This window comes from Mixophyes fleayi, chromosome 2 (genome assembly GCF_038048845.1).
Source record: "Mixophyes fleayi isolate aMixFle1 chromosome 2, aMixFle1.hap1, whole genome shotgun sequence".
In the NCBI taxonomy this organism is placed as follows: Eukaryota; Metazoa; Chordata; class Amphibia; order Anura; family Limnodynastidae; genus Mixophyes; species Mixophyes fleayi.
Genome location: NC_134403.1, coordinates 63,330,791 through 63,474,969, shown reverse-complemented (window position 1 = coordinate 63,474,969; position 144,179 = coordinate 63,330,791).

Below are 144,179 nucleotides of genomic sequence, written 5' to 3'. Positions count from 1 at the left end.
TCATCAATAGCCTCCTCCCGAGCCACCTCTTCCCGTACAGTGATGGGAAGGTCAGGCTTGACAACCACCAACACCCTTGGACTCGCCTTGGGGATTTGTGATAATTTCTCTTTAGAAGGCAGAGTTGTTTGCTGTTTTGTTGCTGACAGCATAACTCTCTTCAATTTTTTGTAGGGGGGGGGAGGAGGAGGAGGGCTAAGATCCGTGGGTGAAGCTGAACCACTAGTCATGAACACGGGCCAGGGCCTAAGCCGTTCCTTGCCACTCCGTGTCGTAAATGGCATATTGGCAACTTTACGTTTCTCCTCAGATGATTTAAAGTTTCTCTTTTTGCTACTTTTTCTTAACTTGGGCTTTTTGGATTTTACATGCCCGGTACTACGAGATTGGGCATCGGGCTTGGAAGACGACGTTGATGGCATTTCATCGTCTATGTCATGACTAGTGGCAGCAGCTTCAGCATTAGGAGGAAGTGGGTCTTGATCTTTCCCTACTTTATCCTCCAAATTTTTGGTCTCCATTATATGTAGCACAAGATACTGCAGAATGTGTGAACTTGGTAATATTGCAGTACCAATGGACTTATACTGCTGGATTGGTTTTGCAAATTTGGTTATAATTATTATATATTTTTTTTTTTTTTAATTTTTTTTTTTTTTTACTTTTTTTTTATTTTTAAAAAACTTGGGAATAGTGGGGAAAAAACTATGCCCTTAGAAGCACAGAGCACAGGACACAGCACCACTGGACTGAACAGGACACGGCACAGGACCCAGCAGCACTACGGAACTCAGCAGGACAGAGCACAGGACACAGCACCACTGGACTGATACTGCAGAATGTGTGAACTTGGTAATATTGCAGTACCAATGGACTTATACTGCTGGATTGGTTTTGCAAATTTGGTTATAATTATTATATATTTTTTTTTTTTTTTAAATGTTTTATTTTTTTTTTTTTTTTAAAAAAACTTGGGAATAATGGGGAAATAACTATGCCCTTAGAAGCACAGAGCACAGGACACAGCACCACTGGACTGAACAGGACACGGCACAGGACCCAGCAGCACTACGGAACTCAGCAGGACAGAGCACAGGACACAGCACCACTGGACTGATACTGCAGAATGTGTGAACTTGGTAATATTGCAGTACCAATGGACTTATACTGCTGGATTGGTTTTGCAAATTTGGTTATAATTATTATATATTTTTTTTTTTTTTTAAATTTTTTATTTTTTTTTACTTTTTTTTTATTTTTTAAAAACTTGGGAATAATGGGGAAATAACTATGCCCTTAGAAGCACAGAGCACAGGACACAGCACCACTGGACTGAACAGGACACAGCACAGGACCCAGCAGCACCACTGACCTCAGAAGGACAGAGCACAGCACACAGCACCACTGGACTGATACTGCAGAACACAGCACAGCACAGCACAGCACAGCACAGCACAGCACAGCACTGCACAGCACAGCACTAAACAGCACAGAACTAAACAGCACAGAACTAAACAGCACAGAACTAAACAGCACAGAACTAAACAGCACAGAACTAAACAGCACAGAGGACCACCTAACACACCCTCCCTCTATCCTGATCAATGCCCGAGTGAAGATGGCGGCGACTAGCGGGGAATTTATAGGATCCGAGTATCGCGAGATCCGACAACGGGATTATGAGTCAGAGCCTCAGTTTCACTTTTGAATTTGGCGCCAATACCCGGATCTGTCTCGGATCCGACTCGGATCCGCAACGTTCGGGTGGGCTCGGATTTCATAAATCCGAGTGCGCTCATCCCTAATTTTTATGACAAAGGCACTGTAGAAACTTACTGACCTGCTATCTGGCTCCATGCTTCTGCAGCTCGTCTGGGCAGCATTCCTCCTCCCAGTTGCAGCTCTTCATCACATTCAGTGTTGCAACGTTATTGGTGGCCGCAACTCTTAAAGGAGCAGAGAGTTGGACATCTGGGCTCTCTGCATTGTTTGTAGTTATGTATAATTTGTACAGAATGGACTTTGCGGTAGGCCGGTAGAGTTCCATCAGGCATCGGGGCTTACCAGGGATTTCCCTGGTACCCTGGTGGGCCACTCCGATGCTGACACAAGTCCACAAATGCTCTTACAAGTACCTATGGTTATGCAGAATTGCATGAATCCACACATGTGCCTAATGAGTCTGGGGTATGCTAACCCGAGACTCAGAGTAAAGTCAGGACTTGTTCACGGAATTGCAAACTGATGCAGATACAAACACTGGCGCAGATACACATTTTACAGTCATATATTATCACAGGATGCTGATGATGATGATCACCAGCCCTACTAAAAGCTTCTGTTTGGCTGATAGCAATGTCACCTCTAAAGCAGCTGGGTGCTTTCTCATTCATACTTTCGTACTTTAAAAATCTCCCCTCTGGGAGATCCCGGAGGAGAGTTCAAGTGGCAAGTGCATGGGGGGCATGGCACCACATTCGTGTCCCAATTGCATCATCGCATCATATCGGTGGGGCCAAAATGACATGATTAGCTGCATATTGCGTTACTCAGGGCACCTAGTGAAGTAGGCGAGATCTGGGAGAAAGGCCTGCTCTCCTGGAGATCCAGAACAATTGCCTGGAATTCAGGAGACTCTTGGACATTGTGGGAGAGTAAACAAGTATATCTTTATTGCTTGTGCACATATTATAGGATTTTGTGTGTTCATATTTTTTTTAAAAAAGTTGTTACTTACATGCATACGCAAGAATGCTGTATCTGCTGTATTATAGGAAGCCTAATAGCAAATGCAATATTCCCTATGAAACCAAATGTTTTCAACGTTGTATTGTGCTTACGACATGGTTTTGTGTATGTGGGTGTAAGTGCGCCTGCTGTAACCCTGGCTTATATGCTACAAATGCAGAGCTGGACGTATCTTGAGATGCACCTGTGGTGCCCCAAAGCCCTATTAAACAGCACAGAGGAAGTGCATAAACACTTTTAAAATGCAGGGCTACAAGGGGTTACTAGAGGCTGAGAAAGACACAGTGGGAATGACAGTTGAACTGAAAGTACGTACCCAGGAGGATGTGCAGGAAGGAGGAGTGTGTGATATAGCAACAAGAAAGGGGAAGATGACATGAGAGACTGATCTGCTGCTGGAATTGGTGATATTGCCAGCACACACGGCTGGAGAACGGCTGGAGACACACAGTGGGGCTTCCAACACAGTTTCCAAGAACTGCAGAACCTTTTCAAGGTAAAATCCTAGCATGCAGTGTACTGCACACACCCCAGCGTCAGAGGGAAGAGTGATGAGAGAACAGCGCCATCTTGTGACTGAATTGAGTAACAGTCCTGTGTTTTGTTATAATCTTTAACACTGCCTACAGTTTAACATCTACCTTTTAGAGAGAAAGTACAGAGACTTAATTGGGATTATTAACCCTTCTGGAAACTTCTACAGGATATTTAAACACTACAAAATTCCTGTGCACAGTTCAACCCAGGACTGAGTGTAAAATATGGTAACGTTACCAGGGATAATATTGGTGCACCAAATGTTTTAGATGAATGTTAATGTTAAGTGATTTACCTAAAAATTGATTTATTGATATTGAAGATGTTATAGCTATTGTGCCTTACACTCACCAAGTGTATATTATATGTTAAATGCTATTGTGCTCTATGTTGATCAAACGATTATTTTGCCATTGAGCTGAAGGGGTCAGTGGCGCAGTGGCTTACCAAAATTATCCTTACCGCATTCTTAATAAACCCAAGTTGTTTGACCAATCCTTGTCCCTTTCATTGAAGTATTTATCTCCTGACCACCGGATATCCGAACAGAAAAGAACCTGACTCGTGTCTGGAGGACAAGGTAAGGGAAGAAAATCCCATCTGTCTCGACCGCCACAGATCCGACTCAGCATATGAGCTGACATATGTTATTTTTGCAAGCGCATGTGCCATGTAAATTACACCCAGATTGATTTAATTTCTGCATCAGGCCCCCCAATGCTATCATTTGATCACTCTGTCATCCCTTATGAACTCAATAACAGGTTCAGCTACATTCTGAATTACATATGTAAAAAAATTGTACATAGAAAGCAATAACATTTATAATTGAGTTTTACTTATTAAGATTAATTACTACACATTGAAAACAGATTGTGACATCAAAGTGGGTGCAGTTTTAGATGCAACGTGGACTTCCATATTTATAAACATAAATAAAAGATCATTTGCCTCGGATTTACATATGGACCCCTCAAACAGTAAACACTTTACACTTGGGGGTAGATTTACTAAACTATGGGTTTGAAAAAGTGGAGATGTTGCCTTTAGCAACCAATCAGATTCTAGCTGTCATTTTGTAGAATGTACTAAATAAATGATAGCTAGAATCTGATTGGTTGCTACAGGCAACATCTCCACTTTTTCAAACCCACAGTTTAGTAAATATACCCTTTGGACTTAAACTATGATTGATTTTAGAAATATAGTTTATTTTAGTATTGTTGTTGAGAAAATATGATCACATACTTATCTTTCTCGAACCATTAGATCTTATGTTTCTAATGTCCATTGCTCCTGTCTAGATTCTGTGTTTTTGACTGTATGTCTTTAATGTACTTTTAAATTGCTTCAATAAGAGAAAAATGTTTTGATAAAAATAAAAGTGCATTCTGCATTGTTAAAAGTCATATAAGTAGACTATATGGACCATTCTCCGAATAAATAAGCCATAAAAAGTTGACATTTCTGTTATATTTTCTTGAAAAGATATTTTATTGAGTTTTACAATGCAGACCATATCGAATTGAACAGGAGTGCGGTGGAGAATGCTAGTCATATACTCCATATGATAGACTTGCCAAGTGCGATTGATCACAGAGGGCAGGGAGGGAGGTTTAGGGTTTTTCCAAAAGAAGGGCAATTTGGCATCTAGCAGCACTAAGTATATGTGTGATAAGTTTCTGAGTTGATTTTGATATCTTGGGAATAGAGCGCCGGAGTAAGGAATACGAAAGAGATGGAGGGAGAGAAATCTGAGTGAAACTGGCGATTAACTGATGGACTGACTTCCAGAAAGGAAGTAGTTTTGGACAATGCCACCATATATGAGACAGGGTGCCCTCCCGACTACACTGGCGCCAGCATAACGATGAGGAGCTTGGATAAATCATGTGAAGACGGTGAGGCACCAAGTACCAACGATAGAAGATCTTGCGATTATTTTCGCTGATCTTAACGCAAATAGAAGTCTTTGAGATGTTCAGGCGAATCTTAATCCATTCCTCGGGAGGGAGCGACTCCCCCATGTCCTCCTCCCATTTAAGCTCATGAGAATCCTTAGGGGGGCAATTGTATTTTACCATAAGGCGATAGAACATGGAAATCAAGCCCTGAGAAGAGGAGCGGAGATGACAGAACGAGACCAAGGGAGAAGTCAAGTGTATATCAGTGACTGTACGTCGGATAGAGTCATATAAATGTCGAAGTTGTAGATATTGAAAAAAGCAGGACTAGGGGATATGAAAGCGCGTTTGAATATCAGCAAAAGAGGGAAAGATTTGTAGCGGAGTGATGTCGGAGAGGAAGTTGATGCCACATCGCGTCCAGTAAGGGAATTGAATCGGTCGAAGTCCAGGAGGGAAGGCGGGATTGTTCCAAAGTGGCGTCATTCGCCATGAGTTAGGAGCTAAATTATATGAGGAGACTGAATGAGTCCAGGAAGCAAGTGAGAATACTAGTGGAGGGGGGAGGCGTGAGGGAGGAGGCCGATGTTGTGGTTTCAGCCAAAGAAGCAAGGAGGGCGAGGTAGTATCTGTGAGAGCAGCTTCAATATTGACCCAAACTCTCTGTCCCGGGGGAGAATGAAGGAGAACACACTGAGTGAGATGGGTAGCCCGATAATATTTAAGAAAATGGGGAACTACCAGGCCCCCCTCCTGGATTGATTTATGGAGAGTCTGCATACGAATCCTGGGCTTCCTAGCTGACCAAACAAATTTAGTAGCCATTTGTTGGAGGAGTTTAAAGGAGTTAGCGGGGACTTTAAGGGGTAAGGTCTGAAACAGGTATAAAAGATGAGGGAGGATGTTCATTTTAAGGGAGTTTATTCTGCCCGTCCAGGAGATAATGAGTTTGTCCCACTTTAAAAGGTCAGTCTTAATGGCTGAGAACAAAGAGGGGAAGTTTGCTGTGTACAGCTGATCATAGGAGGGAGTGAGATAGATCTCGAGATATTTTAGTTTGTGGGGCTGCCATCTAAAGTCGAAGTTGGTTTTAAGAGTTGTAAGTAGAGTAGGGGGAATGTTAAGGTCGAGAATTTGGAGGCATTGATTTTATAGTTAGAAAGTGTGCCAAAGAGGAAGATGTCCTTGAGTAAGTTTGGAAGTGAAATAAGAGGGCTTGTGAGTGACAACAGGACATCATCTGCGTATAAAGATATTTTGTGTTCAAAGGGACCTACTCGAACACCCAAAATATCAGGATTGATACGGATTTTGCGAGCCAGGGGTTCAATCATTAATGCGAAGATAAGTGGGGATAATGGGCACCCCTGTCGAGTACCATTTCGGATTTCAAAGGGAGAGGACTGAAAGCCGTTGGCGAGAACAGAAGCAGGCGGATTAAAGTAAAGGGAAACGATGCCCCGGAGGAAAGGACCTCTAAGGACCATAATCTCAAGAGTCTGTTGCATATAGGGCCAGCCCACTCTGTCAAAGGCCTTCTCCGCATCTAATGCTAAGAGCAGAGTGGGGATGTTGCCGAGGGTTAGAGACATAAGTCAGGTCAATTGCACGTCGGGTGTTGTCCGATGCCTGACGGCCCGGGATGAATCCGATCTGGTCGGGGTGAACAAGGGAGGTGATGACAGAATTCAGACGGTTAGCAAGGAGTTTTGCGAACAATTTGAGATCTACATTCCGTAGAGATATTGGCCTATAGTTTCCACAGAGTTGGGGGTCGCGATCAGGTTTGGGTATAACCACAATGTCTGCCCGAGTTGTTGCCTGATCGAATTTAGAGCCGAGGAGTATAGAATTAAAGAGTTCCAGGATCATGGGCATAAGGGTGTTGGCAAAAGTTTTGTAATATACAGCCGTGAAGCCATCGGGACCAGGAGCTGAAGTATTTTTGAGTTCCTTAATTGTTTGAGCAATTTCATCGGATGTAAACGGCTCATTGAGAAAATCCAATTGTGAAGAGGTAAGTGCGGGCAGGGCAATAGAGGACAAGAAATCACTAATTTTAGATTGTAAAGAAATCGGATCTGAAATTGGAGATGGGAGATTATATAGGGAGGAGTAAAAGTCTCTAAAGGTATCGGCTATAAGTTTCGGGTCATAAGTAGGGTCTCCTGAGTGATTCTTGATCGAGGCAATGCGGTTGCGAGTACGTTTATCTCTTAATTTCTGTGCTAGGAGTCTGTCCGCTCCGTCTCCCTTCTCATAGAACTTCTGGTGAAGCCAACCAAGAGTTTTGGCTGCCTTTTTTCTGTTATATTTTCATGTATTTCATTTTTACAATTTTTTTGTTAGTAGTTTGCAGATTTATATTATTGAGCACTTTAGGCAAATCTGTCCCACAGACACTGACACCTATTCAGACTTCATTAAATATAATAAATGTTCCGAATAATATTCAGCCCCACAAAAAAGAATCCCCTGTCTGAATATATTCAGAGCAGCGGTAGACGGATGTAACGCGCAATGGAGGTGTTTGAATGGAAGGAGAATAGGGGGCACCCTGGCACGCTCCCAATGTGAGGTAGCCTCTCCCCAATCGTAACATGGCCACGCCCCCTCTCCCGATACCAAATGTTGGCGGTATGGATTTGAGCATCACCTGCTTTAAACAGCTTTCTTTCTCTATCTCTTTCATCTTTCCATCTCTTACCCTTTTTATTAGCTACAGCCAGTCGCAAGTTTACTGATAGTGAAAAAACAATCACCTGAAATGTCATACCCGTTCATAAAATAACAACAAACGGATAAACTGTCTTTCCCTTGAGTGGGCTATGCCAAAGAAATATAAGCTAGGCTAATAATCTTTGTGAAACTTCAGGTAGTCTTCCCTCCAGGGCAGGAAATCCACAGTTTATAATGGCCTGCCAGCTGAGTCAGTGGAAGTTTGATTTTCAGTTCCCCAGCGCTGCTTTAAGCATTTGTTTTTTGCAAACGTCAAATAATCTTGAAATCATTCAGTATAATAAAAAGATGCAGTTGCACTTAGCCACACATATTGAAACTGCAAAGAAATGTGATCAGTCATCTGAAGACTAACATTTTTATTATTTGTTTCAGCAGTCTGTCTTGTTCAGTACGTAGCAGTAACTATAGCATTCTGGCACAACTGCTCTAAGGTATTCACCAATTGTCCCTGTTTCTGCAGGATAGTCCCAATTTTCACAGGGGCCAAAGGGGAATGATTGGGTAGTGGCAAGGCGGATTAGGGCATTGCCAAGGGGTTCAAATATGGGCAAAATGATTCCCAAATTTTCAACTCTAAAAGATTAGTCTCTAATTCAGTGATTCTCGCAGCCCCTTGAAAAATATGTTCCAATTTATATATCAGGAAAGCCGTAATCTATTGCTCAATGCTTTTACATACATGTTTATTATTGCTCAGTGGCGTCACAGCCACCTCACACCAATCTTTTTGGACACCAGTTAACTTATTACTTACATGATCCACAAATCAAGGTTAAATATTATTTCTGTTAAAAATCTAGCATGTTGTCTGGCACCCCATACATATCATCATGCAGCCCTAGTTAAGAAATATTGCTTTAACTGCACATGTATGTGTAAATACATATGCTTATATATTTTATGGGCCTGATTCATTAAGGACAGTAAAGGTAAAAAAGGAGTAAATTTGCACCTTGGCAAAACCACATTGCAGTGGAGGGGGAGGTAAATTTAAAATGACAGGTTTATAGCTGGGGGTAGTGCATGTCCTAGATCAACTTTAAATTTCTGTGTAAAAATAAAGCTACAAAGTATTTTTGCGCTACATGTAAAATCGCAAGTATTTTCCTTACATGCAAAATAATAAACTAATTTGCACCCCTTGCATTGTAAAATGGTTTGTCCAGGATTAATTTTACTCCTTTTTTAGCTTTCCTTTCTTCAATGAATCGGGCTCACTGTATCTGCATGAATATTTGAAAAAAAAATAAAAGAAGCACTCTACAGAAAAAAAGTAACTTTGAGACTGTAGATTGCACAAGGTTATAGTTTTTATTTTCAGTTCAGAAAAAAAATCCAGTCTCCCCTGCCAAAAATAAAACATGTAGAGTACAGTGTAACCACTGCAGAGGACTGCAAAATATTATCAGATTATTCTGGATTATGGATGAGATTTGTGGTAAATAATAACTGGAACGATAATGAGCTTTCCCAGCAGCAGGACAGTGCCGATGACTGATTTCTTGTGTTAGAATCACATGATTTGTTCCTTTAAGGAAACAGGAACTGGAACGCTTCAGTTGAGTTCAGATGGTGTGATTAGCATGGACAAATTACAATGTTACAAGTGCTTTAACGCCACAGCAGCAATGACTAGGGGAAATTACTAAAATAAGTTTTAAATAGTTAAATCATTCTTTGCTGCTAGTAATTTTAATGCAAATTTAACAATCAGAAATGCTGAGTAACAGATACCTTATAGAAAACTCAAAATGCTGAAGGCTGCTGCCCATTAAATTCTCAGATAAGGGCAGATCAGTCACGACAGCACATTTTAAGTGAATTTACACAAATCAAATAAGTACAATGTGTGTAGATTGGTAATAGATTGGGCAGTTTGAAGCTGTTCACTTTTGCTGCCAATGCACATAGAAGTCTATGCAGCACCCTAACCAGTGGTCTAGCTATGACCACAGAAGCCAGAGGCAGAACTAGCGATCTGTGGGCCCCAGTGCAGGGAGGCGGGGAGGAGGCAACCGGTGCCCATGACTCTCTGATTCTGCCATGCAGCGGGTCCCATTATCTCCAATGGTAGTTCTGCCACTGACACAAGCCCATGAGGCTGCAATGTGGCCCGACAGCATAAGGGTTTAGGCGGGATCCAGTCCTCCAAGTTTCATAGGTACCTGTTCGTCCTGGATTCTGCGTACACTATATAAATAAAGGTTGCGCATTCAGCAGCAAGCACGGCCTGTAACTGGCTAGCAGGACTGAAAGAAGACAGTCGCGGGGAGAAACCATGTTGACTTAGAATGAGTCATATAGTCAGCTACTGCCACTGTCATTCACTTATTATATCTTGCTGCCTCTGGTCCTGCTGTCTGTCTCATTGTGACTGTTTGCCTTCTCTTAGGTGGTTGGTGGGAGGAGATTGGGTTGATAGCATAATGTTGGGAACAGCTTCCAAACTATTGCTTTGGGCACATTAACTTCTAGTTATGGCCCTGACCTAACCATACAAATACCTTGTGTAGCCAACACTTGGCTCAAATACAACATTTATTTCAGGGAACTGCTTTGTCTAACCTTGTGTGCTGGATGTTTCTTTAGTCAAGTGAGTACTGTGAAATAGCAGGTTTAATTAGCTCTAAGGAACAATTGGGGGTAAAGACTTAATAGTAAAACTCCTGCATGAAAAGGGTTAACCATAACCTTCATTAAAAAGCTGATCTATGTACTTAACATAATTGGATGGAAGATACTCCACAGGCTTAAAACAGCAGTTGTTCCTGACCAAAGACAGCAGCATGCAATTGAAAAACTGTTTGTCAGCTGACCAGCTGTCAGGTCTGGTTCCACAATAGGTCCAGAGTGCTTTTAACCTATAGCAGACCTCATTTCTCTTAAATAGATTCATGTACCAGAAAATAGATAGACATAGAGGCACTAATCATTGACAGCACAAAACAGCACAAAATTACAATCCAAGTATATAGTCAGGTTCATGTACGATTCAATAGGAAACATGCAATGAGGTTTCGATTAAAAATCCTAGAGCAACATCAAGTTTGAGCAAAATGAATAAACTGATGAACAAATAATTGCAAAATCAGAATCCACGATAGTAGTTGAATAATCGAAAGTCATAGATCAGTGCGGGCATCAGAGTAAGCAGGGTCATATACAGGAATACAACATAATAATCAGACCCAGGTATCCAAAGCAGCAATATTGTGGCAGGTCTTGATTTATATACGTAATCTCTCTGTACCCACGTCGGCGTGCTCTATTACGCATGTGTGTGCCAAAGAGCTCAGGTCTTGTCATAGTTTGTGAGCATCCAGCAGAGACAAAGGACAGTGAGACATGCTCCAGGATATTACCTACTGGCAGGGAGTCCCTACATTAGCTGACATTGAATTTTGTGTCTTACTTTACGGCCTGGAATGCTCTGTTGTCTTAAGTCTGTGCAGTGTCTCCTGGCTGAGTGTGTTACAGTAATTTTCCTTTTAATGCAGATGCTGGTACAACACATTTAAAAACATGGTTGTTCTGGTTATATTTTTGCTTTACATGGGGACATTTGGCTAGATTTCAAATATCTTTATCCAGTGTCAATCTGAGAAAGCAGAAAACAAATATCTTGTTCCTTCCCGCAAGCCATAGTAACATATCTAATACAAGAAGGCACAAGTCACCTGAGTGACATCACTATGTATGTTTCCATTACTCAGTGATCGTTAGACACACGTTATGAGCATGAATGACCTCACATAACAAAAATGATTTTCTTAGGATACAGGAAATAAATAATCTGTGTTGCTCTAAATTACTGTTGGGTAAAGTTGTTTCAGCATTTCATGTGCCTTTCTTACACCTTGGCTATTTCACAGAAGCACTGTATTTTGGCAGGAACACGGGGAGCTGTAAGATGCTGGCAGATTTAATTCCCTTGCCTGGAAGTGAGGAACTTCAAGGCAGGATTGATCAATGCTGCTGTGAGTCAGCAAATTTGTAGAAATGATTTATTATGTAGATCATTATTTCCTAGCCTTTGGTACTGCTACAGCAATAGTGTTGGGATTGGGAGAATAGGCCATGACCAGGAATGTATTTACAGTTTATTCTGCTATTGGTCACTGTAAATAAATATGCACAGATCCAGTTAGCTGATTTAGAGTTACTAGAATCCAGTAAAAGTATACACAGATCAGCCACACATTTAAAGCCACCTGCCTAATCATTTATTTATATAGCACCACTAATTCCGCAGCGCTGTACATTCACATCAGTCCCTGCCCCATTGGAGCTCAGAGTCTAAATTCCCTAACACACACACACACACACACACACACACACACACACACACACTAGGTTCAATTTTGATAACAGCCAATTAACCAACTAGTATGTTTTTTTGGAGTGTGGGAGGACACTGGAGCACCCGGAGCAAACATAGGAGAACATACAAACTCCACACAGACGGGAATTGGTCATGGTCGGGAATTGAACTCATGACCCCAGCGCTATGAGGCAGAAGTGCTAACCACTAAGCCACCATGTTGCCCACATATTGTGTAGGTCTCCCTCATGCCACCAAAATAGCTCTGACCCGTTGGGGTATGAACTCCACAAGACCTCTGAAGGTGTCTTGTGATATCTGGCACCAAGGTATAGCAGCAGATCCTTTAATTCCAGTAAGGTGCGAGGTGGGGCCTCCGTGGCTCGGACTTGTTTTTCCAGCACATCCCAAAGATGCTTGATCGGATTGAGATCTGGAGAGTTTGGCGACCAAGGGGTAAATGAATTATGCTCCGATTTTTGCATAATACATTTACCCCCAAGTCAACACCTTGAACACTTTGTCACGTTCCTCAAACCATTCCTGAACAAGTGTGGCAGGGTGCATAAACATGCTGAAAAAGGCCACTACCATAATTAAATACCATTGCCATGAAGAGGTGTACTTGGTCTGCAACAATGTTTAGGTAGATGGTACGTGTCAAAGTAACAATCACATGAATGCAAGGATCCAAGGTGTCCCAGTAGAACATTGCCCAGAGCACCACACTGCCCCTGCCAGCTTGCCTTCTTCCCATGGTGCATCCTGGTGCCATCTCTTCCCCAGGTAAACAACGCACACAGCCATCTGCATGATGTAAGAGAAAACGTGACTCATCAGAACAGGCCACCTTCTTCCATTGCTCCATGATCCAGGTCTGGCGCTTACGTGCCCATTGTAGGCTCTTGCAGCGGTGGACAGGGGTCAGCATGGGCACTCTGGCTAGCCTGCAGCTATGCAACCCCATACACACAAGCTGTGATGCACTGTGTGTTCTGACACCTTTCTATCATAGCCTCATTAACTTTTTCAGTAATTTATGCTACAGTAGCTATTCTGTGGGATTGGCCCAGACAGCCTTTGCTTCCCACATGGATCAGTGAGCCTTGGGCGCCCATGACCCTGTTGCCGGTTCACTGGTTGTGTTTCCTTGGGCCACTTTTGGTAGGTACTAAACACTGCATACCGGAAACTCCCCACAAGACCTGCCGTTTTGGAAATGCTCTAGCCCTTGCCAAATTACCCCAGATAATTATACATGCCCATTTTTCCTGCTTCCAACACATCAACTTCAAAAACTGACTGTTCACTTGCTGCCTAATATATCAATTCCCTTGACAGATGCTGTTGTAACAAGATGTCAGTGGTTTTTATGTTGCGGATGATTGGTGTAAGTTGACCATTGCATACACTTGTGGCCATTATGTCTGCAATTGTATACCGCCCAACATTCACTGCCATCACTGCATCGCATGATATCTGCTGCTTTGCATCTGTCTTCGTTTTACATAACAGTGTATGGGGACTGCTTAGTAACGCTATTTATTAATAGCCGAAATTAAGTTTTCAGTCATGTTAATGTATGCCAGCTGAAACTGGCGTACATTAACATAATTGAAAACATTCACTGAAGACAACTCTGCCCCGAAGAGCAGAACTGAACAGCGCATGTGTACACTGGCAGTGGGACATAGCTCTCTGTGCGCCTGCCCGATAGTATCGGTTGGCGCATGCGCACTAGGATTTTCAGAGAAATGTCGGGGAGACAATTCTCTTTGCACCGAAGAGACAGAGAAAAGGTAAGTGTTAAACTTCATAGGGACAGCAGTTTAACATGACTGCTGTCCCCGTTGAAGTGTTTTGATAAATATGAAAGATAGTTCAATCCTTAGGAATGCAATAAGAATTGAAAGCTATCTTTCATATTATGCGGTGCTACATAAATATGCCCTACAGCCAAACTACTTCCTGCCTCTGATTGGATGGAGACTGAAAAATTGCTCTCATTTACTATCGATGTAAAGACCCCTCATGGTGTATGAATGAATGCGAGAGAGCTTTATAGACTATGGGTGGTCTATATGAGAATAACCAATAAGAACAGCTTGCATTTCATTGGCTTAAGCATGAGAAAATTGTTCTGATTGGCTATTCGCTTATAGACCACCCCTGGTTATGAATGAAATTGAATGAACTTATAAGAAGAAGAAAAGTTACCAAGATGCCACAGTATTTCTATAATCATGTGACTCCAAGCTCTGACCATGAAGTACTCTGTCTTAGTACTTACTGACTGCATGGTCCAAAATGTGTGATGTTTGGGAGATACAGACTTGAACATGGTTGAACATGTTCAACTTTCTCAGATTTAGATTGATTGTTTTAATTTATTTAAAATTTGAGATATTGCCCTGTGAAGTTTAGCATCTCTCTTTGTGTGTGTGTCTGTATCAGTGTGTGTGTGTGTGTGTGTGTGTGTGGGGATGGGGGAGGGCGGTGCACAGGCTGATATATTTGAATGGATAGAGTCTGATATATAATATGGGACAGTGGCTGGCATATTGTGTATGAAGGGAGCTATACATGACTATGGCCAGAGCACGCACCCTCGCCGGGGACTGATCATGATGGCATTAGCTGTAAATCGCGTCATTATGGCTCTGCCAGGCTCGAGTCTTGACAAAGATTGAATAATTGAAACACGATGGCCTGGAACGGACGCACAGAGAAGTTAATCTCTTACCCCAAAACAGAGCTTATTATCTAGCCTCCTACCAGAATCACAACTTCCCCTCAAATATCCCTCACCATCAATATCACCACAATTTCCTCAGTCTCCCAAGCCCGCTGCCTTGGTGTCACACTTGACTCCACTCTCTGCTTTATTCCTCACATCCAGACTCTTTCATAGTCCTTTCGATTCCACCTTAAAAACATTGTTAGAATACATCTTATTCTTACTCAACATGCTTCCAAAACTCTTATCCATTCCCTCATCATCTCCCGTCGTGACTGCTGCAACCTCCTGCTCTCTGGCATTCCTGACACCCATATATCCTTACTTCTTCCTTCCACCCTAAATGCTGCTGCAAGACTGATTTTCCTGTCTTACCGCTCCACATCTGCTTCACCACTTTGAAAATCCCTACACTGGTTCCCTGTGTACCCCAGAGTTAAATTCAAATTACCCACCCTTACCTACAAAGCCTTCAGCAATATCACCCCTTCATACATTTCAAATCTCATCTCAAAATACTCTCCCTCCTGCCCTCTTAGCTCTACCTCTGACCTGTGCCTTGTCTCATCTCTGGTAACCACATCTCACTCCCGCCTACAAATCTTCTCCCGTGAAGCTCCCTCATTATTGTAATTGTAATTGTAAATTTGCAGGCGCTATATAAATAAGTGTTGATGATGATGATGATTATGGAATTTCCTACCATGCCCAATCAGGCTTTCCCACAGCTTTCAAATGTTTAGACGCTCTCTGAAAACTCATCTCATTTTTAGAGCTTACCTTATCCCTGATGATACTATTCACACTAATACATCCTCACATCTGTCTCAATTTCAACTCTGATCCACTCTCATTCCTCTTGTTTCAGCTGTGCCCTCTTCCACTTAGAATGTAAGCTCTCTAATGAGCAGGGTCCTCCATACCCTTTGTTTTCATGTCTTTATTTATTTTGTATGTCCCTGTTTTATGTATGTCCTGTTTTCCCTACTGTACGGCTCTGCAAAACACTGTGGCTCCTTACATATCTACGATCAGAGCCGTAACTAGGCAGGTGCGGGCGGTGCCATCGCCCAGGGCGCAAGCCCAAGGGGGCGCAGCAGCCGCCCGCTACCTGTCTCTATGCCCTGGCTCAATACTGTACACATCGCCCTACTTGAACTTTCAGCCAGCTTCCCCCACATCGGCATCAGAACCATTGGAACGCATATGCGTTCCACTGGCAGGAAGTTCGGCATTTGGAACGCAAACTTGCGTTCCAAATGCCGAACTTCCTGCCCGTGGAACGCATATGCGTTCCAGTGGGACATTACCTGATTCAGCGGTCCAAAGGTGGTTCCAATTTGCTGCTGGTGTAACTTCACTGGAGAGGCGCCAGCCGGCTCTGTACTCTCCTGCATGCTCCTTCACTTACAGCTGCTTCTAGACTGTTGCGCATGCGCACCCCTCCGTCCTTATGGATATTGGTGAAAAAGTTTCCAGTCTCCATGTCAGCATGAATAAATCATTCCCGGACATATTATTCAATTGAGGTACTATTTTTTGGACTGTGTTTTTTCATCATTTTTACATCTTTTCAAATGTTATTTTGTATATTTGTCTGCAGACATATATTTTATATATTTTTTTTATCATAGGGTATGTGTTTATTTATATATTATATTGGTATTTAGTCCTTTGTAATATTTTGTTTCATCGCTCTCTCATTCACTCATTAGATATAAATCTGTTTAGCCTTATCCCTCTTTACCTAGCATTCTTTCTTTTGAGTGTCGGGGAGTATATTTTGTTATAATTTCTATTCACTTAGAGAGGATTAGGTCTTTCCTCTCAATCTCCCCACAGTTTTGTCAGCCTTCATAGATACATACGGAGAGCACTGGTATTCTCCATTTTCTTTTATATATAGTATAATAGTCAGAAAGTCATATTATATATATATATATATATATATATATATATATATATATAATGAGCGAGAGAGATGGCTATATGTATATAGATATATATATCATGCATTTGCAAAGATGTGTAACAGAATTCTCTCAGTAAAGTGCTAGCCACACCTCCACATTAGGTTAGCCACACCCACTTGTCAAATGTCACTCCCACTTCAATGGGGGGCGCCGGTGCCCTGTCTCGCCCAGGGCACTAAAACGTCTAGTTACAGCACTGTCTACGATAATAATAATAAAATAATTAAAATAATACCCCGGGTATCGTGGAACATTTGCTGGAATATTGTTGTAACATCTGACAGAGACTTTGTTTCTTAGCTATTGTCTTACATACCTGGGGTAAAAATACACTTTCACCTGTGTTGGATTTTTAAAATTGTTTCATGTTTTCTACTTGGTGAAAGCTAGTGTTTTTTATCTGGTAGTAAAGCAAATGCATTATAGTTCCCTTCTTTCATTGATCGACTCTTATAATTGGAGCAGTTTGAAATTGGGAAAAGAGAAACCGAGATTATCTTGACACAAAACTTCAAACAAGACACAGAATAAGTGATTTTGTAAGTGTGCATACTGAAGGGGTGCGATGATTGCGGCCTCAATTGATTCATCTTATTAACTGCACATGAGTAAACTGGAGTTCATTGTTTAAGTTAGATGATTCAAACACCTTCATGTTTTCTAGTGGATATAACATCAAGTTGCAACGGCATTTTCTTCACAAAGGATCACATTCATATATTTTATTATGCTTATTCTAATAATGGCTTGACTGATTGCACTATGATCTGTTATTGTTTTTATATTTTCAAATGACACACAGGATTTAACATGGAGAATCACATCATCATAAGGAAAGAATATTTACAACTACGTTTTAACTATTTTTTCATATTTTTTTGGCCTTTTTACTATGTATGTTGTTTTTAAGAGTTTTGCTGTCACATTTTCAGCAGAGTAGTTTGATATTTATTCTTGTTTTTCACCACAGTGAGCTGTTTGTTTATAAGACACAAGTGACAAATTCCACATGTTCGAGCTTGCATATGCAACTGTCATCACTAGTAATTGGCACTTACAGCAGACCTGTAGCTGGTGTAAGTGTTAGGACTGAAAAACACAAAACTTTGAGATGCTCAAAGTTTGAATCGGACGCTGCTGTGTGCGCTCGAGCTTGGCACGCCCTTACATTGACTATGTTCATGCACCCAATCCCCTCCCCGTTCCACCCATGAACTTGTAGGCTGTTGCAAAAGTCCTTTGTGCTCGAAGATGAATTGGACGTTGTTGCATTCTCCGGTGTATGGTTCGTTTCTGGGCATGCGCAGGGTTATTTTACGCAAAATACTTCACCTATTGGCATTCACGTGCCTTCACGCAATTTCTGGCTGCCACCAGGGGGCCTAGTAAAAATGTAACATACAGGGCCCCTCATCTTCCTTTTCTCACCCCACCCTCATTTTTAAATTTTTGTCTATCCACCCACTCTCTACAGTCACCACCCTATCCCCGGTTCCTTCTAACCCTTGCTGTTGTTTACTTACCTCTCTGCGTCTTCTTGCTGTCTCCTTTCCGCTCCTCTCTATTGACAGCGCTGTGACGTTATTAATTGCATGACGTCAGCAATACTGCAGGGAGCCTGTCGCGGCTCTCTGTCCGGGAACCAGGCACCTGGGTGGCTGAGACTGGAGCGAATGGCGGCAGTTGTGGGACAGACATGCTGCCTACAAGGGGGCCCTCTGCCACATCCTTAATTACGTGCAGAGGTCTCTCTCCACACCACCACTTACATCTCAGGAGCAGCTGCTGCCTAGAAATGGCGCCCGCTACCTCCTTTAATTCGCTGCAGAGGCCCCTTCCTCTAATAAATTTATTTCAGCCCAGGCTTGGTTGGGCCCCATTCTGCTGTAGGGCCCCATAATGCTGTAGTCCCTGTACCCCCTTGATGGCCGCCCTGCGTGCCTTACTGAGTCAGGTCCATTATATCTGAACTTTTATTATACATGAAGGAGCACAGGCCAGTGCAGTGCTGTCACAGTTAAGCATTGTCTGATGAGCAATTGATGTATTATCCCAACCCCTATATTTTATGTCATAAAATTGCTGGCTCTATTTCACAATAGCTCTTAAGATTTGAAAACAGTTTCCCTGTGATTTAGGCATAATTTAGTATCCTCGCTATTTAACAAAAGTCTAGTGCAGGAGATATCATATATATCTCCTGAATTAAGCTATGCATCGCATTTTACCGCAGTCTCCATAATTCTTAATGGGAACTGCTGTCTGGGCCAGTTTATTAAGCCTCGCAAAGCTTGACCTCGATGGCTGGAAATGGCGTTAGCTGTTCTGCCCTACTACAGGCTTCGTGCTCTCCCCACGGTTAAATACCGAAAATGGCGCATGTGCATTAAAGACTCCGTATCAGATTCCGGCAATGAGGCAATTAATAAACAAGCTCCATTATATGAAAAACAACACTCTTCTGAGGGTTAGATGTAAGTATAAATTACAGTTATACATAATCCTGCTTGTGTATGTGATAAACTTTTTGGTTTTCTCCAATTCCTTAAAGAAGACATTCAAATATTTCATAAACGCACACAAAAGTATTTTTCAAACCTGTATCCACTATACTAATGTTAATTATGAAAGCAATTCCCAAAAGAGTGTGTTAGCCCTTATATTATTTCAAAATGCTTATTCATCAGAACTAGGCGTCCAAACTGGTTCTGCTTTTCCTTTTTCTTTCTGTCTATTTTCATATTAATTACTTCCTTGTTTCTTTTCAAACACTTTTTTTTTTATTATCGATGAGCATAACTTAAACCTCACAGATTAACTTTTGCAATGTGTAGAAAACAGAATATTTCAATGGCTCAGGTCTGTGCATTTAGGTACGATTATTGCTACAATGCCAATCTGTTGTCTTATCTAAAATCGGCAAAAATAAATCTGCCTGGACAATTCTCTGAAGGTGAATTTTAGAAGCAAGACTTTATCTTATTTTTGGGCAAGTATTTGGGCATATGCGACTCTTTTTCCTATACAATCTTATTTCAAAAGTACAAAATAGCACATCCGATGGCCCAGATCTTTTCTGTAAGCTAAAGCTCCATTAGAATAAAGTAATTATCTCCCTTTTGTTCGCGAGTCACCAGCTGCTTCTCCGAGGTAATAGAATTTATGCAAATCCGCTTGTTAAGGTAGCAGGAGGATCTATCCAATTCTATATTCCGAGCAGGGAGCTTTGTATGTGTGAGGGGAGGTCAATGACAGACCTACAGGAACAGTGCTTAAGAGCAAGACCCATCCTTTTCAGACAATTCAATATTGTTACATATTTGCAGAAACATGACTTTAATAACTTGAAATAGAAAAACGTAGTCTAGTGGAGAGCGGCGCTGGGCTCACAGTGTCTGCTGAAACCCTTCACAACCCACAACCTCTCATATATCACTAAACAATCAGGAGGTAAAGGAGACAAGTGGTTTTTCCAATATCTGTAAATGGCTCTGACAGGAACAGAACCCACAAGATTACATACTAAAGACCAATGTATTGACCTCCGCGAGCACACCACCTCATCGCTTGCAATTACAGCCTTTTACTTGTGTCTGCCACCAGCTGCAAAACTCCTGTGATTTCTGCATGACAGAAGTGAAATGAATCACTGCACAGTGTTTCTATGTAATATACACAGTATGTGGGCTAATACTGGCAGACTGATTCTCACCTTATGACAGGTGCAGGGTAAACTGACAGCCTTGTAGTGTGGGGGCGTTAGTGTATCATCAACGCAGTCTCTCACCAGAGGGAGGCGTTAATGCTCTTTAGTTAGGCAAAGACTGGTTATGTACCAAAGCTTTACTAACATGTCACTGATGCTTGTGCTTTATAGTTGTCTGGCTCTACTATCAGATATAGCCAGCTCCTCTCAAAATGCATTGAAAATTGGTTTAAACGGTGATATGACTTATCGCGCTGACAGCCGGTATCTGGCGGAATAAGTGTTGTATGCTACAGACCTCTGCACTGCTGATTAGCTGGATTGGAAAAAGAGGGGGTGAATATGTGCAGGGGATTTTTTTTTCCCCCTGTAAAGTAATGTATTACCGTGAAATGCCTAATTCAAAAATATCCCTCAGCTCAATATGAAAAAAAAAAAAAATGTTGTTCCAGAGTCTGTTTGGAATTATTTCTCATGCCTCTAGCTATAAATCTTAAGAAGTAAGGATACAGTAAGTAAAAATAGACTCATCTGTTTCTGTCTTCATTTTGTGAGCATGCTAGGAAAGGCTCAGACTTTGAAATGTCAAAGTGTTAAAGAAACACAAGGTTTAATCTGGCTGTGAGGCACGTAATGCTCTTTATTCATGCACTTTCACGCACATTAAATGGTAACATTCAGAGCGGTTTTATAAGATGGATGTCAGCGTCGCTGCACATTTATTTCTCGGCACAGAAAGCTGTTTTCAGGAAACAGTGTACTTGGGGATGGGTGTTTTTCTTCAAGATAGTATTAACCAGGGGCAGGCTGGGCCGGGGGGCATCGGGCCGCTCACAATCACGGCTGTTAGGGCCGGCCACCCCCCCGGAAGTAATATAAATGTGACGCGGCCGCATCACGTGTCATGTGATGCGGCCGCCTGTGCGGCGTGTGCCCCCCGAGCTGACGTCCGTCAGCCCGCGCCTGGTATTAACCCTGTTCCACAAACTATGTCAGGGCTGTACACCTGGCCCATTAAGTCAGTGTTTTGCACCCACAAGGTTTCCTGGGTGGTTCCTGTTGGTTGGCATCATGTTTTCAATAGTATGTGACCCTCTTCATGAAAATGGTCTGTGTAATCCAGAATGGAATACACAAGGGGTCTGATAGGCACACTTTAAGGAAGCAGAGTGAGTGAGATGAAATCATGGGTTTGTGGATTACGCAGGATACTGAAATCTGAATCTGTGGCCATTCCTGCTGATTTTATATAAATATATATATATATATATATATATATATATATGTATATATATATATATATATAAAAGATATCCCTGAAACTAGTCTCAGAGTTTGAACAATAAACTGCCTTGATAGCAGTAATATATATTTAGGCACATTTTATTACTTTTGACTGTTTACATATTATACCAAACCTTTTCATTATCATTCATTTTAATTTGCCTTCAGACTGTTCTTAGTATAACCACATAGTGTTACCCATAACACATATATTAGGGCAGCACGGTGGCTTAGTGGTTAGCACTTCTGTCTCTCAGCACCAATGTCATGAGTTCAATTCCCAAGCATGGCCTTATCTGTATGGAGCTTGTATGTTTTCCCCGTGTTTGTGTGGGGGTGCTCCACTTTCCTGCCACACTCCAAAAACATACTAGTAGATTAATTAGCTCCTATCAAATTTGTGTATATGTTAGGAAATTTAGACTGTAAGCTCCATTGGGGTAGGAACTGATGTGAGTGAGTTCTCTGTACAGCGCTGTGGAATTAGTGGCGCTATAAATAATGATGATGATGATATATTGGCAGCCCATTTGCCTGCCCCCCCACTAAAAAAACATTCTAGGACTGCATATGTATAAACTTGCATTTCTAACAGCCTTAAAAAACATCATGTGAGTTGACATTTTATAAAATATATAATTTATAAAATATTTTTTTATATGCGTTCTGATGGTACTTTATGTTGCACATATGCATTCTTTTCTGTCTATACATATACAGCAAGTACTGCATAGTCAGAGTGTGCTGATACCTGGATTCAAATGGAAAAGTTTCTTGAGATCTGCTTGTATTTCAATATGGGCATAAGTGTGTGCAAGTTACTAACGTTTTTTATAAGCAAGTTGCGTTCATATTGCATTTGAAGATGAATCAGGCCAGTTATGTTCATGTGTTGCAAAGTCAAGGATACTTGAATGTTAGTGATATTTGTCACATGGTTTTGATGTAGAGGAAACTGCTATACTTTTATTGGAATCCAGTATTTTACATTATTCTACTTTTAATGTACAACCTGGCAGGTTGCGAAGTTGGAGTCAGGAGTCTTGCAGAGTCCTTTTTAGCGTCGGCTACTCTTAGCAGGTACCTGTCCACCTGGCGGGAGTGGCTGTCGTTTCAGAATGGAGACTCTAGTGGGAGTGGAGGTGGTCAAGTCCAGATTCAGGATTTTATATGGGCTGGCTATAACTCCGGTAAGTCAAAGTCAGTGATGTCCTCCCTCGCGGGTATTTCCTTTTCTCTCGATTGTAAGGTTTGGCTGATGTGACAAAAGGGTTCTTGGGCGTGGAAGTGCCCAACCTTCCTGACGGCAAGAGACTTGTGAGTCACAAGCTTTTAAGGGATTGGCTAGGTTCTCTCTTGTGAGTAGCGCGTGATCCATACGGGTGTAGCCTATTCCAGGTGAGTGAGTTGGTAGCCTCCGGGTGGTCGGCTCCACTCTCTGGGATGTTAGCCGCGATTGTGGCGCTGTCCCCTCAAACAATCTCCTGCAAGGTACAGTGGTCCAAGACTGATCAGCTAGGTAGAGGGGATGGGTTACACTGTCGCCCCGGCGCGAGGTTTACCCTGTGAATGTAGTCACCAATTTTGCGAGCAATGCATTACCCTGGCTAGTACATAGGGACGGGTCTCCCCTCACACGGTACCAGTTCATGGTGGTGTTTAAACGTGTGCTTGATGACCTGGGGCTCAATAGAGCGGCATTTAGCATGCATTCATTCCGAATAGGTGGGGCTACGTCTACTGCTCTGGATGGGGAGTCCGGTCCATATATTCAGGAGTTGGGCAAGTGGAAGTCCACTGCATATCGGTGGTATGTGAGACCCTCTCTTCTCTCTTGAACTCTTCTTGCTCTCATTTTCCAGGGTGCACACAGGACCTAGTTGCTTGCTGCTTTTGGGGCAGGGGCGCGAAAGGATTTCTCTGGATTTTCCCAATAAAAGTGGAGCCTGATTGGCTGTTGGCACCATGATGTTTTGACGGCTTTACCTTCGCCTGTGTTGTCCACTTCTTTCGTATTCTCCACTGTTTCTTTTTGTCCCAGTTTTCTGGTTACAGTGGAGATCCTTTTCAGGTGAGAGAAAGACAGACAGGGTTCGTAAAAGAATTAATGCTGTTGCAGCAAACAATATCCCGTCCATTGGAGGTATTAGCATCGAACACCCGGGTATTCGCTTTCAGGACCCAATCCTTTGTAGACCGGATAGGGTGCATTTGACGGACAGTGGCCTCAATGTGTTCATGCAGAAATGTATTCGGTTTTAAGCGAGTTAGTTAGGAGTTAGGATGGTGGCGGGTCTAGGTTCTAGAGGGAACCTGGCATGGAAGGGGAACAATGTGCAAGATAAGCAAGGTGGGTGAAGCGCACATCCATAGTAGCAGGCTTTGGAACACATTCCCTTCGAAGAGTCGTCTTAGGTAAGGTGCAAGTACAGCTCCTCCGGGCTGGCTTGCGGAGCATTACATTTAACCCAGAAGGGTGCGGGTTCCGGGGTGCCTGGGGGGTGGTTGTCCCATTAACATACAAATGCTAAAGGCACTTACAGATTGACAAGGCAGTACAGTGTTCTCACCATAATAGCAGTTATTTAAATAAAAGTGTTTAATTTGGATTCGAAGTTATGTCATCAACCGTTAAGCATTTTAATAGAACTGGGGGATGAATTAAGCCCGAGGAAAAAATAAAAGCTGAGGTTTGTACATAATGGTGTGGTTCACTGAGGGTTAACAAAACAAGAAGGTGTGGTGATAACCAGGGATAGTGTCATAAGGGGAGGAACAGAGGAATAGGTTAAAAGAACTGGGAGGAGTGGGAATAGCTCTCTTGGCTCCAGGACAAGCATCCCTCCCTCCCATTCCCAACTCCTGGATCCAGTTCGCTTTCTGGTTGAGATGTCTCCTTACCTTCTGTTTTAAATATGCGAAGCCTGGTTATCTCACAGGCAGATGCTGAAACAGCAAAGACAATAAGTTGGGCCAACCTCGAGTGCGGGCCGTGGTATTGGTACGGGTGCTGGTCAAGCCCCGAAGGTAGGTTGGGCCGACCTGGAGCACTGGCCGTGGTATTGGTACGGGTGCTGGTTAAGCCCTGGAGGTATGTTTGGCAAACCAAGAGCATGGGCCTTGGTTTCACGCATTGGTGCGGCTTTGATGTGGCGGGGGATCACTGTACAAGTTAAACAAGGAGCACATTCATAGTAGCAGGCTTTTGAAACCGATTCCCTTTGAAGAGTTGGCTTAGGTTCAGTGCAAGTACAGCTCCTCCGAGCTGGCTTGCAGAGCATTACGTTTAGCCCAGAGTGGTGCAGGTTGTACCATTAACATACGAATGCTAAAGGCGCTTACAGATAGACAAGGCAATACAGTGTTCTCCCGCCACCATAATAGCAGTTATTTAAATAAAAGTTTAATCTGCCAACAGAAGTCAGTGTGGTGTCTTTTATTATAGAACATAAGGTTTAAGGTTAAGACATAAGGGTTTGACGTTATGTCATTAACCGTTAAGCATTTTATTGTACATGCAAGAAAAGGTATATTTATGTGTCATAAACTTACCTGTTCGTTCGGAGTCCACTTTTATGGAAAGGGGGTACTGTCATAAACTTACCTGTCCTCAATCCAGCGCAGTATGCTCTCTGCAATCGGAAGCCGCACTTCTGGGTATTGGTATCACATGATCGCAGAGCTCAGGGCAGGAATTTTGAACTGCTGGTTATTTAAACCTCACTCTGACACTCTTTGGGGCATCTTCAATTAACTTTCTGGTTCGCGGGATCGCGCCGGAGCGGGCCGCAAAGTCAATCCGCGGTACCGCAATAACGTGGATTTTCGTTCGCAGCCCATAGGGTTGCGTACGAAAATCCACGTTATTGCGGTACCGTATTACAGGCAATACTGCGCAGGTTTCGCGGTAACGCGCGTTACCGCGAACTGGAAAGCTGATTGAATATGCCCCCTTGAGTATCAGATCACCTTGTATGCTTCTTGGCTCCAGATTTCTCGTGGATCCTTGTGCTTTTCTGTTCCTGATTTGATTCTGGTGTTCCAGTGCTGCCTGTTTGACTTATCTGATTCCTCTGCGTCTGTGTACGGACCCCACTTACTGACTATCCGCTGCTGATATATTGTGCTCTCGACCTGGCTTGTCTGACCTTGCTTCTGCCTGCTGTTTTGCATCTCTGCAGTCGTGTATCGTGTACCGCACCTAGGAATTCCCTCACGCTGAGACTGCCACCTGATTCTATACCGTGCCGCCTGATTGTGTACCAGATCCGGTTCTCTGACTACGTGTGCTTACCTGTTCATCTCATTCGCTAGTGCTACATCCAGAGGCAGACCCAAGGACCACAACCTGCGAGCTACCGGCAGCTAAGCTCATCCCGCCTTACGGCGATTCTTGGTGAACCCCGGGGAGTTCGTTTGACTCCGCACCTCTGATAGGCCAACGTCAATCGAGATTAGCACTAAGATCCAGCCTAATCCATTACAATATGTTTGACGCATCTAAGCAGGACTCATCTTGCAGTTCTCAAATGCGGTGCCTCCACCCGATTCATGTTCTCTCCCTAGGCTGTAGATCCTAGCAAGGGATAACTTGATAAACTCCTTCCCAACTCTCTGTAAGTAACTCTCATATGCAATCCAGGTAAAGGGGATAAGTCACTTGGTGTGTTTATTATAAGGCTGTGTGACATATAGGCCTGTAGCCTGATAAGTAATGTGTAATGTACAACAAGTTTAGTCTCTAATATGGGTGATAAGGTGAAGACTAATATAACCACATGATGAAAAATATGCATTAACAAAGATACAATAAATTGGAAGTCTAAGATTATCTGAGCATTAATGTGCAGTTGTAATACTGAACAAAACAATATAATATAGCAATATCTGAGGACAATTGACATAGGCAATACTCTAGACAAATGAGTGGATGAACAGCAGTAAAAATGTGAATTTGTAGAATCACAGATAAGATACTTTAAATGACTTTTAAGCAGCTTTGGTGTTTGTCTCTAAACATTAAGAATGAGGCAGTGTATAACTATCATGTCACTAAATGTACTCTGTGCTTAAAGCACGGACAAGGGTAGTTTTAAAGAGGGGTATTACTCTTAATAAACATATTGGCGCACACATTAATACAAGAGATTAAATACTCAAAACATGGATGAAATTGAGGAACTACCATGGCTAAGGATACGTTCTGGACCAGAAAATATGCCTGAATTTGAAGAAAATGATGCAGCAACAGGTAGCATTACAACTTATTATCAACAATAAAAATAGTAGCAACTATGAAGTTCCCAATTCTAGGAGCAACTTTAAATTTATCACACACCATGAAATATTGTCCCCTGAATGGGCACAAGTAAGTGTAATGGAAAAGGAGTGACATAGTCCCTATGGCTCTAACCACTATTAAGTAATAAACATGAATGGGGGATAGTTCCAGCAGGGTGGGCAATGCAAGGCTGTGTCTTAAACAGCTGTAACATAGAGAAATGGCTCTGGGTTTGGGGTAGTGCAGCACTTGCCAGGCTACTCACACATGCAGCAGGCACTGGCCAGTTCTGGAAGCTTGGAGGGCTCTTTAAACATGGAAAACAATTGCAAGAAGCCAGGACAAGCAGCAGATAACTGGGCCAAATATTGATTCTCCCTGGATACATGGATTGTACTGTACCTGACCCCTCTGTTCCTCTAGCAGCTTGAACAGGACCCCTGGCAGCTTTCTGTAGACTGGCAGCCTTCACTGTGAGATTGGCAGCTTTCTCTGTTAAAAGTGCAGCTTGCTCTTTGAGACAACCACAGAATCCATAGCGCTGGACAATTACCTTACAGATAGGACATACATCTTAAAGATATGACATACATGAATATAATAATATATATATAAATACAATTAAGCATAGCAACACTTACATGGACACCCATGAGCTATCAATTATAGCTAGCACAGATACCGGTACAAGCTCCATGTGTGTCAGTGAACAAACAGCAGAACATTAAGCTTAAGACAAAACACTGTGGTTGTATGAGGTGGACAGACAAGAGACAATGGGTAGGGAGGACCGTGCCCAATCAGTTCGTAAACAAATATAATATGTACTGTTAACCATTCAACTTGACCAGATATGTCATTTTATATGATGAAAGAAAACCCTTTCATGGATAAAGCAAAAGTCATACATTAATTAACATCAATAGCTTACATTTGTAATTTTTGAACAAAATGATAAATTAATTGGCAAAACTGTTACTTCTGAAAGGAAAAGCATATAAACATAACCATAATAGAACAGTGGTGTTTCATTGTCAATTGTTGTATTTTCAGGTTATAAACTGAAACAAATATTTCAGCAAGTAATTTATGGTGGGAAAGAAATGATGATCACCTTATGGTAGGGTATTAACATGCTAGTCCTAACCTTGCTCAGACTACTTCTTAAAGAGTAACTTAACTCAAAATATGATGTTGCCTAATTAAATTCCTTATGATGTGCCACAATCCATTGGAATGACTCCTGATACTTGAATTCAGACTTCTGTTAGAAATAAATTACAGAGACTGACTGTAACCATTGTAACCATCTGACAAATGGTTGTGAATAACTGACCCTTTTATAGCAACATCTATAACTTTGGTAACAAACTGTGCACTACACTGACTGTTTCTATTGTTGCAGCACCTGTCAAATGGAAACTTCTCTAGCAATAGGACATATTATCACATTACCCTATACATTATTATGATAAGCTTCACCGGGGAATGTTTTCCCATGCTTTTGCGTAGGGAATTCTATTTAATAAATATCACGGCGCTACTTGCTCCTCTGTGACACCTGTTTAATTAGAATAAAGCATTTTTAATGCTATTTAAAAATATTTAATTTTAAAATAAATTCAATAAAGTTTTTATACTTTGCTAATTTCATTTTAATTAGGGGAACTGAAATCCCAAAGCTAGATCATGCGTGTGTACTGTGGTATGCTAATTGTAACCACTGCAGGCCAGTATCGCCGTGCGCTTCAGCAATGTATATTTCATAACTGCAAGCAGTAAGAAGCGATAAAAAAAATTATACTTATCATGGTGACAGGGACACTGTTAATAAATAGGCCCTACAGTGTGTTTCTGAGTTTTCATAAGGCACTTTCATGCAAATATCCTGTATTAAACTTAAATTCCTATATCTATGGATCTATATTACAGCTTTTTTCATAATATACTTATGCATCGGGTTGGGTACTCTTTAACGGTGCGGATAATTCCGACACCGAGGAGTACTACACTTATATTCCGAATATGGGAAAAAACAATTGTAATATAAGCAGACTTCCCTCCAAATTGACGCTGTAGAGCTCCGATCGCAGCAGGATGGTGACTCGAAGTTATTCAGACTAGTCAGGTGTCCGTCAGTAGCTTTTCACATCATCGCGACCTGTATCACTTTTAATTTAAAGCGGCAATGTTGAGTTAATTGTTTAAACCAGTGGTTCCCAAACTTTTGCAGTTCGCAGCACCCTTAGAGTCTCCATATTTTTTTCAAGGCACCCCTCCAAAATAATTACCGAACAGTCCCGTTTTATAAGTAGTTGGGTCAAAAAAACGTAATAAGTATTTAGGTCAGGACAGAAATACTTATTTAGTTGTATGCAAAAATAATACACATACATTTTTTCAATTATATTTCTGCCAAAGAATAACTTACAGCTAACTCACACTGCGCCCCCTCATCCACACTCTGTGCCCTCCTTCATCTCCACACACTCTCCATGTTGGGAGTGATGATGTCATGCCCGACATTCAGTGAGAAGTGAGGAGGGAGGATGCAGGGTCCTGGGAGCCGCTGGATTGGTACGTTTTTTTTTTGTCTTCTCTTCCTGGCCACGGCACCCCTATGACACACTTTGGAACTGCTGGTTTAAACACTTAACCTGCGGGGTCCTGACATTGCCGCTTTAAATTAAAAGTGATACAGGTCTTGATGGCGTGAAAATGTACTGATGGACACCTGACTAGTCTGAATAACTTCGAGTCACCATCCTGCTGCGATCGGAGATCTACAGCGTCTGTTTGGAGGGAAGTCTGCTTATATTAACATAGTTTTTTCCCACATTCGGAATTTAAGTCTAGTACTCATCGGTGTAGGTATGGTGGTAATCGTGAAAACGATTACCACCGAATGCATCAACTACAAAAAAACATGTAAGTACTATTATGATTGTATCAATGCTGTCATCAGCAAAACGAAAGATTTCAGGGACCACTGCTAAATTAGCCACAAGCTCCCCTCAATTTATACATATGGAAGCACCATGCGGTAGAAAAGTGTACAGTACCACCAAACTTTTACCTCTCAGCTTTACCAATTTAACCGGGACAGTACCGCCATTTCAACAGCTTATTTGTGCTCCTTCCACTTGTGTGATCTTCGGGTCTGATTCATTAAGGAAAGTAAAGCAAAAAATTGAGTAACTTTGAACCTTGGCAAAACCATGTTTTATTGAAGGGAGAGGTAAATTTAAAATAGGAAGACAGATTTATAATTGGGGTAGAGCATGTCCTAGATCAAATTTACATTTCAGTGTATAAATAAAACTATCAAGTATTTGTGTTCTGCATGAAAAAACAGACAGTATATATCTTATGTGCAAAATAATAAACTGATTTGTACTCCTTGCATTGTAACATGGTTCTGTCCAGGAGAAAACTCATTTTTTTTTTGCCTTACTTTCGTTAATGATTTAGTCCCTTCAATTCAGGGGTGTTTTCAGGTATGGGAAAGAAGCAGCCCAACACTTCTGAAGCTCAATGCACGCCCCAGGGAACCTGGCACACCCAGCATGACATTATCATGTCCACAAGCTGACATAAACAACACAGCCCTTTTTCTGCAGGTGTTTGGGAGATATGCAAACTAGTGGTATCATGAATAGACCAATATACTATGTAATGACATAGGATATCACGTAAAGCTATACATAATGGTATAAGGTGTAATGGAGCTAGAAGGTTTTTTGGCTTTTAGTGTTGATGGAAAGTTTTGCCCATGTCCTCTGTAATTATTATAACATTAATTGTGATATGGTCTTAGTGACAATCCACCGCAAAAACATTTATATGAATATGAAAGTACATTGTATTTTTTTGTATATGTCTCTGCAAATATTTTGCAAATATAACAGACCTATATTGATTATAATTGTACAAAAATGTTAAAACACCCAAAAAATGAGACAACTTTCGTCATGAAATCAGCCACCCAGTCCTCTACCTGCAAACCTAGATATCTGGCCAAAAAATAAACACAAAAAGACACATGTGAAGAAAATGGAAGCACACTTGTTCCAATCTTGGCACACAGCTGAGTTTGGGTTGCACAGTAGACATTTTGTGCACAAAATTGGGATAAAATAACCCCACCCTGTTCTGCCAATTTCCACCCCATAAATAGCCAAGTTTGGGTAAAAGCCTACCCACTTTGTATTAAGCCCAGCCCTCAAACCGGTGTGTCCTGCCAAAATCGGGAGATATGTGAATGACATCCAAGGACACAGAGATTTACTGAAGATCCAGTTTTTTTTATCTCAGTAACCCATTATTATATCCTTCTCTCAGTGACATAAATAAGATAGTAAGGTGATATGATCAGGTATACAATTGAGGACATTTATGTATTTTTTTCTATTGTGCATTGCAAAACCAGCTTTGGGCACGATGTGTTGCTTTGAAGAATTTTTATGAGAAAAAAAGAATTGATTATTATAATCTCCCAATGTGGCCCTTGGAATATAAAAGACTGAGCACCCTGCTCTCCAGGCTGTGTTTTTCTCATATAGAGCTTTTATAGTTGTGATTGCAATTTGTATCCCTATTAAAATTTTCTTTCTACATTTTTATTAATATTATGCTATGTGGGATTTATTGTTTAGCAGATTTATTCCAGTAAACATCTTTTCATATTATGTTGAGTATATCCAGCTGCTCACTATGCAGTTATTGTATTTGGCTTCCATACAATGCCATCATTATAGCAAAGCTATCTAAGGCTGGGTACACACTGCAGAAATTTTTTCCCGATGCGACATCTGTAGCGATATTACGATAATACGATATTTGCAGAAAAGAAATGTCCCGATGAGCATGCTGATTCCAGTGTACACAATAAACACATTTTACACGATTTACTGTCAGATTTATGCTTTTCACCTGTCATAACCATCGGCTGATATGACTCTGCACACTCCATAGAGATCTATGGACACTGCTGGTTGTCAGTGCTTACACACTGCAGGATTGGAATGACATCGTTCCATCGCTGAGTCACATTTAAGTCTGGTTTACAAATCAAATGAAACGATACGATGTGCTTTGAAACGATAATCGTTCATCGTTGGAGCGTACACACTAATGCGATATCTGGCCAAGCGGTCGTTTATCGTTTGATTGGCCCGATAATCGGCTGTAAACCTTGTAATGTGTACCAAGCCTAAGCTGTCAGCTCTGTTTATAATAACATGAGAGGTGTAATTTTAAGAATGATTCCCCATTGACCGATTTATTTACAAGGTTACATCCAGTCCATCCTTGGCAATTTTACTTTCAGAGGAGTCCATGAATGATTAGAAAGCTCGCAGAATGTAAGTATCGGTGGCTAGGTTAGAGTGCGAGAGAGCAGAGATTTGCCATTGCTTTGACCAGTCTTGTAGTGTAAAATGGGGTGATGCTCTATAGTGTTTGTCTGAACTGTGTCTGTAGGAAGGATAGATATTTGACTTTCCCGCAAAGTGAAGAATATACATGGTGGCCTATCTAACATTGTTTTGAGTATTCCAAGTCTATAGTGGGTTCAAGCAAAAGATGTCATTGCCTTAGCTTGTGTGAACGATACTACAGAAGTCATTTAGGACGTGCAGAGATGCTGAGGCCAGGGCAAATGCCCCTTTGATGACATCATGCGCCCACTTTTGCCTAGTACCTAGGCTTGCAGAACAATGCAAAAATAAGATATTGTTTTATGGGGCAAGATTATTAAAATGAGAAAACGAGGCAGAGATACACCTTATTAGGGACTTGAATCCCTATGGCAGTCCTGGGGTTAAATGTATTATGCTGCAAGTTTCAGGCGGGTTTAAAAAGTGGAGATGTTGCCTATAGCAACCAATCAGATTCTAGCTGTCATTTTGTAGAATGTACTAAATAAATGATAACTAGAATTTGATTGGTTGCTATAGGCAACATCTCCACTTTCAAACCCAGAAACTCGCAGCTTGATACATTTACCACATGATGTCTCCTTGCACTAATGATTCATTCAAGCCAAAAAGGAGGCTACACCAAACGTAATTTTAAAAATTTAATTTAATGAAAGTGGTGGTTATAAAGTGTAAGGGCTTCTGGACAGACCTTCAAGATGCGCTAGTGCAAAGCCAAAGTGATTTATGGAGCACCTCCAGATTACTTCAATTATGTCCAAGGTTTGCTCTTCAAATATAGTGGTTTATTTCGATTTTGAATTTCTCCATGATTTTGGGCCTGTTTGATTATTTTCCCCACTGCAAAACAGTATGTGTGGGCCCATGTTCCTATAGTGTGCGTGTGTGGTGCCATGTTTCTATGGTGTGGATGTGTGGTGCCATGTTCCTATAGTGTGCGTGTGTGGCGTCATGTTTCTATAGTGTGCATGTGTGGCGCCATGTTCCTATAGTGTGTGTGTGTGGCGCCATGTTCCTATAGTGTATGTGTGTGGCGCCATGTTTCTATAGTATGCGCGTGGGGCCATGTTCCTATAGTGTGCGCGTGGGGCCATGTTCCTATAGTGTGCGCGTGGGGCCATGTTCCTTTAGTGTGCGCGTGGGGCCATGTTCCTTTAGTGTGCATGTGGTGCCATTTTCCTATAGTGTGTGTGTGTGTGCGTGCAGTATTTTAATATATTATGTGAGAGAAGGGAGGATCTTAATATAGTGTGGGAGGTAGGCTATTTAATGGTGGAGTGTAGGTGAGGCAGAGCTGGATTAAGGCTTTGGGGGGCCCAGGGGCACTTAAGACAGGGGGGCCCCTAAGATCTAAAATTAAGGCAGTGGTTCCCAAACTTTTGCATTTCGCGGCACCCTTAGAGTATCCATAATTTATTCAAGGCACCCCTCCAAAATAATTACCGAGCAGTCCCGTTTTATAAGTAGTTGGGTCAAAAAAACGTAATAAGTATTTAGGTCAAGACGGAAATACTTAGTAAGTTGTTTGCAACAATAATACACATAAATCCAAGAAAAATAATATTTTTATATTTTTTTTCTATTATATTTCTGTCAAAGAATAATTTACAGCTAACTCACTCTGTGCCCCTCTGCATCCATGCATCCACACACTATGTGCCCCTCTGCATGCACTCTCTGTGCACCTCTGCATCCACTATATATATATATATATATATATATATATATATATATACATATATATATATATATATATATATATATATATATATATCATGCAGGACCCTCTATTGTATTAATCATTATTAAAGTAATTATCTAAGCCTGCCACTTATAGTAAAGCTTTAATTAGATTATATAAATATGTTTATATAAATAAATATTAAAATATATTGTAACAAAAGGAGGCATTTAGCTGGCAATATACAGAGAAAGCGGGGAAGTAGAGTAAAACATTTGTGCAGTAATGCACCTAGAGTGAAGACTTATGTATGAAAAGCAATAGTTTAAATTTGGTTAAACTTACATGATCTGAAATCCTTCCTCTCAGCAAACAGACAGGGCGTGTCTGGTTGTGCAAACAGAGGCAGTGATGGGTGTTTTCTTTTAAAGAGAAGGTAGGTGTGTCACCTGTCCATCAAGCTAAGGCTGGGGGAGGAGCATCATGTATAAAAACTTGTTTGTTTCATTTGTTCAGAGAGACCAACGCTGGGATAGCTGGCTGGTCCTGAGAGAGAGCTGGTCTATGTATAGCTAGCGTTTAGGGTCTCCATGATTGCTGTACAAGTATACGGTGTCAAAATATTTACCATCCTGATAATAAAGCACCATAAAAAGGAAGAAGTTGTTCGCGTGTGCTTCTGCAGTAGCGGGCTCTTGCCACAAGTGGTGTCAGGAGTGGGATGCTCCGGGAAGCAAGTTTCTGCTACCCAACCCGCGCAGACGTCAACATGGAGGAAGTACTGAAAACCCTCGTGAATGTGGCCGTTGAGCAGCAAGAGCAGCAAGCTCAGATGCTACGAGTTGCCGAGGCACAGGTGGAAAACACAAGGCTCTTAAGGGAAGAGTTAAGCCAGGTGAGGCATGACAGAAATGAACCACCTGGTCCTGTTCTCCTGAAAATGTCGCCAGGTGATGACATAGACTTGCAAAAAGGGCAAAATGGCCTCCTAAAGATTGGGCTGAGAGACTGGCGCCATATCTGACTGGTGAAGCTCAGCGACCTTATATGGATCTAGATGAGGAACGGGCCTCTGATTATTTGTGCCTAAAGTCTGAGATATTGGCTCGCGTTGGAGTTTCCGGGCCAGGCCGAGCCCAGCGCTATCACCAATGGCACTATAATAAAGAAAAAACGGTCAGAGCGCAAGTGGCTGAGCTTTCTAAAATGTTAAAAAAATGGCTGCAGCCTGAGGAGAATTCGCCTTCTCGGATTATTGAAGTTCTGGCGATAGATCACTGCATCCGGGGGCTGAACCACCATTTGCAAAGGTGGGTGCTGCAATCAGACCCACAAACTTATGAAGAGCTTGCCACCGTGGTAGAAAGGTTTTGTGCGCTACAGCAAATGACTAAAGAACCTGCATTTGTGCCAAAGCCGCTGCCACGCCAAAAGCCAGGTTTGACAATCCTGGCCACAGGGCCCAATGGCAAAACTGCTACGGACAGAGGGCCAGGTGCAAAGCTGTCTAATCTGAAGTGTTTTGAATGTGGTGAGCCAGGCCACTTTAAGGCAGAGTGTCCTAAACTACAGGAACCCATGGACTGTTCCGTGGCACATATTCCGGGTGACTGTGCTAATCAACCAAAACCTTGTTCTGGCCTTAGTTGACTCGGGGAGTGAAATCTCATTGGTTTCCAGCTCTGCCTTACCTGAAACCATAACTTCTCGGTTGCCCAAAGTGAAGGTTCTTTGCGTACATGGCACGACAGAGGAGTATGAAAGAACAATACTATCAGTCACACTCAAAGACAAAACTGTTATGGTGGTAGCTGCCATAGCACCTAAACTCCCATATCCACTCATTTTGGGGCGAGACTTCCCACTGTTTAATGATGTCCTCGGTGAGCGGATCCGGCCGGACATGCCGGCAACTGATGCAACGGTCGGAAGCCCGGTCTTAAAGGAACCGCCTAAGAATCCACAACATCTGGACATCGATCTTTGGGAACCGCCAAACCGGAATGCCATCCTGGGAGTCATAGCAGGAGTTCCACAAAAGCATCCACCTGCGGGGGAAACATGGACAGTCCAAACTAGCATTGGTCGGTGATGTCGCAGATGAGCCCACCCCGCCTGTCAGTGAGGATATGGACTGGTCCGCAATACCAACTTTGCTCGAGACCAACTTAATGATGCCACTTTGGAACATGCTTTTAAAAGTGTGACTGAGGTAAATGGGGTAGCGAAAGCCGCCCAGCCTGCAGAAGGTATACCATATTTTATTGTTAAAAATAATTTCCTGTATAGAGTTGCTACTGTACAGGGGGATAAAGTAGAACATTTAATGGTTTCTCAGGTCCATGTAACCCTAGTATTAAAAGCAGCACCTACACAAGTCTGTGGGGGACACCTAGGGGAGGATAAAACACGGGAACGAGTTCTGCTTGTGTTTTACTGGCCCGGTGTACACATGGCAGTGAAAAAGTATTGCCGGTCCTGTCCCATTTGTCAGAGAACCTGTCCCAAACCCATGTACAGGGCACCTCTCATTCCGATACCAATAGTACAAGTTCCCTTTGAACGGATAGCTATGGACCTTGTGGGGCCACTGGAAAAATCCGCACGTGGGCACCAATATATATTAGTGGTGCTTGACTATGCAACCAGATATCCAGAGGCAATTCCCCTACGAAGCATAAAGTCCAGCACCATAGCTAAGGAACTTGTATTGATGTTTACACGATTGGGAATACCCAAAGAAATTCTCACAGATCAGGGTACTCCTTTCATGTCTAAACTGATGAAGGACATGTGCCAGTTGCTAGGGGTTATGGCGCTTCACACCTCTGTATACCATCCACAAACAGATGGCTTGGTGGAACGCTTTAACCGCACATTAAAGCACATGCTCAGGAAAGCAGTGGCTCAAGAGAAAAAAGATTGGGACACTCTTATTCCCTATTTGATGTTTGCCATCCGTGAGGTACCTCAAGCTTCAACAGGGTTTAGTCCCTTTGAGTTATTGTTTGGGAGACAGCCCAGGGGTATCTTGGATATGTTAAAAGAAGGGTGGGAGCAGCAAGGTCCCAGGGAGCCAAATCTGGTACAATTTGTGTCACAAATGTATGAGAGGCTAGGAAAGATAGGGCCCATTGTGCAGCAACATGTAAAAGAGGCTCAGGAACGACAGAGAAAAATCAATCTTTCAATAATGGGGACAAGGTCCTAGTCCTGGTTCCCACCCAGGAAAGCAAACTCTTTGCCCATTGGCAGGGTCCATATGAAGTTCTAGAGGCTGTCGGTCCTGTCAATTACAGAGTCCGCCAATTAGGTAGGAGAAGGGAGGAGCAAATATATCATGTCAACCTCCTTAAACCTTGGCATGATGAGGAAACCTCTCCTCAGGTAGTGAGTACTGCCATTGAAAAGTCTGAAGTGCCCATAGAGCCAGCTTTGTCCATTCAGCAGAGACAACAGACTGAAGAAATGGTTCGTCGGAACAGGGATGTCTTCTCTTCCATTCCTGGGCGCACTACCTTAATCGAACACGACATTGTCCCTGCGCCAGGAGTCATTGTAAAGCAGAAGCCGTATCGTATTCCAGAAGCCAGACGGGTGGACGTGAGAAAGGAGGTCGAAAAGATGCTCTAGTTAGATGTGATTGAAGAGTCCACTAGTGAATGGAATAGTCCCATTGTGCTTGTCCCGAAACCCAATGGGACAATTAGGTTCTGTAATGACTTTAGGCGCCTAAACAGTATGTCGCAGTTTGATGCCTATCCGATGCCACGTGTGAATGAACTAGTGGAAAATCTTGCTGGTAGCAATTATTTAACAACCCTTGATCTAACAAAGGGTTATTGGCAAGTTCCCCTGACTTCCACGGCGAAGCCAAAGACTGCATTTTCCACCCCTGATGGTCTCTATCAATATAAAGTCCTACCCTTTGGGTTGCATGGGGCACCTGCCACCTTCGAAAGGGCCATGAATAAATTACTACAACCTCACACAGCTTATGCAGCCGCTTACTTGGACGATATAGTGATTTATACCCCAGACTGGGGATCACATTTAGCCAAAGTTGAGGCGATCTTAGCTTTATTAAGGTCAGCAGGGTTAACAGCTAACCCAGAGAAATGTGCCATAGCCATGAGAGAAGCCAAATATTTGGGGTACATTGTTGGTCGAGGGCATGTAAAACCCCAGCTAGACAAAGTGGAGGCAGTCAAAAATTGGGCAAGACCAGAAAAAAAGTCGCTGTTAAGAACCTTTTTAGGCTTAGTAGGTTACTACAGACGGTTTGTAAGCCACTTCGCCACTAGAGCTGCTTCACTTACGGACACGTTAAAAAAAAGTTGTCCAGATAGATTAACCTGGTCTGATTCTGCAGAAACCGCCTAGTCTGATCTTCGGTTAGCTCTTTGTTCCTCCCCAGTTCTACAAGCACCGGATTTTACCCGGAGGTTCTTCCTCCAAACTGATGCTTCTGGTGTTGGCTTAGGTGCAGTCTTGTCACAGGAGAAGAATGGAGTAGAAATGGAGGCTCTTGCCACAATATATATACACATACTACTACTTTATTGAAACTTTAATATAAGTGGATGACTTCAGTAGTTACTTTACCAATGATTAATAAAATAAAATCTGCCACTCTGGCATTGGCGTTACCAGTCTAATAGTAATGTCTAATGTATATTTGTTGAAAAAACATAGTTGATCAAACAAATAATCATATATATATATATATATATATATATATATATATATATATATATACATATTTAAGAAGACCCTTCACAGCATGATTATTACTTGACTGCTTGATTAAATATGTCAAATGTAGCCAGAAAAAAAATAAATAAATAATAATATATATATATATATATATATATATATATGTCTACATTTGACATATTTAATCAAGGATCTTCTACTCTCTTCATGCCAAGGAAGAGCTGCTGTGGCTGCACATGCGCAGCAGCTCCAATTCGGCCATTTTGGATTGCTGCTGACACAGAGTGGTCGTATGTGGCAGGGACAGATGTGAATGAGTTCTCTGTACAGCGTTGTGGAATCAGTGGCGCTATATAAATAAATGATGATGATGATGATGTGTCAGTGGAGACCCCGCCGGCCGCCGCATCTGACATCTGACAACCTGCTGTCAGTTGCTGTCTGACCGCAACTGACAGCTGTCAGATGCAGCGGCCGGCGGGGTCTCCACTGACACATGCGAAAACTCTGTGTCGCATGTGTCATGCAGGCGGCGGTGGGCCCTCAGAGAGAGGAGGGCCTGGGGCACGTGCCCCCTGTGCCCCCCTTAATCCGGCCATGAGGTGGGGGCTGATTATTAAAGGTGAGGTGAAGAAACCTTTAATTTAATGCTGGGGTGGTTTAGGGCTATCAATTGAATATGGGGATGATTTAGGGGAGGAGAGCTATTTATTAAATGTGAATATGAATTATTTATTGCCAAAGATGGTTGTGGAAAATGGCTATATTTATTAAACTCTAATGCTATTTAATTTATTGCTGTGACTGTTTGGAGGGAGGGAAATATGTTTTGAGTAAATGGGTATACTGTTAATTTAATGTTGGGGCTGGTTGGAGGGAAATAGGTCTACCTATTAAATGTGAATAATATTATTGTGGGTACTGGAGGGAGGCTTAATTATAAAACGTGAGTGCTATTGTTTTAACACCGGTGGTTGGAGTTTTCTAAATCTCATGTACCCATTTTTTTTTTCAAAATAGTGCATCCAGAATTCCAGGATCAAGACCAGAAGGAACTGAGCTAAAGAAACCAACTGCTACAAGTGGTGAAAGTGACCAAGACAGGTAGGAGAGAGCAGGACAGTCTGCCAACTGTCCTGAATCTGGTGGGGCAGTCTTGAATTTGGGTGGCTGACTTAGTCAGGATTTGGTCTGACTGCAAGGACAGTTGGGAGGTACGTCCTGCTTCACAATGTTCTGCTTGTGAAGGCAGAGCTGTGTGCTTCTAACAGTAGTGCCTGTGTATTTGTCTAAAATTATAACCATGTTACATAATAGGTGCCCTGCTGTCTTAAATATCACGGGCCCCCTGTGCCTTAATCCGACTCTGGTTAGGGGAAGGCACCTGTTAGCTGCTCCCAGTTCCCGGACAGGACACAGACTGCAGAGCAAGCCGAGGAGCTCTAAGTATCACAAGATTTGGTAATCTCGTGAGACAAAGAGCTTCCCTGCTCACTCTACAGGAAGTTCCCACCCTTATGGATGTCAACAGCGCCAGAAGCATAGATAAGTACAGTGGCTGGGGGTGTCATAATGTGCCTGGGGGGATGGTGTGATGTAGCTGGTAGGACGTGATAAAAGTAATGTTTTATTATAATGTATGTATCAATGCCCCATGTTGGCCACACCTACAACACAATGTGGTCACGCCCTTTTTGGCGGCACATAGTTTCTTTCCTGCTGGAACTGAGGTGGGCCTGTGTACTTTAAATGCCAGGGCTGATTTTTAGTCCTAGTGTACCTGTTGCAGCTACTCCCGTCTCGTGGAAGTATGTATATCATGATGATCATCATCAGCACTAACCTTGATGCGTGTTAGAAAAAGTAAATAATAAAAAAACAAAAATAACAGAGGCCTCTCTTTCCTCAAAAAAAGCATACCCAGCCCAAGACTGTGACTGGCAAAGTAGGGGGGGGGGCAGCATGGGATTCCCCCCGAAGTTGCCAAAACATGCACACGTTCTGACATCTAGGCTGGTAGGATGAAATAAGGGGGATGAAAAACATGGAAATTACCAGTACCAGTACTAGTTGTGCCAGCCAGGGCTGGTAGGACTATAGCTGGGAAACCCACAGCATGGGGTCCCACTGCCATAATGACAGCAAGCCAAAGGCCGGTCAGCATGAGACTGGATTCTCTAGGGTGATCAGGCCCACAAAAAAGAAATACAAGCCCCCTAGGATCAATCTGCACAGCGCAAGATAGCACTTGGGCTATTTCCTCTCCACTAGGTTATTTTAGTAAACTATAGATGAAAATAAGCATTTTGTCTGTAGTGCACTACAAGTCCCAGCATTTCCAGGCTACCATGAAGTGGTAGGTCATGGTGGTGCTTGGTGAACCACAAGTGCCAGCATGCCCTGGGACTCAGCACTTGCTGGGACCTGTAATGCACCAAGCAAAATACAAATAATGCACACACATTGTTTTAAAAAAAAAAAAAAAAAATTGAAATAGAAACATCCCTAGACACTTATCATTTACCCTCTTTATTAGCACACCTACATCCAGGGTGGCACAACTGCCATCCCCATCATTAAGTTCAGTTCCGCATATTGGTAAAAAAACAAAACAAACATGTGATGCTGCAAAACTAGTTCATTCAAAGCAGGGGCACTAAGCAGTTATTTGGTTATATTTATAACTGGGGGAATTTCTAATGCCTTGAACTCAGACCGTGGAAAATCCACCGGTTGAGTGTTTCTGCAAACGCAATCTCCATCAAACGTTGTACTCTAAGCAATGTAACAAAATGCTTCAGACAGACTTCATGTAATAAGAGCAGTCCCCCTCACTCTCATGATTTACTTAATACCAAAGTAGTATTTTAGGATATAATTAAAAAAAAACCTCGTATTTAATTGAAATGGAGGTAAATGAAGAGATAGAAGGTTGTGTTTCTCAGCAAACTGACATGAATTTTCAGTTTGCAGAGAATGCTCCCGAGTGCGTAGAGGGGACATATGAGTTGAATTGCGCTGGGGGAGCATTGAGACTCACTTGTACAATACAAAGCTGTTTTGCGGTGTGCATTTGATGCGCTTCATAAGTGAGCTACAGAATGTTTCACACTAGTTGGGGCTTGATAGTGTAGGTGTTAGGAACCCCTCCAGCCGGCACAACACAACCCGGAGTCTACTCTGCCAGTCAGGTGTTCACTGGAGCCCCTGATGGTGGGGACAGACTGGGCTGCAGACTGACAGAGGGTCGTGAAGTGTGTACCGGCTGGGGAGAACCCAGGCAAGAAGAGTCAGGTCCACACAGAGGTCAAAGGCCGGCAGCAGGTAACAGTAATGATGAACAAGCTGAGGTCAGAGGTCACAGGCAAAGTAGCAGAACGGGTAAACAAGTCAAGGATCAGGGTCACAGGAAACACAAGCGAAGTCCAATACGAAGCCAAGGGTCATACACGGGAAGTCAAACGTAGATACAGGATACAGGAACTGGAACAAGCAGGTCAGCAGACTGGAGCACAGAAGCTATAACCGGCAATGAGGCAGCAGACCTCATTGCCTTAAATACAACCCACAACCAATCAGAACCTGCCCCTAGACAAGGCCACACTTGTAGGCTAATTGCCAGCACCTAGCAAGACCAATCAGGGCTTAGCCCTGAAATCCACACCTGCAGGCTAATGCCTGCTAATTCAGCCACAGGCTAAATCTGCCTGATTGTCCCTAGAGCGCATGCGCGCCTGGCTGCCAGGAAACGGCGCTGAGGAAGCGTCCGACCGCAACGGTCGGGAGTTGGAAGGAAATGACGTCCCGGTTGTCATGGTGACGTTGGGACCGACAGGAAGCGAGCCGCGGCGGCTGTGAGTAACGCCGCGGCTCGTGACAGTAGGATAGGGTTTTCTGCTGAACTGTACAGTTCTGTAAAAACAGCCACAAAAATGTAAATGGCATTTCCTAAAAGTCTGTTCTGCTCAATTTGAGTAGTTTATTCAAATTCAATTGGGTCACTGCACTGTCTTTTGTTGCAAAGCAATAATTCAGCTCAGTCATAAAAACGAGCTTGGTAGCGGCACTTACTGAGACATTGAAAAGAAAATAATAAAGAAAACTTCTGTCGATTCAGTTATTTTTTTTAGTGTTCTAGTCTTATCCTTGGAGTGCAATTGTTCTAGCTTTCATTTTAACATAATTGACTTATGACTTCCTATCTGGGTAAACCTGTAGTAATATGTTTAAGGCATAGTGTATATTCTGCCCTTATCTATTAAGACTATAGAAGCATTAATTATATTTATTCCTTTCCTGCTGGACGATTTGTTATCTCCTGTGAAATACCCTAACGGATTGCTTTTCTGACATTAAATTAAATAACATTTATGACTAGATAACAGATAATGTTCTGCTTTAATACGAAAACAACAGCAAAATGGTCCTTTGAGAAGAGAGTCTTCATATACTATAATGGTCTCACACAAAACAGGCTGCTGTCTACAAAATGAAATAGCCGCCTGCAGTAGAGTACTTTTGCATTTAATACATACAACCATAGAATGTGTAGGAGAAGGCTTTTCAGACACAAATTCTCTACAGTTTAAAGAGCATAGAGAACACTCATTGAAGTATTTATTGCAATTGAACGGGAGAATTGTCAGTAGTGGGGCATACCTGGTCAAAGAGGTTGGCACAGGACAGGACGTGAACATTATGTTATTGGCTTGGCTCATGGGTGGATCTACCCCCTTTGTCACACTCTGCCCCTTCATCACATAGTTCCCACTTTATCACATAGTTCCCCCATCATCACATTGCTCCCCCTTCATAACGGCTGGGATAGGGTATAATGACACTGAGAAATCCGACAACACTTACTCCGACACCTTGACACCGAAGGGCTCCTTCCCGGCGAGGATTAATGACGACTGTTGTGGCATTGAGGCCAGATTCCTGTGTGTCTTGATGCCGTCACTGACTTCGCCGACGCTATTATCGCGCAGTATTCTGGCTTTATAGGGATTGGCTACAGTCACTTGCCACAACAGTCGTCATCAATCCTCGTCGGGAAGGAGTCCTTCAATGTCAAGGTGTCGGAGTAAGTGTTGTCGGTGTAGTCAGCATCAATATGCTGACTACCACCGTTTCATAACACTGTGTCCCCTTCATAACACTATTCCCTCTTCATCACACTTTGCCTCCTTCATCACACTGGGACCCTTTATCATACTCTGGCCCCCTATCACGCTGTGCCCCCTTCATCACACTGTGCCCCCTTCATCACATTTGACTCCTTCATCACACTGGACACCCTTATCATACTAAGCCCCCTTATCAGACTGCCCCCCTTCACAACACTGTCCCCTTCATCACACTGCCCCCCTCTTATTACACTGTGCCCCCTTCATCACACTGCTGCCTCTTATCACACATGCCCCCTTCATCACACTGTGCCCTCCTATCACACTGTACCCCTTCATTATACTTCTCCCCCTTATCATATTGTGTCCACTTATCACACTGGCTCCTTATCACACTGCTTCCCCTTCATCACCCAATTATTTGCTTACTTCCTATGCTGGGTACACACTGCTGCGTTTTCAGCCCATTATCGGGCCAATCGCACGATAAACGACTATTTGGCCCGCCATCACAGTAATGTGTACCCTGGAAGGATGAACGATTATCATTCTAAAACGCAGATCATCGTGGCAGCTGTCACCCATGTCCCACACTGACTGCTGTCACCTTGGCTCCCACACTGACTGCTGTCACCCAGTCTCCTGCACTGACAACTGTCACCCATGTCCCGCACTGACTGCTGTCACCCAGTCTCCTGCACTGACAGCTGTCACACATGTCCTGCACTGACAGCTATCACCTGTGTCCACTTACCTGCTGCTGCTCCTGGCTTTATCCCATTAGAGGATTCATCTCAGGAAGGAGTGGAAGGAGGAGGATGGCTACATCATATGTATCCCTGCTGCACTCCCAAGTACCCAATCCCAGCTCGTCTTCCACAGTGAGCTTAAGAGGACAGGACAGAACACATCAATTGGCTGTGAGCGAAGAGAGGGAGCGGGGTTATAGTTGCTGACCCTGCAGTTTGGTTGCAGTTTTTTCAACTCCAGACGGAGAACCTCCACCTGACAGCAGTGTGCTTGGCACCATATGTATTGCATACCCGTGGCTGACTGGGAAATTACTTCAATTTTTGCTTTCTAATGCTACCCCCAAGGAAAAAAAAATACAGCGCTGCAACTGGTCAAAATATAATCATGCCAAACACGATGCTGAAAAGTATATTAGATCAAATTTATTTATATATTAACAGTATCGCATCTAAATAGATGAAAGAGTATCTTAAAAATACACATATAACACGCATATAAAAAAATGACTGAATATGATAACAACAAACACAAGTGTAAGTTGTGATAACAACGCTGTTCCAATAACTTTGAAAAAATATAAAACTCAAGAACTCATTTGATTTTGTAATCTCCAAGATCACTAATGAGAGTTCAAATAAGAAACTGACATTTAGGGACACTTAGGGAAAGTGGTGGCGTGCTGATGTAAATAGATAAAATAAAGTCTTTCGATATTATCCAGTGGTGCACCACTTGTGATGAGTAATCCAAAATACTTAAATAGGTTACATATTTAAGTATAGGTAACATTAATGAAGATATTTAATGACTTGACATGCAGTTAATCTGTCCGGCTGCTTGCTGCGGCAAGTCATAGACACTGTTCTATTCGGCAAATGAGATGTTCTGTTTCCTTCAAATATGTGCACAATACAAAGCATATTGAGCCACTTCACAGAATTGATGTATGAAATTCCATAATAAGAACTCCTTGCAAGATTTCTGCAAAGTGATTTTTTCGTAGGGTCCCAGTCAGTCAATAAAATTAATAAAAATAAAATTAACTTTCAGTTTAGTGGAACAGCATGTAAATCTTTATCCTGACGCGTTTCATTACCTACAAGGTAATTTCTTCAGATGAAAAGTACAGCAACACTTTGTAAAGTCCAAGTTCTAATGGTATCTCCCCTGGATCCACCCCTGACTTGGATATTGTGAGGCCCGCATGTCCTAGAGGGTGCTTGGAAATCCCCTAGGCCAGTGGTTCCCAAACTTTTGCAGTTCACAGCACCCTTAGAGTCTCCAAATTTTTTCAAGGTACCCCTCCAAAATAATTACTGAGCAGTCCTGTTTTAGAAGTAGTTGGGTCAAAAATTTTTTATAAGTATTTAGGTCAGGACAGAAATACTTATTTAGTTGTATGCAAAAATGCCCCCTCTACATCCAGACACACTGCCCCCTCTGCATCCAATCACTCTGCCCTGTCACACTGTCCCCCTCCTCTGCCCTCTGTCACGCTGTACACCTCCTCTGCCCTCTGCCCTCTGTCACACTGTCCCCCTCCTCTGTCCAGGGCCGGATTTACCGCTAGGCAACCTAGGCACCTGCCTAGGGCCTAGCGGCTCTCGGGGGGCACAGCTGGGAGGGTGAGGGGGTGTGTGTGCCGTGAGTCGGGGGAGGGGGGTCGGGTGCCGCGAATCAGGGGAGGGAGGGTCAGGTGCCGCGAATCGGGTCCCGGCAGCCTTTTCTCCTCTCAGTGTCTCAGTGATAGAGAGAGGAGGAGAGGCTGACGGGACCCGACGAGCGATTACGTGACTCTTTTTTTTTTTTTTAAATCTGGACTGACCGAGGAGGAGCAGCGCGCCGGAGAAGAAAGGCAATAGAAAGGTAAGTAAAACAACGGAGGGACACAGAGGTGGTGATGGTGAAGGGGCACAGAAGTGGTGATGGTGATGGGCACAGAGGTGGTGATGGGCACAGAGGTGGTGATGGTGAAGGGCACAGAGATGGTGATTGGTACAGAAGTGGTGATGGTGATTGGCACAGAAGTGGTGATGGTGAAGGGCACAGAGGTGGTGATGGGCACAGAGGTGGTGATGGTGATTGGCACAGAAGTGGTGGTGGTGAAGGGCACAGAGGTGGTGATGGGCACAGAGGTGGTGATGGTGATTGGAACAGAGGTGGTGATAGTGATTGGCACAGAGGTGGTGATGGTGATGGGCACAGAGGTGATGGTGAAAGGGCATATGTGATATTGTGAAGGGGCAAAAGTGACAATGAAGGGGCACAGTGTGATGATAGAGGGACAAAAGTGACAAGAGCACATACTTGGATTTATGCGTATTATTTTTGCAAACAACTTAAGTAAGTATTTCTGCCCTGACTTCAATATTTATTAAGTTGTTTTGACCCAACTACTTAAAAAAACGGGACTGCTTGGTAATTATTTAGGGGTGCCTTTTTCTGCAGCAGGGTGGCCTTGCTCTTTTCACATGTTAGGTACGCCCCAAAGATGCAAGCCACGCCCTCACCTCCATTGGCGGCGTGCCGCCGCTGCGCGGTGGCACATGCTTTCATATCTACTTAACTATAGGGGTATATGGTAGGCATGCGGCGGCACATGCTTTCACTTCTACGTAACTATAGGGGTATATGGTAGGCTGCAAAAATATAGTGCTATGGATTGTTTCAGGGAGAGGGCCCAAAAACAGTATCCTGCCTAGGGCCCTATGAGGTCTAAATCTGGCTCTGCCTCTGTCACACTGTCCCTCTCCTCTGCCCTCTGTCACACTGCCCCCTCTGCATCCAGTCACTCTGCCCCCTCACGCTGCCCCCTCTGCCATCTCTCACGCTGTCCCCTCTCACTGCCCTATGTCACGCTGCCCCCCTCCTCTGCCCTCTGTCACGCTGTCCCCTCTCCCTTGCCCTCTGTCCCCCCTAAGTATTTTGGTCAGGACAGAAATACCTATTTAGTTGTATGCAAAAATGCCCCCTCTGCATCCAGACACACTGCCCCCTCTGCATCCAGTCACTCTGCCCCCTCTGCCCCAGGCACTCTGCCCCCAGGCACTCTGTCCCCTCTGCCCCCAGGCACGCTGCCCCCTCTGCAGCCCTCTGTCATGCTGCCCCCTCTGCAGCCCTCTGTCACGCTGCCCCCCTCTGCAGCCCTCTGTCACGCTGCCCCCTCTGCAGCCCTCTGTCACGCTGCCCCCCTCTGCAGCCCTCTGCCACGCTGCCCCCTCTGCAGCCCTCTGTCACGCTGCCCCCCTCTGCTGCCCTCTGTCACGCTGCCCCCCTCTGCTGCCCTCTGTCACGCTGCCCCCTCTGCTGCCCTCTGTCACGCTGCACCCCTCTGCTGTCCTCTGTCACTCTGCTGCCCTCTGTCACGCTGCTCCCTCTGTCACGCTGTCCCCCTCTGCTGCCCTGCTGTCCTCCTCTGCTGTCATGCTATCCCCCTCTGCTGCCCGCTGTCCCGCTCTGTCACTCTGCTGCCCTCTGTCACGCTGTCTCCCTCTGCTGCCTGCTGTCCTCCTCTGCTGCCCTCTGTCCTCCTCTGCTGCCCCGCTGTCCTCCTCTGCTGCCCGCTGTCCTCCTCTGCTGCCCGCTGTCCCCCTCTGCTGCCCACTGTCCCCCTCTGCTGCCTGCTGCCCCCCTCTGCTGCCCACTGTCCTCCTCTGCTGCCCACTGTCCCCCTCTGCTGTCCGCTGCCCCCCTCTGCTGCTCTATGTCCTCCTCTCCTGCCCTCTGTCCCCCTCTGCTGCCCTATGTCTTCCTCTGCTGCCCTCTGTCCTCTGCTGCCCGCTGTCCTCCTTTGCTGCCCTCTGTCCCCCTCTGCTGCCCGCTGTCCCCCTCTGCTGCTCTATGTCCTCCTCTCCTGCCCTCTGTCCTCCTCTGCAGCCCGCTGTCCTCCTCTGCTGCCCTCTGTCCCCCTCTGCTGCCTACTGTCCCCCTCTGCTGCCCTATGTCCTCCTCTGCTGCCCTCTGTCCTCCTCTGCTGCCCTATGTCCCCCTCTGCTGCCCGCTGTCCTCCTTTGCTGCCCGCTGCCTCCTCCGCTTCTCCCAGCCATAAAAAACCTGCTCTGGTTGGTTATTTGATGACAGACCACTTTTTATATGTTCTATCTTTACTTGTTGAATTAGAAAAGGTAGAGCATAGTGAAAACCTAATCTATGTATAGAAAGATGGCACATAGCTCTTTTCAATTAAAAAATACTTTTTTATGAATGCATGCCATTGAGGTTAGCTATGCAGACTTTTAAAGATAATAATATTAGTACATTTGTCCTCAGATCTAGGAATGCTGTGTTACTCTTCTCTATTAAGAGGCGAGATGATTGAAAATTTCAAAAACAAATTTGATCAAATTTCACAGATTCAATGGCCACGAACAAAATTTAATATAACCCAGTTCGATTTTGTGGTTTGAGTTCAACTTGCCTTAAATTTAACATTTTTAGAATATTTTTATATTTTAAATACTATTTAAATTATATTTTTTTCTCCAAATTTGAACAGCTAAATCTACTGTGTTTGAATTTCAAATTTCTCTTTTCTTTTTTCTCGTTCGCTGTTCTTTGTTGTTCGCACTTTGTATTTAAAAACTGTTAAAATGTATCAATTTAACCTTGAAGATTTGTGGACTGTCTTATTCATGCGTGATCCTCCTCATTCTACATGCTCTAAGTTAGCTTGATATTTATAATCAATCTAAAATTTTAGATATTCCCCCCTTCACTGGAATGACCTCCCTCGCTCCATCCGCCTCTCTCCTACTCTGTGCTCCTTTAAACGTGCACTCAAAACTCACCTCTTTCTCAAAGCCTACCAACCATCCACTTAACCCCCATCTCCTCCGCTCTTTCTCCCCTCTCTCCCATTGCCTCAACTGGCTCCTCTTGTGCCTGGTCTGTTTAACCCTCCCTTAGGATGTAAGCTCGCATGAGCAGGGCCCTCTTCCCTCCTGTCTCCTCACCTGTTCTTCTGCTCCGTGTTTTTTGCATTAGCCTGCCTGGAGTTTCTGAAGTATTGGTACTTTTTGTTTATTGTTCTGTACTGTTATACCCTGTATAGTCTACTGTTTGTACTGTGTACGGCGCTGCGGAAGCCTTGTGGCGCCTAACAAATAAAGGATAATAATAATAATAATAATATTCTGGCAAATTGTCAAATTTGTGCACCAGTTCAAAGAACTGATTCAAGAAACAGTTTGCAGATAGTTAACACATCTTAAATGAGCATTAAAGGGACACATCATGTCCTCAAGTTTCAATATATTGAAACAAAGGAATATTTATCAATTTATTATAATTAGTATTATTATTACTATTAGTATTATTATTATTATTTATTTATAAGGCGCCACAAGGTTTCCGCAGCGCCGTACAGAATACAAACAGTTGACCATACAGGGTAAAACAGTACACAACAGTAAACTAATAAAACTAATAGCTCCAAGCATAGCAAGTACAGTGAAGTTGGAGGAGAAAAAATGGTAAAGAGACAGGATGGAATAGAGCCATGCTCGGAAGAGCTTACATTTTAAAGGAAGGGCAAACAGATGCAGGCACAATGGGGAGTCCGTGGGGGAATTCACGCAGAAGAGGAATGTGTACAGGGACAGGGGAAGAGAGAGGTGAGGAGATCAGTCATGGAGATGGTTAGGTGGAAGGTTGGTAGATTTTGAGGAATTGGTGAGTTTTAAGTGCCCATTTGAAGGAGCACAGATTATGGGGCAGTCAGTTAGAGCATGGGAGGTCTTTCCACTGGAGGGGGCAGCTCGGGAGAAGTCTTGAATTCTGGTATTGGATGTGGTAATCAGAGTGCAGGAGAGGCAACAGTCATTGACTGATCACAGAGAACAGGAGGGAGTGTATTATTATTACTGCCCTATTTTGCTTCTTCCTTTTGCCTCCAAACTCCTTGAACGGGTTGTCTACAACCATCTCACCTCCTTTCTCTCCTCTCACTCACTCCTTGACCCGCTCCAATCTGGTTTTTGCCCCCTCCACTCCAAGGAAACTGCCCTCACTAAGGTCACTAATCACTTTATCCTCGCTAAATCCAATAGACACTACTCCCTTCTTATCCTTCTTGACCTCTCTGCTGCCTTCGATACCGCTGACCACGCGCTCCTTTTGCAAACTCTCAAATCTATAGGCCTATGTAACACTGTCCTCCCCTGGTTTTCCTCTTACCTCACCAACCGCTCCTTCTCAGTCTCTACTCATGATTCTACATCACCCCCTCTTCCCCTACCTGTTGGCGTTCCTCAAGGCTCCTTTGTTGGTCCCCAGCTATTCTCCCTCTACACCTCCTCCCTTGGTGTCCTCATCCGCTCCATTGACCTCCAGTACCACCTCTATGCTGATGATACCCAAATTTATCTTTCATCCCCTGGCCTCTCCCCTTCCCTTCTTTCTTGTGTCTCCTCCTGTCTCTCGGCCATCTCATCTTGGATGTCCCAACGCTTCTTTAAACTCAATATTTCCAAGACCTAGCTTATAATCTTCCCCCCTTTCAGGACTCTCCCGCCTCCCCCCCTCTCTATTTCTGTTAATAACATTACCCTCGTTTCTGTCCCCCAAGTCCGTTGCCTTGGGGTCATCCTTGATTCCTCCCTCTTATTGAAGCCTCACATTCTGTCCCTCTCAAAATCTTGCTACTTCCACCTTTGGAATATATCTAAGATACGTCCCTTTCTCACCACGGAAGCTACAAAAACCCTTGTTCACTCGCTTGTTATCTCTCGCCTTGACTACTGTAACCTCCTTCTCTCTGGCCTACTTGATTCTCGCCTTGACCCTCTTAAGTCTATCCTCAATGTTGCTGCCCGCCTTATTTTTCTCTACCGCCACTCTGTCACTGCAGTCTCCCTCCAACAGTCACTACATTGGCTACCCATACCCTACAAAATAAAATTTAAACTCCTCACCCTCACCTTCAAAGCTCTTAGTCAATCCTCCCCTCCCTACATCTCCAATCTCATCTCTACCTACACTCCTACCCGCCCCCTCCACTCTGCCTGTGACCGCCGCCTCACTACTTCACTGATCACCTCCTCTCACTCTCGTCTTCAGGACTTTGCCCGGGCTGCTCCCCTGCTGTGGAACGATCTTCCACGTTTCATCAGGTTAACATCTACTCTCAAAGGCTTCAAGAGTGCCCTTAAGACTCATTTCTTTATTCAAGTCTATCAGTCCTCCTCCTAACTTCCTTGTCCTGGCTCTCTCCCCCAGTTAGTACCACCCTATTTGTGTCTCCTCCTTCCCTTTATGATGTAAGCTCTCATGAGCAGGGCCCTCTTTCCTTGTGTGCTCCTTCTACTTTTCCATCACCCTCTGTACCTCTTGGCCTGCTTCGCTTGCCCTGTTTTCCCTGTTTTTCTTAAGCTTTGACCTTCTTCTCACTGATTTCTACCTTCCCTTTCACTTTCTGTCCCAGAAATAATCTGATTCGCTTTACCCTGTCACCTGTGTTTGTATATATTTTTGTATCATGTTGTGTCTTGGTTCTGTATATGTATTGTACGGCACTGCAGACCCTTTGTGGCGCTTTATAAGTCAAAGATAATAATAATAATAATAATAATAATAATAATAATGGAGAGGAGGTTGGAGTTGTAAGGGGCAGTGAAGTGGGAGGGGGCCTTGTAGGTGAGGGTGAGGAGTTTAAAAAGGATTCTGTAGGGGAAGGGTAGCCAGTGAAAGGAAGAAAGGGGAGTCAGAAGAAGAGTGGCATGAAAGGAAGATAAGTCTCGTAGCCGCGTTGAGTACAGAGCAAAGGGGGGCGAGGGGGAAGCAGGGGAGGCCGGTGAGGAGAAGGTTACAGTAATCAAAACGGGAAATGATGAGTGCATGGATAATGGTTTTGCTGGCAATTTATTAAGTTTTACAAGCTTGCAGTGCACTCATTTTGTGCAAATGTCCCTATTTGGTAGTTGGGCACATACCAAGATGACCGCCCACATTCCGCTGGTTGGAACTGCTCTGTGGAAATGCTCTGTCAATTTTGCAGATTCAGATAGAATGCACAGGGTTGAGAGGGTGTCATAATACTACAGATGATTTTTTACATTGGTTGAAACTAACCTAAAAATGCCCTTTCTCATATCAAGTGCACCTGGAAGGCACAAAAAAACTCTTTTTGAAATCAAAGGCAAATGCCTGATTTCTACCACCTACGAGGACATGAAAAATAAATTGCATTATTAGATAAAAAGGCTGTGGTTCAATGTCAGGATCGAAAGGTTATCAAGTGGTCACAACACATATACTGACAGCAGCACTACTAACATTAAGAGTATGAGTTGCTGAAGCAGGGAATGCACACTTAGCAGCCCAATGTTTGTACATACAACATAGAAGGAAGAGGCATAGCCTAAGAAATCAACTGGAAGCCCAGTTTTCTAGCTCAACTATAAAATGCAGGGTAAAAATAAAGCTGTCCAGGATTTGTGTGCAACCTGCAAAAGCATCCAGTATTTTCCCTGCATGCAAAAAAATAATAAATGCATTTGCACCTCTTGCATTGCAACATGGTTTGTCCAGGAGCAAATTTGCTCATTGTTTTGCTTTGCTCCTTTGAGGCTCTTAATGCTTAAAAACTTTGGATCATTTGTTCCTCCAGGTTTTGTTAAACTCCATCTACTCTCATAAAAAGTATTAGTTATATATATTATTATTTATACCAAATGACATGCCCAATACACAGATATTTCAATTTATGTTTCTATATAGTGCACATCATTATACATAAGATTTATTTTCCATGACAGTGTAAATATATTCAGGCCAGGTTGTTTTCAGGAGATCAATGGATTGCCTTTTCTTTTGTGCTGTGCAATGAACAGTCATTTTCAGATCCAGGATCACTTATTTTCCATTCACTGTTTGTATAGATTACACACAGGCACATGTACTGAAGTCAATACAACACAATGGTGGTAAATACCCTACACACAAAAGCATGGATGGCATGGAGAAGAAAAATGGCCTGGAGACCAGAGCATGTTTCATTTTCCCATATGAGACAGAGGTGTATGGCAAATGTTTCAATTGGATTTCTTTCTTCATGTTTGATTTCCTTTGGATCAATATAACTATTAAAACAACAAATACTGGTTCATGGCTGAGTGCCTCAAATGATTTTAATCTTTAGAAAATAAGCAATTTGTAACCACCAACAGCTGGCGAACAGCTGCAACTCCTTATGAGAAATCAGAGGGTCCCTGCCAGGAGCATGATTAGACCTTCCCTGTCTCACAAAATATCTGCACTGTGTCTAGGTACTAAGGGCCTGATGAAGAGGTGGACGCATGTTGGCCGTAATTTAGGCTCATACAAACTGCTGATACAAATAACGTATTTATGCCAATATTCTGAGTTGCACGCATAGCAAGACGTGTCAGCACTTATGGCCTATGCACCAGGTTTGCATACACCCACATACGCATACACAGATGTAATAAGCACAAGTCAAGTTTGTTGACATATGTTTTGATAGTGAAAAACACATTCGCTATCAGGGTTGGTGTTGTACAGCAGATATCATTTTCATTCTCGCATACAAATTATTTTTGAAATGCACAAATAAAATCATATAATATATACACGACCAAGGAAAAACACACCTATCAACTTCAGAGTTGAATTCATAAGTGAGTAGCTAATGGTGCCGATCGTCCTCATAAGAATGTATTTGCACCACTCCTCTAGTACTCATAATAGATACGGCTCCTGACAGGCACTTATGCATATCTGCGCTGGTCTGCATCAACTGCGTTTGTGTTAACGTGCCTTTATTGTACTAGGCTCATGTTAGACCTCCCTTTCCCTCCCCCGTTCCACCTCTCCAGTCGTAAGGAGGCGCAGGGGTCATATGCGAGCAAGACTTCATGTGTACATATGTCTGCTTTCTCTTTGTGAGCTTGCACAGTGCAAATTTGCACAATTTATGCTAAATTGTTCAACTCAGGTATAATCCTGCAGTGCAAATGCTTCGTTGTGATGCAATTCACCTACTTGTGCACCAAGGCACCCAGTTTTACAGGGACAAGGATGGCTCTATAGGCCAAGAAAGGGGACAAGGGCCTTACACAAACTGATGGAAGGAGGTGGGCGGTTCCAGGGTGTCCTTTCATCGCCACCATCGTCAATGTTTATTTATAAGGCGCCACAGGTTCTATAGTACCGGAAAATCCTTGCATTGATATGTGAGGCATGAAGAGAAGCAAAAATACAGCTTAACATGAAGACAATTAGACATGACAGAAACATCAGATACAAATAGACTATGAGCCATGTGCAAACAATTACAGATATGGGGCCTGATTCATTAAGGAAAGTAAAGCAAAAAAAATAAGAAACTTGGAAAATTGGCAGAAAACCATGATTCTTATGCAGAGCACAATACTCCTGAAAGGCTGTTATATATGATTATTCTATAGTGTGTTACGCATAAATCCTGTATGAATCCATTTGCAGTAGCGCATAGACACCACATATTAGGTGAACTATCGAACTGCTACTGTTACTGCTTAGATCTCTATGACACAACATGAATATTAACCTGTTGAGACATTAGTCTATCGCCACATTGTATACTGTGCAGCAGAGCTCCATGCAGTTTTGATAAAGGATTGAGAGATTATCACATGTTTAAATCTCTTATTACTCTCCTTTCAGCTTGCGAATATATACCAGACCATTATCAGGGACGCTAGGACAGGTGCTCACTATTAATCTGCACCGATTTAGAGCATCTCCATATGTATACCAAATTGGAGAATAATATATATATCTCACTTTATGATCATATAGCTTATTTATAATCTAGGCTACAGTTCATAAGCTCTATTTTTGCCCATTACCCACCACATCTTGATGTACTACTAACCTATCCAGCGGTGGTTACTGAAGGGTTAACTTATTTTAAATCTACTTTTCTATCCTTCTATGTGTTTTTATCTCTATATTTCGCCAAGTATTTACATGTGTTATAATAAAGGCATTTGCCCTGTTACATATGATATACTGACTATTTAAATTTTGGAAACCAGAGTGCCCTTGCTCTTTGAGCTACAACTTTCTCTGCTCCCCTTTCTTTTCAGAAAACCATGTTGTATTGGAGGGGAGGTAAATTTTAAATGTGAAGACAGATTTATAATTCGGGTAGAGCATGTCCTAGATCAACTTTTAATGTCAGTGTAAAAATAAAGCTATCAAGTATTTGCATCCTACATAAAAAAAACAGCCAGTATTGTCCTTATGTGAAAAATGATAAACTCATTTGCACCCCTTGCATTGCAATATGGTTTTGCTAAGGTTCAAAGTTTCTTATTTCTTTGCTTTATTTTTATTAATGAATCAGGCCCATGGAGGTGAATTCCATGTGTGTGCGTAACCAGCATAGCACTAACACAAAAGTCAGCAACAGAACTGACGGGGCACACACCAATCAGCCACAACATTATAACCACCTGCCTAATATTGTGTAGCTCCCCCTCATGCCACCCAAACAGCTTTGACTCATCGATGCATGGACTCCACAAGACCTCCGAAGGTTTGGTATCAGGCACCGAGTCGTTAGCAGCAAATCCTTTAAGTCATGTAAGTTGAGAGGTGGGGCCTCCATGGCTCGGACTTGGTTTTCCAGCAGATTGAGATCTGGGGAATTTGGATGCCAAGTCAACACCTAGAACTCAAAGATGTCACTGTCATCAGGGAATACTGAAGGGGTGTACTTGGTCTGCAACAATGTTTAGGTAGGTGGTAAGTGTCAAAGTAAAATACACATGAATGCCAGAACTCAAAGTTTCCCAGCAGAATATTGCCCAGAGCATCACAATGCCTTCCCCCAGCTTGCCTTCTTCCCATAGTGCATCCTGGTGCTATCTCTTCCCTCAGGTAAATGACACACACGCACCTGACTGTACACATGATGTAAAAGAAAATGTCATTCCTCAGACCAGGCCACCTTATTAGATTGCACCATAGTCCAGTCCTGGCACACCCATGCCCATTGAAGGCGCTGGACAGGGGTCAGTATGGACACTCTGACCAGACTGCAGCAACGCAGCCCCATATGATGCATTGTGTGTTCTGTCACCTCTCTATCATAGTCAGCATTAACTGTTTCAGCAATTTGTGTTACATTAGCTCCTCTGTGGGGATTGGACCAGATGGGCTAACCTCCCTTCCCCATGCGCATCAATGATCCTTGGGCACGCATAACCCTGTTGCCGGTTTACTGGTTGTCCTTCCCTGGACCACTTTTGGTAGGTACTAATCACTGCATACAGGGAGATGCCCTGACCCAGTCATCTAGCCATCAAAATTTGGCCCTTGTCTAAGTTGCTCAGATCCTTACACTGCCAATTTTTTCTGGTTCCAACACCTCAACTTTTAGAAATGACTGTTCACTTGCTGCCTAATATATCCCCACCACCCCTTAACAAGTGCCATTGTAACAAGGTAATCATTGTTATTTACTTCACTTGTCAGTGGTTTTAATGTTGTGGCAGATAGGTATATATAACAGATAGGGCTCGATTCATTGAGGAAAGCAAAGCAAAAAAATAAGTTTTCTCCTGGACAAAACCATATTACAATGCAAGGGATGCATATTAATTATTTTGCACATAAGTTAAATACTGGCTGTTTTTCATGTAGCACACAAATACTTGATAGCTTTATTTGTACACTGAAATTTAATGTTGATCTAGGACATGCCCTTTCCCAGCTATAAATCTTTCCCCAAATTTAAAATTTAGCTCCCCAGTGCAACATGGTTTTGCCAAAGTGTAATGTTACTAATTTTTTCGCTTTACTTGGCTTAATGAATCAGGCTCATAGTGAACAAACTAGAGACATAAAATAGAGAGGATCCTGCACACATGAGCTTATGTTCCAGTTCTTAGTCATGAAAGCAAACTTATTTTTATACCAACAGTCAAAGTCAAGAATTAGTTAGTTATACAGCTACAAGGTTTTTCTTTTTACATTAAATAAAAAAGTGCACAGGGCAAATATACAGGGGTGTTCCCTGAGGCACAGGGAATTGACTATCATCTTATAGTTTTAATGGAATGCATTTTTTCAGTTTCCAGTTGCATTCCTAGGCACATTTCAAACAAAATGTGCAAATCATGGCAAAAAAAATTTTTCCTATAAATTCTGCTTGAGTCCCTGCTCTGGTTTGCCTCATGTACTGACTATCAGCTGTTTGCAAATTCCATGGGAGCAGCAGGTAGACAAACAAAGTGAGTGAAAGCTATAGAGGGTCCTTCATCATCATCATTTATTTATATAGCGCCACTAATTCCGCAGCACTGTACAGAGAACTCATTCACATCAGTCCCTGCCCCATTGGGGCTTACACTCTATATTCCCTAATATAGACACACACTCACAGACAGAAAGGGAGACACTAGGGTCAATTTTGATAGCAGCCAATTACCAGTATGTTTTTGGAGTGTGGGAGGAAACTGGAGCACCCGGAGGAAACCCACGCAAACACAGGGAGAACATACAAACTCCACACAGATAAGGCAATGGTCGGGTTTTGAACTCATGACCCCACTGCTGTGACTTAGAAGTTCTAGCCACTAGGCCACTGTGCTGCCTTAAAGGGTTGTTTATACATAAGCGGGAAAATAGGTAAAAATGCGATTTATGCATATACGTCTGTCAGGAGCATTATCTATTGTGCTAGAGGACAGGTACATATAAACTCTGATGATGACTGGCACTATTAGCTAGTCCCTTCTGATTGACTGATTGCGAATTCACCTATGAAGTTGAGGTGCTTTCTTCATTGATAATGCATTTATATATATATATATATATATATATATATATATATAAAATATATTGTAGGATTTTGTTGGCCTAAACACGGTAGAGGCAGTCAGTTTATGAGCTGAACCAATATTCATGTGACTGATTCTATTGGCAATCTGAGACAGGATGCTCTAACTATGCTCTTGGCAGTGACCCTCTGATTTATCATAAGAAATTGCAGCTGTTTGCTGGCTATTGGTGGCAACAAATTGACTATTTCCTAAGCATTAAAATCATTTGAGGCACTCAGTCATGAACCATTATTTGTTGTTTTAATAGTTACATTGATCTGAAGGAAATCAAACATTTTCTCCTATGAGAAAATGAAACTTGCTCTAGTCTCAGTGACTAATTCTAAGCCATGTTTCTTCTCTCTGCCATTCATGCTTTTGTGTGAGGAGTATTTACCACCATTGTGTTGTATTGACTTCAGTACTTGTACCCCATGTAATCTATGCAAACAGTGAAAGGAAGATAAGTGATCCTGGATCTGAAAATGACTGTTCATTTCCTAGCACAAAAGAAAAGACAATCCATCTGTTCCTTGAAAAACAACCTGCCCTGAATATATTTAAATGGATCTGTCGTGGAAAATAAGTCTTCTGTATAATGATGTGCACTATATAGAAAGACAATCAAGTGACCAGGTAGCACACATTATCACCTGAGAAACAGGATATATAGTATTATAAAGTTTTAATTGCGCTGTTAACATTTTAGAACACAATAGAATTTTAGTGTTCTCTTCCCCTCTGAGCAGAAAGTGATGTGTAAAGCGAGCATAGCAGCAGAGCAAGAGATGGCAGCCAACTGGCTTGCTAAGGGAATGGAGGAGGGGTACGGGCACTAGAAACTTTGGGAACACTTTAAACATTTGGCTCAGAGGTCCCCATTGCTCTAGTTACCCCTCTGCATCATGACCTGTTTGGCAAGAAATAGACAAAACCTTACAAACAAAATGGCAGTTCCCAAAATAATTTTTGATTTTACATCTTGTGCTGTTGTCCTTGCTGATGTGATGAGGGTAAGGATGTACATGTTATTAATTCTGGGACTGAAGCTGCACCTGATGGCATTTGTGATGGGCAAACTGTAAATCACCTAATGTTTGTAATATTTCCCCAGTAAAATTCCAAACCAGCCATGGCTACGGCCAATAATTGCCATTTCTGAAAGTATTAGAAAGAAGGTAAAAAGTACAGCAGTAGGCATCCTAGAGAATTCTCACTACACTTAGCTAAAATAAAAGCTTTACAAGTAATTCCTTTTGGCTTTATTGAATCTATGTGATTTCAGGAATTGATGGCTCTGCAGAATGGCAAGCACCTTATTGATATTATCTCCCCAATCTTAACTTTATACTCACTTTTCTTGTTTTTATGTTGCTCCCTTCTTCACATACTGTATTGTAGCACTGTCCCTACCAAACACTTACCCAAATGACCACTGATCCCTTGTGCCGTTTCCTTATATATTCCTCCAAATAAAAAGTCTATCACGCACCTAAGAGTAAGGACTCCAGCAAATAGCTGGCCCAAACGTGTACCTCTATTGCTCGATTTGGGTTCCAGCACTACAGGTCAGACTGTATAGCCATAGTACTTATTACTTATCACTGATTAGTACACTGTCTGCTCACACTGGATTCCTTCCATTCCCCTATAACCCATGACAACTTGGCATAGCAAACACCTTATTCTATACACCAGAAAGGCTGGTGGAGCAAGTACTACATGATTGTATAACCACTGATTCAGTGGTTACACAATCATTGAATACTGTCTATGGTGGTCATTCCGCTGCCAGAAAAAATGTATTTGTCAAGCTGAGTGTGGTGTCCACATCAAGGCACTAACCACCCACTGTAGATGAGACAAATGCATCACTTGCTACACTTTCGTCCTGGTCCTGGTATTTGTTTAAACACTGCAAAGGTAAAAAGGGCATCATAGCTGAAAAGGAATCAGTGCTTGGGTATTGCTAATCAAAAGCTACACTATAAAAATTCTTCAGTATATCACAGACAAAAATGGTCAGTGTGTTCACAACAAAGTCATGGCAGTGGTAATGAAAGTATGAAAGTGACAATGAAACGCAACAAAATGTCACCAGAATATCCTTCCAGGAAATGAAAAAATGTATCAGCAAACCCAAAAAATCTAGTTGGATGGGAACAATGCAGAAGCTTTTTGAAAAAAAAAAAATATATATACCCATTGCAACTTATGGACTGAAAAGCTTGGAAACATACTTGAATTTCTGTATAGTATACTTGATTATGATCTGCCATTGAAATGCTTTCCTGCCCATAGTCTAGTGCAGGGTTGTCCAACCCGCGGGCCGCATGCAGCCCAGCCCGCCTGTAAATGTGGCCCAGCGATTGTGGCAAGGGGGCAGCGCTGTTAATGAAAAAAATATCTTGCAAAAAAAAAAAAGAAAATACTTACCTTGTGGTCACGTCAGCTGGTGCTCCGGCTCCCTCCCTGGTCTCCTCCTCCGTGCGGTGCTCGCAGTGAATGTCGGTGGTGATGTCATCGCACCCGACATCCATTGCGTAGCGCAGCACAGAAGAGTCACCTGCGCGAACTATCAGCAGCAGCAGTGAAAGATTATCCAGTATCTTATTGTTGTTACTCTGAATTTGGACTTTCTGCACCATGCAATTATGAACTAGCTGTGTTCTCTGTATGTATCTAATATAAATATTAAGAGATAATTGTATTTTTAATATTTTAAACCATTTTAAATGTGCAGTGCTGAGTAGGGTGAGAATATCACCCACTGTTACCCTCATCGGAGGCTGCTCCATGAGCCATTTTTCCCGCCACCCTATCTTTAAATCGCTGTAGATTTCTATTAGTCCTCCTCCTATATCGGTGACCATTTCAAACTGGTCAATAAAAAAAATTATTCATGGGTGCAGAAAGAGAGGAAAAAAAAGTTTTTGGCATGTAATTCCCCGAACCCCACTAACGGGCAGATGCAGGTAAGTTAAATTGCAGCTGGTAATGGGACTACTGCTTTAATCATGATTCTGCAACAGGTTTCCTAACTCTTACTAACTTCATTTCCAAGTAAGTTTAATATGTTAACTATGTTTTCTATGTTTTTTTGGATGATCAGCTATCATTAGTGTTAGTGTATTTTATGTGCGGCCCAAACCAACTCGTCGTCTTCCAATGTGGCCCAGGGAAGCTAAAAGGTTGGACACCCCTGGTCTAGTGTATGAATTCACAAGAGCAATATGTGTGCTATGTTAAAAATAACTTTACCATGGTAGATGTAACATTACTGTGCAGCGTCAATTCTGCTATCTTTCACTCATACGATGACAAACCTCATAACCCGTGAAAATTGACATCACAACTTGTTGTTTTCAGGCAAAGAGGACCTACCTAGCTGCATAAGTGTGATCAAGGGGTAATAACAATAATCCCAATATTATAAAAAATTGAGGCAGAATTCAAAAGACATTCACCATAGAGGAAGTTAAATAACACTTTAATAACACATGTAATATAGTAAAAAATATAAAATGCAACAAATAACAAATCGCTAACACAAGCGCTGACAAATGGATGCTAATCACAATATGATGGTCGGATAACAAAAGCAATATTAGATGTAATAGAGACAAATGTCCGTTAATTAAGGATTTAATATCCCACTAGCATATTTCTATAGAACTGTTATATAGTATCCACAAGCACGGAACAACAGCAGAATGGTAAATATATACGAATCGGACTGGTACGCCCTATGATATACAGGATGGTGTGAATAAAGGGGTGATGTAGTGCGGACAAACAGCCACCCCAATACTCCGTGGTATACAGCCTCTCCAGCCTATAGCTGTCTCATCGCGGGATGTAATTTTATCCAAAAAATCGAACCAACAAAGTTTTTAGCATTCAGAGTAATGGAGGATAATTAGCGGCAGAGAGCCTGTATACCACCGAGTATTGGGGTGGTTGTTTGTTTGCACTACATCACCCCTTTACCATATTATATGTGATTATTGTTATTACCCCTTGATCACACTTTTGCGCTGGATCGTTTGGTTGTTTATACATGTTCTTTGATAGGGATGAGCAATTCTCCCTTTTTGTATCTCAGCTGCAGTGTGTGTATTTGGGATATAAATAGCCCAGTGCGGGAATTTTCCTTTTTTCTTTGTTGACTACCTAGCTGCATAGGCTCCTCAAAGTACATAGCTGGCATGACACAAATTATTGGTGGCTTGTGTGCTAACAGTTGATGGTAAGTAGCCGTCTCTTTCCATTGAGGTTGACGTTACTGAATGCAGGTGTTGAGCTGAATCTAAATGACGATGCGTCCCCCCAGGGAGGTGGGAAGGTCATGGAAAGTGAACCTGTCTTTAATGGAGTCCACAAAGATTGAAAAGGATAGAGTTTATTGAATGTAGGGCACATACAGCTAATTTCTTTATAATTCTATCACAAATTAGTTATTATCCTCACAAATTTAGAAAACAAACTTTATTTCATATAACTTAAAAACATTGTAAGTAAAAACAGCGAAATATAATTGTGCTAGGTGAAAAGTGATATATAAAAGAATTAAAAGTAAAATACAGCTGAGTATAATAGATCTTCAAATATTATAATAATGTCATAATTCCTGTGTACTCTTGAGGTATTGAATCAATTCACTGTATTTTTATCGTTCTGCAGATATTTGATCAGTGTTTATGTGTTTTAATAGTACTGCTTTACTTAAATACTTATATAAACACTTCTAATCCTTACTGCAATGAAGTCAGGGGAATACTTGATAATTTATTACCTAGTTAGGTACACACTACAGAAATTTTCTCCCGATGTGTTGTCTATAATATTTTTACTGACTGATAACAAAAAATTCCTGATCAGCATGCTGATTCATGAATACACAATATTTACGTTTTACAAGATTTACCTTTAGATCTGTGCTCTTCATCTGTCATAACCTTCGGCTGATAAGATCATAGCTCTGTAAACTCTATGGAGATCCTGACCGTGAGTGCATACACACTGCTGGTAGTGAGTGCATACACACTGCTGGTAGTGAGTGCATACACACTGCAGAACTGGAACGACATTGTTCCATTGCAGAACAGGATTTTCAGTTCAGTTTGAAAATCTCGATCAACGATTTCATGTGCTTTGGAATGATAATCATTCCAGGGTACACACTGCTGTGATATCAGACCAATCAGTTCTTTATCGTCTGTTTGGCCCGATAACCTTTTGAAACACTTTAGTGTGTATCTGGCCATAGTATGTTGTTACAATTCATAAGCAGGTACAAGTTCTGAACAGTTTCCCTGTAATAATCAAGGAGTTAATGAGACAGCTTGCTTCGGCATCTGAATCCTGCACTTGTTTTTTTTATATACTAGAAGACTCAGTAGTGTTTCTTTTCATTTGTAGGTTGTTATACCTTCACTTCAATAATCTTAATGGCCCTGATTCATTAGCTGATGGATCTGTTGCTGAAGTTGCTTTGCGTATTTTAAGAACAAACGGGGAGATAAGAAATCCGCAATTCAATAAGGAACTGAAAGTTCAAAAGCACGCCCACCTTCAGTCCTTTTCAAAAACGGAATATAATCTGTTAGTCCATTTTAAGATTCGCTTCTTAAAATCCAATGCTTAATTAAAGATATGAATGTGTGACGTAACGGCAAATGTGAGAGGTGCGAATGGTTTGTTTACAAATGTAAAAACACATTCGGAGTGTATTATGCAGTACTGTTGTTACTTTTTTATTTGTTGTAACACTTACATGTTTCTATAGCCTGGGACAAATGACTTTGCAGTTTAATCTGCTAAAGTAATACACCTACATGAAAGTTCGTATAATGAATTTAGATTTGAAGTAAGAATGTGGATGCAAAAATCATCTCTGAATAATTCACTAGCATAACTAAACATGCATATTACAATAAATATTAGTGTATTATCAAAATTTATATAATTAACGTTAAAAAATGTATAATCAATACATAGCGGAATACATACAACCTCCACACAGGTAAAGATATATGACTCATGATGTTATTCTTGGAAGGTGGATTGGCTAACCACTAAGGCAACATTCAGTTGGGAATATAAATATATTCTACAGACTAGAGGGAGAAGCACAACAATACCGCGTGTATGCAACAGATGTAAGACCTACACAATAGTACTTCTCCTTATTACCCACAAATATATACCAGTTAAGATCTGCACGGGTAGCTTAGTGGTTAGCACTTCTGTCTGACAACACTGGCATCAGGAGTTTGAATACCAAGCATGGCCGTAGCATCTGTGTACAGTTTGTGGCCCTTATTCATTAATTAAAGGAACACAAGGAGCTTTGACCACACCAGCCTATGTTTTGCTTTTGCAAGGACTAGTATTAGGGTAGTATTTAGCTAATAAGTAAAGTAATGGTTTGATTTCATTTATCACACAAACACTTGTTAGCTTGATTTTTACTCTGTGGTTCAAACGTGATCTACTACACGCTCTACCACTATGATAAATCTGTCCTCAGATTTTATATGTATCTCCCCCTCAAAAGCAACTTTCTTAGGTCAAGGTGCATTTTTTTATTTAATACAATGTTTTACTTTCAAAAAGGATTATGCCCCACAGGTCACATTCACATTATTATGTGCATGCTGACATCTATTACTATGAATGGACTAAGACTCAGAGTGGGTTGCCTTGAATTTGAGTGGACTTTCTTGGACTAATATGCAACATTGTCTTAAAACCTTGTTTTTTCTCCATCTATGGCTTGTATGTGTGTTATGTTATGTACTCAGCTTTACAAAAAATGAATGCAGACCACAGTGGAGCAACACAGTGGTTTAGTCGCTCGCACTTCTGCCTTAGATCACTGAGGTCATGAGTTCAATTCCCACCCATTCTCTTACATGTGTGGACTTTGTATGTTCTCTTCCTTGTTTGTGTGGGTTTACTCTTTTTTTTGACATTCGAAGTTGATGGACGCGATGCTCTTTTTCTAATTTTAATCGGACCTCAAATATTTCACATTAACCTCCCCCTTCAATGCAAGATGGTTTTGGAAAGGTGTTAATTTGGTTTGCCATTTGGTATATACCTTCCTTAATGTTTCACGCCTCCAGGGCACCTTATGTGTATGATATTACTACGAATGGCCTACCTTTTGGAGGGGGGGTGTTGTTGTGAAATGCAGTTTGCAGCTGCCAACCTTGTTTTTTCATCTCCCGCTTGTATGTTATGTCCCGATTTTGTAAAGAAAAACACTGCAGCCAACACTGGGTCTGCATGGTGGCTTAATGTGTAGCACCTTTGCCTTCCAGTGTTGCGGTCTTGAGTTTGTTTCCTGACCGTTGCCTTATGTGTGTGGAGTTAGTGTTCTCCCCAAATTAGTGTGGCTTTCCTCCCAAAATCCAAAGAGATACTGGTAGCTTCATTTGCTGCTAACAAATTGACTCCAGTCTGACTGTGTTATGGCTTTTACATTGTAAGCTCTTTTGGGACAGATTGTCTTATCTGTACAATGAGGCAGAATTAGTGGTGCTATATAAATGTGGAAATGATGAGGTAGTAATAACGAAACAATCTACCTTAAATGTTATTATTGTATTATTGAAATATTCATTCTTTATTGTGCTAATCCCACATATTATGCAATTGTAATAAATTAATAAAGACACACATGCCAATGATTGTGTTTGAATACAATATATTAATGCCAACATGTAGTAGAAAAACAAAAAGGATTTTTTGGGAGAACAAAAACAATTAAACACATACTTACCAACCTTCTGTTCTTCAAATCCGGGAGCCTGCGGAGGAGGTGGGCGTAACGGGGGCGGGGCTCCAAAATGTGCGTCATTTTGGACCCGCCCCCATAACGTGATGACGCAAAATGCGTCATTTGACAGCGGGTGGCGGGGCCAAATGCCGCGATTCACCGGGAATCGCGGCGTTTGGGATTCAATTCTGGCAGAATTATCCAGATGCGGGAGACTGCCATACTCGCCCGGGAGTCCGGGAGACTCTCACAAAATGCGGGAGTCTCCCGGACATTCCGGGAGAGTTGGCAAGTATGATTAAACATACAAAACAATCAACCATATAGGTCATCTAAAAGTTTTACTTCCCGTTTGATTTTTTTTCATATCTGGCAATCTTGCCAGTGTACCTCCTGATGCGGCCAGAGATCTCCGCTACCGAAGGCAGCTGACACAGCCTGATGGAGGTGTGTTTGGAAGCTGAAAAAGAAATTTTAAAAAAAATGAATACATGCCTACCATATGTTGAGAACACATAGGAGTTAGCAGAGATGTGTACTGTTACCTAACTTTCAAATTTGAGCGATAGCTAATGGAATGCAAAATACATTTGGAGCAAGAGGCTTTAGGCTTTTTGTTTGCAGATTTATATATCTACACATTTATGTTGTGGCCATGGAATGGAGGGGGGAGAGTGTATTTCCCAAAAAGACTTAGTAGGCTCATAATGATGGAAACCGGTGACATTTATAAGTATGTCTACTTTATTTGACAATGGGTGAAATCAGGGAATTATTACCAGTATAATCACCATCATCAACATTTATTTATATAGCGCCAGCAAATTCCGTAGCGCTTTACAATTGGGAACAAACATGAATAAAACAATACTGGGTAATACATACAGACAGAGAGGTAAGAGACGTCTAAATGTTAGTAGTTGCCACCTCAGCTTCCTCCACCTCCTCCACGACCTCCACCTCCACCGCCTCTACCGTCTCTGTAACCGCATCCTCCTCCTCTGCCTCCCCAACTGCCTCCTCCTCCGCCTGAGGCTCCCCAACACCCTCTACCTCCACCTCCTCCGCCTGAGGCTCAACCACTGCCTCCAACTCTTCCTTCTCCTCCTCCCCCTCCCATCGGTCGCAACGTCTATGGTCTGTTAGAATAAATATAACATATAAGTGTATTGTTCAAAGATCAACCTGGTTAACAATTATATAGATGTAGTCCAATAATAACGTGATCAGACATTGTGAAACATTTATTTTGCACCACAGATAAAGAAAATCTTTACGAAAAGGATATAAACATGACAGACAAACATCACTTTCGCATGGCCTGTAACAATGTTTGCTTTAGGCTTAGGGATGTGGACTATCTCAGTTTTAGTCTGCAATTTTTAATAGTCCTTTTTTTGGGGGCCCATCATTATTAAATCAACCAGATAATTACTGACTGATTAGGGACATATAATACAGGAGGTATTTGTGTTTGGCCTGCTAATATGTGAAAATCATCTTAGGCCAACTGTGAGCGTGAGCATTGTTTACAAAGATGGCATTCAACTCTTTTTGCAATATAACACATCTGCCACTTTCATATTAAAAATGTCTGTAAGGTAATGTCAGCACATTGCCTTAGTGGGTAGCACTTCTGGGGTCATGAGTTTGAATCCCAAACATGGATTGTTGGTCTGGAGTTTGGGCCTCAATCATTAAGGAAAGTAAATGTTGCACCATAAAATTAAGATACTGTGGCTTAAGTATGTGGCATTGGTGAGGGATTAACATTTCTAAACTGGAGTCAGATTTATCTTTGGGATAGGGCACCTCTTTGGCAAACTTTAAAACTATTCTTAAGAATAAAGCAATTGTTTTTATTTCATTATTTTTGACGATTAATAGAGAACTCACGTCTTATTATCCCCCTATGGCGCCGGCGTAGGTCGCTCCAGCGACGTTGCAGCTGGACGACCGAGCCAGATGTGGTGGCGCACCCTCTGATATGTCCACAACTTTAATTCATTGCTCACACCAGAGGGCATGCTATCCATGCCCTCGGTCAGTACCCGCAGCTTGCGTCTTGCAAAAGTTGTTAAACGCATATTTTCTCAACATGAAACACAATCCAGTACTCTGTTCTGTGACTGGTTCACAGCTCACGTCACTCGCGGATCTTTTTTACACCTGTGTGTAAAATGTCTGCCTGTCATTCAACCATAATATCCTAGCAAGGGCGTGTGTGGACATTTAGCGTTGAGACGTCTACTCCGCACTCAGCAATTAGGATGAGACATCTACACCTGGGGGTAAATGTATCAAGCTGAGAGTTTTCCGGCAAGTTTGAAAAGTGGAGATGTTGCCTATAGCAACCAATCAGATTATAGCTATCATTTTGTAGAACGTACTGAATAAATGAAAACTAGAATCTGATTGGTTTTTCAAACCCGCCGAAAAACTCTCAGCTTGATACATTTACCCCCTGGACTCGCAATTCAATGTGTATTTAGAAGCAGCTGGGCTCTTCCTTCAGTCCTGCTATTTGTGAATGATTTGTTGCATAGACATTTATTTGTCTGTTTGGGACTTCTAAGACACATTATTGCAGTGAGTACTATTCGATATGTCTCAATATATATTACATAGCTGGTTTAACTTTTTATGCATCAAGCAATGTAACTGTATTTGTCACTTTACATTAGTCATGTATTTCTGTATATGCTGGTGTAAAGTGTCACATTTATAGCAACACTCTGCTAATGGGTTTCCAATGCAAAACCCAGGAGTAAGCAGATTATAGCATTGTTGGCTGAATCATTGAAATGTCTTTCCTGAATAACTTTGGACCAAACAATACATATTAAATATCCACATCAATATAAATAATCCTTATGCCTCTCTTTTGCCCTCTTTTTTGTTTTTTGGGCCAAATATATATTACTATTTTTAGTTCTCCGGGCCCCAATTTGGATATTGATGAGTACTCTGTGCCATAAACAATGCAGATTAAGTAGCTATAGCAATGGCAACTGTCCGATTGTTTTTCATTTATCAGGTCCTCAGAAGGGGGGTGAGGGGCATTATGGATGAATGAGAAGTGAATACCGCTATTCGCTATTACAGACACCTGTATCTATAATGTTTGGAAACATTCTTGCCTTGAGTTTTTTACTGATGCTGTATAAGTTATTCACACCTATCCTATTTTGTGATGTTGCATTAGCCGAAATATATGTTTTGTTTTGAAAAACAATCGGGGGGTGATTACAATGTAATTTAGCTTGAAATGAGTTGTTGAACTGCTTGTAAAAAGGTGAATCTTTGACTTAAAATAAGGCACTTTTTTACATGTTATAAATGTTACAGGTGTATATTTCGAATGCGCAAGCATTTATATACTAATGTGCATGTACTTGCAAACTACGTAGGAGCCTGAGGAATGCATTGTTTTGCTTAAGCATGCAATCAATTAGTTTTAGGGGGGGGGATTAAAAACTCCTTGTAAAAAAGAAATATTCCAATTTAACGCTACAACATCGGTCATGTGACTCACTGATCCCCGCTGAAAGGAAAACTGTTCTGATTACTGCTTCAAAGCAGACATAAGTACTCATGGAATCCCTGCTAGGCAAATCCGTTCGATACTCCACTCCAAAGCGTTATAGTCAATGGTCAGGTGCGCACCCTTTGTGGGAAACAGATAAGTGTGACAAGCTTCCTGATTCACTGGTTCCTTCCAAGGTAGATAAGAGATAACTGGGGTCTCTTGGATCCGTAATTGATGATGGATAGTTCTCTCTGACGCGTTTCATCCGGCAAATGCAGACTTTCTCAAAGCAGTGAGACCATCCATATAATATCCAGCTATATAAAGCTTCTATATTGCTTAAGATTGGTGTATTAATCAGTGATACATTTAAAATATCTGAAGCAGCAAAATGATATTTTTAACTCATTAGTGGTAACTACTAGCCAAATAATACAATACTACTTTACTAGAAAACATATAAAAATTACACAAGAAAAACACACAATTAGCTACATTTTCAATATCTAATATATAAATGCTTAGTGGCGTCTGTCTGTCTGTGTGTGTGTGAAAAAAAAACCAAGTTGCAGCGCCACCTGCTGGGCAGAGTTATACACTGACCTACTAAATTCTTAGTGTGTGTGGGGAAAAAAAATCAAAAAGGGCCGAAATTTGGTAGGGCTCAAACTCATTTTCGTGAGGTAATTTTACCTCATGAACACACATGTGTAGATACGTGCGTTAGTGTGTGTGTGTATGTGTGTGTGTGGAAAAAACTATTTTCTCAGAAAGGGCTCATCCAATTGACCTGAAATTTGGTATACTGACATTATTTGAAAAAAAAGATTAGAATAGTCAAGTCAGTTAACTTCCATCATCCCCCCTTCCCCCCGTGGGAGGGGTAGTAAAGGCTAAATTTACAAGTTGAGGGGTCAAACTCATTTTCGTGAGGTAATTTTACCTCATGAACACACATTAAAAAGGGCGCTTGCGTCGGGAAGTAACGATCTTCCCCTGAGGAGGCCTGGGCTAGGCCCAAATGCATGACAAGAACCTTTTTAAGACCTTAAGTATCTTGATTTGACTAGAATGCATGAGTATCATGCACGGGTTAACTTGTATATAATATAATACATTCCATATGCCGACTGGAACACATAAAGAAACCTATCTTCAAGATCTGACTTCTCTCATAAAGAATATTAATAAAATATATATAATTTATAATGTAATCAACCAACAAAAAAAATATTGGTTGTGTAAAAAATTCATACTAAATAAGTATGAGAATACATATATACACACACATATGCACACACATACACACACACGCATACCAAAAACCAATATAAAACTATATAAAGATAAAATATGTAAATATACACTAGTACGATAACCCTGATGCCAAAATAATACATCTCCCATAAACAAAGATATACATGATATGTCATATTTGACACTCATCTACTGGACCCCCATATAAATATTCTAATCGCAGGTTGCAAAAAACAGGGGGGGAGGTAAGGAACATTAATAGCGTTCAGCATATCTATATAAAATTCTAACATATATGACATCTTTGATACTAAGATAAGTTGTTGTACATAGCTCATTAATATATTCTAAACATCCAAAATAATAATTATATATGAAATGTTAAAAATAGGATATAAAGTTAAAAAATATATAAAATAGAAACAAAAACAAAAATTAGATAAAAGGAAACCCAAAATGAATGGCAAGACACATATAGAGATCTATCAGATATGTCTACAGATACGAATCATTAAATTTGATTGTTTCATTGAGCCCATCAGGTGATAACGTCTGTAATTTAAAGATTCATGAGGCTTCTCCCCGACACAAGTTCTTATATTCGTCACCGCCTCTGAGTGTACATTCAAATCTTTCCACACCAAAAATGGTTAACCCTATTGGGGAACTCCTATGTTTGTGATAAAAGGGTAGAGAGACACTATGCGTAAGTAAGCCTTGTAGAATGTTTAGTCTATGTTCTCTGAACCTAGTTTTCAGAGAACGAGTAGTAAGGCCCATGTACTGGAGGCCACAAGGGCACTCCAGCACGTAGATAATGAACGTAGTATCATAATTAATACATTATTTAATCTCAAATTCAGATCCATTACTAACAGACTTAACAACGTTTTTTCTATTTTGCAAAAATTTACAAGTTAAACAAACATTCTTGTTACATCTATAGCATCCCACTGGTTTAGGGGGCAACCACAATCTTTTACTATCCATACCAGTGGTTCCTAAACTGTGCACTTAGGCTCTCTGGGGTGCCTCGGCAATCTCACAGGGGTGCCTCGTCCAGTAGTAAGCAAGGTGGGGGAGTACTTAGTAATCATTTTGGCTTAGGGGTGCCTTCAAAAAATGATGGAAACCCTAAGGGTGCCTTGAACTGAAAAGGTTTGGGATCCACTGATCCATACTGAAATTGATGGGAGCCAATTTTACCTTCTTTAAAACACTGGGGGCTAAAAGATTCCTTAAGCTGTTATTTTTCTTAAAAACCACCCTTGGTTTTGGTTTCAGTATTTTTACCAAAATATGGTCAAATTGTAAAACTCTATAATTTCTAGATACAATATTTCTAATTTGATATAATTTATTATTAAACTTGGAAATAAAGGCACTTAAGTATTGTTGGTCAGATACATCTTCAGTGTTACGTTTTTTGGGAACTAGTAGGTTACCCCTATCTTGTTGAAGTGCAAACTGTCCACCTTGTTTTAATATACCATCCGGGTAACCTCTATTTAAAAAGTCTTTAGACATAATATCAGCCTGTATATTGAAATCTTCAATTTTTGAACAGTTCCTTCTCAATCTGTTCATTTGACCTTTTGGAATGTTCATTATCCATGGTTTATGATGACTACCTGTATAATGGAGATATGAACTAGAGTCTACCGGTTTGTTGTAATTCACTGACACAATAGAACCATCACTCACTGGGTGGGTAACATCAAGGAAGGTGATAGAATTAAAATCAAAATGGTGTGTCAATTTCAACCCATAAGAATTAGTGTTAAAATAAGAAACAAATTGTTGGGCAGAATATCTGCCTCCATTCCAAATAATAAACAAATCTTTAATGTAATGGCCAGGTTCGCCTTGAACGGTCCCCCCCACACGAGTTCGTTTTCCAACTACCCCATGTAGAGGTTAGCATAGCTCAGAGTGAACCTTGTCCCCATGGCCGTCCCCATCACCTGAAGATAATAAGTAGATTCAAATAAAAAATAGTTGTGAGTAAGAATAAACTGGATGGCATCATTGAGGAACTTTTGATGACTATATAGAATGTTAGAGTCTCTTTCCAACACTTTTCTTACAGCCTTCAAGCCTGATAGATGAGGAATATGGGTATAAAGGGACTGTACATCAATGTTCGATAATTTCTCTGTGTAACAGGGTGGACCTACGGTTCCGAGAAAGATCTTCTGAGAAAGAATTTCCCAGAAGTACACCTCTCCGACTGGCGCCTCGATTTCTACCTCCCACTTCTTCCGATGAACCCATGCAGTTGGGCCACTCTCGCCTAACCCCGGAAGAAAGATAAAGGAGAATTAAGAATAAAGTCTGTATTTATTGTGGAGACACTGGACACCTTCTCCAGTCATGTCCTAAACGATCGGGAAACGACAGATCTTAGCTTGCTCAGGGGAGGTCAGGCTAAGGACAGTTAACTCCTCTCCAGATTTTTCTTCTAACCAAACATGCTTCTTTCCATTCACCCTACCTCTTGATCTGTTCATTCCTGTGCTCTACTAGATTCTGTGCTGCCGGGAATTTCATTTCACTGACCTTAGTGAAACAACTGGCTCTGCCTTCCGTGCCTCTGAAGAAACCGATGATCATTACTGGTATTGATGGAGATCCTTTGCTAACTTGCCATATTCACCATTGTACCAATGTATTCTCCCTACAGATAGGAGCCTTACATTGGTAAAAAAATATTTTCTCATCCTTCCACTGGCTACGAATCTTATTGTTTTAGGCCTACCTTGGCTTCACCTGCATTCACCGCACTTGGACTGGCCTTCCTCTCAAATTCTGGCTTGGGGAGCAGTCTGCTCAGGATGATGCCTTACCCAAGTAAAACCATACCGTAATGGACTCTACTATCTCCATACATCCCTCCCAATATTTGTCATTTGCAGGTGTCTTTAATAAAACATACGCTGAACAACTACCTCCTCATCGGGCATGGGATTGCCCCATTGATCTTTTACCTGGGAAAATTCCTCTTAGAGGCAGAGTCTATCCTCTTTCCTTGCCACCACTTTATACATCAAGGAGAAATTACAACAGGGTTTTATTAGGCCCTCCACTTCTCCAGCTGGAGCCGGTTTCTTCTTTGTGAAGAAAAAAGATGGTTACCTGCGCCCTTGCATTGACTACAGAGGCCTAAATTCCATTACCATCAAAAAAACTATATCCCACTTAACTAATGACCAAGTTATTTGATCGTATCAAAGGTGCCAAAATTTTCACCAAATCGGGGCCTATAACCTCATCAGGATATGAGCCAGGGACAAGTGAAAGACAGCGTTCAACATGCGGGATGGCCACTATGAATACCTAATGATGCCTTTCGGACTCTGTATTGCCCCAGCAGTTTTTCAGAGCTATGTCAACGCGATCTATTGTATTCCTTCGTGGTGGTGTACCTTGAGGACATCTTAATCTTCTTAAGGGATCTCCAGTCTCAACGCATGCATGTTGCCGAAGCCCTCTCTCAGCTTCGTAAGAACCAGTTGTATTGCAAACTGGTGAAATGTTCTTTCTAAGCTCCCAGGCTTAGCTTTATGTGAATGGCGTTATCTTCTGGAGGAGGATCATCACCCTGTCACAGTTTGTACAGATCATAAAAACCTTCTCTAACTCCAGTCTGCTCAGTGCCTAAATCCCCGTCAAGCACAGTGATCATTGTTCTTCTCACATTTCAATCTTCATGTGACCTTCAAACCGGGGCTTAAAAATCAAAAAGCTGATACTTTGTCTCGAGCCTTTAAGAATGCTGACCCTGAGGATTTCCTCGAACATCCCATCTTGGACTCTAAATGCCCTCCAAGCGACTACGCTGTCTACTCCTCCTCCAGGAAAAACCGTTGTCCCTCCTTATTTGCGAAAAAGACTTCTCACATGTTTCCATGCTACACATTTTTCTGGACATCTAGGGACTCGTAAGACCTGTGAATTGATTTCTCGCCAGTACTGGTGGCCTAAATACCAGTCCAAAGTTAAGGAGTTTGTAGCCACTTACGCTGTGTGTGCCCAACACAAATTTCCCAGTCAGCCTCCACTGGGTCTTCTCCCTCCTCTTCCGTTGCCCACCAAACCATGGACTTATATATCCATGGATTTCATCACGGACGTACCCACTAGCAAAAAATGTAACATCATCTGGGTGATTGTGGACATATTTTCTAAGATGGCACATTTCGTCCCTTTGGTTGGCTTACCCTCTTCAGCAGTATTGGCACAACACTTCGTTAAAGAAATTTTTCGCTTACATGGCTGCCTCATGGAGATCATCTTTGAGCACGGAGTCCAATTCATATCAAAATTCTGGAGATCTCTGTGTTATCTCCTGGGCATCCGCCTAAAATTTTCCTCCTCCTACCATCCTCAAACCAACAGCCAAACCCAGAGGGTCAATAAAAATCTGGAAACATTTCTCAGGATCTTCTCCTCTGCTAATCAGGACAATTGGGTTGATATGTTGTCATGGCCCGAATTTGTTCACAGTAACCCTTTTCATGAATCCACCACTGCCACTCTGTTCTTTATTGTATTTGGAGGACACCCTCTCATTTCAGAATTCTCAGCCCTACCATCCACCCAGGTCCCTGCAGTTAACTATCTACATGAGGACTTTCTGTCTACATGGTCTCAGGTTCGAAGGGCGTAACAGAAATCCTCTACTCGCTATAAGCTTTTTGCTGACAAGAAGCGCAGGGCTGTTCCTCCACTGAAAGTTGGAGATCGAGTATGGCTTTCTACCAAGAACATATGGCTGAAAGTACCATGTATGAAATTTGCTCCCCAGTACATTGGTCCGTACAAGATTTCTCGGGTAATCATCCCTGTTTCTTTCAAGCTTCAGCAAACTGATGAATTCGAGATCAAACAGATTCTGGACTCCAAGAAGTGTAAGGGCAGATTAATACCTCGTAAAATGGAAGGGCTTCAGTCCTGTGGAGCGTTCTTGGGTGCGTTACTCTGATGTCAAAGCACCCTTATTATTGAAGAAATATCATTCTAAATTTCCCAAAAAACCTGGTCCTAGGTGTTCGGTGACCACCTTTAAAGGGGGAGGTACTGTCACACGCCGCTCACCCACGGCTGCCACCCGGTAACCTAAGTATCATTCATTCCTCATTCCCGGCTTCTTCCCCGGCTGTCAGGCCGGCAATCAGCTCTGCACATGCGCAGGTGATCATCTCAACTGTGTTCACCTGTCCCGCTCATCCATTGGTTACAATTGGTCTAATTTATAAGGCTCCTCCCAGCTCCTCTCAGTGCTGGTTCTTCTCGTCAGACTTCTGACCTGGAAGCAGCTCATGCACTCTGCTGTGCAATCACCTACTACCTGCTCCACTCGTTAGTGGTAACTCCTGCAGATCATCTCTGTCATCTCTCCAAGCGTGCTGCTGCAATCACCTATTACCTGCTCCACTGGTTAGTGATAACTCCTGCAGATCATCGCTACCATCTCTCCAAGTGTGCTGCTGCAAATCACCTATTACCTGCTCCACTCGTTAGTGGTAACTACGGCAGATCTTCGCTATCATTTCTCCAAGTGTGGTGCTGCAAATCACCTATTACCTGCTCCACTTGTTAGTGGTCACTACTGCAGATAATCGCTATCATCTCTCCAAGTGTGCTGCCGCTAATCACCTATTATCTCTCTGTGGACTATCACTGAGCATCACTCAGTACTCCTACTCATTTGTAGGTGTCTAGTGCCTGCATCCTTCTGTCAGGCGCTGCCTTTAGAGATCGGGACGGATGTCCCGCTGTGCCGCTCGGCGCATCTGGTTGCTAGGCACTTCCGCCCTGCTCGGCCGCCCGGCTACAGATTCAGTAGCGTCCCCGTTGTTAGGCAACAGGGCGCTGTATTGCGGAAGCGCTATGGCGCTAAAATTATGACAAGCGCTGCGGCTCTGAGTCTCATTGGCCAATGGATACATTTAAGCCTCTCTTGGGTCCACCTCCAGTGCCAGAGTTTCAGGTCCTTTCCTGTTCTCCAGCGTTTCCAGTGTTCCTGTGTGTTACTTGTCTCCTGACCTTTTACCTGCCTCCTGATTATTGCCGTTTTGCCTGTGACCCTTGTGACCCAGATTGCCTTGACTACCCTCTTGGATCTCCCTTTGTACCATGCTGCCAGAATGCTACCGACCCGGCTTGACTCACTACCCCTTTGGATTCTCCTCGTGTACCTGCCTTGCCCGTACCGTTGCTGAATCGGCTTGTGTGACATTCCTCTCGTGCTTTGCTATCTGACTCGTGGAAGGACCTGCAGCTGAGTCCAGACCTCCTTGCGGGGGTCCCTGGTGAACACCAGGGGCACGTTAGACTCCGCACCTTCCTTTGAGTAGTGCCAACGATAGCAGGTACGCTATACTCAGTCGTGACACCTTCTCTGTACTAGGTTCTCTATCGCTGCTCACTGGGAACTCCCCTAGAGAGCTGCGACCTGCAGGGTGGAAGCTGCCAAGCCCAAATTCCCTTGCGGGAACCTCTGTTGAAAACCTTCCACTTTGTTAGATTTCGCGCCTCTGGATTCAGGAGCCGTGGCGGCAGCGGCCACCGTCGCGACTCCCCGGACCTGGTCTCTGGTGTCCCGGCAGTCGCTATGACGACCGGGACATCACTTCCGGTCCCGACGTCCCGGTTGCCTAGGCAACAACCAGGATGCCTGCATTTACCTGTCGCAGCTGTCAGATAGCCGGGCACGTGCGCGCAGGGGTTGTTTGCCAATAGGGGCTGATTAAAGGGATCCTATTACTCTTTTACTAGTAATTTATTATGCAGCCACCTGGCCGATTACTATTAGCTTTGTACCTTTATCCTCATTGGCCACCAGCATTACTAATCAATTAGGATATTCCTGGGGATGCTTGTAGGGCTCTGATTGGCTCTTAGTACTATTTAAGGCAGTGAGGACTGAGCCTCACTGCCGGTTATAGCATTCTGTCTCAGTACTGCTGCCGACTCCTGTTCTTGTTTGGTGTTGAAACCTCAGATTGATTTACCTGTGTATGACCTCTGCCTGTCCCTGGACCCTAAACCATTGCCTGTGACCCTGATCTTTTGCCTGTACCCGGACTCTGAACCATTGCCTGTGATCCAGACCTTTTGCCTGTCCCTGGATTCTGAACCACTGCCTGTGACCCTGACCCTGCTGGTTCCTGACATCTCCTCCGGTGCTCTGTCTAGTCCGCAGATCTCTGGCCTGCCTCTGCTTCATGTTCTACCTCCTGTGCCTGTGCGCTGCCGTGTGAACATATACTCATACTACTCTAAGCATAAGTCCTGGGGGCATCTGAGTACCTGTTAGCATAACCAGTCTCTACGAGAAAGGCGGCTGCTAAAGGTGAAGACCTCTTATACTGTTCTATGAGTTTATGCTGCAACGGTTGCTGTAATATCTGGGTGAAGTACCACCAATCCCAGGCAGAACAGAAGGATCCCACTCATCCTAGTGAATCCTGACACCTATCTGGCTTTCCTATTATTATTAGCAGTATTTTTACAATATAAAAAAGGTATAGACTTACTGATCTCTCGCTGATCTCTCTTACTTGTCAGGACTAATATGTAACTTTCTAGTCCGTCACGGTTACAAGACCGCATTCAAAACTGAATCTAACATTCATTCTTAAAACCTCTTATGCAAATATTTTAGTGGACATATACACTCAGCGGAAATGCCAACGCATGTTCCCTATAACTCGCTTTTTCAAGGCATCTTTCAGCCAATCATAGACTTTTAAGTATAGAGTCACACTTGGTTGTAAGTTCATTCATTGTTTAATTCTTTTTATAGCACCATTCATTTAGTTTGTTAAAATAGATTAATTGTATAATAATATGGAATGACTTCAGGTTGTAAATTCTTTTATATAGCCTCCTTAAATTTATTACTTTATTTCTCCAGATTTATTTGGTTCTTAAATTTAATTGTTATTATTCTTTAATATTTGTTTCCTAATAAAGTATATATTATAGTAAAGGATGTATCCCCTTATTGCTTGTTGGTAGGTAGAAATTTAATTATAAGCTGTTTTAAACAGTTTTAAGGTTTTCTTCATTTCTTTTTCTTATTCTTAATTAAAAAGTAAATTTTGGTGGCATATATTTTCTTAATCTCATTCCTATTCTTGTTTTTTGCCATACAGATTAGGATTTATTTAGGAAGACGGAGGGGAATTATTTCTATATTATATCTTTCGTCATCCTCACCTCATCTGTTTTTACCCTCTTGTTTCAATATATTCTTGTAGCCATAAACATATTTTATATCATAGATTCATGTTAACTTTAATGGAGTCTGCCAGTCCTCTCTGAAAGAAGGGGATCAGCTACTCATCGTTCTATCTGGGCTCTTCTTCGAGAGTCCAGAATTCAATGTCATACTGGGTAACTGAACAACCATGTTGCTAGAGAAGGTAGAGGCATTGACAGTGCAGAGACGTTGACAGTGCAACCCAGAAAGTCAAAGATAAGCTTCATAGATGAAATTTTCATGCTGTTGCCCAGTAACAGATTATTCTTTCATTGTGATTTGGCCCCAGGCAAATCCTGGCCATTCTGCAGACTGATGACATGTCCCACTTTGATCTGCTCTGTGGGGAACAATTTTGCTTGTAGTTCAAACTGCAGGTGAATCTGGTTCAGGAATGCTCTGCATCCTTTTGGGTTGTCATTAGAGATGCTCACTGACCCCCGTGTTTTGGTTTTGGTTTTGGTTTTGGATCTGGATTACCGTTGTGTTTTGGTTTTGGTTTTGTTTGGTTTTGTTCTGCAATTTGTTAAAAAAATTAAAAAAATTTGGCCTAAAATAAGATAATTAAGGTATTATTTTGTACCTACATTATTATTCACCTCACTAACTCTAATTTCCAGTCATTTCCATTCAATTTTGACCACCTCCTAGGTCCCAATATGATTTTCATACACTTTCAAAGACAAATTGCTGCAGTTCTTGCCAGTGATAAGAAAAAGGCCATTGTCATGCCTGGGCATAAGACCAAAAATCCACCTCTTAAGTGTGGAATTATTTTTACACAAATTCTGACAACAGTTGTCTATCCATTTGTAGCGTTTTTAAAGCCACACTCAGTAGAGGTAGGGACCTTAACCATCTGGAATCCTCATCCATGTTACGTCATTTTTCAGCAAGTTCTTGGAAAGCTGTTGGGAAAATCAGAAACTTAGGTTAAAAAAAAAACCAACAAGCAGTCCAGTATCATCTGCCTCCCTTCTCTCACCTACATCCCAGCACCTGCAATCTACCCCCCCCCCCCCAACACCTTCATCATCAATATCCCCATAACCAATAATTTACAGTTAAACAATCCTTTGCAAGAGGAAGCAAGTATGAAATCTGTCACTCAGTCGCAAAGCGGATCACAGACGCCATAAGGACTATGCTAGTATTAGATCTGCGTCCAATGTCCATTATTAATGCAGCTTTTTTTAGACAGTTACTTGAGGTGTTCTGTCCCTATTATCAAATTCACCGACGACACCATTTTACTAGAAAAGCTATTCCTCACCTCTACCAGAAAGTTCTTAGAAAAGTAATCATTGAGCTACAAAATGCCATTCTACCCACTGTACACTTAACCATAGATATGTGGTCAAGCGGAACTGGGCAAAGTATAGATTATATGACTGTGAAAGCCCACTGGGTTGGTCATTCGCCTTCACCAGCAGGGACAGCAGCAGTATGTACCCAAGTACGTCACATGTTTTAGAAATAGGCTACTCTGTGTATCAGCAGCTTCACTAAGAGGCATACAGCTGACAATCTGTTACAAAAACTAAGGGATGTCATTGAAAGATGGCTAATCCTGCTTGGACTCCCCTGAGGATATGTCATTTCTGATGACGACCCCAATATTGTTCAAGCATTACAGCGGGGTTGAATTCCATCACATTTCCTGTTTTGCACACACAATCAACTTGGTGTTACAGAACTTTTAAAAAATGACATGAAGGAGATGCTGTTTGTGTCCGGAAAAATTTAGGGCCAATTTCTGTTTTCTGCAACAGCATGTAGGAGAATGCAGCAGCTGCAAGAAGACTAGCATTTGAGGGGAATGTACTTTAGTGCAACGAAGTAATCACCTGTGAAGAGAGTGCAGACAGGGTTAGCTTGAGTCAAGTGATTGCCTGCAAATTCTACAGACAAGCCTGCTTGTCTTCCTCTTCATCAATGACTCTTAGCAATTGAGCACTCGACTTTGGAGGTATATTACACCCAAACCGTATTAGTGCAAATTAGGAAAAATACAGTTTAATCCCTGCTAGGCCCTCCACCATCCTTTGCATGTTAATAGTAGGATTGGTTGCAGTTATGGGCAAGGTCACACATTTTTTTTGTCAAATCCATCAAACCAGCCCAGATGTCAAACTGTTGTGGTCTGCCACCTGCGTCATCTCTGCTTGTGTTTAGAAAGTGCAAATTGGTGCCAGAACCTCACGTGCTAGAACTGCTGCCATCCTGCTGCCACTGGCGCAGGACTTACACAATCAACCACATCCTCTTCTAATTACAAAGAGTCATCCTCACTTGGTGTATCACCGTCTACACTCAGGCTGTTCAGGCACACATCAGCAGAACTGCTGAAAGGGCCCTTCTTTATGGGTACATTATCAGAATGCTCATGATTAGACATACCACTGGTGGATGGACTCTCCACAGGGATTGGTGTCATTTATGATTCTGAATATGCATTATCTTTTAATGCCTTACTGTTTTCTTGCAGCTTGGCTTTGACGCATAACAGTAGTTGTGCACCACTTTTAGACTCCAAATTACTTGGTCTTGCTTGCTCACGAGTGATCGTACAAGAAGAAGGCTTGGTAACATTTTTAGATCTGCCACTAATAGAGAAAGGCGAAGGCCTCATTCTTTCTTTGCCACTGCATGTGTAGAATGGCATGTTGACAATTGTTTTTTTATCGGCACTTACCTTTTCCTCAGTTACACTTCTTTTTCGCTTCAACACAGTAAATTTATTTTGGGTGTGTGTTTTTTTCCCTGATTTAAAAAGACACTGTACTTTCACATCGCCTTTCCCAGATGACGTACTGGGAACACTACCATCAGGACTGGTGACAGAACTGGGTTGCTGATTCTGCTCATATGTGAACTGCTTTGAATCCATTTTAATGAGGCCAAAGCACTTGTGCCAAAATTCTATTAGCTAGATACTGCTGACAAATATGAATTTTGACAGCCAGAAAAATTAGTGTTTCACACTGGGGAATATGGGACACCCCAAAAGCACTTGTAGTGCAAAATATTTTTTGGGATACTGCTGACAAACATGACTTTTGACAGCCAGAAAAATTACTGTAAAACACTGGGGAATATGGGAGACCCCAAAAGCACTTGTAGTGCAAAAAAAATTTTTAAGATACTGCTGACAAATAAGACTTTTGACAGCCAGAAAGAAAAATTACAGTAAAACACTGGGGAATATGGGACACACAAAAAGCACTTGTAGTGCTAAATATTGTTTTAGCTACTGCTGACAAATATGACCTTTGACAGCCAGAAAAAATACTGTTAAACACTGTGGAATATGGGACACCAAAAAAGCACTTGTGCTAAATATTGTTTTTGCTACTGCTGACAAAGATGACTTTTGACAGCCAGAAAAATTAGTGTTTCACACTGGGGAATATGGGACACCCCAAAAGCACTTGGAGTACAAAATATTTTTTGGGATACTGCTGACAAATATGACTTTTGACAGTCAGAAAAATTACAGTAAAACACTGGGAAATATGGGACACCCCAAAAGCACTTGGGGTGCAAAATATTTTTTAAGATACTGCTGACAAATATGACTCTTGACAGCCAGAAAAATTACAGTAAAACACTTGGGAATATGGGACACCCCAAAAGCACTTGTAGTGCTAAATATTGTTTTAGATACTGCTGACAAATATGACTTTTGACAGAGAGAAAAATTACTGCAAAAGAATGGGGAATATGGGACACCCCAAAAGCACTTGTAGTGGCAGAAATTGAAAAAAAACCCTCCTCTATCCTCCTCTTACTGCTGTAACAATTGGTATTAATATTAGAATTGTATAGAATAGAAACAATAATGTGTCCAATTATTACTCTGTCCCTGCACTGATATAGCCTGTGACCTAACCCTGCTCTCTCCCTCTGTCAAATGGCGATGGATTGCTGTGTAGGCTGGTATTTATGCTTTTCAAATCTCGCGAGAACCGAGCTCAGAAATACGAATACGTCACAATGACGTTTTGCCTCGATTTCGATTCCGAATGGGCGGGAGAGTACCGAGCGTGCTCGGCTCGGTACTCGGATAGGCGGAATTCGGAAGGATTCGGATCTCGGGGAACCGAGCCCGCCCACCACTAGTTGTCATCAACATGCAAGGGAGCCACAGAAGCCACTTGAAGAAAAAGTGTCCAGAATGGGAAAGATCTGGTCCATAGGTTAACAGTTTTGCTCACTGGAACATGTTGCAAGGCTGGTGAGAATAGGGAGAAATTATGCCTCCTTGTTCTTTTTTTTAATTTAAGCTGTCTATTTCCCTTTCTGCTGAGGGCCTTGTTCCAGAGACACTGATGGCTTCTTGTATTTCAAAATATTGTCTCTCATCAGACCCGCTGATTGACGGGCTGCCCACTGTCAATTAGCTTTTCCCCCGGCGGCTGTACTCATCAGGGATGGACGCTGTAGATCTGTTGAGAGGACGCCATCTCGCTAGGTGAACTAAGCATGTGAGAACTGGCAATTTTCCCCATTCATTATTTCCAGCCAATCGGCTGGCTGCTTCCCCGATTTAAACACAACTCTTGCCCTTGTATGTTGCTAGATCTTCAGGTCTCTTTTCCCATGCGGACATCCTGTTTGCATACCTGTCTCCAGTATACTGGTCCGGAGACTATATGTTATGTACTTGCCCTTAGTTTTGCCCTCATTCAAGATGGCCGTGATTGCATCATGAAGTTTCCATCTTGGATCTCTGTTATGAACTTGCCCTTACAATAGCCCTTATCCAAGATGGCCGGGACTGTCTCATGAAGATTCCATCTTGGATCCCATTTCCTGTTTGGGCCTAGAAAAGGCACTTCCTGTTATGAAGCCTTTGCACGAGTATTGTGTTTGTCTCTGAACCAGATGCTTCCACAGAACCTTGCCTCCTTGTGATTTGGACTACAAGTACTTGATACTTCCACCAGACCTTTAACCTCTTGTTACTTTGGACTTTATTTGTTGGACACTGGAGATTTATTTGTATACCAAAATAAATCCTTTTGAATTCAGAAATACCTGGCTATTGGGTTCGTTTGTGATACCAGAAGCGTGACACTATATCATCCTGTGTGTATCCTCCACTGTCTACATGGTAACACTGCGGACCATCGCTACCTGCCTCCAGAGTCTCCAGCATACTCGTCCGCAGACTGTCTCACCCTGTGTGTCTACTCCACTGTCCACATGGTAACGCTCTGCAGGCCATCGCTACCTGCCTCTTGAGTCTCCAGAATACCGGTCCGCAGACTATCATACCCTGTATGTCTACTACACTGTCTATCGTGGTAACGTTCCGCAGACCATCGCTCCCTGCCTCTTGAGTTTCCTGCTTTTCTGTGTTTCCCCCTTTTGGTGTCCTTGGTTCTCATCTCGGTCTCGCTCGTCACCTCCTAAGAGAACCGCCACCTGCGGTTTGGGAGCCGCAAAGTCCCAAATTCCCTTGTGGAGTGCCTGGCCTTCTCCACCTACAGAGATAGGATAGCAGTCAGCCTCTCCTGAAATTAACCCCTTACACTACTTTGTGATGTCACAGGGTCCCCAGCTGTTTCATGTTTCCATGTAGAGAAAGGAGGGGGAGAATGAATGTAGCTACAGCCCCCTTCCTGTGTCCTGGAACCTGATCCTTACCCATAACCCACCTGGTTTCACTTTTATAACAATAAATATCAGCTTCACTGCAATATCAACAATATACAATAAACAATAAGCAATATTTATATTTACAGTGATCTACAATGTTCCCTTATATACCTGTAACTAGACACTACAGTTGTACTCTGGTGAGTTGGGGAACAAAAGCAAGGCTATAAAAAGTATACTTGTTATACTCCACATTTTGTGAGAAATGAGGGACAGGCTGATTAAGGTGTTATCAAACTCGTTTCGACACAGCTACTACTAAAATCAGCTAAATAAAATTGTAAAGGTCGGTGACTAAAGTAAGAAAATAGGTGGATAATAAGGAAATATTATTGAAGAACAAAGCTGCGTACCCCTATTTTTAAGTTATTGTAAATGTATTATGTTAGTGCACTTAAATCATAATAAATAGATTCAAAATAACATAGAGGTCTAGATTTATCAAACCTTAGAAAGTGGAGTTGTTTTCCATAGCAATCAATCAAATTCTAGTCATCATTTATCTAGTACATTCTAGAAAATGATATCTAGAATCTTTTTAGAAGATTTAATAAATCTGCCCCAGAATTTCTCTTAGATTTTGCTTTGTTCAAACAATTATTAACTATCTTATATTGTGGCTAATAAAGTCACCTATTGATGTTTTCTGCATATAGTCAATATATGCTTATTTGTTACTATAATATAGGTTGCTTTCAGTGTCGCAATATGCTTCTTATTATGGATCACAATTATTAGTCATAAATCATAATTAGTAGCAAGTTGCAACCAACAATGCTGTCCTCTCTCTCCCATCCTATTCACGGTTGAACTTGAACCTTTTTAATTAGCAATCAGAATCGAGGACTCAGACAAGGAATTGTGACTAGCTCTAAAATGCATTAGGCTGCTGAAAATAGAGCATTTGCTAATACAGTAAATAGCACTTTTACCAAAAAAAAGTCCAAAATAGTTGCAAAAATGTTTCAGCAATTAAAAGAATAACCACTGGAAATATCATAAAAAGAACATCAGTAAACATTATTCGCAAAACAAATGTATGCAGATGATAAATTTGTTGAAATTGAATTGTGTTAACTGCTTCACTTATCTTTTCTGATGCCTTTTTAAATAAACCTGATTAATTAGTTGCATGTGATTCCTCCATGTTCATTTTCATATTTGCTTAAAGAATGTCCACACAATAATGTAACATTTCTATATAATAATTAGAATGTGAACAGGCTTATGCAACAACACTGCAGTCATTTTCCTTTGGTAAGAAAGAGCAGGATTTAATTTATTGAAGATAACTGTTGTTTTTAAGAGGCTTATTGGGTTTGAACTGACACAAAACAATTGGTTTTCTTTAAAAATAATGCACTTTAATTTTTATCTTCACAAGTAAATTAGCTAAGTATTTATTCACAGCTTTTATTTCTTACAGAAAGACTGCAGTGCAATGTAGCCTTGTCAGAGATGTTTGAAATCCACTGGACATAATTTATGAAGAGCAAAACCTTTTTTATTGCAGAGAAAAGCGATCTTTGGCCCCGCTCAATGCCTTGTCTTGGTCAAGTGTTCCTAGACATCTATTGAGGTGCATAGCTTTATTGTATGGTGGCTGTGCTTGTGGAGGAGCAAAAGTCTGCACAAGCATTGGTGTTGGGTAAAGTAAGTGTCTACCATGCACAGTGCAGATTACACCAGTGTGCCTAGTATTGCTGAGAAGTGTAAAAATTTGATTACAATTTGCAGAGCGACATTAGAGAAATTAGATAAAAGGATGGAAAAGGTGAGTTTTTAGGGGTAGTCTTTTCTGTAGGGACGGGCACTCCACTGTTTCCACTCTACAAAAGGAATTTACTGTTGTGCCAGCTGGTGGTCTTTGGTTAATTTCCTACACTTTAACAGGACACATTTTGAACCTCCACACGTGAAGAAGCACATTTCCAGGAGCACTTTGAGAATAACTGGTGGTCAGGGGGCAAATATGAGAATAGCTGATGGACAGCAGGGGGTGATATGTCAGTGTGTGATTAAAGTTTTTTTTTTATTTGTTCTGAAATCTAACATTTGGAGCCTTCCCTCTAGAAATCCTGTGTTTGCTTCTGGACAGCAGTGGAGCCTGAGCAGCATTCTGCATCAGTGCATCTGAACTGCAGCCTTGTCCTCCAGCCAGCCAAAAGGAGGCAAGACTTAATCATTTAGTTTGCAATTGTCAAGTATGTGAGGGGCTAGGAAGTGGCTATTGGGGAGGAGGGGTGGTAAGCTGAAGCAACCTTGCACCGGTCACGGGACCCCAATATTCCAGTATCCATTCAAGTAGCACCTGAGTTTTAGACACCACCAGCAGCACCATATACAGTAGTCAAGGCTACAAGAACAGACAGGAGAGAGCAGCAAAGTTTTCCATCTGTTCCAATTCTGATGGGAAAGTACCAATTCTGATGAACTGTCCCTCATTGTGAGGACCTTGTCCCGAGATAGGTAGCACAGAGATAGTCACACTATATCATGCTGACTCATAGATCAATAAGAAGCCAAAAGGTCAAGAATGGCTGGGGTCTGGGGAGGGAGTTTGAGGTCTATCTAGTGTTTGTAAAGATCTAGGCATGCCTCCACAATAGGCAGCATCTACTATTACTCTCACCAAAATGGGAGGGGCATGGCAGTCAGTGTTCTCTCTTACCAAGGTCACTAAAATGTCTTGTAAAGGCTCTGTGCAGAAACCAATTTTTCCATCACGTTCCATCTTATTCTCTGTTTTATGTTAAAGGTTCTACAGGCTGCTGGTGGTTCCAGGGGACATCTCTTGCTTATCACCGATGTGCATCATTTTTAGATAATCACAACCTGTCTTTAAGTTTTGATTAATGTGCTTATTATTGTAAGGCTGATATTTGACCAACATACATATCCTTGACAGCATCACCAAATTAATTTATGCATTAACTGAAGAGACAAGTACCCTCTTTATATTACAGCAGGAAACCCAGCCCCATGTAGACCAACCAACTAGCTTTTAAAAAAACAAACAAAACATCCTTCCTTATAAATGCTTAAAGGTTACTCTGAAGTTTGTACAGAAAATACAATAGAAAATACAAAATAAAAAAGCTAATTTGTATGCTTGCTCATTACTTAAATAAAATCTAATTTGTGTGCAGGATAATTAGGTTCACTAGGTGACAACCCTGGGCTAATGAATTCACCAGCAAAGTCCCAGTATGTGAGGTTATTATGACATCCCAGAGTGTCCTTCCAAACTCACTATACATGTACAATACATGATATGGATTCATACAGAGAGCATTGTATCACTGATACATGCATTCAATATTAGTTTATATTCTCAAATTAATTTAGTGAGGTATTGCAAAAAAAGTGACATTATGTATATATTTAAATTATTGTTTCATATAGATTAACAGCAAATAAATTGTTAGTACCTTTCTGTTTTGTTTCATAATAGATATTTATACAATTTTGTAATAGTACTGGTATTTTTTTGCAAAACAAATGAAACATTGCACTTTTTTTCAGAGATGCCAATGATGTAGGTAGTCTTTAATTCACTACATAAATTGAGTTTTTTTTGGTAAGGGATAAAATAGAAATAGTGTGACACTAAGTTTTTGTCTGTAATGTAGTAAGACACAAAGTGAGATGATGGAAGAAGGGAAATAATTAAAAAAGAGCAATGCCAATATGTGTCTGAGTTAATAGAATACTGACATTTTAAAATAATGTAATATAAGTACCAATCTGGAAAGATAGTAGAACCTAACAATATGTGTAATATGATAAATGATTAAACACATATGTCACAAAAAATATGTGCTACAGATTGCTTCTCTTAATTCAACATTTGAGTCCTCTTACTAATTAATTACATTTATTTGAGTTCAAAGAAGACTAATTAGGCTGATGTTATGTCGTGCAACAAACATCGGGGAGACTGTGTCCCTAAAATGTAATGTACAGATTTCTGAGCAGCTGAAGCCTGCTGAATGCTCATTTGTTTACATTTATTTACATAGATTCAGCATACTACACAGTGCTTTAAAATTACATCTCGCTGGCCAACTTGGTAGTTTTATTTATCAAATCAGTCCAACATTCCACCCTCTTGTCAGGATCTGCTGTAATTGGGAGCCAGCACTTTACTTCTATTGTCTGCTACATAGCAACGATGCTAACTAGGCTGATTCTGCAATTTGGTAGCCTCTCTGACTAAAGGTCTGCTGCCTTCCCTGCTGACTCTGTGGAACTCCTCCTGGCTGGTGATGAGCTTCAGCCATGGCTTATTGTGTGTGTCTAGAGACTTATAAAAGACACCACCAAACAAATCGGTAGTGCTAGTATATTGGGGTTTGGTCATGGCTCCAGCCACCAACTTTTGACAGTGTAACCTTTATGTCAGTGTATTCTGACCTTATTTCTGTGGACTCTCTGCCTTCTATTCATTGTTCTAGTATTTGTCTGACATGGTAACAGGCACAAAGGACAAGGTGACCCATGTCTCATGCACATGTAGTACCCCATCAACACCATCACTGGACAGTAGACTGTCACGCTGGGAAGTTAAGTGTTAGAGCTAGGAACCAATGATTAGTTCTTGGCCCTTTAGTAAGCACATACATTCATACTGATCACTGTGCATAGTGTAGGAGAGAAGGGTTCAGTATACTGAATAAGTATAATAACATTTTGCCCTCTCACTAATTTATTGCAGAATGAAGTCCACTGTAGAGAAACACCCCTGAAATCCCCAGGAATTTATAATGCAACAACAGACCCATAATCCAACCTTACACACAGTACAGGGCATGGCAATCCATACTAACAAAAGCACCATCAAACGCATTGTTATGTCCGTGTCTATTGTCACCAATAGAGATTGTCTGAAGCACAAAAGAGATTTAATAGCAATAAGCAGCAAAATACAATAAGAATGTTACAAAGTATAACAAAGTATAACCGATATATACGCAGCGCACCCAGGAACAGTTATCAAAGCTGAAGTCTATGTTGGCAAAGAGGCCGTTCCTGTATCAGAGGTCAGTTTATATACAGTTTGGTTTAGAAGAAAAAACAATGATGATATCACAATTATACACAGATAACACTAAGAAAGTTCTTCATTGGTCCAGGGTTGATGATGTTCCAGTAGAATGCTGGTCATAGGTCAGTTCACTCCATCCTGTTTCCAAAGGTGGGGGCAACTCACTCCAACCGTTAAATACGTGTCTTCCTGCCGAAGAAAAAGCAATCGCTAGCTACGTGTATTAGCTCCTCCATTGATACCGGATTCCTGCTGGTAAAATATGGATTAATATGAGACTAAACATACATTTCTGAGAACCTGGACCGTAAATACCTTTATTGTAGTTTTATCTTTGAATAAATAATCTCTAAGTATTTATTAATCAATGAATGTGGGTTGGAAGTTTAATAAATGTGACCTATACAAATGTAGGTGTGAATGTGAGTGTACATGCTATTTACCTGTGTGTTATTAACCCAGGTATGATGTAGCATACTAATCGCAATCGCACAGTAAACCAATATTAATTAATTTTACCGACTACATCCAATTATTTGACTTCAACAGCAAGATATTGATTTTATTGAGGCATATCTATCTCTGACAATATATGTCTCAGAGTTTACTCATTGGTCTAAAAATACAATGTGACTTGTGCATGGGCTTCTAGGAGTTGTAGTTGTTCTTCCAGTGGCGCACGCAGGGGGGTTTCTGAGTCTCTAGAAACCCCCCCCCTGCGCTAACTAAGTGGCCACTGTCCTATACAGCAGCCGCGGCGCTGTCAAAGAAGCATCCGCAGCGGTGCTGTAGTGTATACAGCACCGCCGCGGACACTTCTTAGACAGCGCCGCGACTGCTGTATAGGACAGAGCTGATGAAACGGAGCTGCTGCGATCTCTCGGGTTGTTTTTTTTGGGTTGGGGGGAAACCCCCCCCCCCCCCGACAATCCTCCATGCGCCCCTGTCTTCTGATATAACATTACGCAGAGACTTGAGCAATACTAGAATTATCAGGAAGTCAGAGACCTGGGCTGGAAACTACCAAATGTGTGAGATACAGGATCCAATCATGCACTATTTTGGGTCAATCGTAGTTCAACTTGGATATGTAAAACTCAAATTTGTCAGAGTAGCCTGTATCCGAATTGCTCATCTCTAATACAACGACGTACTTTCCATTAAGGCAGTGGTTCCCGAACTTTTTCCGTTCGCAGCACCCTTAGAGTCTCCATCATTTTCTCAAGGGACCCCTCCAAAATAATTACAGAGCAGTCCCGTTTTTTAAGTATTTGAGTCAAAATAACATAATAAGTATTTAGGTCAGGACAGAAATACTCAGTAAGTTGTTTGCAAAAATAATATACATAAATCCAAGGGAAAAGAAAATGTTTATATTTTTTTTCGATTATACTTCTGTCAAAGAATAATTTACAGCTAATATTAAGAGGAATAAAATCAAACAAAATAAAACATCAACATGTACAAAAATCCTCACACTGTGCCCCTTCACCTTTACACTGTGCCCCTTCATTCACACACTCTGTGCCCCTTTATCCACACAGACAGTCTGCCCGATTGGTAAGTTGTTTTTTGTTTTTTTGTCCCGTGGCCACAGCTCCCCTGTGACAGCACCGCAGCTCCCCTGGGAGCTACGGCGCACACTTTGGGAACCGCTGCATTAAGGGATGAAAACTGCAGCATGCAACTTTTCTCCAAAGTATTTCTGTACTTCAGTGCATAGGTGTCAACAAGTCCCATTAAGAGCAATGTATTTTAAATGTAATATGATTGGTTAGTGTTAACTAATGCATGCAAATTGTATTACAAATGCATTGGTGTGAACAAGCCCTAAGTTTTCTGGTGACACATCTAAGCCTGATAAGCATTGTCGTCATTGAAGGGTTTAATTTGAACAAGATAAAGGACCATATAATATGCATTTTAGAAGTCTAAATGAATTCACTTGGCCTGAACCCTCTAAACATACTAGAGCTCATTTAAAGTTAAAAGCGCTTTTAACATAGATAATAAACGTATTTATGCGCTTTCTTGAGATGTGTCCAGTTTAAAACTAGTAGCATTTGCTTCAGGCATATAACAGGCATTTGAATGGAGGTTTATTGTTGTTGGTTTGCATATTCCAAATAAGTATATTTATACGTTTACACATAGTACATGCCCGTATAGATATACCGCTCTACAGACCTTTATGGATACTAATCACACACCACACCTATGGATAAACTTAGTTTTATGATCATTAGGATTTATAGTATGTTTTTCTGGATATGGTCTTTTTTATATATGGTCTTTCCATGTGCCGTTTTAACTATTTAGAAGATTGACATCATTTCTTTCTCATGTAACGTATATCAGCTGAGCCGCCCTAATTCATGGGCTCTGTGAGAATTGCTTTTATGCAGGTCATATACTACACCTGCAGATAAGATTATCCATTAGTATAAACAGCAAGGAAGAACCTACCCTCCAGAAGCCTTGAGAAAGATTCATACCGAATCGAAACGCGTTGGGTGGAGGTTCACTGTGTGTGTCCCTTACCCTATATAGCCGTTCCCGTGAGTTACCGGTGATTCCAAGGACATATATATATTGCATATATACCATCTTATGCTGGTAAGGGTACATTGGATGAGAGGAGTGTTTATTGTATTATACATTTTATGTATGTCCATTTTTAATTGAATAAACCTTTTTATGTAAGAGTTAATGCACTATTAGCATTTCCTTGTATTCCCCGTTTTACATCATATTCGGTGGATCTGCACTGTGGGAGACTCGGTATATCCGAACCGAGGCAAGTGATTGCGGGAGAGATACATATATTACATCTGCTGAGGTCATTTAAGGAAAACAGCGGTTTAAATACGGAGGACCGTGGATCGATGAAAGAACGGGAGACGTGACCACTCCCCCCCCTTCTGCCCTTGTCCGATGATTGGATTTACAATAGAGGACGTCATCCTGATTACAGCTTGTGGAGGAGTTCACGGCATAAACGGAGTGTCCATAGGAGAGTGATACACGCTGATGTACTACCTACTTTTGGTGAGTACATCTCCCTGAGGGGGATTTTTTCCGTTTGGATCCGGATGAAATGTATTATATAAAAAAAGAGTCAGACATTTGGGAGTAAACGGCTTTTAGAGCTGATATTATTCAAGACTATTATATTAGCTGTGATTACTGTGAACAGTTTGTATACTACGATATTAGGCGCCGTTAGTTGTGACACTATATTATATATATTGTAAGTGTGTATCCTTACACTCCACAATAGCATAGTGATAGTACATAAAGCGTAGTGATAGCATAGAGATGTAGCTTGACGGTGTTAATAATAAATAGTGTATCATATACAATATAATAATGTAATGAAGTGTCATATACACAAGAGAAAATAGTGTCTGGATAGTGTTGTTATTAATAAATGCAAAAGTCACATGTACTATATAAGGTTAACTAAATACCAACATATTTTGTTTTCCCCTTTAGATATGAAATGGGCATTTTCCTTCCCGCTGCAGTCCAAATGGAAAGACCAGTCCATTAATAATGAGTTATATATAATATAGCAACCGCACTAATGAATAAAGTACTATCAGTGCAAGGAGTCTAGATGCAATCAGCCAATCAGAAGCAGCTATCTAGATAGCACTGATGATAGTCATCATAAAGACTATCAGTATCATCCCTCCAGCACCCGCAACAGATACGTCTCCTGACAGGTAAATATGTGCATACCTCTATGTCTAATTTCGGACAGGAACATGCCCTTACTGTACCGGTCCTAAACTTACCCGTCCCTTTCCCCCCCCCCCACATCCTCCCTCTTCAGGTGCAAGGAAACTCATGTCAACGGTACCCAAAAACTGTAAACAGACTTATACACATTACAAATTTTGGATGTTCAAACCCAGTGCAAAAATGTGTATCTTATACAGAAAAAACAGACCTGTGTCCAACTCTAAATGAACCCCACTATCTATTGTGTGTGTGTCAGTTATAAATATGTTTAAAGTCTCATCAGTTTAGGACGTTCAGCCATAGTATTACAAATGCTCATCTGATGGATTGCTACACGGAGAAATCACCTTTACAAATGTAATTTGTAATATTTATAACATCAAACTATTAGATGATTTACTTCAAATTATGTGCAACTGTTTACAATGAATAATGATTTTTTTCTAAAATAAAAATGAATTGTAAACACATTAAGGCACTTATAACTCAGAGCACAGGAAGGTTAGCTTTCATGGAATTTGTAAATTGTTGGTTGGCACCAGAGCCTGTGATGAAGTAGGTAAATAGAGGAACTGACACTCACGCAGTTAGTGGCAGAAAAATGGTAAAAACAAATACAAATGAGTATGCAACTCCCATTTATAATCCAATGTTTTCCAATCCAAGTGCCTGTACATCTTTAGTTTATCAAACACGTTGTTTTGTTATATCTAGGCATTTTAAAACAGTTCCATTTTAGTGCACATGCTTTGTTGGTTATTTTAAGCATGGTGTCTGCATTAATTTTCTTAATGATGTTCATAAATCTGATAGCATTATTACTATTTTTATTGATCTTGTTAACTTCCAGTTTAAATGTAATTAAAATGAAGTTGTAAAATGTAGATTTAAATATCCTATAATATACAATATGCCTAATAATAAATGTACTTCTTTAGTGGTTGTGAAAGATGGGACAAACTTAGTGTTGCAAAAAGTGTGAACGTAGGCTGCAAAAATACGCTTTGTTTTACTGCCCATGCAGTAGACCTGGGGGTAAATGTATCGAGGTGCGATTTTGCAAAATCAGCGATTTTGTCAGGAGAGTTGAAACTCGCAGATGTATGAAGCTGAGATTTCATGCAAAATCGCCAGAGATGTGTTTCTGTCAAAAGCGCTATTTCCAAAATCGATAGAAATCAAACCCCCGACTGTTTGCCACTCTAGTTATACAAGTCTTAAATGTATGAAGCTGCGATTAAGCAAACTCAGGAGAGTTTGCTTTCAAACACACCAGATACAACACGCTGCATCCTAGCAGCGTGTTCTGTAAACACATCCCTGTTACACTGTCCTGCTATACAGCCGGAGGTCCGGCTGCTGTCAAAACTGTAAAAAATAGATAAAAGTTACAAAAAAAAGTGTGTGGTCCCCCCTCTATTCACTGCTGGTTCCGTGAAAATCGGGGAAAGAATTTGAGTGGCGTCCCCCCGATTTTCACTGAACCAGCACTTGGCAAACCAGCCGGGGTTGGTGGCACTATAGCAGGGAACATGCGGCAGGGGTCCCCCTGCCATAATGACAAACCAACCCCAGGCTGTTCAGCTCTGGGCTGAATTCCCTATGGAGTGGCTTCCGCCAAAAAAAACAAGTGGGCCTCCCCTCTAAGGACAACCATCTCAGTGCTGAAAGCACTAGGGCTCTTCCTACACCTCTGGGCAGTGGGTGTAGGGTAATAAACGACGATAAAAGTGTAAAAAAATAAACAGACGCCATTTTTGTTTTGTGGAGCTACATGTCCCAGCCGTCCAGAGTGCCATAAACAGTGTGGGCATGCTGATACTTGTATAACTACAAGCACCAGCATACCTATGGCAGCCAGGGCATGTTGGCATTTGGAGAACCACAAGTGCCAACATGCCCTGACACCCACGACTGGCTGGGACCTATAGTTCCATAAAAGAGAATGTTAAATAAACCACTACACCCTCTTTAAAACCACAACATTTAATAAAAATAATAAACCCACAATAAAGACAGTAAAGACCGTCATTTATACCACATATTTTATTAAAAATAATAAATGCCCATATACTCACCACTGATGTTTTCATCTGTTGTCAGCAGCTTTTAATCTGAAAATGGCTGTAAAAAAATTTTGAAAAACTTGAAAAAGTACGAAATAAATTTGTAATTCCCAAAGTCCGCCTTGAAAAGTCCAAAAATTATTTGTATTCAAAAGTCCCTGCTTGCAATGTATTCTGTTCAGTGAAAAATGGGGAGGCTCCAAGCTAATTTTTTCCCTGATTTTCACAGAACCAGCAGTAGTCTGGCAGCACTAGGGTTAATAGTGAATAGAGGAGGAACCCCACGCTTTTTTTTTTTTAACTTTTATCTATTTTTTACAGTTTTGACAGCTACCGGACCTCCAGCAGTATAGCAGAACAGTGTAACAATGCTGGGTTTAGTAATCTCGCTGTTACAACACAGTGTTTTACATCGCAGCAAAGCACCAGAGATGACCAGCGATTTGGAAGATCAGGGTAAAAATTGCAGCTTAATACATTTGAGAAATTTTGGACTAAAATCGCGGGTTATCACCCAGGAATTGCCGAGATTTTAACACGCTGAAAAAATCGGACCTTAATACATTTACCCCCTGGTGTAAAGATAAACGCTGGAGATGATGGTCACCAGCATGGTATCTTTGTTTGTTAAAAAAAAAAAGAAAGAATATTTTTGCCTTGGCAATCCTGGAGTCTCAGGCCAGGCTCAGCTACCACTCTCCCTACGGTTCGCTTTACGCTAGATATTTGTGATAAATTGAACAAACATCTGGGGGTAAATGTAGTGCGGGTTGTACAAGTCGCCGGAAATCCGCGAGATGACAGCTTAAATTTAAAGCGGCGCTGCCTTGTAAAGGGAAGTTTCCCTTTTCAATAGGACTGCATGTTTAATAAGAGAACATTAGGAAAAAATGAAGCAGAAAACACAAGCAATAAACAGATGTCACACAAGTTTTTCACACAGAATCAAAACTGCTATAAAAACTAGTTCAATATTTCAGAGCAGTTTTGCTGTTGACCGAAAACCTCTGCCTCAACCTCTGTCCAGGCAGAGAGGTTTCAACACTTGTCTGACAGAGAAACAGAAAATTCAATTTTTTTTGTAAGGGACGATTTTCACTTTCAGGCTAAATGTGTCTAGCAGCAATTAAAAGGCCGTTCAAAAGTAAACCACTCACGTCATAGCATGACAGTGATTTGAATGTAAAATATCAGACACTCAATCAATAAAACAAAAACATCTGCAGTGTCTTTTAGGAAAATCATCTGTGGTTTAAGTTACGGCTCTGCATAAGGGTAAACCACAAATGATTTTCCTAAAAGACACTGCAAAGGTTTTCGTTTTATTAATTGAGTATCTGATATGTTATATTCAAATCACTGTCATGCTATGACGTGAGTGGATTACTTTCGAACAGCCTTTTAATTGCTACTAGACACATTTAGCCTGAAAGTCAAAATCGGCCCTTAAATAAATAGATAAATAGAATTTTCTGTTTCTCTGTCAGACAAGTGTTGAAACTTCTCTGCCTGGACAGAGGTTGAGGCACAGGTTTTCCGGTCAACAGCAAAACTGCTCCGAAAAACTGAACTAGTTTTTATAGTAGTTTTCCTGCTGTGTGAAAAACTCGTGTGACATCTGTCTATTCTTTGTGTTACACAAGTTCTTTTTCTGCTTCATTTTTTCCTAATGTTTTCTTATTTAACATGCAGTCCTATTGAAATAAATGTGTTTTGCCTAGACCAGCGGTTTCCAAAGTCTGCGCCGCGGCTCCCAGGGGTGCCGCGGCACTGTCACAGGGGTGCCACTGGCCAGCCATAGAAAAAACAAACAACACAAAAACTTACCAATCCACGCAGCGCCGGGACCCAGCATCCTCCTCTCTCACGCAGCTTGTCAATATCAGTGACTCCTGGCGCTGCGCAGATTGGTAAGTTATTGTGTTGTTTGTTTTTTCTATGGCTGGCACGCGGCAGAGGAGGCAGAGTGAGAGGGAGCGTGACAGAGGGCAGAGGAGGAGGACAGCGTAAGATATGGCAGCAGAGGGGGGCAGTGTGACAGAGGAGGGGGACAGCGTGAGAGAGGGCAGAGGAGCGGTACAGCGTGAGAGGGGGCAGCGTGAGAGGGCAGATGGGACAGCATGAGAGATGGCAGAGGGGACAGCTTGAGAGAGGGCAGAGGGGTCAGCGTGAGAGAGGACAGAGGGACTGGATGCAGAGGAGGCAGTGTGTCTGGATGCAGATAGGGCAGTGTGTCTGGATGCAGTGGGGGCAGTGTGTCTGGATGCAGAGAGGGCAGAGTGTCTGGATGCAGAGGGGGCAGTGTGTCTGGGGGCAGAGTGTCTGGATACAGAGAGGGCATTTTGCATACAACTAAAGAAGTATTTCTGTCCTGACCTAAATACTTATTACAATTTTTTGACCCAACTACTTCTAAAACAGGACTGCTCAGTAATTATTTTGGAGGGGTGCCTTGAAAAAATTATGGAGACTCTAATGGTGCCGCGAACTGCAAAAGTTTGGCAACCACTGGCCTAGACGGTGTTACATAGAGCAAATGTTGTACTCTTACAGATGCCAGTAAGAGCCTTCAGCATAGGGATGGTTTACCCTGGGGGGAGCACATTTTTTAAGGTTTCAATTTACCCTGGGACTTTTGCTCCTTCGCTGCAGGTCTCTTAGTGATAGTGTGACCAGCCCAGTCTGGCATATCATGGGGCTGGTAGTCACTTTCTGCAGGGTGACCCTACGCTCTAAGTCCCCCTACTTTATCAGTAACTAGTGCAGCCCGTAGCATACCTCCCAACCATTACGATTTTGTCAGGACAGTCCCGATGTCATATTTTAAATTTCTAACCTTGTTCTCTTATATTGCTGATAATGACATATATTATATTTTATATTATATAGTGTAATGTAAAATGTTTTGTAAAAATATGTTCAAGGGTTGCCAGCCTTGTCCTGCTGTTTAATCATAAGGTGAATTATTATGTACAATATATGTAATCATGTGCACACCAGCCAAGTGCAACTGTTCTGCTGCCAAATTGTAACCTTTGAGGGAGGACTAATGGCTTTAAATTCCAGTGCTTTACTTACCTGTTGAATTACCTTTCATCACTTTCTTCCTCACACTTATTTCTATGTTTGGATGAACTGAATCGAGGCCTTCTTGATATATGCTAGGCTCAGGGGCCGAATTATAGTGGGTGTAGGGGGTGTGGCAGCTACAGGGCCCAGAGATAAGGGGGGCCTGGCAATGCTAGGCTGCCCCTACCTCCGAGGTCCCTTCTCCCTCCCTCTTCTGAGCGATGCATACGTGCTGGGCACATGAGCTGGACTCAAATCCTCAGTAGTGGCCTCTTTTCTGCTCTATAGAGAGCAGAGAGGGGGCCCATGAGACGAGAACAGAATAGCCGGGCTCCTATCCAGATGTTGCATGAAGGTCGGAGATGAACTGTTCTACCACTACCTAGCTTAGTGTTTTGTATTTATGGTTACATTTGTGTTGTGGATTAGGGGTAGAGTTAGGGATGGGACTAGTCAAAGTTTAGGCATCAGGACTGGAATAGTGTTTGGGTTATGGATCAGAATTAGGTAATTTGAATGTAGGTGTAGAGGATCTTGTAGCTATACAATAATGCAGGAAGCAGAAAAACATTAAGCCTCTACATGTCTATTTTGAGCAATTGTTTTTGATCTTATGAGGGAAGATCAGATGCAATATTCTGCAAAGCATTTACTTTACTTCTGGCTACATTTTATCTGCAGATACCTCTGACACTATTATTTGTTTTTAACTTATAGGTAGACAATACATTTCTACTTCTGGGAATGGCTTGTGAAGTTGGCACACTGCATTTTAAGGTTTTTGCATAGTTGTAAAACTTGTTAGTGATTTCTGATATTCTTGTATGTCGCAGTAGGGGGTCTTTTACCCCATATACAATTATTCCTGATAAATGGAGACAGTGTCTGTGTAATACCCTGCAAATCACAGGTATATTACTGTATGCACTCATTCAGAAACTATATTCACTATATTCACTATAGTTCCCCAGAGTGCCTCTGGGAAGTTAAATGCAAATTGTGTTGACCATTTTTGGGTGGACAGACTGCAAACTACAGCCAGGCTGCTCTCTAGAGCCCAAGAAGGTAGTAGAAGGCTTCAGGGAGATTCTTGGGGAATAGGGGAGGAGCCAAAAATGGACTGGCTAGAGAGAGCAGTGATGTGTGTGGCTGCTGGCTGAACTAACTCTTGTCCTGAGGGATGTTTGCAGCCAGCCCAGAAAGAAGCACCTTTGTAGTATAGAAAAAGACCTAACTTGCCACTGCCCATGAGATGACAGCAGGACTCATATGAAGACAGATAAGTTTCTTTTGCTTTGCTATGTTCAAGTTATTTATGTGAGGCATCAAGCTGTGTTATTAAAACCTCTGACCGGGACTGTAATATTGCTATTGAGAGGTGTTCTAGCACTGGCTAAAGGAAGAGTTTGTTCCAGCCAAATCTGCTGTATTTAAAGTTATCTACAAGCTGACTAAAACTGCGTAATATGGATGCTGATGAGAGAATTGCAAGTTGTTTAACCTTACAGTTGCTGGGAGAGAGTTGCTTATTCCATTAGACAGATTGCTAAGTGGACTACTGATTTCAACATGTATAAGTAAATAAGCTTCATGTGTCAGCCGAAACTTCGCTTAAAACTGTGGATTATAATTTACCCCATTTGGTTCTGTATATCATAGAGTGAACTAGAAAGCATCTAACCTGAACAAAGTGGATTCATTCTTGTTGCATATCTGCTGATTTTTGTCTGATAAGTATAATCGGTATAATTGCACTAAAAGTATTGTGTTGATTTTTGTTTACATATTGTTGAACCAAGATTCCTAAAATGTGATTTATTTTGTGACATGTTGAGTAACATTGCATGTTGATGGTATTGTGCTATTGCTTCTCTACACTACCGCTACTCATCTGCTGCTGTGGTAAAGCTTTGTGCCACAAGAAAAGAGAATAAAACCACGGGTTTCTGCAGTTTTAGTCCTGTGTTCCTTGTTTTATTCTAACTCTACTGGGAGGACCTTCGCCTCTCGACCAGGCCTGTAGAATCATTCCTTATACTATTTTTGGGGGGCCAACCATTTGCCCCGTTACAACTGTTCATAATATACCATATAGTTTTGCAGCTCTTAACCCATGCTAGTTATTTAACTCTAGAGCAGTGGTTCCCAAACTTTTGCAGTTCGCGGCACCCTTAGAGTCTCCAAATTTATTCAAGGCACCCCTCCAAAATAATTACTGAGCAGTCCTGTTTTATAAGTAGTTGGGTCAAAAAATTGTAATAAGTATTTAGGTCACTACCGAAATACTTATTTGGTTGTATGCAAAAATGCCCCTCTGCATCCAGACACTCTGCCCCCTCTGCTTCCAGGCACACTGCCCCCTCTGCATCCAGGCACACTGCCCCCTCTGCAACCAGGCACACTGCCCCCTCTGCATCCAGGCACACTGCCCCCTCTGCATCCAGGCACACTGCCCCCTCTGCATCCAGGCACACTGCCCCCTCTGCATCCAGGCACACTGCCCTCTCTCACGTTGCCCCCTCTGCCCTCTGTCCCCTCCTCTGCCCTCTGTCACGCTGTCCCCCTCCTCTGCCCTCTGTCACGCTGTCCCCCTCCTCTGCCCTCTGTCACGCTGTCCCCTCCTCTGCCCTCTGTCACGCTGTCCCCCTCCTCTGCCCTCTGTCACGCTGTCCCCCTCTTCTGTCACGCTGTCCCGCTCCTCTGTCACGCTGTCCCCCTCCTCTGCCACGCTGTCCCCCTCCTCTGCCCTCTGTCACGCTGTCCCCCTCCTCTGCCCTCTGTCACGCTGTCCCCCTCCTCTGCCACGCTGTCACCCTCCTCTGCCCTCTCTCACGCTGTCACCCTCCTCTGCCCTCTCTCACGCTGTCACCCTCCTCTGCCCTCTCTCACGCTGTCCTGCCCCGCGCCAGGCGCCAGCTATAGAGAAAAAGAAAGCAAACAGAAATTTACCAATCCGCGCGGCGCTAGGACCCTACAGCCTCCTCCCTCGCGCAGCTGTCACTGACGTCGATATTCAGTGACAGCTGCGGGAGTGAGGAGGCTGCTGGGTCCCGGCGCCGCGCGGATTGGTAAGTTTCTGTTTGCTTTCTTTTTTCTAGGGCTGGTCCGCGGCACCCCAGTGACAGCGCCGCGGCACCCCTGGGAGCCGCGGCGCACACTTTGGGAACTGCCGCTCTAGAGCATTGTTAATTAAGTGAAAATAAATCCTACTTATGAATAGAATGGGAGATGTTCTCTCTCCCTCTTTACATATATAGTATTGCAAAGGAAAAAGATGATGTTGCCCATAATAATCAACCAGCTGAATCAAACATATTGTGGTAATCAATCAAGCCTGATTGCTTGCTATGGCCTGGCAATTGGTAAGTCTCATCTTATAGCTGTTTTCTAGAGAGGCAACCATTGCTCAGCTGCCCCCGAAAGTCTTGGTAAATACACCCCAATAGACCCTAAAGTCATTATCAAAGTTTGTAATGAGATGTGTAGAGGAAACTGCCATCTTTTACATTACCAAAGTTCTTATGGGAAAATTGGGTAATTTTTATACACAAATTTTTGCTGCAGAAACTGTTCCCAAAAAACAAGGTAGCTGGGGGACTGAGTATGCCCAAACTAGCATATATAGTGTACTTAAAAATACTTAACACACATGCATCTAAGTGTGTTTATTTATATTACACTACATGGACAAAAGTATTCGGACGCTTGACCATTACACCAACAGGGACTGTAATGACATTGTATTCAAATACATATACTTTAATATGAAGTTGATCACCCTTTTGCAGTGAAATCAGCTTCCACTCTTCTTGGAAGGCTTTCCACAAGATGTTGGAGTTTTTCTGGGGATATTTGTGCCCATTCATTCTGTAGAGCATTTATGAGGTCAGGCATTGATCTGGGACGAGAAGGCCTCGCTCGCAATATCGGTTCCAGTTCATCCCAAGGGTGTTCGGTGGGGTTGAGGTCAGGGCTCTGTGCGGGCCAGTCAAGTTCTTCCACACCAAACTCATCAAACCATGTCTTTGTAGTCCTTGCTCTGTGCACTAGGGCATAGTCATATTGGAATAGAAAGGGGTCTTCCCAAAACTGTTGCCACAGTTGGAAGTATAGCATTGTCTAAAATGACTTGGTATGCTGATGCATTAAGATTGCCCTACACTGGAGATAAGAGACCTAGCCAAAACCCTGAAAAACAGTCCCATACCATTATCCCTCCTCTACCAAACTTCATAGTTGGCATAATGCAGTCAGGCAGATAACATTCTCCTGGCATTCGCCAATCCCAGATTCGCCCATCTGACTGCCAAACAGAGAAGCGTGATTTATCACTCCACAGAACATGTTTCCACTGCTCCACAGTCCAGTGTCGGTGTGCTTTACACCACTAGGTAATCAGCAGATCGTTGGCAACTTTTACTCACCTAAGCAGTCGTTGGCTCTGCTCTGTCATTTTACCTGGTCTTCCGCTTCGTGGCTGAGTTGCTGTTGTTGCTAAACGCTTCCACTTTCTAATAATATCACTTAGAGTTGACCGTGGAATATCCAGCAGGGATGAAATTTCATGAATGGTCTTATAACAAAGGTGGCATCCTATCACAGTACCACGCTTGAAGTCACTGAGCTCTTCAGAATGATCCATTTTGTCTCACAAATGTTTGCAAATGAAGACTGCATGGCTAGGTGCTTGATTTTATACACCTCAGTTACATAAGCATATACTGTGCGCTCCTCACTCCATTTAACATTTGTATTCCATTTACTTTAATGCCTTTATTTATATAGCAAAATATGTTTTTTAAATTCCTAACAGAGATAAGAGTCACTTGCCCTGGAGATGTACTGTCAGTGTAGTACTGTAAAACCTTCTAACCAGTCAGCCAGCAGGAACCTTTTTTATAGTGGAACTGCCAGTTATATCTACTTTCAAGTTCGCATTTAATTTTTTTTTTATTCACTATTTTTAACAGTATGCCAATACTTAATTTTGCTAACAATACTTTGCAGCTAATTACATTCTACATTTCCTTTGATTTGGTACAATAGCTCAGTTGCATTTAGTTCATGTTTCAGTAAATCTGTTCCTCTTTCCTTTATCTGTTTGATGCATGCTTTAGCATTGTATTGTCATTTGCACCTAGTTTCTTTCAGCATTTTCAGATTAATCTACGTTCTCATATTCAGGAATTTCTTTCTTGTCTATCGCCTCATGTGGCCCTTAGTTATAGAGACCTTTGTTTCTAGATGAAATGCTATATCCATTGCAATGAAAAACGTCCAACTGTGATGTAACAGATCTGTTCGACGGGTGACTACAGATGAATTATTTGATAGAAATTAAGAATGATCAAGGCTTTCTAGGGCCAGTGGTAACGAAACTTGATGAAGTGGATAGTAAGCGCACAGTGAAAGTGATTTACATTATATTTCACATTTTAAAATCATCATTGGTTATTGATATGGAACCACAGATAGTGTAGTACCTGCCACAAACATATGAAAAGCAATCGATGAAGTAGGGTTACATAGTAGCGGGGCAGTATGTTAAGGCACTAAGCATAAGGTCTAAGATGATGTGATAGCCAGCGGTACTGAGGGAGTCCAGGCAAAAAGAAGTAGGAAATTAGATAATAGAGAAAAGAGAGGAAGGGGACCAGGATAGGTAGGATGGGAAGGAAAGGAAGATAGGGAGCTGTATGTGTAGAGGTTGGAGAGAAAGGGTGAAGTAAGTGAGAGCTGGTTGAAAGTGACACAAATTATAGGCCAAAAGCAGAGCAGCTTTAGGTAGGTGCAAATACTACACCATAGTCAGTGGTGATTGGGAACCAGCGATTGTGAAGTCTCAGTACAGGTGATTCGATTATAGGGGGGCTGAGTCCAAATGGCTGAAGAAGGCAGCTGCTGGAGGAGCATATTATGGGTGAGAGGCTGGATGGAAACCTGGTTCTGAGCTCACTTTGTATTGTTATTAGAACTTGCCGCTGGGTGAAGAGGTCAGTTCAATTGGTAGGGTGACCATTCTGGGTTGTAGGAAAAGGAAACTTAAGAGGCTATAGAGCTGGAAAGAAAGATGAAATCTATGGGCTAGAGAAACCTGGTCAGATGAAAGGGAATGCAGAATTGCTAAGTTCCGGCGGTATGAAGCTCAGTGAAGAGTGGGACTCATGCAGAGTGGGAGGTAAGCCTTGTGGTGAGGCTGCGAGTATAGTGGAGGTCATGCTAGGGACTGTAAACTGGGCCAAGATTGGCTAGCAGAGGAGGGGTATCGTCCAAACTGTACCTGGACGGACGATTGAGTCCCAGGTTGACGAGCAGTAATGTTATGATATTTTCTTCATCAATGTATATGTCTGTGGTTGGATACCACCACTCCAAGAGCCATTCTATGTGGAAACTGTTTAATTTTGACTGTATGTGCACATACCCTGTGAAAGCCACTGCAGCATCTCAGGGGGTAGCCAGTGGTGTTATGCTGTTGTTCATCCAATCCTGAGTCCAGGGACTGGAGAGGTACACTGCTGCATCTTGTTGTCCAGCTGCATCAACCCTGGAAGAATCCGGCACCAGGGCCGGATTTACCGCTAGGCAACCTAGGCACCTGCCTAGGGCCTAGCGGCTCTCGGGGGGCACAGCTGGGGGGGGACAGGAGTAATTTTTAAAAAAATGAAAAAAAAAAAAACGGCCCCTCCCCCGACTCGCGGCACCCCCCCCCACCCCCCCCCGCGACTCGTGGGGGGTGGGAGTGCCGCGAGTCGGGGGAGGGGGGGGTGCCGCGAATCGGGTCCTGGCAGCCTCTTCTCCTCTCAGTGTCTCAGTGATAGAGAGAGGAGGAGAGGCTGCCGGGACCCGACGAGCGATCACGTGACTCTTTCTTTTTTTTTTTTTTTACATCTGGACTGACGGAGGAGGAGCAGCGCGCAACAGAAAGGTAAGTAAAACAAGGGACATAAGTGGTAATGGTGAAGGGGCACAGAAGTGGTGATGGTGAAGGGGCACAGAGGTGGTGAAGGGCACAGAGATGGTGATTGGCACAGAAGTGGTGATGGTGATTGGCACAGAAGTGGTGATGGGCACAGAGGTGGTGATGGTGAAGGGCACAGAGGTGGTGATGGTGAAGGGGCACAGAATTGGTGATGGTGATTGGCACAGAGGTGGTGATGGTGATTGGCACAGAGGTGGTGATGGTGAAGGGCACAGAGGTGGTGATGGTGATTGGTACAGAGGTGGTGATGGTGAAGGGCACAGAGGTGGTGATGGTGAAGGGCACAGAGGTGGTGATGGTGAAGGGGCACAGAGGTGGTGATGGTGAAGAGGCACAGAGGTGGTGATGGGCACAGAGGTGGTGATGGTGAAGGGCACAGAGGTGGTGATGGTGAAGAGGCACAGAGGTGGTGATGGTGATTGGCACAGAAGTGGTGATGGTGAAGGGCACAGAGGTGGTGATGGTGAAGAGGCACAGAGGTGGTGATGGTAATTGGCACAGAAGTGGTGATGGTGAAGGGCACAGAGGTGGTAATGGGCACAGAGGTGGTGATGGTGATTGGCACATTGGTGGTGATGGTGATTGGCACAGAGGTGGTGATGGTGATGGGCACAGAGGTGGTGATGGTGATGGGCACAGAGGTGATGGGTAAAGGGCACATGTGATATTATGAAGGGGCAAAAGTGACAATGAAGGGGCACAGTGTGATGATAGAGGGACAAAAGTGACAAGAGCAAGTAAGTATTTCTGCCCTGACTTCAATATTTATTATGTTGTTTTGACCCAACTACTTAAAAAAACGGGACTGCTTGGTAATTATTTAGGGGTGCCTTTTTCTGCAGCAGGGTGGCCTTGCTCTTTTCACATGTTAGGTACGCCCCCAAAGATGCAAGCCACGCCCTCACCTCCTTTGGCGGCGTGCCGCCGCTGCGCGGTGGCACATGCTTTCATATCTACTTAACTATAGGGGTATATGGTAGGCATGCGGCGGCACATGCTTTCACTTCTACGTAACTATAGGGGTATATGGTAGGCTGCAAAAATATACTGCTATGGATTGTTTCAGGGAGGGGGCCCAAAAACAGTATCCTGCCTAGGGCCCTATGAGGTCTAAATCCGGCTCTGTCCGGCACTGTTGTGCTGTTGCTCCTCTGGTCCTGACCTTGAATGCCAGAGAGTTGTATCTCAAGAAGCATTACCACAGTCCCAGAAGGTACTAACCTCATGACAAGTCCCTGGAAGTAAGTCTGAGAAGGCGTTCTAAAGATTAGATCTACCAACCCAGACTAAGCAGCACCAATGACCACTGTTACTTTAGTTAATATAAAATATCCAGGTAGAACCCTGTGGGCAGACAAGAGGTAGTCTGTATTAAACAAGAGGTCTGGTGGTAGGCCTGTGTGTACAACAGTTCAAAAGGAGGGATAGTAGAGTGTATAATGTACATTCTTGTAATGTGTGAGTAGAAAGTCAAATGTGAAATAGATTCAGTGAACAAATTGACAAATTGTATGAGGGTGATGGAGCAATGATCATGGTGGACCAAGTAGAGACGTAATCCATCTTCTGTTATTGCTATCTCAGGATGGTGATAGCTAAAAAAAATAAAATAATGAAAAATGCTTTATTATTTCAAAAAAGCATTTTTTGCAAACGTCAATAGATTAATATTTTTTTTAGTAATATGTTTATCTATTTTTAAACTATATTAACATATTTTAGTATTAGTCAAACTGAAAGCCCAAGTCTCGCCAGTACACACAGGCACATATCCCTTAAGACTGGCCCCACGTTGCAGTAAGTTAAGCCTTACTGCTCTGAGCTAGTATCACCAAAGCAGCTGAGCATTGCCAGCGTCAGTACAGGCAACAGACATAGCTGACAATCTGGGTCAGTAACACAAGATTACATAGGACTAGATCAGAATCAGAACCCACAGGTTAGTTACATCTGGAATCTGGAAATCAAGATCAATAATAAGTAAGTCAAGTCATGCACTGGGAAATTTTGATGAACAGGAATACGCTTTCCAGGGGTCAGGAACACACAAGGGGTCATTTAGAGTTGTGCACAAGCCCCGTATTTTTAGCATAAAATACATATTTGCGTGCTGCACATGTACACCAAACATGCGCATCCCTTCATCCATATTAAGATTTTTGCATAAACCCAACGTACGCATCCTGTCTGGAGATGCGGAATAGGGGAGGGAAGGGGTGCACAATGCCGAGTATAGTACATACATGCTCACATAATTGCTATATATTTAGAGGTGTACACAGCCGCAGATATGCTTGTCAGGATGTTAATTGATAAAATGTCTGTTTCTCCTAGAGAGGGGCCTGCTGGTTTCCCTCTTATAATATGACCAGCCCTGCTTGTCTGGCGTTAATCGCGGGGGGACCCCATGCTGGTTATCCTCCCGCAGTCGCTGCAACCAGCTCAGGCTCAGAGTTCTGGTGGATCACTTTTGAAGGGGGTAAGGGGGGCGTGCGGTAAGCCATTTTTATTTATTTTCTTAAAACCATTTTTTAAACACATAAAAACGCTATTCAAGTTGATGCTGACGAATGGCATCTTGAGCTTAAAACATGTCTTGATGCACTTTAAATGTAACTTCATGAGATGACAGGTAAATGCACTATTTTTGCAGAATGCATTTTATGTCTTAAATTCACCTGTCCAGTCCAGTGCTACTTTGGTTCAATAATAACATTATCCTGCTGCAAGTTTTTGACTGACGCTGTAATGTAGTGATCTGCGCTCAGTTCAGGCAAGATATATCATACTTGCCAACTCTCCCGGAATGCCTGGGAGATTCCAGAAATTCGGGTCTGTCCCCAGGACTCCCGGAAGAGCAGACAATTCTCCAGACTCCCGGCAGATCGGTAAATTAAACGGAGGGGGTGGGGCTTAGTGGTGCTGTGTACGCGTCATTGTGGCCCCACCCCCTGTTTTTATTGGCCGAAACAGTGATGACTGCTTTAGGGGTGGGGCTAACGACACAAATCTTTGAGCCCGCCCCCACACACCCACCTGGCTTCCGGGACTCAAACTGCCAATGTTGGCAACTATGAGATATATTCTGTTTCTTGCCTGGATGTAATATACCATGAACCTGTATAAATGAGTAGGTATGAGTGAGATATGGGCAACTGTAATACACTCAGCTGGCTGTTACCACAAGAAAATGGTGTTCTACGTGATCACAAAGTTCCTCATGTTATGTCCTAGTAAATTGATATATTGGAAATCCCACAAATTAAATCTGTATAAAACACACCTTTAATATTTTAATTGAGGACACATGCATATCACTGATTCTGATATGTTGGACCTCTCACACTCTGAAGTTTAAAGGGAAGAGGCATTATGTTTTGAATAGTTGTTCTTCAGATTATTTCAAGTATGTTGCAAGAATTCTTAACACTGTTGTTTTTACGTGTTTGACACACAAACGAAATGCGGGAGATAAGAAGATCAAAGGCAAAAAGAACATAGACTAAAGTAAAGCACAGCCAAAAACAAATTTAGAGGCTGATGTTTATCCCTCTCACTGACATAATTCCTTACTTGATGACAAGCGAGAGTAAATAAAATAGACTCGCTTTTTCAGCAGCACTGCCAAGATGAATTGCATTTCCTACACGTCTGCAACACTGTAGTATGTATATAAACTGAATACTTAGCTCAAATTAAAGTAAACAAGTATAAAAACTATTAATAGAGTAGGGCTAGGTTTAGGACTAATGGGGCACAAGTCAGAAGACGGGATAGATACGCAAGGCACAGTTTTGATCCTTTCCTCTGTATAAACTATAAGCACACATATGGGGGTATATCTACTAAACTGCAGGTTTGAAAAGTTGATATGTTGCCTATAGCAACCAATCAGATTCTGGGGCCTGATTCATTAAGGATCTCAAATGAAGAGGATACTCATTTCAGTCTCCTGGACAAAACCATGTTACAATGGAAGGGGTGCAAATAAGTGTTCTGTTTTACACATAAGTTAAATACTGACTCCCCTCCGCTAACAAAGTGCCCCTACATACGGCACTGTACTATACAGCAGCCGCGGTTCTGTCAAAGAAGTGTCCGCAGCGGTGCTGTATTGTATACAGCACCGCCGCGGACGCTTCTTTGACAGCGCTGCGGCTGCTGTATATTATAGTGCTGCCAAAATGGAGCTGCTGCTCTCTATAATATAATGATCCCTGTGTGCGCCCCTGCACAGATCTTCCTTTATCGCTTTCAGCAGGTCCAAAGATTTCCCTTTGCGAAAACAGTTTGGAGGATAAAAGCCCAAATAAGACTGGAAGGGTAAAATATTATTATCTGACCTGCTGGTCATACAATCTGAGTTAACAGACACTCCCATGCTTGTATGCTGAATTAAATTGTGTTTAAGGGGGGTAAGGTAACGGGCTGAGGGGATGGGCTCCAGACTGATGAGTCATAACTGCTGCTGGTGCTTGGTGCAAACTGGACACAACTATGTGAGGGGGGGGGAGCTTTTTGGAGTTGTGGAGGGGGCAATGTATGCACTATAAACCCCCTTTCAGACATTGAAGAACAAGGGGGAGGGTGGAGGAGAGAGGGGCAGAACGGTTTAGCCGGGACATTTTGTAAGGTAAATTTAGTTGTCAGCAAATAAGGGGGAAGAAAGAAAATAGAGGGAAAATGATTGAGAGCGTCCGAATGGGAAGAGATACCTGTAAGGAAGGGGGGAATAGTTGGGAATATGGGAGAGGTAAGGAGAAAAAAGAGAGTCTGGAATAAGTGAAGAAAAAGTGCAGCAAATACAGAAATATGAAGTAAAATATGTCTGAAGACTTGTCGGAGCTAAGTACTATGATCAGCATCATCATCAACATTTATTTATATAGCTTCAGTAAATTCTGTATCGTATTGCAATTGGGAACAAAAACAGTAATAAAACAATATTGGGTAGTACAGACAGACAGAGAGGTAAGAGGGCCCTGCTCCCAATCTTACAATCTATAGGATAATGGAAGTCTGATTCATGAGGTCAAGTTCCACACATTGCATATTGGTCCAGCCAGAATGCAGATTAAAGAGTGCAGAGTGGGCCGTATTATCCAGTCACACTGTGTGAACAGTGTAAAGGGTGGTAATAGGGGAACCGAGGGAGGATAAGACTGTAGTTGAGGAATATTGTAAGCTTGCCTTAAAAGGTGGGTTTTCAGATGACGCTTGAAGGTTTGAAGACCAGAGGAAAGTCTTGTTGTGCAAGAGAGAGAATTCCACAAAGTGAGTGCAGCTCAAAAAAAATCCTGCAACCGGGAATGGTAGCATTTATTGAGAGTGAATGAGATATGTAGATCTTGTGCAGAACGGAAGTGTCGAGTTGACAGATATATTTTAGATAAGTGAGATCATCATTAGCAGATTCCGTACCGCTTTACAATTGGGAACATACAGTAATAAAACAATACTGGGTAATACATACAGAGAGATTAAAGGGCCCTGCTCGCAAGCTTACAATCTATGGGACAATGGTTTGATACACAAGGGTAAGTGCTATATCATATTGAATATTTGTCCAGCTAGAATGCAAAGGTTACAAAGTATTTAGTGTCCTGTATGTTTATTCACACAACTATATTGGTCAGAGGGTTGTTGTCTTGTGTTAGCTGTGTAGAGGATAGTAATAGGGTAACCTAGGGAGAGGGAAGAGGGTGGTAGAGGAATATTATATGCTGGTCTGAAGAGGTGGGTTTTCAGAAAAAACCTTAAAGGTTTTGAAGACTAGAGGAAAGTCTTGTGGTGCGAGGGAGTGAATTCCATACAGTGGGTGCAGCCCGAAAAAAGTCCTGTAACTGAGAATGGGAGGAAATGAAGAGGGTAGTAGAGAGACGCAGATCTTGCGCAGAACAGAGGTGTCAAGTTGGGAGATATTTTGAGACAAGTAAGGAGATGTATGTTGGTGCAATTTTGTTGATGGCCTTGTATGTTAGTAGAAGAATTTTATATTGGATTTGGTAAAAAAACAGGCAACCATTGTAGAGACTGACAGAGTGACTCAGCAGATGAAAAATGATTTGAAAGAAAAATCTCTGATTTTGGGAAGACAAGTAAGGAGGGAATTATAATAGTCGATGTGGGAGATGAGGAGTGCATGCATTAAAGTTTTTGTGGGAGATGTATGTAGGTGCAGTTTTGTTGATGACATTGTATGTTAGTAAAAGTATTTTATATTGGATTTGGTAAAAAAAACAGGCAACCATTGTAGAGACTCACAGAGTGGCTCAATAATCTGCTAGGAAAATCAATGTAGTCACTGCGTGCAAGATAAATTGTAGGGGTGAGAGTCTGATTCATGAATACTGGACCAGCCCACAGCATGGCTGCACCCACTCTTCTTGGAAAGCTTCATCAAGGTGTTGGAGTGTTTCTGTGGGAATTTGTGTCGATTCATTCTCTAAAGCATTTATGAGGTCAGGAACTGATGTTGGACGAGAAGGTCTGGCTTGCAATCTCCGTTCCAGTTCATCACAAAGTTGTTTGATGGGGTTGAGGACAGGGCTCTGTCTAGACCAGTCAAGTTCTTCCACACCAAACTCATCAAACCATAAAACCTCATCTTTGTAGTCCTTGCTTTGTGAACTGGGGCACGGTCAAGTTGGAATAGAAAAGGGCCTTTCCCAAACTGTTGCCACAAAGTTGGAAGCATAGCATTGTCCAAAATGGCTTAGTATGCTGAAGCACTAAGATGGTCCTTCACTGGAGATAAGTGGCCTAGCCCAAACCCTGAAAAACAGCCCCATTGTCCCTCTTCCACCAAACTTCACAGATGGCATAATGCAGTCAGGTGGGTAACGCATCCGCCAAACCCAGACTCGCCCATCTGATTGCCAAACAGAGAAGCGTGATTCGTCACTCCACAGAACACGTTTCCACTGCTACACAGTCCAGATTTGGTGTGCTTTACACCACTCCATCTGACGCTTGGCATTGGTCTTGGTGATGTGAGGCTTTCATGCAGCCGCTTGGCCATGAATACCAATTCCAATAAGCTCTGGAAACACAGTTTTTGTGCTTATATTAATGTCAGTGGAAGTTCAGAATTCTTCAGCTATGGAATCAGCAGAGCGTTGGTGACTTTAACGCACCATGCGTCTTATCATTTGTTGACTCCGCTCTGTGATTTTATGTGGTCTTGAACTTCGTGGCTGAGTTGCTGTTGTTCCTAGATGCTTCCACTTTCTATTATTATCACTTACAGTTGACCGTGGAATACCCTGCAGGGATGAAATTTCACAAACCGTCTTATTGCAAAGGTGGCATCCTATCACAGTACAATGCTTGAAGTCACTGATCTCTTCAGCTTTGCCCATTTTGTATCAGAAATATTTGCAAAAGGAAACTGCATTGCTGGGTGCTTGATTTTATACACCTCTGACAACAGGTCTGATTGAAACACTTCAATTCAATAATTAACAGGTGTGGACAAATAATTTTCTTTTCTTTTTTTTTTTCCATATAGTGTACAGCTGTAAAACCTGTATTATTGGCAGGTGGCCAAGGGCAGATGCAAATAGTGGATGATGATGACGGTTGCCAGCTGTAGAGAACTGCTTGTGATTGACTCTGTACTACTGATTGGTGAATTCTTCAATGAACGTTCATATATTTTGCTTTTGTTTTCATGTTTTACCAAAAAAGTGTTTTCACATCACTGAGACAGAGAGTTTATCCTGTTTTACAGAGGTTTTTTTAAATCTTTTTGATGTCAAATAGCGAATAGGTTTTTGCAAACAAAACCAATGATTATAGACATGTAAGTGAGTATATGCCACATATGCCTAGCATAAACCAGGTGCTTATGCTACTGGTGTAGACTTCGTGTTTTGGTTTTGATTTTGGATCTGTATTTTTTAGAAAAATAGCTAAAATATGATAAAATCACATAATTTTGGTATTTTTTTTGTTCTTACATTATTATTAACCTCAATAATACTAATTTCCAGTCATTTCCAGTCAATTTTGACCACCTTACAGGTCACAATATTATTTCATCCACTTTCGGGCAAAGACTGCAGCGACCTGGCTGGATGCTAAGCGACAGAGCAACAACACAAACACATGGCAGTTCATAGCACATCTAGGAAACATTGCCACACAGCAGTGGCAGAAAAGAAAAGTGGTGCAAGATGGAATTGTCCTTGGGATATTCCCACCCACCCTTATGTAGGATATTCATAAGGACATGTACATTTTACCAAAGTAAGCACTCCAGCGACAAAGGAGTGCCACTTTTGTGGCTAAAGTGCTTGGTTTGTTTGGGCCCCAACAAACAAGCTACCACCAATAGCTTAGCTGCTTTAAGCCCAACAGTGCTGTCAATGAACTCTACATTATTTGACCATGTATGCTCGTGTTGCATCTTTAATCTCCTTCTCCTCTCATCCCTAAAGAACTGTTAAACTTATGTAGACACAGGAATGGATATTACAACTGGAGTGGCATTACATCTGCTTCAGACAGACTGTGACACGAAACATGTGGGCAGCATGGAATCCGTCATCTTGGAATACGCTGCATTGAACAGAGATTTAAACCAATATATAGACACAGTTGAAGAGGCAAACGTGACCCATCGGATGAGATCCTGGATTTAAGAGAGCTTGTACATGAGAGATTCATTGCGCATCAGAAGAATAATACAGAGGAGGCCCTGAGGCAGGATGCTAAATATGTCCAGTATAAAGAACAGCTAAGAGACCTGAGAAAACAAATGGGTGTCTCACCGGCCCCTGCAGACGAAGATTTGAAAGATGAAGACGAGGAGATCGTCATCACCCAGAGCACTCCTATAACACAGTTGGAGATGGTGAATTCCAGTGAAAAACAAAGTATGTGGTCACACGTACGAGAGAGAAGCAATTGAAAGGATGATTGAAAACAATCTTCAGCGCTCATAGCACATGTAGGTAACACTGGCACCCAGTGGTAGCTGAAAGGAAAAGTGGTGCAAGATGGAATTGTTCCCACCTACTCTTATAATGGATCTCTCGCTGTAGGAGTCCCACAGGGCTCCGTTCTCGGCCCTTTACTCTTTTCGCTCTATACTTCCTCCCTTGGTGCTCTCATCTCCTCCTTTGGCCTTCAGTATCACCTTTATGCTGATGACATTCAACTTTACATCTCTTCACCTGATCTTTCCTCCACCCTCCTCGCTCAGGTATCTGACTGCCTCTCCGCCATCTCCTCCTGGATGTTGGAGCGCTTTCTCAAAATCAACATTTCCAAAACTGAACTCATTGTCTTTCCTCCTCCCAGCCTCCCATCCCACCATGACCTCTCCATTGTCGTCAACAACACTACCATCTCCTCTGTCACCCAACTCTGCTGCTTGGGTGTCACTCTTGACTCCTCTCTCTCTTTTGCCCCCCACATTCATTCTCTTGCCCAAGCCTGTCGCTTCCAACTACGCAACATCGCCCGCATCCGTCCCTTTCTCTCTCAGGAGGCCACAAAAAACATCATACACGCACTCATCATCTCCCACCTGGATTACTGCAACCTCCTCCTCACCGGCCTCCCCCACTCCCCCCTCTCCCCCCTCCGCTCTATACTCAATGCGGCTGCAAGACTCATCTACCTCTCACACCGCTCCTCCTCTGCCTTGCCCTACACTGGCTCCCCTTCCCCTACAGAATTCTTTTCAAACTCCTCACCACCACTTACAAGGCTCTCTCCCACTCTACTGCCCCTTATATCTCTAACCTCCTCTCCATTCACACTCCCGCCCGCTCCCTGCGCTAGGCCAATGACCGCCGCCTCTCATCCACTCTGATCACCGCTTCCCATTCCAGAATCCAGGACTTTTCCCGTGCAGCCCCCCTTCACTGGAACGACCTCCGTCGCTCCATCCGCCTCTCTCCTACTCTGTGCTCCTTCAAACGTGCACTCAAAACTCGCCTCTTTCTCAAAGCCTACCAACCATCCACTTAATCCCCATCTCCTCCGCTCATTCTCCCCTGTCTCCCATTCCCTCAAACTGGCTCCTCTTGTGCCTGGTCTGTTTAACCCTCCCTTAGGATGTAAGCTCGCATGAGCAGGGCCCTCTTCCCTCCTGTCTCCTTACCCGTTCTTCTGCTCCGTGTCTATTGCATCTGCCTGCGTGGAGTTTCTGAAGCATTGGTACTTTTGTTTATTGTTCTGTACTGTTATACCCTGTATAGTCTACTGTTTGTACTATGTGCGGCGCTGCGGAAACCTTGTGGCGCCTAACAAATAAATAATAATAATAATCTTAAAAAGCACATGCACACTTTAACAAAGCAAGCACTTCAGCAACAAGGAGTGCCACCTTTGTTGCTGAAGTGCTTGGTTTGTTTGGCCCCCACAACACATGGTAACATTGGGCTTAAGGCAGCTAAGGTAACAGTGCTGTCAATGAACTCTACAGTGGCAAGATGTTAAACCAAATAAATCCACGCTTCTCCTTTAAGTGAAACCCTGCTGCTAAATATTTCGTATAATAATATATACCACAGTTGTCTCATAGATTCAGCGCATGGGACACTCTTCCATAAAAATTGAGACACAAATTCTGTTATGTTTATGCTCTTTTGCTGAAAATTTAAAGTGTTGAGCACTTGACAGTAGAAACAGAAAAGGTAATCTTAGCCTAGTCTCTCCCTGAATAAGCGTGCTGCTCAGTCCTCCTGATCGTTCCTGGCTGTATTGCCTGTGACTGGAGCTCTTCTGAGGGGTAACCCTCCAGTATCCGCTCCAACCTTTACTGCGTCCTCCTCTGTCCGGAGGTTCTTGGAACGCACATGGAGCGCACGCTGCTTCCTGGTAGTAAGGAAGCCCAAGTTACTCAAAAACCTTCCAAATTAGTTTCTATCCAACGGGTTTTGTGTATCAGAATTTGTCAAGGATAGGTGCTAGTTCCTTGTTGCCTCCTTTTATAGGTTAAAATTCAAACAACTTTTTTAAAAAACGATAAAATTACATTTTTTAAAAGGTTAATATGTTAAAAAATGATTAAATTCCTTTGTTATTGTAATAAATCCCAGTGCATAGGTTGAATTTAAATTTGAACAGTACAATATTCCAGAAAATGTTATAAATGTTGCATATTAATTTTCCTGTAAATTCAGTTGCCAATTTTTAAATCAGGAATGGCCACAGATCGAACTCCCTATTAAATCCTAATGGTACTAAAGTTTTCAATTTGTAAATATACTCTGTTTCTATTTTAGACATGGTAGAGATGTAGTTACCACCCCTCCAATTTCTCTGTACTATTTTTATACCTATACATATACAATATTGGTGGCGTCATCATAAATGGCATATCCCCAGGAGAGTCCAAACGGGATAAGCCATGTTGCAATGACATCCCTTAGTTTTTCAAACAGGTTGTCATCGGTATGCCTCTTAGTGAAGCCGCTGATACACAGAGTAGCCTGCCTCGGAATAATCTGGCGTTGTTGTGTACATGCTGCTGCTGTTCCTGCTGGTGAAGGCGAATCGCCAACCCAGTGGGCTGTCACAGTCATATAATCTTTAATTTGCCCAGTTCCATTTGTCCACATATCTGTGGTTAAGTGTACAGTGGGTAGAATGGCATTTTGTAGCCCAATAATTACATTTTATGGATCCTTCTGGTAGAGGTGAGGAATACCTTTTCTAGTAAAATGGTGCTGTGATGGAATATAGTAACAGGGACACAGGACCTCAATTAACTGTCTAAAACCACTTTCTTCCTCTTGCAAAGGATTGTTTAACAGACAATTGTTGTAAAGTACTAGTAGTCTTCTTCTTGGTCTATTTCTGGGTTGCAGATCCACCTCCAGTAGCAGCAGCAGCGGGACTAACGCTCAATAATTCTTTGGATAATCCTGGTTAGGGGAGAAGTCATCTCGCCTTAGCAACTTGTATGTAGGACTAACTCCAATCACTGGTGAGGATATTGATGAGAAAGGTGTTGTCAGTGTGTCTTTACAAACGCTACAATTGGCTAGACAACTGTTGTCAGGATTGGGTAAAAATAATTGCACACATAAGAGGTGGATTCTTTGGTCTTATGGCCAGGCATGACAATGGCCTTCTTATCACTGGCAAGAACTGCTTCCACTGGTGCAGAACTTACACAAACAACATCATCCTCATCATCATCCTCACTATTACCGTTGTCAGCTACACAAATATCCCCCTCATCCTGTTGCAAATACAAAGTGGTATCCTACATTTGTGTATCACAGGCTACACTAAGAGTCATACTGCTGACATGCTTGAAAAACTAAGGGAAGTCATTGCAACATGGCTTAGCCGCTTGGACTCTCCTAAGGATATGTCATTTGTGATAATGCCACCAATATTGTGAGAGCATTACAGTGGGGAGAATTCCATCACACTCCATGTTTTGCTCACACAATCAACTTGGTGTTACCGAACATTTTAAAAAATGACAGTGACATGCAGGAGATGCTGTCTGTGTCCAGAAATAATTTGGGGCATTTTGCAACAGCATGTAGGAGATTGCAGCTGCTGCAAGAAGAATCAAATTTGAGGGGGACTATCCAGCGCAGTGGAGAATACTTTCCATGTTGTGCAAGGTGCTGAAACCACTCTAAGTAACCACGGGCCTGAGTCATTAAGGAGAGTAAAGCATAAAAAAGGAGTAACATTTGCACCTGGGCAAAACCAATGTTGTATTGGAGGGGGAGGTAAATTTAAAATGTGAGGCAGATTTATAGTTTGGGTAGAGCATGTCCTAGATCAACTTTATATTTCAATGTAATAATAAAGCTAGCAAGTATTTGTGTGCTAGATGAAAAAACAGCCAGTATTTAACTTATGTACGAAATAATAAACTGATTTGCACCCCTTACATTGTAACATGGTTTGTCCCAGAAAACATTTACTCCTTTGCTTGCCTTAATGACTCAGGCCCCACCTGTGAAGTGAGTTCATACAATGTTAGCTTGAGTCATGTGATTCCCCTAATTAGACTTTTGGAAAAGCAGCTAGAGAAATTGAAGGAGGAGATGAAACTAAGCAATTCCGCTAACTATGTAGGACTTGTAGATGAAGTAAGTACTTTATTCGCTTTGCCAGGATCCAAGAGTTATCAACATCGTGAAATCGAATCACTACATTTTGGCAACTGTGCATGATCCTAGGTTTTAAAGCTATGTCTTCTCTTTCTTTCCAGCTGACCCAGATCTCAAGAGATACAATGAGCTCCTGGTGAGCAAGCTGACAGCTCAAGTGTTATATGACAGGATGACTCATCCTCCCTCAGTTTCTTTGGCAACTTTTGCTAGGAAAAAATGTAGCTTTCCGAAGACACCCAGTGGTGATGCAGATGAGTGAGCGCAACATTTTGCCATTTGGTCTGGTGTAAAAGAATTGCCCCAAAATCGTGACAGCTCTGTCGTAAAGTGAACTACAAATTCCACCGGGAAGGCCAGTACCAACAATTACATCAAAGTACAGAGACTTCTGTAATGGTGGATTCCAGCGGGGATGAATTAGTATTGTCTGTGGATGATGTACACACTGATGAGGGTGATGATGGTGACCGTGTAGATTGGAGGTGCCGGGATCAAGCTGAGAAAAGGAAGCTAGCTGATACCAGAATGCTTATTAATATTTGGGTAGAATAACAAGTTGGCAATTTTATGTTTTTATACAGTAAACTTTCACTTTTATTACAGAGGTGTTTTTTTTCTTTTAAAGCTACAAGCTTTTTTTAAACATTTTTGTTTCCCTGACTTAAAACCACTATGCACTTGAACATAATCATGACTGAGACTGGAAAGTTACAAGAACAATGTGACTAGACACTGAAGATTGATAAGAACACTGCTACCCCTGTTTCTGTGTGTCCAATGGCACTGAGACTGGAGAGTGACAAGAACAATGTGACTGGAGAATGACAAGAACACTGGCACCCCTCCTGTTTCTGTATAAGCTATGGCACAGTACAATGTCACTGGAGGCTTTTAAGAACACTGCCAGCCCTATTATTTGAATTTTTGTTTCAGCAATAAACACTGACACCTCTACTATTTCTTGGTGAGCTATGGCACAGTAGAATTTGACTGGAGATTTTTAAAAACGCTGCCAGCCCTATTATTTCTGTTTCAGCAATGACAATTTGCAATGGAGCAATGGCACGTAGACTGTAGACTGGCAACAGCACTTTAACCTCCCCTATTTCTATGTGAGCTATACTAACACAGTACAATGTGACTGCAGATTTTGAAGAACACTGACAGCCCTATTATTTCTATTTCAGCAATGACAATTAGCAATGGAACGTAGACTGGCAACAACACTGGGACCTCTCCTGTTTCTTTGTGAGCTTTAACTCAGTAGAATGTCACTGAAGACTTTTAAGAAAACTGCCACCCCTCCTATTTCTGTTTTAGATATGACGCTGCCCAACTGCACTAGAGACTGCCATGAACCGTTCTACCCCTACTTTGTCTGTCTGTGAAATGGTGCCGAATCTCCGTGGAGGGCGGTACTTATAAATCCAAAACTCGCAAGATCCAACGATACAACAATGACATTCTACCTCGTTTTTAGTTCCGAGGACGTGCGAACATACTGTCTTGGCTCGGTACCTGGATCGGCAAAGTTCGGGTGGGCTCGGTTTTCGGAGAACCTAGCCAGAGCATCTCTAGTGTAGACCAACCCTTAACTTGCAGTTTTGCATATGCCTGAAATTACAGCTTTTTTTAGTGAACGCAATTTGCGGCTGCAATTACGGCCAATTGTCCGTGATCCCACTATGTTCTGTTCTGGAGGTTCTATTTCCAGAAGAATAAAATACATTAGAGATATGTGTATATATAGTCAATTTGCATATTGTTTATTTGTGAATGGTCTATTTAATGTTATGAACTATTTAACCTTCAAAATGGCCACTGTACACGACAAGAAAGAAGATTCATGAAACGGTGATGATTCACTACTCTCTTGTAAACTGCTCATGTGATCTCTGTGATGACATCATTTTATTTAGACACACCCACCTTTATTAAAAGTTATGAATTGGCCTGCAACCAAACCTGGATTTCTCTCTGCTAAGAAATGATGGGTTTGCAGATAGTATTGAAACTGTGCTGCGCTGTGTACTGTACTGTTTGCTGTAACTGAAAATGCAAAAGTCCTTTTTACTGCAACATCCACAATTTGATATGGACAATATACATTTATTTTGAAAATTATTTCAACAATGAATAGCTTGGAGCAGGGAAGGGAGAGGGGAAAATGATAGGAAATTTCAAATATATCAAGGGTGTTAACAGAGTACAAGAGGGAATCATTCTTTAAAGGTGGAATAGCCGAGCAACAGAGGTAGTAGAGTGAATTCCTTAGGGGAATGTAAACTTTTTCTGGGTAGATTTAAGGCTATCCTGAATCTAAAAATAATAAGCTAAGCATCAAATTGGGTATAGCATTCTCAACTTCTTATCTGCTGTCAAGTTCTGTGTTTTAAAATGCTTATTTAGCAGCTATACCACTGATTTTCTTGCAATCGGATGTGACAAGTTGATTAATTTTTTCCTCCATGAGTAATATATTATTGGAATCGTACATCGTAATCAGTTAATACACTAAGGGGTATATTCAATTAGCTTTCCGGTTTGCGGGATCGCACCGGAACGGCCCGCAAAGTCAATCCACGGTACCGCAATAACGTGGATTTTCGTTCGCACCCCATAGGGTTGCGTACGAAAATTTGCGTTATTGCGGTACCATATTACCGGCAATACTGCGCAGGATTCGCGGTAACGCGCATTACCGCGAACCGGAAAGCTAATTGAATATGCCCCTAAGCATTTAATGTAACCCCTACATGCAGTACAAGATCTTTTCTAGTGATCTCTCCAATTATTATGTGGAATGTTGTGATAAGGTATAAAATGCCCTTTTTTTTTTACCTTATCTATATTTAAATCGGTAAAAAACATAGCCACATCACAATGTTTGAAGACAGTATATAGTCTATTTCTGAAAAGGTATAAAGCCAGTTTAGGGCTCACCCTATTTAAGATTGCACTGTGCTAGCGGTAGCTATTATTATCCGGATATCGTTAGCGGTTGCCTTTACCAGGGGGCCTCCAGTGAAATTTAACAAAGGAATATTTCACAAAGGACAGCAGCACTACGAGTACCGCCATTTTCATCATCGTCCTCATTTATTTATATAGCGCCACTGATTCCGCAGCGCTGTACAGAGAACTCACTCACATCAGTCCCTGCCCCATTGGAGCTTACAGTCTAATTCTCTAACACACACACAGACAGACAGAGAGACTAGGGTCAATTTTGATAGCGGCCAATTAACCTACTAGTATGTTTTTGGAGTGTGAGAGTAAACCGGAGCACCCGGAGGAAACCCACGCAAACACAGGGAGAACATACAAACTCCACACAGATAAGGCCATGGTCGGGAATTGAACTCATGACCCCAGTGCTGTGAGGCAGAAGTGCTAACCACTTAGCCACCGTGCTGCCCATTATCCTCCTATCGCTATCACCGTCTCCAGATGGCGATAGCTGGGGGAAGATGAGCAATGAATAAATTATTTATTAGTGAAAGAAAGCTATTTTTCCTGTTTTTTTTAAAAGAAATTATTCTCTATTTTGTTTTTCACACTTTTCTTTTTTTTTTTTAACAAACTTTATTTAATTTTATTTTATTTGTTGAATCTGGAATTGGAAGCTCAATAAAAGGCTTATGTCTGATATCTTAACCTCTTTAATTTCTTACTCTTATACCACTAATAACCTTAGAGTAACGACACGAGACTTGAGTGTGGCAAAATTAAGTGATTTATTTAACTATGGTGGAGGAGAATAAAGCAGTCAGTCCGACATCGCCAGGCAAAACCCAGCTGTCCTAGCATCTCCTTAGGACTTCCCATGGGTTCAAATGGTGGACCAATCACACCCAAGGCGCACATATCTACCTGGACGGGGCACGACGTCCCGATTCCACAGAACCCGCCCATCCTCTGGGCTATACGTAAAGCAACCACAGGGCAACCCACGGGGGTGGTACCTGAACCGAGACTACTAGCCGATTCACTTGAAGAGAGGCGGGTTCAACGTGCCCTAATACCGTAAATGTGCGCCCAAACAACCACTGGCCGTCGACTGAACTGCGTTTTCCGGCACAACTCCATCCACATTACGGACAGCCTCCAGCTGATTCCCATCCAGAAACGATATCCAGTTGATTCCTCACGAAACTCCGGAATCCATAAAGCAGGGAGGGTGGGTGGGCAACATTCAGATCTGCAATGGCTGAGTACAACTCTGCCCATCCCACTTGTAGCATCTTACACCCCTCCCCTATGACACCGGATGGGCATCCCTAACTAGTTAACTGTTAACACTCCAGAGTATACTCAGTTAAAGATACAGCAAAGCTATTATTATCCTTCGTTCCTATGCAGATCTCAGTTCTTAGTCTTTATCAAGTCTATGTCAAGTCTAGGCTTTGTGTTCTAATATGCATTCTGGCACACACATGGGCTGAGGCTCCGTGGTCTGGCTGGCAAAGCAGTAGGAGTCCTCTTTCCTCTGTGAAACAAGTATCGCTGGGGAGCTGAGTATTGCCCAACCTGCCTTTGTAAACATTTCATCATAAATTGGCTGAAAAAAATATTTTTTACAAATGACCTTATTGACAGATCTTCATAAATAGATCCCTGTATATGTTATTAACATAATAAATAGGCACCTAGTATTATGGGGAATCGTATGGATTATCGGGTGAAGATGGCAGTGTCTGTTTGGGTTCAAAGGTTTGCACTGGCCAATGGGATTATTTGAGTAGATCAAGGGTGTTATTTGCTATGGGTGAATTAGGCTCTTCAGTAAGCTTTCTTCTACTCTGAAGTGCAGAAATCTCATTTCAGCTTACAGAATTGCAGTATTTAAATGAGCGGAGAGGGGGCATTTACAGTGGCATTTGTGGCTTTTGTGGGAGGATGCAGAGCCTCTTCTCCCCCTTCCCCTTGCACTTCTGAGGGTAGGCACATTTTAATCAATGTAATAAGTCTATAAATGCAGAAATGTAATACATGAATAAAGACATTCCTGAACTCCCCTCGCTCTCATTATTAATGCAAGCCATAAATTAAACTAAACTGAGCAGTATTTTGGAAGAAAAAAAAGTAACAGCTTAAATGATTAAAATAACTGGCCCTGAAGTATTAGGAGATTGGACTTTAATGTAACTTTTTACTATTTCCGCCCTGTGCATTTTCTGCAGTGTCCGTCAATCTGTAAAACTAGATTGCTTTTATGAAGACGTTTAAAATAATAGTGAAATGGACATGTGCCTAGAAATGCAGGTAGTCTTCTGATTGGTTGCACTGGATAAGTTTAAATTTGGCACCTATGAACGATGTTAGTAAATGAACCTTACTGCCTGGACCAAAAATATGATAAGCAGTGATCTGGTCTGACCAGCAGCTGACACAAGTGTCAGTGTGTACTGACAGCAGACTGCCCATAGAGATCAATGCTCTTTGTGATTGGTTAAAGCTGTGTTTTCCAGGTCTCTGAAAGCTGATGCATTTTTACAAGTAGTTTTTGCCTAATGTACCATTTTAATCCGACATAGCAAAGAGGTCACATTTGGTAAGCAATTTTGAAAGTGTGAGTTTTAGCATGTCAAAATACTACTCCTTTGAGACCACCCCCTTAAATTAATTTAAACTGTCATTTGTGCACACAATTATGCACTTTCCTGTATAATATTAGAGCATGTAAATATCAACTTTTACAAATTATAACTGAGGGATTAATTAAGCCCGAGGGAATTTGAAAGCAATGGTTGTGTTCAGAACTATTTTTCTACCTCTCGAAAGGATTAAGGAGCAGGCAAGGGATACGCCCATTGGTAGTGTCACTAGGGGAGGGCTTATGGGCAATCTATAAGTCATAATTTGTGTATGGGTAGATTCTGCATCTTGGATCCAGAAAAAATTTTCCTCTCTCCTTCCTGGTTTGGTGAATCCTGGTAACGGTTGCCAATGGGGCCGCTTCCCCTTTTGTTTAAGCTGATTTTACATTTGGATGAGAACTCGTCAAAGTTTTGGATGGCTCATGGCTGGGTTCTAAGGCCAATGGTTTGTTGCATATTCTGGATGGTTTGTTTTTGTTTTTTGCTGGAAAACACTGTGCAGTTGGCGGCTAAGTTTGGTGGGACGCACATTACTTCTTATGTAGTCATTCCGAAATCATTTTCCTTCGAAGAGTCGGCTTAGGGTTAGTGGATGCAAATAAATATAGTATATACCATACTGTGTACAGACGAGAGGTTTGTAGACATTGGGGACAGTAATAAGGTTTATGTAAATGTTGCTGGTGTTTAAAAAGTGAAAATTGATGTTGGCGCTCACAGGGACTGATGGAATAAGCTTAACACACTGCTGCACCTGTTTGCTTTAGAAGTTGCAGAATAACTTTTCTTCATTTGCTCTTACTGCTTTACTGAGACCATATGTATGTTCCATATGGTTACAATGAGGCATGATAAAATGGTGTGTTACACATAAATACACCACAGCTGGGGATAATTAATGAAATATAAATTAAATAATTGCTTTCTTTTGTGGTGATGTTGTGTATTGAACCAGAACATGATTTAATGTTCTTTTTATGCAGAAAGAGAATTAGTTGTTAGTAAAATAAATACACAATTATGTATAAGAATTGAGTAGTTGATGAAGTTCCTTAGTTCTGACTTCTTTGACACATATAAATGATCATAATGTGCTGTACTATGATAGTGAGCACATAACAATTTTTCCAAAATAAAACTATTAGGTCCATATCTTTGACTGGTGTGCAAATGCTCTATTAAATAACTAAGCTTGATGTTATAAATGTATAGGTGACTATGCAAAAAAAAAAATCTACATTTGCAACTAATGGTTATTGACCTCTTTAGAATAGAAAATGTTAACCCTTGCTCATACTATTCAATGGGATAATCACTTGGGAAGGGATAATAGCACGGTTTTTGTGTGCTAGAGGTCATCTCTTAACCTGTCAGAAGCCAACTCTTTGGCAGCAACTGTCAGCTCATCTTATTCCCTTTAATACAGTCAGGACTCCACCAAGAAAATAATGGTAGCCTTGGTGGGCCTGATAACCTTTGTCTAAGGGCTATAAGATAATTTCAGAGGTTGTAGGTCATGAAATCAGATGGCAAGATTCTAGCTGGTTAACAGAACTGTTGTAATAGGTTTGTCAGAAGTTGACCTCATGGACCTAGACTCAAACTTAATATCTCAATTACTGTAAAGGATCTTGTGGCTATTGAAGGTCTGCTCATTTAGTTATCTGTTTACCATCCGCAGGCTGACAACAATGTGTTAGAACTCTGCCATTATATTTAATCTGGCCTGCAGTACCTCTGTACTAACAGAGGTGTTGCTGTTGTACTCAGACCAGTCTTCTAATCTGCAGGAGTTAATCTGATTTACTACTGGATGATAATCACCTGTGGAAGGCCTTAAAAATACTGCCTTTCCCTGCAACCTGTGCAGTTCATCAATTGTCGATGTTGTTGTTTACAATTGTCTACACTTATTGGTTTCTCGTGTATCACTGCTATAATAAAGACACTTTATTTTTCAAACACTATTGCCTGTCCCTGGATAATAGGAATCACAATGTATATGGAAAACAATGTATAGAAAGGTGCTGGTAATAAGATAAACACGTTATCATCACATATTCAAAATCTGATGAGAAAACATGTACAATGTCCACTTCAGAATCACTTCCTTATGGCTCATATAATCATGAGCAATTTAAGCAATGTCCAACATAAAGTTGTTTTTTCTATAGGTCAATTGAGGATTCCTCCTGAAGTTCATATATATATATATATATATATATATATATATATATATATATAATTATATATCGCAATGATCTCTCACAATATCTCAGCAGTAGTGTCAGAAAAGCATGAGAAAATAAATTTGAGACAAAAAGACATACAGGAATCTGATTAGTGAATGAATCACCAGAAAACTTCTGAATACCCAGAGACACCGTTAAAGAAAGCTGTGTTGTTAATTAAACAGGAAGGCACCATCACACGTGTATGGAGATATCTATTAAAAAACGGTATGGTTATAAATCCTCCAATACACTTACATAGTTATTCGTACATAAATCCACTTCCACGATAAGACTTTTTGTCCATATACCACTCATAACCCGATTAAAAAGAAAAGAGTGAAAAAGACATCTAGTGCATTATCTCAGGATTTATTATCAAAACACAAATAGAATTAAAAATACACTGAATGTAAAAAATAGATTGAATCCTGTCAACAGATAGTCAATTTAATCGTACCGGATAGCAGACTTAAGCCAGCGGTATGATGTTAATTCCCGGGCATATTCAGCTGGGCAAACAGAGCTCCTCCATGTTCCGAGACGCTGCAGTGACAGGTACTGCCGTGTTATTCTGACACGTTTCGACTCCACCTCTGGAGTCTTTGTCAAAGTATAACACGGAGTTCTGGATTGTCTTAATTTATACTCCGGACAGCCAATCGCTATCAGGACTTATTTTTGCAGAAGACCATACATCATAATCAAACCCGACCATACCCATCTGTTTTAATAGAGGCTCCAATGTAAATATAATATTATAACCACATATTATAAACATCACTTTCGGTGTGTATATGTTAGCATATTACATATAATACATGTGTTTATAATCCTGTCACAGCAGTGTCTCAGAACATGGAGGAGCTCTGTTTGTCCAGCTGAATATGCCCGGGAAAAACAACTTTATGTTGGACATCGCTTAAATTGCTCATGATTATATGAGCCATAAGGATGTGACTCTGAAGTGGACATTGTACATGTTTTCTCATCAGCTTTTGAATATGTGATAACGTGTTTATCTTATTACCAGCGCCTTTCTATACATTGTTTTCCATATGTATTGTTGAATGTTGGTGGCATTTGCTTGTGTATTCAGGCAGACAGGGAGCGCTATTTTTGGGAGACTCATCTTTTTATATACATTTTTATATACAGTATTAGGAATCACAACACTATGTCAAGATTTTCAATCACACAAATATATAAAACCTGGGATGATCTTCTCCTGTTTCTTCTTTTGGTGGTCCATGAGGTCCACAAGGCTTCAAACGTTTGAGCTTCTATAGGGCAAAAAGCCTTGGGTTGTCTTACATCTTTTGAAAGAATTGTATTTGTCAGGTACAACTCTTTTGGGGACAGTATGTCCTACAATATGTGTTGATTATTTGAAACTGCCTATACTTAGTTGGTCAGTTGGCTTGTAAAAAATTAAGAAATGAGCAGCAGATTTGAGCAGTTGTATAATCATAATATTCACTCTCATGTCTGTGTCTTCTAGGAGGGAACCACTTATGTACGGGTTTTATCAGAGACACCCCATATCTGCCCAAATCATTTAGTCCTGAAAGGATGGATCGTGAGGTATTATGTTGATGGGTTGGAGAAGGTACAGTCATAAGTCAATGACCAGGCAAAAACTAAGACTCTTTGAAGCACCAACAAGGAACCACCACTTATCCGGGAAACGGGTCCTTCACCACTAGATTCAGAACCAAGACATAAAACACTGTGTGGAACTGGCAGAAAGGTGGTAGCTGTAGCCTTTACACTACTGGACTTATCCTCTTGCTGATTTGGTTAGGATCAATGTATGTATGTAGGTATTTAGGTGTGACAGGATGAACCGCCTATGCCACCCTGTCTGATGCGTTGCTGGGGACTGGCTGGACTTGCCTTTTTACCGTCCCCTTTTTGCTATCCCAAATTGTGCCCTCTAACCGCAGTAGGAGGGGCTTACAGTGCTGCAACCACTAGGCTCCTACACCAGCACCTAGAACCACTTCCTTCTGGGTAACTGTTGCTGCTAGGGTATCCGTTGGCTGGTACACCTGGCTGGTATACATGACCTCTTGCCTTCAGATCATGGTTGCTGTAGATGCCTCCCCCCCAGCCTATCACACTGGCAAGAACTGCAGGTAGCAGGCAGAGCGTTGGTACTGGACAGCCGAAGAATGGATTAGATTTGGTCTAATCTATGGTCACAGGAATAAGTAAATAGTTGTCAAAGCAGGTTCTTGAAGCAAGGATGTTTTATTAGCTCAAGTAGTTCTAATAAGGACAGTTAAACGCCAGTCTGTGGTACTAGCGGTCTTTCCAGAAGTACAGATGGTATGATACATTTCGGTACAAACCAGTGCTCTTTTTATACACATTCTGACACATGTCAGCAGGGGTTAATGCCACCTCCTGATGCTCCCCGTCCCCAACACATCTGAGTTACTTTTAGTATCAGGATGCAATATGTTTTCCAAAACATGGATTTAAATGCAATGCAAAGTTAACAAAATTTACACTAATCTGCTATATCCCAAAGCCTGCTGTGTGCATTATTAGGACAGGATCTGAGATGCAGGATAACAAGCGACAGAGACAGGGAGGCAGCGGTCCCCTGTAGTATATACAGGCTAAACAGATGTGTTGGCCACTGAGATGAAAAGGTCTAATTAACATGAAGGACTTTCTTTAGAAAGTTCCACAAATCAATACCTCAGAAATGAATACATTTCCTATACAGAAATATAACCCAATATAATAAAATATTTGCAACAATATAAATTGGCACACTGTGCTAATAATTTAAATATATTATTGCAATAGATTATTTATAAATGATCCAGCCAGAGTAGGCCTCAGTTTGAAGCAGGCCATCTTTAGGCCAATGTTGCATTTGACAAGCTACACTTTAATACCACTGAGAACACCCATCACATCTATTATGGTCTGCAAACCTTTTTTAATTTGCTACCAATATCTTCAGCTGCTCTTGTAGCCTCTTCCACAATCCCCAGAAATGTTGTGTGTGCTTGTCCACAGAAGGAAACACAGAGGGGGTGTGGGAATCCGAATGACTACTTTGTGGGAACAGTGGTTAAAGTAGAAAGGAGTCCTGTATCGAGTTGTTCCATGAGAACTCTTCCCACACAAGCAAGGACCAATCAAAAATGAGCAGTGGCCATCTTGCTAAAGGGAAGGAAGAGAAAGAAACTCCCATTGTTACTTCATAGATCCATAAAAGTATGAATACTTTTATTTCCTTGTTTCCTATTTTCAGCTTATATATGGATTGATTCACACATCAATTTGATATTCAATGGACAGTTTATTATTTTTGACACTGCAATTGTTGTATTTATTGTTATAGGAATATCTGTTATTGAGACTTGACGAGCATTGTTGCATTATTAGATCTTTTTATATTGAGGATATATTGATAAGGTTTTAGTATTTTAGATTGTTTTCACTATTACGGTTTACTACCAACACTAGGTTTGTTTTTTTTGTTCTATTATTCGAGCAAGGGAGATTTGGTCCTTTGATTAGAAGCATGTGTTCCACATGCAGGCGCGGGCTGGCAATTCCAGCCAGGGGGGCGCACAGGCGGCCGCATCTCATGACAAGAGATGCAGCCGCATCATTGATGACGCGGCCGCATCCCTTGTCATGTGATGCGGCCGCCTGTGCGATGACGCGGCCGCATCGCATGTCTTGTGATACGGCCGCCGGAAAAAAACGGCGATTTTTAATCTGGGGGGCGGCCGGCCGGCCCTAACATCGGTAATTCTGACCGGTCCGGGGGGGCGATGCCCCCCTGCCACCCGGGCCAGCCCGCCCCTGTCCACATGAGAAAGGAGCCATTTAGAACTGGAGTAAGGAGGAGACAGCCTATCTAAAAAGTTGCAAAAGCTGTTAATGATAGAGAGTGAGGGCGGAGATTATAGGAGTTTGTAATAGACAGGAGCAAGTGGAAGCATAAGTCAGATGGAAACAGAAAACATAAAATGTGTGTTGCATAAGATGTGTGCAATCAACTGTTTTTTCATAATCCATGATTTACAATCAAGGCATGGGTGGAGGCACTACAGCAGAGGCAAAAGGTAGTAAACAAACTCACGCTACAACCATGAAACCAAGATTCCATGGAGTGTTACATATCTATTTGCCTTCTATTTAGATAGAAGAATATAGTAATTTGAGAAATCCAGATCATAGTAGGGAGAGCCAGCGGTGACTGCAGAGATCACCCTCACCTGAGCCAGAGCACAGACTACAACTACCACCAGACCAGCATCCAAAGGAGAGACTGCAGAGTTCACCTCCCGCCTAGAAGGACAAGCCTACTAGAACCAGTAGCACCAGGGTCAATGAGTTGTTGCATAAATGCTCAAACCGACATGACAGATAAGTAATCAGACTCACACACTATATCCACAAAAACACTACAACAAAAAGTAACACCTAAATCCTGACTAGGTCAATCACTTCTAAAAAGTTCTCGCCTACTTAGTGAATGTGGACAGAAACAGACTTTGGAAACATAATTGTAACTATGGATTGAAACTTCATGGCAAGAGAGTTTAACCTTTAGAACTGCAATGTATCAATAAAAACAGATGTATTTATTACATTCTACAAAATGACAGCTAGAACCTGATTGGTTGCTATAGGCAACATCTCTACTTTTTCAAACCTGCAGATTAGTAAATATACCCCTTAGTGTTGTACAGACTTTTTTTTTACAACAAAAGGGCTTATGGTCCGTATTTGTTAATAAAGTGTTTATTCAAGTGAAAGCAATGATTGTATAGTATAAGCCTTACTGTGAGAACATAAGTAGGATTAATTTAAATTTTAATGGTACTTTTAGAAACATACAAACAGTAATATAAATAGATTTTGACATTTTTAGAATTTTTGGGGGTTAAATTTAGCACTGTTATAGAAATCAATTCCATATGATTGTCCCCATAATTATCACTTCAAAAATCCTCCCCTTAACCCTGCTAACAAAGAATATCCCTTTAAAAAGATCCAATTATTATGGTCTTGTGCTGGTTGGTGGTCTTGCAGATCGCTTGGCAGATCTCTGAGTTGGTCTGTGACAGTCTTTCTGAATGCAGTAGTAGAACAGTAACCTTTGACCTTTATCCAACAAGAATACAACACATTTAAAGGCCTGAAGGAAGCAGGATGTTCAGTTTGTACATCCTCTTAAGAATGACAATGATCTTGGTCCCAGGTTGACGTAGGGTCAGAGTCAGAGCCCTGGGACCCTACCTATCTTCTGAACGAGTCTCTGAATGCTTTGGCTATGGAGTTTTCAGATGTGTTCTCTGATACTCCAGGAAGAGCCAACCTGATGTGGCACAATATGATTATAACATCAGGGGTCATAGTTCACCAAAGACCCTAAAGGGCTCTGAAACAAAAATAAACAAGTCATTGTGGAGTCCTCAAGCAAATAGTGTAGCCTTTGTGTTCACATTCCTAAGTCTGATGGCATTACATGTCAACAGAGTTTCTGCCTTTCATGTTTACCCAATGCCATACGTGTACAAGCTCCTTAACTGTCTTGGATTTGAACAAAAAAGTTGAGGAGCTTGTTCTCCCTTGGCTCAAGGGATATTGGCAGCCTGTATTTCACAAAGAGGTATTGCAGATTGATATGGCTGAGAAGGCAAAGCACAAAACCATGATGCCCTTTTGTCTCCATGGCTCCCCTGCTTCTTTCCAGAGGCTCATGCATCAGGTTCTCCATCATCATTAAAATTATGCAGCAGCCTACCTGGACAGCATAGTCATGTTCAGTGTCCTTTAAGTAAGTTCCATCAGTCTGTAAGTCACTCCATGTGGCGGGTCTTCTTGCAAACCTGAAAAGAAATGTGCCCTTGGACAGTTTAAACTAGAGATGGGCGGGCTCGGTTTCCTTGAAACCGAACCCACCCGAAATTCGGGGGAACCGAGTACAGAGCCGAGTCAGCACGGTACTCTCGCGCCTGTTCGGTTTTCAAAACGAGGCAAAATGTCATTGTGATGTCGTCAGATCTCGGATCTCTTGAGTTTTAGAATGAATAAATAGCCACCTCCACGGCGATCTAGCGCCATTTGAGAGAGAGACAGAGAAGGGTTACGTCGCGGGACTAGAGCAGTATAGAGGAGGCATTTTTCCGAATTTGCAATACAAAGTGTTTGGGGTATCATATCCCCCCTTCTAAAAAAGCTGTATTTGCTGACTGCTAAAATTATAATATAGCAGCACAGTATATTTCTGAATTTGCACTACAAAGTGTTTGGGGTGTCATATTCCCCCCTTCTAAAAAAAAAGCTGTATTTGCTGAGTGCTGAAATTCTAATATAGCAGCACTGTATATTTCTGAATTTGCACTACAAAGTGTTTGGGGTGTCATATTCCCCCCTTCTAAAAAAAGCTGTATTTTCTGCAAAGGATGGTGGAGGATTATTTTCAAGAGTTAATTGAAATCAAAATGTCAGACAGTCCCTTTCCATACTGGGAGGAAAAACAAGCCATTTGGAAACCCATGTACAAACTTGCTTTGCAATACCTAAGCTGCCCACCCTCCAGTGTGTACTCAGAAAGAGTATTCAGCACAGCCGGGAACCATGTCAGTGATCGACGCAGGAGGTTACTTCCTAAAAATGTGGAAAATATGATGTTCATCAAAATGAACTACATCTTCCACGAGGAAGGCCTTTACCGACAAATACATCCAATTACTGACACTTCTCTAATGGCGGATTCCAGCGGAGATGAATTAATAGTCTGGTATGATGATGTACACACTGATGAGGGTGAGGATGATGCTGAAGATGATGACGACATCATCGTGACAGTGTAGAATTCATTTCACAGCACTGTTGGTGTAACATGCCTTTAGGCCATTGATAGCTTGTTTAGGGAAGGCCTAGCAGGGATTAAACTGTATTTTTCTGAATTTGCACTAATAAGTATAGGGTATAATATACACCCAAAGAGAAAAGATGCTTTTGTCATTTTGATTAATAGCGTCCTTAAAGCAGTTCATTGGGGCTGATTCTAAGCTCACTGATGAACTGGCTTTTTACTGTGAATTTCAATAGCTCTTTTTAGTGCGTTGTCTGGCACCCTGGATTGGTGTGTGTATGATTAAAGCACGCATCCCGGGGGGGTCAGCGCTCGTTGACATGTATTAGCTGTAGAATTACCTCACTTATCCAAGAAACGGAGCGCTCGTTGCAATGTTTCCTAGATATGGTAGGAACTGCAGTATGTTTGAGTCATTGCTCTGTCGCTTACCATCCAGCCAGTTCGCTGCAGTATTTGGCTGAAAGTGCAAAGCATACTGTGGCCTGTGAGATGGTAAAAATTGAATGGAAATCACTGGAATATAGTGTTAGTGAGGCTAATAATAATGTAAGTACAAAATAATACCTAAATTATGTGATTTTAGCCCAAAAAAATGGAATTTTGTATAAAAATGGCAAAACAAACCAATACCAAAACACGCAAGGGCGGTTTTGGCAAAACCAAAAGCCAAAGGTAATCCAGATCCAAAACCAAAACATGAGGGTCAGTGAGCATCTCTAGTTCAAACCCAAGTGTCACACAACGAGGTCTTAACCGCACTTACCACAGCTGTCATATCACGGCTACCCAGGTCCCTCCTGGTCACTTGCAGTATTCCTGTCCATCACATTTTCGTTTGTAAACAAACACATACTGTTTATTCTGCTGCATGGGCATGACCATCTTGGATGTAGTCAGGTGATCATTCCAAACCAACCAGATTCAGCAGCTGTGATCACATGAACTGTGCAGCCAATAGTTGTTTGGAACATCCTATTTAAACCTGCTGCTGAGATCTGTTCATTGCCAGAACAACACACTTCACTCCTGACGATAGTTCTTGGCTCCAGGTTCCAGTTGTTCCTGCTCATCATCCTGCAATATTCGACATGCAGCAAGAGTACTTATCTCAGTAAGAACTTTGCACTATCCAGTGTCTATTCTGAAGTATCAGTGGCTTCACCAGTATCACCAGTTATGATGCTACAGCTGGTTCTGAGTCTCTAGGGCTTATTTCCAGTTCTGTGTATCTGTCAGTGGGTTCCATGTCTGTGACTGTCGTGCAGTCCTGATTTCAACATTCTGTGTCTCGGTTCTGAGTTCCGAGTCCCTGTCTCCAATTCCAGTTCGTTCTGTTCTGAATTTCTGTGTGTTTTCTATCTGAGTTCTTATTAGTGGGTTCCAGTCATATGTGCCTGGTTACAGGAGCCGGGATTGAGTACCTACGAACAGTTCTAGTCTGTTATTATGTCAGATTCCAGTTCAGTACTCAGGCACAGACTCCAGTTCTAAGACTCCTATACTGCTTGTTCTACTCTGAGTACTCTAGATGAGCAAAGAGAACATTAGGCCTCCATGTTCCGATTCAGTCCTGCTTCAGATAGACCCAAGGGTCCCAAATTAGATCGAGAGATACAGAAGACCGTGACACAAAAGCTATGCTTTGGGAAATGGTTGTCTGAAGCCATTGGTTAATAAAGTATAGGCTCTGAATGATGCTCTGCTTTCAGAAAAATGGTCATAGTGCTTTGACTTCAGAACCCTTGACAGCATATAAGGTGCAGATGCCATGAAGACATAAACACTAGGAGCATGGTAATTTTCATAGGAATAGCAATGGAGAAAGTTGACTGGTATATTTGCAATATATGGTTAGCAGTTATATTTATGGCTGGCATTGGGGAATCTGCAATATATTGCTATCAATGGGACTAACTCTATGCAGTTACTAGAGGTCCTAGCAGTGAGGGGGGAAGGAGGACCCTAGATGTGTGCCTATCCACTCTGGAGGACCCCACTCTTCTCTTCTGAACATGTTCAGCAGCTACTCCATGTGCAATTGAGCCTGCTGGGATTTCTGTTCTTCTGTGATGGAACTGAAATCCCAAAGAAAGCTTGACTGTACATGTGTTAGTCCCACTCTTGCTCAGAAGAGCAGAGAGAGGATCCTTAGAGCTGCCACCCCAAAACTTTGTGAATATATAGCTGGTAATGATATGACTGGCTTTTGATAAGTGATCTGTGTGATATATGGCTGGCAATGGAGAGTATGGTATCTCCCGACATTAATTGGAGAATAAATCCTCATAATACTAGTTAAGGTATATCATACTTGCCAACTCTCCCGGAATGTCCGGGAGACTCCCGAAATTCGGTTCAGTCTCGTGGGCATTTCTCCCGCATCCTGGATTTCACGGCATTTTGGAGGGCGGGAGGGGGCGGGACGAGGCCAATCGCGGCATTTTGGCCACGCCCCCCACAACGTAAATTACGTTTTCGCGGGGGGCGGGACCAAAATGACATGTTTGGCCTCATCCCGCCCCCTCCCGCCCTCCAGTCACGCCCCCTCTCCCGGAAACTTGTTTCCGAGAGTTGGCAAGTATGAGGTATATAACTCTATTTCCAAGCTAGCTAGCTATACACTATAGTATATTTGTAGTCTATGAATATAGCTTTATTTCTAGCACAGTGTTATAGCTATATTAATAGACTTTGTACATAACTATATACCTAGGCTAGAAAGTATATTAGTGCATACAAACCTCCACACAGACAGGGCCCTTGTCATTTTGTCTTTTATATATTTAGATTATGTAGTCTTTATGTCAAGTTGCGGTCACATGTTCTGATTTCTTCTGATTTGTCATTTCATCATTTCGTTAATTTAGACAACTGCAGGAAAGAAGACTTTTAATGGATGTGGGGATGTTTGTATTTCATTAAATTTTATATAGAAATGTGACGTTTATATTTGCCACAATGACAAGACAGTATTCTCTGTTGTGTATGTGACATATATTACATTATATGTATGAATAGGATAATGTGACTTTCGCATTTATAACTAAAACTGTCAAGCCGTATCTCTCTGCTATCTTTGGCGTAAGTATACGCATCTATACTCCTGACATAGAAATGCTTTTGTGTTTTGAGTGTTACATATCTTGATATACATGCGTCTCAAAACAGACACGTAAGACTGCGACTGAATTCTCACGTATGTTCAAATGTGTCAAACTCTTAATCAGACCCTTAGGGGTAAATGTATCAATGTAGCAACCAATCAGATTCTAGGGGGCATATTCAATTAGCCACGTTACTCGCAAAAGTAATGCCGCGTTAAAAGTATTACCATTATTACCATAATTCTAACCCGTATTTCAGGAGCTGCGAGCAGAAAGTCAGCATTAAAGGTACCGTAGTAACGGTAATTGTGCGCACTTTTACCGTAATAACGGTAATAGTGCGCAAGCCACGTTACTTTTGAAAGTAGCGCGGCCAATTGAATATAAATAACTAGATAATATAGATAACTAGAATCTAAATAGTTGCTATAGGCAACCGTTACACTTTTTCAATCCCGCAGCTTGATAAATTTACCCCTTGGTGTTTAAAGCACACTCTGCTTCATGCATTTTGCTGAAAATTTGTCATTATACCCCTCACACCCTCTTTTTCGACATTAAATTTCAGTTGTATTCCAAGATGAAATAAGATGTTTATATCTCTTTTTTATCAGTGTTGGGTAGAACATCCTCTTTAATTCCAACTCTGTTATCTTTCTGATACTTATAAAAAAGAAGCATCGTGTCTGCTTTCTAGCCAGAATTCCTGCAAGTAAAGTAATCTCGTTTTCGAGAAAAGAAGATAAAGTGGGGTGTCATTGGCTTTCCAGAGCTGTATGAGTACACAGTGAAAAACATTTTTTCTCATGGGGAATCTTCCAAGGAAGGAGTTAAGCTATTTAGATTAAAGAGTATAGATTAGAGGAGGGCAAAGAGTATTGCACTGAAAAAAATACACCATGCACACATTAAAGCAGAGCACCAAAAAATAATGGAATAACGGAAACAACAAATATGAGGATCTTCTCTTAAAGTGCACCTTTCTATAAAAAAACATTTTTATTTAAATAAATTTCATAAATTAAATAATTCAGAATATCCACTTCCTATGCCTTTCTTTGCATATTGAGTCTTATTTAAAGTAATAGCAGCTAGATGATGGGATTTTGAGCATTGGCCATGTTGAGCTGGGATGGGGCAAATGTAAAATGTTCAAACATATCTGGTTTAAAGTTGTTCTATTATACAGTGTGTACTGACCTCCACTGTGTGAAGGACTCTTCTACATCATGTATGCTGTTGTTTACTGATTCGGATAATGCCCCCCTGCCTCTGCCTCTTTAAATAGAATACTGTGTGTCAGATACACCACGCTCCTCTGCTCACCTGCAGAATTTTCCTCTACTGGATCTCAGCTTACTTCTTCTTGAATTCCGCTGTCAGTTCAGGCTACTGATTATTCAGCAATACAAGAGCTCCCTCGCATCAGAATAAATGCTCAGAGCACTCCTGTTGTTGGCTTAGCACATTACTTCCAGTTCCTGCATTACTACTTTAGCCATTATAATACAGCAAATGATCTATTACTGGATGATCTGTGTCTCTCCATTAAAAGTGAATGATCACAACCAGATGAAATATTTATTAATTTAAGGACTATGGTATCTATTACAAGCTTTCACTTCTTTGTCGACTGACTTGCTCGAGGAATTCTTTGCACCCTATCAGCTTATCTCACAGTGCATTCTCTTCCTTAATCTCTGTTCACTCAAACCAGCTGTCTGCAACAGGGTCAAAATCTTGTTTTGCACTGGACCCTTGGTTAAGGTAAGCTCAGAACTACACTTAGGAGACTAGTTATCAAGGTCCTTTGAGCTGAAAACTGCTGTTTTCTGGGGATAAACGCTTTATTAAGTATAGAAGTTATTTATAACTATAGGATTGCAGAAGATATCTCTTTGTCCCATTGTTATTGAATGCAAAAGCTATTTTGCATGATTTACTATCTTTTGAAAATCTTCGATTGACTTGTCCGCAATAGCTAACGTTAACTATTGAAGTCTATGGGGAGAGCATTACAGTAGATGGATCTTCGGCACAGGCACCCGAGGGGAGTTTATGGGAGCGTACAGGTGACTCCAGCTGTGGCCAGAGCCGGACATGTAGGGGCGGCTGCAGCTGAGCGCAGCCCCGTGTGGTGAAGGAAGTTATTACCCGGAGAGGGACGTTACTGGCTATTCTCAACTTCAGCTCCCCACCTGCTGCTCCCACACCCTGTGTGCTGATCTATGAAGGACTCTTCTACATCATGTCCTTCTGCTCCACGGGAGGTTTCTGTCCTCCCTGAGCACGCCTTATGACACCTACGTTACAGTTTGACAGGTGTACCGCCGCAGTCAAACTCTACATCCCTCTACTGCAGATTACCTGCTCTCCTCTCCGGTCACTATAGCAAATATGTCTCTCTACATACGTGACCTTAGGTCACGTATGCGCAAACCAACTTTGTCATAGTGACCGGAGAGAAGAGGCATACAATGGGTGTTTTAAGGTATGTGAACTCAATGCAGGGACAGGCTCCAATCGGAAGCCCTGTCCCGGGAGGATTTTAATAAATGGGGCCGAAAAATCATCAGTCAAGGTTGTGATGACATGTTAATTTAAAGGGCAAAACCTGTTAATTAATAAATATGCCCCTTAGGAATTAAAATCTAAAGGTAATCCTCATATACATTTTGAGGTAAGAATGTATGGATTCTAATACTTTACTCTTTAGTTATGTGGTGATAAGAATTTTGGCTATTTTATTACAGGGAAATAGAAGAGCTGGTGGAAAATTAAGGGTTGTGTGACTTAAGGAAAGTCCTTCAATATGCTGAGTGATAGAAGTATTCTCAATGACTAGGTCTGGAACTTAACCTAAAGACTCAGTGGGACACAGTGGAGAAGTACATTTATACTTGTTCAAAATCCTTTTTCCATTGAATGAAAGGTCCAGTAGAGGTGCTGTTTCTTTATGAAGAACCTGTGTCAGTTGAGTAGAGGAGGGACTTGAAATTGTATGTAGTTGACCTTGAGCCCGGATTCTGTGAACAAACTTGTAGTTGGGATAGTCCATGGGACCAAGGCTTCCGGTAAGCCTGGGACAGCTGTCTGAGGTCACAAGATTATTTTCTTCTAATTTTCTACTTGTTGCAATAAAAGTTGAATTGAAGGCATTTTATCCCTTCAGTAATAACTGAAGTAATTGCTATCTAGATGCTCTTAAAACAAATACACACCACATGTTCCAGGTGTGACTGGCTAAATATGCAATTTTTTTACTGTCTTATGAAGGCATTACCCTGAGCAGATGCTCTAGTGTTAAACTTTGTTCCCTCATACATTTGGCTGCTGATGAAGCCACATGATTGCATACATACAGTGACATACAACTGCACAACGCTACACATAGATTTGTAAGGCACAACTTTACACAATCCTGATCTCCTATTCTCCTATCCTATGATGTTTCCAAAGGAAATGCCTTGACAGACTCCACCGACAGAACTGCAGCTCTGGCTCATATTGTACCAGAGGATCCACTGTTGATTTTATTCTCTCCTCTTCCCCCATTATAGGACCATGCTAAGCTCCAAGATGATGTATTGAGTCTGAAAAGTCTACATCATCATCATCTATTTATATAGCGCCACTAATTCTGCAGCGCTGTACAGAGAACTCATTCACATCAGTCCCTGCCCCATTGGGGCTTACAGTCTAAATTCACAAACACAAACACATACACATAGAGGTACATAGAGATCTTATGGTTGTACATTAAATACTGTTTAGTGACACCTATGGTGCTACTGTTATATTTTGTTCGCAAGCACCTTGTTGTGGCTCATGTGAGCAGAGACATATGATTTCATTGGTAAACCATTATTCGTTTGTCCAAAATTTTACATATGTTGCCCCACGGTATTGTCATTCATGCTCTATTTGTCAGGCACCTAACGTGGGCAAGGTTCAGAGGATGCAACACAACCACCTTAGGGACCTTGTATAAATATCCAAGGTAATTTTATTTTCAAATTAAGAGATTTTGCAATTTTGAATCTGTACTTGTAATATTTTGCAGTTGAAAAAAGTTGCTAAAAGATTTGATTCCAAGGTTTGCTATAGCTTTGATCATCAACTTGAAATGAGGCACTTATTTTACTGACTAGGTAGCAAAAGAGCCAGAAGAAGAAGATCAAATGTGACTATAGTAAAAGTCTTAGCAAGGTTTCCATTGGTTACCTTGCATAAGGCTTTAGGAATAAAGCAGAAATTACATTGCCCTTACTATCCTTACAGGCTTCAGGTCAGGGGGAGTTCAATTGGCCACGTTACTGCTAAAAGTAACACAGCCTGTGCACTATTGCCGTTACTCATTATTACCACTAGTACAGTAATGTTTAACACTGATTTCTGCAGAAATCCGGGTTAAAATTATAGTATTAACAGTAATTTTGCGCCTGGCCGTGTTACTTTTAACCGTAACACGGCCAATTGAATTCCCCACATAGAATGGTATCTTGAAAGACAAAGTTGCTATAATATATGTAGAATAGCTAAAATATATGTAGAATATTCTGCTCCAGTATATAGTCATTTTTTAAAAAAAAACATCAGTAGAAACAGGTCTGCACCTAACAGCATACTTACCTACTTTTGCAGGCAGCTTTCCGGGAGGGGGTCCGTCGAGAGGGGCGTAGCCACGCAAGGGTGCCGTTAGGCTCCGCCCCTGTCAATCTCAGGCAATTTTAGGCAATCGCAGCAGGGGGCAGGGCCACGATGCCGCATTTAGCCCCACCCCCTGCCATCTTCAACAACGCCGAAATCTGGATTGGGGATTTTTGCCTGCTCTCTCGGGAGTCCGGGAGAACTCCTAAAAATTCGGGAGTCTCCCGGACATTCCGGGAGAGTAGGCAACTATGCCTAACAGTAGTGCACGCAGAATTGCCTGTGTATTTGATGGGGATAGGAAGGGGTTGTAGAGAAGCACAGTATATAATTATAGCATCTCCCCTTACTTGATGGTTATACCCACTCTGGTGGCATGGAAACCCCTCTCTACAAATCCTGCACTTGTTTCTAAACAATAAATGCAGAATTTGTATTCATTTACTTTCAAAAGTCAAGTGTGTGTGAGTGGCTGAGAGGGTGGTTTTATGGTGAACAGGGGCGGTAGGCTGAAGTTTTGCCCAGGGTGCTGTAAAACCTTGCACCGGCCCTGAGAATGACATTAGACTTTATACAGGTCAGTAATGGGCTTGTGTACCCTTATTGGGAAGGAAAGCTCTGTCTATATTCCTGATTACTTACTAGAAATATTTGATGATGCGGAACACATTAGAACAAAAGTAGAAAAAAACGACATCAAGATGAACGATGGAGTTTGGTTGGTTATGAGTTCTGGCGATACAAATATATTATCTTGATATTTGTGTTTGTTTCCTCATGTATTTGCATGTCAAGTTTATTGAATGCTCTCTTACTAATATGTGTATTTAAAATGACTGAAGATTCTTTACCCCTTAATTGTATAGAAGGAAAGCAAATTGAAAATATGTTTGCTTTAAAGAATAGGAAAAAAAGTAATTTGTAAAAAAAAGACAATTGGAGAGGAAAAGGAATGTGTTAGTGTGATGATAACATTGGTACTAGCTTATGTAACTAATTATGTAGTTGGCACATAGTTGGTTTTATCTTTGTTACAGAGATATGTAAATACATTCTGTATTTAAAAGGCTTTAATTTATTTACAGTGGAGGAGATTTCAGTTTCACCCTAATAATGTTTATTCCATATGGGTCCATTGCACCATATAAGCTATTGTTCCATGTCTTGCACTGATGAGAGCTAATAAGCTCAAAACAGCTGTATGCAAGATGGATATGTGACTGTTGCATGTTCTGGATGCTTAGTTTGCCTACGACGTCTAAGGAACAATTTGCATGTTTCCAACAACAATTCCTTACACAAATCCATCATTTTTTTTTGGTTTTGTGAGGCAGTGCTATTTTACCAAAGAACTATGTTAATACATTTGTATTAAGAAGGCTATTGTTTGACTGTTACCCCCAAAATAAATTTTGTAGAAGCTTCTCTGATTTCCATTATTGTGACCTAACCCACATTTCCAAAGATCTTTCTGGGATTTTCATGTTGGTCCCAGTATCTTCACTCCCTTATCCAACCTTACAAAATAAATTTCGGAGTCATTAAGAATATATGAGGGTACACCTTCTACATTGTAGTCGACCTTTGCAGTGAGACACAATTGCCTTCTTTGGTCGATGAGGAGTTTTAGAACACAGCAGCAAGAGGGTGAGTGTCATACTTCTGTGCTGAAAGCTGGAAATAACATTTATGGAGCCCGAAATGTGGTGAAAGCATAAAAATATTTATTGAGCAGACATGGTCCAGAATAGTGCAGGAAAAGGTACAAACCAAATGTAGGTGAAACTGAACAATGGATCTCTGGGTGAGCTGGAAGCAGGTAATAACAGAGAATACAGCTGGTGCAGGTGAACAGACTGAGTGGAAAAAAAACAGGAAAACGAATGTCAGCTTGCAGTAGTCCAAGGGAACAGGAGATGTAACAAGAGTAACAATGAGAACAACAACAACATCAGGAACAGAAACATCAATGACCAGCAAAGGTGAACTGAGTCAGGCATAAATAACGAGAGAACAGGTGCAGTAACTTCCAGGAGCAGCAGGTTGGTTAACCCCTTCTAGAGTGAGAGGAGGCAAGGGCACAATAGCTGCACCTCTGGTAGGTCAGAGGTACTGAAAGTTAAATACAAATATATCAAGTCCAACATAGTTCCAGAGACAGGAGCTGCTGAGACAAAGCAGCATACTGAGGCGATGCTGCAGTACAAGCGAAGACAGATCCTGACGGTGAGTGCTGAACAATTGGTAGAACTAGATGTTAGTAGCATTACAGGAACTAATGAGCATGTTAGTATGCAATGCTGCCAATAAGGGACATCCTGGTGGACATTAATACAACTAAGTGGCATACTAGTGGATATTGGTAAAACTATGTGGCTTCATGTTGGGCTTGACTATAACTAAGTCCAGGGCCTTTTTTCTCATAGAACGCTCCGAA